This window comes from Azolla caroliniana, unplaced genomic scaffold (genome assembly GCF_043228905.1).
Source record: "Azolla caroliniana isolate FFs.n. ecotype wild unplaced genomic scaffold, voAzoCaro1.0.p SCAF_3, whole genome shotgun sequence".
In the NCBI taxonomy this organism is placed as follows: Eukaryota; Viridiplantae; Streptophyta; class Polypodiopsida; order Salviniales; family Salviniaceae; genus Azolla; species Azolla caroliniana.
Window position 1 is genome coordinate 444,801 of NW_028230438.1, and position 141,077 is coordinate 585,877.

The 141,077-nt window shown below is 40.4% G+C and overlaps 12 protein-coding genes, 1 long non-coding RNA gene and 1 other non-coding gene across 25 annotated transcripts; 7 read left to right on the plus strand and 7 right to left on the minus strand.

Annotated features, from left to right (window-relative positions):
• Positions 1 to 1,600: 1,600 nt before the first annotated feature.
• LOC147865702 (GRF-interacting factor 1-like) lies at positions 1,601 to 5,717 on the minus strand. 4 transcript variants are annotated; one of them, XM_087316037.1, is made up of 6 exons: positions 5,507 to 5,717; positions 3,082 to 3,158; positions 2,735 to 2,813; positions 2,208 to 2,490; positions 2,043 to 2,138; positions 1,601 to 1,963 (listed from the first exon to the last, which is right to left on the minus strand). In XM_087316037.1, the coding sequence occupies exons 1-5, from the start codon at positions 5,579 to 5,581 to the stop codon at positions 2,050 to 2,052; spliced, it is 603 nt and encodes a 200-aa protein (XP_087172163.1). In that variant the 5' UTR covers positions 5,582 to 5,717; the 3' UTR covers positions 1,601 to 1,963; positions 2,043 to 2,049. The 4 variants fall into 4 exon arrangements, with proteins under 4 accessions (XP_087172163.1, XP_087172162.1, XP_087172161.1 ...); XM_087316036.1 differs by having other exon boundaries at positions 1,601 to 2,138; positions 5,507 to 5,716; XM_087316035.1 differs by having other exon boundaries at positions 2,043 to 2,490; positions 5,507 to 5,715.
• Positions 5,718 to 13,854: 8,137 nt separating this feature from the next.
• Positions 13,855 to 16,260, minus strand: LOC147865703 (trans-cinnamate 4-monooxygenase-like). The gene is made up of 3 exons (XM_087316038.1): positions 15,238 to 16,260; positions 14,710 to 14,846; positions 13,855 to 14,563 (listed from the first exon to the last, which is right to left on the minus strand). Exons 1-3 carry the CDS (start codon positions 16,077 to 16,079, stop codon positions 13,956 to 13,958), a joined length of 1,587 nt encoding a protein of 528 aa, XP_087172164.1. The 5' UTR covers positions 16,080 to 16,260; the 3' UTR covers positions 13,855 to 13,955.
• Positions 16,261 to 19,687: 3,427 nt separating this feature from the next.
• LOC147865704 (PCNA domain-containing protein) lies at positions 19,688 to 24,605 on the plus strand. 5 transcript variants are annotated; one of them, XM_087316039.1, is made up of 7 exons: positions 19,689 to 19,840; positions 21,037 to 21,126; positions 21,559 to 21,713; positions 22,351 to 22,474; positions 22,769 to 22,888; positions 23,897 to 23,967; positions 24,261 to 24,605. In XM_087316039.1, exons 1-7 carry the CDS (start codon positions 19,727 to 19,729, stop codon positions 24,502 to 24,504), a joined length of 918 nt encoding a protein of 305 aa, XP_087172165.1. In that variant the 5' UTR covers positions 19,689 to 19,726; the 3' UTR covers positions 24,505 to 24,605. The 5 variants fall into 5 exon arrangements, with proteins under 5 accessions (XP_087172170.1, XP_087172165.1, XP_087172168.1 ...); XM_087316042.1 differs by having other exon boundaries at positions 19,714 to 19,840; positions 21,021 to 21,126; positions 21,515 to 21,713; XM_087316043.1 differs by having other exon boundaries at positions 19,714 to 19,840; positions 21,021 to 21,126.
• Positions 23,188 to 23,683, minus strand: LOC147865705 (uncharacterized). Its single transcript, XR_015529429.1, has 2 exons — positions 23,614 to 23,683; positions 23,188 to 23,336 (listed from the first exon to the last, which is right to left on the minus strand). It is a non-coding gene; the product is annotated as an uncharacterized LOC147865705 (long non-coding RNA).
• A 4,519-nt stretch (positions 24,606 to 29,124) lies between the features above and the next one.
• On the minus strand, positions 29,125 to 31,983 carry LOC147865706 (transcription factor MYC3-like). The gene has a single exon (XM_087316045.1). The coding sequence runs from the start codon at positions 31,754 to 31,756 to the stop codon at positions 29,507 to 29,509; it is 2,250 nt and encodes a 749-aa protein (XP_087172171.1). The 5' UTR covers positions 31,757 to 31,983; the 3' UTR covers positions 29,125 to 29,506.
• Positions 31,984 to 35,093: 3,110 nt separating this feature from the next.
• On the minus strand, positions 35,094 to 42,612 carry RFC1 (replication factor C1). The gene is made up of 21 exons (XM_087316046.1): positions 41,642 to 42,612; positions 40,811 to 40,878; positions 40,654 to 40,729; positions 40,514 to 40,575; positions 40,284 to 40,384; positions 40,025 to 40,194; positions 39,745 to 39,942; positions 39,511 to 39,644; positions 39,232 to 39,427; positions 39,075 to 39,128; positions 38,828 to 38,997; positions 37,929 to 38,019; positions 37,268 to 37,449; positions 37,062 to 37,101; positions 36,499 to 36,623; positions 36,344 to 36,416; positions 36,174 to 36,266; positions 35,829 to 36,045; positions 35,717 to 35,755; positions 35,564 to 35,623; positions 35,094 to 35,468 (listed from the first exon to the last, which is right to left on the minus strand). Exons 1-21 carry the CDS (start codon positions 42,362 to 42,364, stop codon positions 35,365 to 35,367), a joined length of 2,976 nt encoding a protein of 991 aa, XP_087172172.1. The 5' UTR covers positions 42,365 to 42,612; the 3' UTR covers positions 35,094 to 35,364.
• A 1,551-nt stretch (positions 42,613 to 44,163) lies between these two features.
• On the plus strand, positions 44,164 to 49,545 carry LOC147865708 (uncharacterized). Of its 2 annotated transcripts, XM_087316048.1 has the most exons (9): positions 44,164 to 44,293; positions 44,428 to 44,544; positions 44,729 to 44,872; positions 45,320 to 46,077; positions 47,160 to 48,320; positions 48,406 to 48,489; positions 48,628 to 48,707; positions 48,957 to 49,048; positions 49,142 to 49,545. In XM_087316048.1, exons 3-9 carry the CDS (start codon positions 44,734 to 44,736, stop codon positions 49,270 to 49,272), a joined length of 2,445 nt encoding a protein of 814 aa, XP_087172174.1. In that variant the 5' UTR covers positions 44,164 to 44,293; positions 44,428 to 44,544; positions 44,729 to 44,733; the 3' UTR covers positions 49,273 to 49,545. The 2 variants fall into 2 exon arrangements, with proteins under 2 accessions (XP_087172174.1, XP_087172173.1); XM_087316047.1 differs by lacking the exon at positions 44,428 to 44,544 and having other exon boundaries at positions 44,242 to 44,293.
• Positions 49,546 to 52,576: 3,031 nt separating this feature from the next.
• Positions 52,577 to 57,203, plus strand: LOC147865709 (Thioredoxin superfamily protein). 4 transcript variants are annotated; one of them, XM_087316050.1, is made up of 9 exons: positions 52,578 to 52,848; positions 53,150 to 53,324; positions 53,425 to 53,470; positions 53,602 to 53,661; positions 54,090 to 54,126; positions 54,247 to 54,326; positions 54,546 to 54,637; positions 56,820 to 56,880; positions 57,010 to 57,203. In XM_087316050.1, the coding sequence occupies exons 2-9, from the start codon at positions 53,176 to 53,178 to the stop codon at positions 57,067 to 57,069; spliced, it is 585 nt and encodes a 194-aa protein (XP_087172176.1). In that variant the 5' UTR covers positions 52,578 to 52,848; positions 53,150 to 53,175; the 3' UTR covers positions 57,070 to 57,203. The 4 variants fall into 4 exon arrangements, with proteins under 4 accessions (XP_087172177.1, XP_087172176.1, XP_087172175.1 ...); XM_087316049.1 differs by having other exon boundaries at positions 53,154 to 53,324; XM_087316051.1 differs by lacking the exon at positions 53,602 to 53,661 and having other exon boundaries at positions 52,577 to 52,848; positions 53,154 to 53,324.
• Positions 57,204 to 59,136: 1,933 nt separating this feature from the next.
• On the plus strand, positions 59,137 to 62,842 carry LOC147865710 (uncharacterized). Its single transcript, XM_087316053.1, has 4 exons — positions 59,137 to 59,913; positions 60,046 to 60,180; positions 60,681 to 61,015; positions 62,092 to 62,842. Exons 1-4 carry the CDS (start codon positions 59,315 to 59,317, stop codon positions 62,472 to 62,474), a joined length of 1,452 nt encoding a protein of 483 aa, XP_087172179.1. The 5' UTR covers positions 59,137 to 59,314; the 3' UTR covers positions 62,475 to 62,842.
• A 1,016-nt stretch (positions 62,843 to 63,858) lies between these two features.
• LOC147865711 (prohibitin-3, mitochondrial-like) lies at positions 63,859 to 67,440 on the plus strand. Its single transcript, XM_087316055.1, has 2 exons — positions 63,859 to 63,952; positions 66,369 to 67,440. Exon 2 carries the CDS (start codon positions 66,393 to 66,395, stop codon positions 67,221 to 67,223), a length of 831 nt encoding a protein of 276 aa, XP_087172181.1. The 5' UTR covers positions 63,859 to 63,952; positions 66,369 to 66,392; the 3' UTR covers positions 67,224 to 67,440.
• Positions 67,441 to 68,841: 1,401 nt separating this feature from the next.
• LHCA4 (light-harvesting chlorophyll-protein complex I subunit A4) lies at positions 68,842 to 71,150 on the minus strand. The gene is made up of 3 exons (XM_087316056.1): positions 70,790 to 71,150; positions 69,753 to 70,168; positions 68,842 to 69,148 (listed from the first exon to the last, which is right to left on the minus strand). Exons 1-3 carry the CDS (start codon positions 70,996 to 70,998, stop codon positions 69,012 to 69,014), a joined length of 762 nt encoding a protein of 253 aa, XP_087172182.1. The 5' UTR covers positions 70,999 to 71,150; the 3' UTR covers positions 68,842 to 69,011.
• A 21,876-nt stretch (positions 71,151 to 93,026) lies between these two features.
• On the minus strand, positions 93,027 to 93,161 carry LOC147865713 (small nucleolar RNA snoR83). Its single transcript, XR_015529593.1, has one exon. It is a non-coding gene; the product is annotated as a small nucleolar RNA snoR83 (small nucleolar RNA).
• Positions 93,162 to 105,985: 12,824 nt separating this feature from the next.
• On the plus strand, positions 105,986 to 109,585 carry LOC147865714 (glycerol-3-phosphate acyltransferase RAM2-like). The gene is made up of 2 exons (XM_087316057.1): positions 105,986 to 106,945; positions 108,641 to 109,585. The coding sequence occupies exons 1-2, from the start codon at positions 106,208 to 106,210 to the stop codon at positions 109,517 to 109,519; spliced, it is 1,617 nt and encodes a 538-aa protein (XP_087172183.1). The 5' UTR covers positions 105,986 to 106,207; the 3' UTR covers positions 109,520 to 109,585.
• Positions 109,586 to 138,525: 28,940 nt separating this feature from the next.
• On the plus strand, positions 138,526 to 140,164 carry LOC147865715 (pentatricopeptide repeat-containing protein CRR2, chloroplastic-like). The gene has a single exon (XM_087316058.1). It carries the CDS (start codon positions 138,667 to 138,669, stop codon positions 140,125 to 140,127), a length of 1,461 nt encoding a protein of 486 aa, XP_087172184.1. The 5' UTR covers positions 138,526 to 138,666; the 3' UTR covers positions 140,128 to 140,164.
• The last annotated feature ends 913 nt before the right edge of the window (positions 140,165 to 141,077 follow it).

The window sequence follows — 141,077 nt, forward strand, 5'->3', positions numbered from 1 at the left end:
TCGAGATTCATTCTCATTTTGGTCATGGTCTCACATTGGAACTTTTTTTTATGTCTACCTATCCTTTCGTGTCTATGATACATTTGATTCTACTATAAGTGCAATATCTACTTGATGTCAGCATATGTTTGCCTCTATCCATGTTGTCTCACCAAAAAAATAAAGTTTGGCAGATTGTTCTTTGTGCCATAGTCTTCCACTTGTTTTTTATAGCCTAAAAAGATCATACGTATTGTCTTCTTTCTAGATATTATTCCCTTTATTGATTAGAATATATGCTTAGTTTCTATGGAACTATCCTAGAATTGGGTATGGTATACTTTTGAAATTTTATATAATAAATGGCATCATAACCTTTTCCTATTGCATCCATTTTCTTCTTGAATATCCAAAAGACACAACAGCGTCAATAATTTATCGAATAACAAGATGGATGGCCTGCCCTACACATTTCGCAAAGTGCATGTCAGCCACACTAGATTACATCGCTAAACTAATATCAAATGGAGCTAATTCTTTACCTTTAAAAATGAAAACTTAATGCTCATTTTTAATCTCGTATGTAGTGACACGCATTTGCAAACACCAAGCATTAGCTAGGTTGAGAGTTGGAATAAAGTGAAAATAGATCTTAAAAACATTTGGCTAGTGAGGAAGATTGATGAATAAATTGCTTCATTAGATCTCATGAGAAATTTCTTCCCTGACCATTCCTTTGATCATGTTCTTTATTACATGATCTATCAGAAAATTATCACATGAAGGACAATACATACATACAATCATTGACTATTACATTAGTAGCACCTTTCCAACACAACTCAAAGACGCTATGTGAGAAAGTCACCGTGCAAAAAAGCACATGATGAGATGACACAAGCAAACCCAATAAAAACAAGACCTCGTAGAAGACAAATCAACTTCAAAAGAACATTGACATTCACATACATAGAGAGCATCCTGTAAGGATTAACTCTACAGAACATGCGAGATAAACAACATGATTATCATCACCTCCAAATAGAGACGACCAAATTCCTATAGTAAGAGCTTTGTAAGGAGAAGGTACTAAACAAGCATATCACATCCACCATTACGTTTGCATTACAGGATCAATGCTTCTGAGCTCTGAAACGCACAGCAGTTTTAACTACTACCAATTTTCACCCATTGCATGCATAGTTATGGGCGCAAACGGGGGACCACATAACAAGGCTCTCACAGGTTTCTCAACAAATCAGTCCTATTCCTGATACAATGCAACATTTAACACAAATCCTCTACAAATTAAAGGAAGATAGATTAGTCTTATTACATATCCAGAAACAAAATTTTCCTCGACAAATAGCTGCTTTGCTTAAAATGAGATCCTTACTTTGTCAATATAAGAAAAGGTTCAGCCAGAACATTCTAGAGAAATATCTACAAACATACATATAGACAAACAAGACCTTATGTGCATATCACTGGGAGATGCATTCACTACCTCTTATTTGTGAATGTACTGCTATGCAGGAATACTCAAATAAACAGGCATATTTCTTTTTAAAGTAAAAACATCTCCAGTTATGTTTTGATTAAAAATGAAAAGATGTGACCATTTTTATAAAAAAAACAAGTTATTTTTTATAAGAAAAAAGCAAAACTATTTTGTCATTGTGAGTTATAAATCTTTACAATAGCTTTTCATACTAGGCTCTCAAAACAATCTACTTGCCTCTTTAGAGACAGAAAAGAGGAAGTGCTAATATTAAACCCACATAAAGGAACACCGCCCAGAAACCATTCACCATTCACAATAGTGTTTTGGAGAAGTTAGCAACACTTGTTGTTTACTACCTAAAAGGAGAGCCACCATAAGGGAAGAGGGGATGTTTCCTTGGTGGTTCAAGCCATTGCTCAGCACATCATCAGCAAGAAGTTCAATTTCCATCCCCTCCCCTTGGCTAGCAATCAACCCCCACTTAAGAGAAACAAAACCAAAAAGAATTGACATCTGTCGCATAGTATAAAGAGAAATTCCCTAGAAAATTAGAAACTACCTATAGCTTAGTTCCCTTCCTCTTCAGAAGCTTTCAAATAAGATGTTTCAGCGTCATGTCCCGAACCATTACCACCTTGTGTGCCATGGGCAGCTTCTGCACTCAGCATATCTGACTTGAAACCCCCACTCAAACCCCTACTTACTGATGGTGTACCAGAATTACCTGTTGGGTGTCCGCGAACAAAGTCAGGAAAACCACCCATCCCTTGTTCAGATGCCATGCCCCCAAGAGAGCTACTACCTCCCATGTTCATTCCATGTTGCCCTTGCATTGCTTGCTGCTGCTGCTGCTGCTGCTGCTGGTGTAGCATTGGATATGACTGTTGAGGATATGGAGCCGGGTTCCTTGCCGCCATGAAGGACTGCTGTGCTGCCATCTGTTGCTGAGCTTGCTGATGTGCCATGTAATGCATCCCTGGCTGTTGCATCATTGCTGCTTGAGGAACCTAGTAAAATGAAAAAGATGTTTGGTATCTTTAAAAGCCCAAAATGACATCTGAACCAAATACATAAAGTTCCCCAGTGTGATCTGGTAAAATGTCCAATAACAAGAAAAATAGCAAAAAGTCAGTGTAGTGTGCCTAATGGAAATGGGATAATATTTTGGAAATGCATGGATTCATTCAAGGAAATCTCTTTCAATTGAAGTTACAACCTGTAAGGAAAAGAAAAAAAACAAATTCAACGTACTTGTGCGGATGGTTGTTGAGGCTGTGAATCTGCAATTGCAGCTAAATACATGAGATTTGCTTGTAACTTTGCTTGATAGCTGCATGTGACGAAATGACGCACTAGTCTCATTGAATAATAAGGTAAATTCTAATAATAAGATGAAGATATCGGAAATGCTTCACAGAATATCATACTGTCTACTACATTGCAAACCACAGGTGCTTGGTACACATACAACACATGGTTAATCCACCATATCCATAGAAAAGTGGCAATGAGTCCTTGACTGTATTCATCATCTACTCACAAAATAAAACAAGACCTAGTAATGACTCCCCTAAAGAAGGCTGCATGTGAACACTTACGCTGCGCATTCGTTTAATTTACCAAGGTTTTGATTGTCCAGTATAGCCAAAATCAGCTGTTTGTTCTCGTCCAGATACTACAATAAAGACAAGGCGAAAGCATACTGTCAATATGCACTTCCTGAAGACAAAATAATTATAATTTCTCAAAATGATTTATTCACAAATTACACCTCCATGTTACAGATGTTTCTGTGCTAGAATTACATTCTAACATCTAAGATTTCTATCTTGGTTACCTATGAAGACATCATTCATAAAACCCAAAGTCAAAGTTGATCAATTCCATCCACAGTATTCAAAATAATGTATGGACCTTTATTACATAAATTTGATCAATTGTTCAACTAATGGTAACTTCCAACCTGAGAACGGTTACTGGGTTGCCCTTCTCAAATACACAATTCTAAGCATTCTTCATTACCATATGCTAATATTACAATCATTCTAAAAATTGACGGGAAGGGAAGATTGCATAACCAAAACCTCAAATGCGGGTTTAAAAATGGCACAGATAGCAGGAAACCATACCCAGTTGAAAATTCAAAAGAGAATATAGAAAATGCGGTAGCCTAATAATGATGATCCAAACAATTTACATACAACAATTTGATAAACCCATCTACAAAGAGAAGCAAAATCAGCTAATGCACTCATAAACCATGATGCCTGTGTTCATTCATGAAGCTTTTTATGTTCATAGATTTTCCAGAAGGCATTCGCTATATTATATAATCTCAATAACAGGTTGGATGAAACAAAAAAATTGGGGTACTAAAGGAGTGATTATACTAAAAAATATCCGGTTTTATAAGGCATATGGAAGCAACAAGGTCCAATTAATGCATTATTTGTCACCTCATATAGAACATGATAGATAGTGGTCAATGAAGAGACCCTTGGTCTCTATGCTTGAGAAATCTTCACTTGCAAATCATTGATGCCTCTTGTTGTTATCCTCAAATGCATTGACATTTTTTTGAGGAAAGTGTGACTGTGTATGATCTTAAAATAAACGCATGAATGAATGTTTTAATACCTTAATTTCATAAAGCATAAGCTTTAGTACTACTACAACCATCATATTTAAACATTTAAACTCGAAGGGCAACTTTTTTGGGACATATAAAGGCAATGCTCGCACAATGTGCTTTATCAGGTACTGTCCTATTTCATCCTGAAATATAGCCTTTACAATCAGTTTTCAAACTAGGTTCCTTGAATAAAAGACTGACAATGCTAAAAAGTGGGATATGATCTTTTTCACCAGTTTATGTACTATGCCTCTTCATTAAGGACATTTTCCCCTTAACTCTCCTTATGAAGTCCTTGTGCCAGTAACATTGTATTCTGCCCCTGCCGACAATGTCACTACTGCTCTACATGAAAGAAAATAAGTCCTTGAAGATGTAGCATACATGTCACAAAACCATTACTGAATAGCACTCAATGTGGCACTTCTTAGAAATTAGGATTCTATTCAGTATTCACGAAAAGTGCTCTCATTCGCTAAACCATAGATTGAATCTTTCAAACTTGTTGGTTGGAATACCTATAAAATGTCCAATACAATTCTATAATTTGGTGTGCTAAAAACAAGTATAATTGTAGGATTTCTTCAAAGAAACCGATTACTTTGGGAGAACGGGAGCCTCATTCACTAAAACTTCAATAGATTTTGACACTTGCTCATAGCAAATGGAACAAAACTGATAAAAAAAATACTAAAACACCCATCAAGTTTTGGGATTGCAAAAGTAAAGAGAACCAAATTCAATAAAACCCCATGATTTCTGTGCTACATTCCTAACAAATTAGTAGTGACGTCTCATCAAGACCTTTTATTTCAGGAGAAAGATGCCCTGATTCACTAAAAATAATTGTTGAGTTTTTCAACTTTTTCACTGTAAGGGAAACAAATTTCTGATAGAAATACATCTTTTTTTTTGTCAAATTATTATATATTTAAAGTATGCTCTCGCAGTGAGCTATCATTATGTCAGGAAAAATGTGCCATCTTTCACTAAAACACCCATTGACTTTTTTAATTCTTGTTTGTAAATGGAAGAAAATCCAATAGAGATATAAGGTAATATTCATAGCTAAATATCTATAAATTTGGTACGTCCTTCCCTATAAAATGAACGATTTGGGCCAATTAGTAAAAGTAGTTTTGTGAGCACGGCTCCAACTTCTCTCTCAATAGAAACACATAAACGGATAGATTAAAACGATACTGCAACGAACAGATATCCCATATATAATAAACATGAAACTTGTATGTCCTCTTTAATAGTTAATCTAGGGTTTCAAAAAAAAACAAAAACAAAAAAGGCTTCATTTTATTCCAGCAAAGATCTCCACTTGGAACGACATATATGAGCATAAGAAAGGGGGGAAGCAAAATGGAAAGAACGTGAAATACCTTCTGAATCAGCTCTGTCGTAACGTTGTGGGCGGGATAAGCACCCCCCATGTGAGCTTGCATGGGGTGCTGCATCGCAGAAAGACAAAAGGCAAAAGGCAGAAAACAGAAAGCAAAAGGCAAAAGTTCCCTTAATTTCTGTCTGCGCGTGAGTGGGCTTCTGTTGAGTGAGTCTTCAGCTTAACCAAGAAAAAAGGGGGAAAGGAAGGGAGGGGGGGGGGGGGGGGGGGGGGGGAGGAGGGAGAGAGAAAAACAGAGGTCACGGGAACGATACTCTCTCTCTCTCTCTCTCTCCTAACTTCAATCAAATCAAAAGAGAGCAAAGCATGGTTTTTGAATAGCCATCAGATTTTGTCCCTAGCAAGCAAAGCTATGGTTCATGGGTCTCTCTCTCTCTCTCTCTCTCTCTCTCTCTCATTACACAACACGCCTATAGGAGAGTGTGGGGGTTCATTCTCGGACGAAACCTAGTGGACCTGCCTTCAATCATTCACTCACGCACACACATGAGTAATTCCATATTCATATGGCATAACAAAATCATCGGTCGCCTTGGATTGGGGCGGATTGCATGCAACGAAATCGTAACACTTTTCTTGGACTCGAAAGTTGTGCTCGAATCGCACCTTTAAAGCATTGGTCCAACATACTGTCTTTGGGAGCACGTTTAGGTCTGGCTCATATTGAATGCTCGGGCAAAGACCCATGAACAAAATGCATTGATCATAGAAAGAAAAAGTGTGTTGTAGCAAGAATTTAGAAAACACCTTCAAACTAATATATTCGAGCAAACACATACAACCGAATATAAACGAAACCAATCAATAGCTTTGAGATTTTCCATTTCAAATCGACCCACGTGGGCATACGGCCCTGAGGATAACATGCGAGTCAATGGCGTAAATGTTTGTCAATTGCATATTCCATGTACATCGTTGTTAACTAGCAAACCAAAAACAACAAGCTATCAAAGGTTAACATACAAAACATTATGCAATTGAGTTATAATTCAGTAGTATTTATTGTAGTCTCATAAAATCTATAACCTTTCCTTGCCCACAAGTTATTCCAAGTCAAGCTTACTTATTTATTGTACTTGTCATAAGCATGCCATTTTTTGTGATTTACATCAAGTCACTTATCACTTTTGTGATGATAGGATGTGTGTAAAATAGGATATTATCAGTAAACTAGCTACAATATCAAGTAGAAAAGTGGAGTACCCACTCTAGTACTGAACCACAAGTTGAATAGTCAACTAAGTTGTTTGGATAATAAAAGTGTGAGCAATCTTGGTGGGGAAGTATAATACGGTGACAATACAATATAAAGTAATTTGTTCGTAGAGTGAACTATTCCCCAGTCTTATATATTGTTCAATGTTGAGCTCAATAGTGAAGTGTACTTTGAGTAGTGCACTAAGGTGTTCCTCACAAGAAAGCATCATAAGTAACAATTAAATTGTGAAGCTTTTTTCGAACTAAGCGTGCCAAATGACCAAACCCTTATAAGCGGGGTATATATATATATTATACATATAATAAGGCATTTGTGAGTGTAAAAGCATTGCCTTTATACATTTATTATATAAGAGATGTGAAAGGTCCCGACTCCCTACCAATTCAGTCTAACACATATTATTAACATTGCCTTTATGAGGTGTTGCTATCACTTCTAAACATTGGGTTGTGGCAACTCATACACAAAGCTATTGTTTCAGGATAGTAATATCTTATGGGAAGTTTGAATGGTTTAAAACTTTGCCGTCTTTCAACATGATATATTTATGAATATTTATGTCTTTGGTAGTAAGTTCCTCGAACTTTGTAGTTGTCCTAGCAATAAAATCTTCAATATCGCAATCATGAATGTCAAAACAATTGAATGAAGCTCTCTTTATATTCTCCTTTAACTTGGTTTGTTACTTTTGTTACTTCTCTCACTCAATATCACGCTAATGAATGTCAAAACGTTTGAATGAAGCCCTCTTCATATTCCCCCCTTCACTTTTGTTCTCTACTTTGCTCCTTGGTTACTCCTCTCACTCTTAAAATAATGTACAAAAAGATATGCAAGTCAAGTACAATGGCCTAAATCTTGAATACAACTTATGGTTATTTCAGGCCAAAAAACATAGGGTCTAATCGTGTTCATGATCTCAATATGCTTAATCCTGGAATATAGTGATGCCAAGATTGTTTGCTTAACAAAGGTATCAACTACCTACCACACATACCATTTGGGGTCAAGCATTCATGTGGAAATCTCGACTTCTCACTAACATGAACATATATTGAACTACAAGGTAACTCCTTTTGTTGTGGGCCTAGTTCCAAGAGTACATTTTTCATTGCGAGCGAAAGCACCTTGAAATAAATTCAATATACCCTGTCTACGTTTAACTAACGTAATAGATGAACTCCTAATCAACAAAGCATCTTGAAATCAATATAATCTAGCATTATCCTACATTGGCCTAAATTTCAATTTCCTAGGTTTTCTCCTTGTTCAATACTTGTCATCATTTCATTGGCATGTGTATTGGCTTCAATATGAGGAAATAATGTAACGGAAGAGAGACAAAATGTAGAAGTTATCAAAGGGTGTTGTGTCCCCGTAATGTAAAAGGAGAGGAAGACAAAAAAACACGTAAAATGTCAAGATACGTAAAGGTTAAATGATAAGCTCCTCTAAAGTCTTATTGATTTTCCAACTTTTAAGGTAGAGGTATTGCTCTCTAATCTCTTTTTTCCTCGTCTATATAAAGCAAAGTGCAAGAGGCTTACAACAACAAAGGCAATGTGTTGTCGATTGAAACTTGTGACTCCTACTTCTAGAAAACTCCTCCATACTTTCCCCCCCCCTCTTTCCTTAATATTGATCTTGCCCACCCCATGCAACGAGGTTGACAATTGTAACCCTCAACTATATCTTGATATCAATCTTCAAAGATTTGCCGTAATATGTTGAGAATTAAATTCAATGTATTAGACGAAAGATTCGTAATTGAGTGTCTTGTTATTCTCGATTGAACGAGAACTGACACAAAATTTTCAATTCGAAAATCCAAGAAATATGGGGATTTCATCTACACACGATATCGTGTCGGTTACACAAGAGTCATAATTTGGTTCCATACATTTGAGTGCTCGGGTCTCGCCATTGTCTTGAGGATGCCGTGAGGTTCATGTCAAACTTACTGGATCACACTTCGGAATTCCGTTGACGAAGTTGTTACAGGAAAAGAAAAAAGAATGTATCAAAAAATGGCAGGAGGAGTCGAACCCACAGCCGGATTCCGAGATGTCCGGCGCCCGACCAACAGAGCAATGAACAGAATTTTCGTTGGAAAAGGCTTTGATGCAAAAAAAAGTTTGAGAAAACCTTGGGTCGGCTGATTGAATGAATCCATCCATCCATCCATCCATCCATCCCCCCAAAACCCAAAAATAAAGAGAAGGTTTTCAGGAGAGAGTCAGGTAAAGGAAGGGCGTCGTGGAGAGATAGATTCTGAGGAAGGAAGGCCTCAGACCGCCCTGCGAGCAGCTGGCGAAGAGGAGGAAAGGAAGAGACGGCTGTTCATGTTGCTGCTGCCTGCTCCTGTCACAGTTCACTGTGGCTCTGCAGACTACTGCGTCTACGCCGAGCCACAGCTTCGTGGGGGGGGGGGGCTCGAACCTACTAGGCTTCGTTTGTTACATACATTAACATACATACATCAAAGACATACAGTACATACTCAAATGGTACTCTATACATACACTGTACATACAAATACCTAATGTGGATAATACATTAGTTTTTGCCATTTCAAATTAACGTACTCTCAAGGGTTTCTCTGTCACTCTACATTCTCAAAAAAAGGGAAATCCCAAGTGGTCCCACACATTTTACATGGATTTACATGGAACATCCATCACTCATCTTCAACTCTTTGTCAAGGACCACCATCTTATCTGATTCAAGCTCCCGATGATCTTGTTCCGCTCTCACATGCATGACAACGATGGGTTATGTGATTGTATGCTCCATTGTTTCTAAAGTTCAACGATATATGTAGTTCTTTGAACACACTCCTCTACTCATCAACGAAAATCCACATTTCAACTTGTTTCATCACTACTCCCACTCACAATCTCCAACATCACAACATGTCAACAACCATCATTGGACACCAAACATCTTGTAACATCTTTTGATATTCTTACCAAACGCTTACTTCTTACTTGGATATTCTTCTTGAGAACCACTTCGAGGTTGGTGTGTAGGGATGTACATTGTCTGTCCTTTTGTGGGCAAGACAAGTGAGAGCAAGTATCAATACCTCTCGAAGTACTAACACATAACCTAACCTAATTGCTCGAATAAGCTCTAAACTCAACTTATACCTTAACCAAACATGCGGGGCGAAAACTTTTGCGCAAACATGCAGAGATTTTACCACATTTCCCATGAACTTGATAGAAGAAAGAAGGATCAAGATTTCACCAACTCGATTAAGTTTCCATTAGTCCACGCTTAGGTAATTACAAGCTAGTGAGGATGTAATGACTAGGCTATTAACTTACAATTAAGAGAATGATATAGAGAGAGATAGGCTTTGGCGTTTGCTCTAGGTAGTATATTTGAATGATGAAACCCATGTACAAGGTTTATAGTTTTACCATATACTTCCTTTTTATTTAACTAGATTAAAGTTACATCCCAACTTTAACAATGGGTAAAGTGTAGATGTTTACAAATATGACCTCTCTCTCTCTCTCTCTCTCTCTCTCTCTCTCTCTCTACTCCGTGGCAGCCTCACACTATGACATCAAATCATAAAATTCAGAGAACCAAAGTTTGATCCTCACAATGGGGTAACCTTGTGTCATAGAGCACCATTGGTCTTCATGGATTTAAAAAAGATACTTGTATACCTTGGGAGGGGCTCACTATAAAAAACTACATTTACTTCACGAGGTTGAAGATGAAGAGCATCTCATGCTATGATGTGCAGAATTCCCAGCCATCCATCAACAAATCCTACAATTAATTAATGCATGCACTAATCTAACAAAACTTGTTCAAGTTGGACATACCAAGTCCCACCTCTTAGGCACACATTTATGATTATTACGTAAACATAGAAACGACATTAAGGATATGCATGAGCCATGTGTGGTGACACCATTTGCACAAATAGAGGAGACTATTGTGTATCACTCATTTTGAGCCCCATGCACCATAGGTCATGTTCATAGACTTTTGTGATTTAATATCACCATCATCAACTCTTGTAGATTACATGCACTTGTAGTTGTACAAATGGCAGCTTCAAAACACTATAGAAGTGATGAAGGAAGCAAACGAATTCTATAGATAACTCTATAATATTTTGTCTCTTTATACATTTTCCAACTGGCAAATAAAATGTTATGGACAAACATTTCATAGGCATCTACTTGTATAGACTATCAAAATGAACTTGTGAATCTACTAGAATAATCATAGATATTTCTATAAGCTTTTGTTTTACTGTACATATTTCATAATGATAAGCCAAAATTTCGACAACACTACCAACACGAACTTATGGATCTTGTGGATCTGTTATATAGAATAACGCGTGATGGTAGCTTTATATAACCACAAAAGTTACATCAAAACACAAAATAATGGAGCTATATTGAATTTTCATGTGTTAGATGGTCCTTTATTGTGACCTGTCATAGTTCATGAAAATTTATGTTCTTTCTTATTCTCTAAATTTTATTGTTAGCACATTTAGTATTCTTACTATTTGTCTCTTCATGTACAAGGGAAGATGCATATATATGTAATGAATATTGTTTTATGCATACATATATAGGCATCTTCTAAGATCCCTATATATGTGATGAATATGATCCATTTTGTTTTATCTATTTTTTACCTATTGAGTCCTTATGTAATATGGAGTATATTGTGTTTACTAGCTAGGATCCCCCAAGTGTGTGGGTGTTCGATGCCAAAAAACGAAATATATGACTATGGATACATATCCATCTATTCTTGTTTCTTATTAGCAATTTCTACATGTAATAATCTCTTTGTTTCTTTTATCGTAATTACCTTACCCTAGTTGTAAGTTGTTATTAGCACTACATGTTGGGTTCAAGACCCAAATTTCTCACCTCTTTACTACTCCATAGATATCTCTTATTTCACTAGATGCATGCCTGTGGTATGTAGCTGTTGAAGCCATGACCACCTGGTCTCCATTTGACAATTCTTACTTGCACATTCGTGTGTTTGTTCTTGTAGCAAAAAAAATGGTGGGTGGAAGTGAAAATGCATGCAAAGGGTCAATAGAGAGATGGGTATGGAAGACAAAACAGCCTACAAGGGCAATTAGATGAGGTTTGCAACCACTCCAATGACGTGGCCACTACCCGGTTGCGCTTTTGGCAGAAATGGCGGAACACGCCTTTGGTGACGCTAGGAGAAAGTGGACCGAGGTGGAACTACCAGCCCCCACGATGGTTATTTCCTTCTTTCACGCCTCCCTCCCTTCGATGTAGGCCCCGGGAGTCGGCTCATTCTGGCCGACACTAAAGGTCACTGCTTTTAGGTATAGGTATCTACTTACTTTAGGTAGTTGGTTTGAAAAACTATGTAAGTAGTCTCATTTTCTTGATCTTGATCTGAGGGAGATTCCCTGTTTTGTGTATAAGCTTCCTTGTATAGTCTCCTTGTAATAATCCTTCCTAACTAATGGGAAAGTAGCTTTATTTTGGAAAAAAAAAAAAAACAAGGCATTCTAGAAGAGGGAAATAATTATTAATGAGTAGGGGAAAACTTTAGATGGGGAGTAAATATAATAGAGTATTGGTGAGAAGAGGGACGTATCCCATTAGATAGTACTAAGAAACACTTGTCATGCAAAAAAGACTTTCACAACAAATTTATGGGAATGAAAAACATACAAACACACCACCAATGTTCCAATGTTTTTTTTTGTTGTTGTTGTGTGGGGGGGGGGGGGGGGTGCATTGTTGAATGATATAAGACGATAATGGTTTGAGTTGTTTCAAGGTTATCATAATTTTTTGCTCATAAACCCAAGGATAACAAGGACAATTTAAAGTACATATTGGTTATTACATGCTTCAATTAGAGGGAACATGGTCATCCATTGAGGTTTAGGTTGAAAAATCACCATTTGCACAACCCTCTCTTCTCTAATTTGTCTATGATACTATGCTTGTTGAGTTTACATTAGAAATTTTAACAAGCTAAAACAAAACATTTGCAAGCTACTCATTCCTTTTGCTTTACTAGTGATGATTAATACATGCACCTTATTTGTAAAATCTAACGAGGCAGAGAAGAAAATGGAAGCATGATTGTCACGAGCTAACGTTCTCAAGTACCCCAAGAACTCTAAAATGGAGGAGAGGGAATAAATCGAGGGTATAATTGTCAAACAACACATATCATTTCATTCAACAAAAAGTATGATTGACCGGATATTTGCATAGAAGCACATGCATTTGACAGAATTAAAAGGCTCAAATAACACATACAACTAAATAAAGGGGGATGGATTCACCATCGTTTGCTCAAATAACATTTATGATCTCTCTATTGGATAGAGCCAATGGGCACCACCATTTGCTCATAACCTAACTTCTTTATTGGTTGATGTTGAAGGGCATTTTAGATTGAGCAAATTGAAATAAGTGCATCTTAAGACAATAAAGAAAAATTGTGTATTTCATCCCAACAAGCAATATCTAGCATCCAAAGGACATTGCACCACTAAATAGTTCTCTCACAATCAAATCATCACATAATGTCTTAAAACTCCCAACGTCATCAAGTTGTCACCGGTCATTAAAAACACTATATGCACAATATTTCATGATTGAATCAACATGTATTCGTCCTAACACTCCACTCCAATCAAGTTGTCCCAATTTGGTTAAAAACCGAATGTATTAAAAATAATAAAACATTGATAAAAGGAAGCAAATAGCAAGAACCAAGAACAATACACAAAATCTTGGATGTTGAAAAGGGAAAGTCGAGTGCGAGAAAACTATGAGCAAGTCACTTGAAAACGTTGACTTAACATCCAATGGAAAAACCATTTGCAAGATGTCCAAAAACTATGTGCAAGTTACTTGAAAATGTTGACTAACATCTAAAGGGAAAACCAATTGCAAGATACCCTCATGTCTGCGAGCAAAAGTAAGTTATTCGATCTTTTAGCGAGTTACAATTGACATAAAGGTAAAGCCAACAAAACAAAAGAGAACTACTTCCAAGCCCCACCCAAGTATTACATTAGTGTGTATACATACATACATACATATATATAGATATAGACAAAACGTGCCCCTAAGTGAAACACAATTACATGTCAACATTATTTGCCCATAAGACTTGAGGAAAAACCATGAAAGGAAAAGATGTTTTAGTTTTATTAATCTTCTCCTTCATGGATGGGTTTGAGGACGATGCGAGAGTGATGGAGGAGGTGGAGGCTGAACTGCCCCCCCTTCTCGGAGACATCCACCTTATTGACGCCAGGTGGCGGTGCCATGCGAAACGTCTGCACGAGCCGTCCAATGACCAAGGCCAGAATGGGCAGGGCCAATATGATGCCCGGGCAACTCCGTCGGCCCACACCGAATGGCAGGTATCGGAAGTCATTGCCATTGGCCTCCACGTTTTTGCACTCCTCGAAGAAGCGCTCGGGCCGGAACTCATCGGGCTTGTCCCAGAGCTTGGGGTTGTTGGCCAGCCACCAGGCATTCACAAGCACTTTGCTCTCAGCAGGGATGTCATAGCCACCCAGCTTCTCCTGTTTGAGGTTCATGTGAGGCACGAGGAGCGGGATGGCCATGTGGTAACGGAGCGTCTCTTTCACCACCGCCTGCAGGTACGGCAGCCGGCCCACATCCGGCTCCGACACTGCTTTGCCCTTCCCTAGAACTCTCTCCAGCTCCTCCCTCACCTTCTCTTGGATCTTTGGGTGGTTCACGAGCTCCGCTATGCCCCACTCTATCGACCATAATGTCGTCTCCACGGCTATGTATGTACATCAACCATCAGATTATCAGATCCAAGACACGGACACAAAATTCAATTTCACATTGAAAAAAAGGAGATCGCCTGACACTTAATATCATCTTTCTTCTCCTTGATTAGCACTCAAATCAACACTCTATAATTACCTGCAACATTGATGTTCTCTATAATGTACAAGACGTTGTCCTCATTAATCTCGCCCCTCTCTTGGGCCTCGAGGATATGATCCAATGCACATTTCTCTTCGTTGCTCAACGGGGTCTTCCTCTTCTTCAACATCTCCCTATAAATTAATAATCAAGATTTAATGTCCTTTTACAGCTACAATAATTATAATAAGTAATCAGGATTTTAAACACACCCAATTTGCACCTATATTTACGATCCATTAAACCGTCTATGCCAGATAAGGTTTTAGGAGGAATTTCCAATAGTACGTAATCATGAATGATATGATAACATTAGGCTTCTCCTATTAGTTGTAGTTCCTTTTACATCGATTGAAATCAAGGCAAAATATGAAATGAAATAATCGGCATGATAGTTTGTGATCATAAATAATCATTAAACAAGCGTCAAATTAACGCCGGCCACCGCTAAGTACGACCATGAATTGAATTGTATTTTTTATAAGTGTAATGCAAAAATAAATAAATCGATCAAGTACTACTCACTTGTGTGGTTCCACGAATGCTTCTTTGAATAGGCCGAGCCGTTTGTCTTTAACCTCTTGGCAGCGTTTGAGGTAGCCGTTGAGGAATGGGCGGAGAATGGGTATGAAGTCACCGTAATTATACTCGAAGCTCTGTGCAAGTTGGCTCCGCTCGTTATTGAGCTGCTGGAGCTGAAGAAAGAGGGGGTCATCCAGGCTTGGGAATCGATGATGGAAAAGCATCCAGAACATATTGTTGTACATAAAGAGCTGTAGCCGGTGGCGGAGAACGATCCCGGAGGTGGCCGAATCAGGGTTAGACTTGACGTCTTGGATGATGGAGTCGATCTCCGCCTCCCAGGTGAGGTGATTCTGCTGGACTACTTTGTTGGTGAAGAAAGGGAGAGTCATGATGCGGCGCATGCGGCGCCAGTGGTCACCATAGACGGTGAACACCATGTCCTGGCCTTTGCCAGTGAAGATATCGAAGACCACGTTCCGTGTCCTAGACCCGAACTCCACGCCTTGGGTGTGGAGCACCTCCCGGGCGAGCTCGGGGGACGACACCACCACGATGTTGCGTTGGCCCATGCGCAGCAGGAAGATGTCCCCGTAGCGCTGGGCCAGCTTGGCCAGGAGCCGTTGGTTGAGGTCGTCGCCCACCTGGAGCCAGTTACCGACCACCGGGAGGGGCCACGGGCCCGGAGGGAGCTTCAGGTGCCGGGAGGATCGGAGGAGCCACGAGGCGGCGGCCACGGCCAATAGGCCCATCACGATGGCCACGAGCCACGCATCGGTCCCACCGCCCATCCATTCTTTCGCCACATCGCCAAACCCGCCGAGTACGGCTACTACCACAGCCATGCGATTATCAATCACTAAGGATGGGAGAGACAGCGAGAGAGAGAGATATTAATCACGTGATGATTGGAGCCCTAATTCAAATCTTGGAGGTACCGACCAGAATTTTGATGTTCTGTTCTCTTCTGTTTAAATATGATAGAACTTGTTTATTATTCTTGGTTGGTTAGAACTTAGAACGAACAAATCTTTCACCCTAAGAAGACAGAACTTTAGTTACGGCGGACAAGAGAAAGAAAAAAGAAGATGCTAAACATGGAGGGGCATAAAAAAGGGGGGGGGGGGGGGGGCAGCTGCAGCAGGAGGAGAAAGGAGAAGCAGAAGGGGGAGAATCTGATGATCAAATCAAAATCAGAAGAAGATCGTTGTTCGATTCCATCTAATAATTCTAGCACCTCACTTTACAATGAGCCTATTACATTCATACTGATACTTCTATGGCTTATTGAATTATATACTTTTAAACTTGCTTCAGAACTATATATATATATATATATATACAGACAAAAAGAGAAAGGCAGAATCAGAAACGATGGGCGCCCATAAATCACACTCATCTCGTCTCGTGTGTGTGTGTGTTTCTGTGTGGAGACGCTGGAATTGGACCGGCCCCAACCCTCCCGGTGCGTTGACCCAGTCAAGGCCCCAAGCTTGACCCGGTCAACGCTCATTTCACGCAATCCTTCCATGTTGCACATGCATGCATGACTGACTTATGGCAATGGCACTCTCTCCCTCATGTCTGTCACGCCTTCTGTCTTCCTCCTCACTTTCCTCGCACCCTCACACATCCATATTCTCTCTTACCATATCCATATCCATATAAACCTATATACATACCTCTAGTGGTGGTGATGGTGATGGCTCAACAAATCCCACTCTTTCTCCCAAGTTAGAACCAAAATGAAACAATGATCCGTTTGTCCACGGTTTTCCCGATTTCCTTGTGTTGTATACCAGAGGCCCACGAGTACCCTCCGCACAACAAGCTATATATATTCTAATTTCCTATTTGGCAAGGTTGGAATTGTCACAAGTCTTCTTTAGCCTTCAATGAATGAGGGGGTTGAGTCAACCTCTTTTAAACCCTACGTATACAAAGCTAAGGATTAACCTTGTCCATGGAGATTAATAACATCACAGAATCAACAAGAAATAGTAGATGTTTTAAATCATAGTCTTGCATACCATTCCAATTAGGATAGACTTGTTGGAAAGTGGATCCAAATCCTTCTTAATAGATGAAAAATGGAACTTTGAAGGAAGCATTGCGTACACTATTTTGGCATGAGCTTCACTTTTCACCTAATAAAAGGGAGACTTTTGGTTGGGATTAATTTGAGCCTCAAACTCTTACACTCATGAGAAAACCATTTTATCCCAAAGGCCTTCTCACAATCTATGAGGAGGGTAACGGTCAATCTCATTGAAAAGTAGTGTGTGATAATGCTTTAAGCGAAGGCATTAGGTAAATTAGGCACGAGAAGGCATTAGATAGATTAGGTTGCAGTGCTCCGACAATATTCCATTCATAAAGTAATGTTAAGTATAAACTAAATAACTACACGAGTACTAATGTTTGTGTGATGCTTGGAAGCGGAAGTGCATGTTCAATTATGGGTTAATATTGGCTAATTCATAAAAAATCCAACATTTTCTAGATAGTTTGTTATTCCTGATAAGTTAAAGATATTTTTAACGATCATGGGACTTAAGTACACAAGTTTTGTTGATGTGCATCTCCTTCCTAAGAAGAATTATTCATACTTCGAAGAACAAAGTCTAAACATGTGAATACGACACACATATACGATCTCAACTTTCTATGTGTGCACTTTAGTGTGACACTCAACTCATCACCCCCTCTCAATATGGCATCGTCATAGCTTCTACAAATCGCACTATATGCTCAACATGTAAAAATGAGAAAATATATTGTTTTGTAGCCTTATCAATATTTAAACCTTTCACCTTTTTGTTCAAATGGATAACCATTACTATGTGAACTACATGCCAAATGCATGATTCCACAAAACTCAGCAATGTCCAAATCAACATTGTTAATTGCATCTCTAGATTGACATGTATTTTCAACCCCTTTAGGTGTTGAACGATCGTCAAACTCGTTGATATGGGTGGTGATCGAATCAGTCAAACTCAACAATAGAACTTATCCGATGTGGTGCTCTTTTCATACATGTCATGCAACTTCCACCACAAATCCTTGGCAAATTCACAATCCCAAGCAAAGAAGTATATGATATTGACAATATGCAATTAGATAATCATTCATCAATTATGTTGGAAGGTCTCCTCTCGCCAATTGGCCTCCTCTTTTGCCTTTGGATAAGAATGTTGTGCATTGGATCTTTCCAAAGAGTGAAGTTGGTTCGTTCAACTACTTGACCTATGAACCTTCTTTTCCACGAGGTGTTTAAGTCCCATTGGGAGCTCCTAATATACTATGAGTTGTTTGATGGGAGTGTGCGTTGACAGTGATGATGTGGGCTACCATAATGGTTAAACACCTTAGGCTACCCTCCGTTTTGAGCTCAAGGGGAATAAACAAAACTCAATCTCATCTTCCGCTTGACATTACAACAAAATAAATATTGAGCTTGAATGGGTATGTTTGAGATAACAAACTCAACTGTGCACATCTTGTGAGTGAATATACACTACGCAAGGCATGTTCATGCATAAGCCCACCATAATTTGGCTTAATGAATGGAAGATATCTTTGCATGAATGGGGTACGTTGAATATCCGATTCACTATTCCATCATTACTCGGTTGATCTTATCTTCCTCACTATCCCATCACTACTCAATTGATCTTATCTTCTCTATGTACATGCAAATAAGTTTTTTGTAAACAAAGCCCATGCTCTTGTCTAAAGTCTTGACAATATACCTTATTGGCATTTTTATTAAGATTACTTATCTCGCTATAATCTTCTCCCATTATGTTGATACAAGTTATAAACATTGATCTCTCTCTCTCTCTCACACACACACACACATCTCATTTACTCTATTACGGTGATGAGGTGCAAACACAATAGTGAGAAACTATCATCATACATATTCTTGTCGAGATTTAAGCCAACATCCAACGCTTAACATTTCATGATCCACACTTGGCAACATCCTAAGCTACTTATGAAAACAAAGTGACTTATGTAGCCTAATAAATAATAAACAAGTGCAATTGAAATGCAATTGAGGATTTTGGCATGTGTCAGGCACTCAACAAATCGAGAACCCAATTATTAACTTTTGGGTTGTGTGCCACCAGGTTAGTGTGATAGAATGAATTCTAGTTCTCCACAGTAAATGGCTTATGTGGCCTGACAAAGCGGGAGCTTGGGTTAGGCCCCGTTTCATAGATCACAATGGGTCTACGCCGACATTAAAATGATATATCTATCTATCTAACATTACATTTTGAAGCTTCCAAGTTCCATGTGAAACCCAACCTTTAAAAGTTAAAACCAAAACATTTGAAAAAATGAAGCTTCAAAATTTGTTCCCCTTTTATGCAGTGTGCGTGCTTTTTTTGCTTTTCAAAAAGCCTCGAAAGGAAAACAGACAGAGGAGAGAAGGCACTGAGTAGTTCCTCTCTTTCGCTGGCAAGGGTCTCTGCTGAAAATGAGCTCTTCTGCAGAAGACGAGGATGGTGACGCTCTGGAGCTCATCTGTCTCCTAGATAATGTTCAAGGTCTCGTCGATGCTCTCTCTTGCGTTCGGTGGAAAAGGCAACAGGTAAGCTTATTCTTTCATCATAATTTCTTCTTCTTCTTCTTCTTCATCCCTCCCTTCCTTTCTTCTGCCGTCTTCCTTTTTTATCCCTTCATCTTTACAGAAAGTTACGTGATCGTCCGTTTTTTTATAACATTCTTTTGTTTACTGATGAATTCCTTTATTTGATGATTTCTTTCTTTTTTCTGTTTCCTCTCATATCTTGTTCTTGGATGCTTTATTCAATGTGATTTTTTTAGTTTATTTCTCGACGGGTTGTCTTCCGATAGTTTCTTAATAAACTTTGATTCGGGTAGATTTCCTTTTTATTATGCTTTAATAAAACTTTGTTATGTATACTTCTTGGCGCAGTCTCTTTGTAATGGATACATTTCTACATTTCTGTTAATTTTTCAAAATAATCTTCCTCACAGAGAAACAAGTTTTTTATTCAAATCCCTTGTTAATCGAGATGAAAATTCCTGATTTGTTGCACGAATCGCCAATATTTATTTCTTGAAAGTTTTTTTTTTGTGTGTAAGTGGACGTTCGCAACTCTTCTTTGGTTTTCTGATGACTTCCTTTCTTTTATGCAATAACACCACCTTCTTTTCTCTTAATTTCTCGAAAGCATAATTTTCTAATTTGACTATTGTTAAACTTTATTCTCTGTTTAATTCTCAAAAGAATCGTTTTGTTCCACATAGAAAGGCATATTATTGTACTTTTATTTTTCTGTTTCCTGATGTATGATGCTCTAATCATGACTTGTTTTTGTTTTAATTACTGAACAAAACCACTTTTGTCATTCTACGGCTTCAATCAAACCTAAATCAAGAGATTATGTGGTGATATGGATGAAAACCATGCTAGTTAAGTACTCGATTAAATCCATTCCGTGTATTAATCATGTTATTGTTGTGAAGAAATCTTGCATATGTGTTAATAATGCTATAAAATCTTGTATATTTGTGAAATCTTTCATAATTGATATTCATGCTATGAAATTTGGGATGTTGCAGAATGTGCAACACTCCATTCTTGAGCTTTATGAACTGTACTAAGTCATGAATTCTAGTAGAATAGAAAAGAATAACCACTGTATGTTATATTAAGGATGCACAGATATCATTCTGTGTAATTATGGTGAAATTTTGTTTTTTATACAATTGTGACAGCTTCTAAGAATGATTTTTCTCAAAAGGTGAATGTATTGTTAGGATGCAATCTGTGAAGTTTCTGAGCATGGAGTTGTCATAATGGTTGAGGAATGGAGTTGCCTCCAAGCACGTGTTTACTTCCGCAAAGAGGTTACTCTAATTATTTGTTTATTGATTGATTTAAAAACTAGAATTAAAGAGAAAGAAAATGTTAGAGACTTATCATGGGGCACATCAGAATATTTCTAATATAAACAAGAAAGAATACTACTATTAACATAAACACAAACACAAACACTTCGAACCCCTTAAACAAGAAATATTGTTTGTTGTAAGATAAAAACTATTTCCCATAGCTAAAAGAAAATACTTCTAAGATAAACAAAGTGCATCTAATGGAAACAAGAATTTTCCTAGGCACATAAGAACACTTCTAACATAAACTAGAAGGAATACGTCTACCATCAACAAGAGAGAATACATCTAACAAAAATTCTAATTGGTTAAGAAAGTGACTGAAAATTTTCTCTTCATGAAGTATTATTCGGAGCTGAGGGAGAATCCAATGGTATGTACATACAGCTTTTCCGAGAGTACATGTATCAAGCTGAAGTGCGACCAAGGTTCGGGGTTAGTTTAGGTTTGCTTGTTGACAGTTTAAGCACCTTCACATCTTCTGCTGGTACCACAGCACTTGAGATTCGATATCCTGGCTCTGACATGCAACTACTTCTAAAGTAAGATTTTTTCCTTTGTGCCTATGATTGTGAAATTGTGTGCCAGGGTTTCTGTGCTTCTTTTCGCGTCACATATGCACAATATTCTTTGATTTTGATCATCTCAATTTTTGACAAATATTTTTTCTTCTCAGTTTAATCTCAAGTAAACTTTGCGTTTTGTGAATTTAAAGACCAAGGTTGAATTCAGAAATCCCAACAAGTTGCCTTTAAATCTCTGATAATGCAGTCTAATTCATAATCCTCACTAATGCTTCATCTGAGACACAACTTATCATGCCAAAAAAGTAACGCAAGTTTCATTTGAGTCTCAAGCTATCATGTTTAAAAGTAAGGTGAATGTTCTCAGTCGGTGTTACAGGGTTCACTAATGGCGAATAAATTCATCATAAAACAGGGACAAAAGAAAGAATTCTTCACAAGACTATGCTACTCATGTTTTTTTGATAGCATCGGTTTACTGGCTTCCTCGACAACTTCCTGCCAATATTTAGGGAACATGTTGAATGTGCTTCTGTAAAGAATATTTTCAACTAAAGTGTGGCAAGTGTCATGAATCACATTAGCATAGAAGTAAAGTTGTTGTAATAGACTTCTACTCTTAGAATCTTTCCCTCACTTTCTGGGTTTCGTGCAGGTTAATTGATGCAAATGAGACATCGATTTATGCAGAAATAAGAACAAGGATCCCAGACAGTACTCCTAGGGATTTCAACATTGAAGATGAACATGATGTAATGCCCCAAAGTTTTGCTGTCAAGGTGATAATATACAGTTTCAGCTAGTTGTATTTTCTACATCGTGCGGATGTGAAAAATATCAAACCGGACTATAAATTTGCAGACCACTGAATTGATCTATAATATGGAAGGCCTCCAAAGTACCCATGATTTTTTCTCTCTCCCCCCAAATGCCCTTAGTTAAACCTATTTCAAGCAATTATATGGTCAATTCATCCCCTTTTTCTCTCTTTTGATGATTGACCTCAAGGGTATTTCCAGAGTTTTGGCCTTTATAGTAATTAGAATGTATTTTTCTTTATCTTTCTTTTGCAGACAGCCGCTTTGAAGGAAGTTATTGATGACCTTGAATGGCCAGGATCAAGTGTCCAAATCACTATATGCCCAGATCCACCTAGTGTTATATTTAGAGCTGAGGGCCATGGTGATCTACAGGTTAGTGAACTATCCGTTTCATATGTGGATACATAAGTTAAATACTGTGGATCTTCACGCTTCCAAATTCTGAGCCTTATAAACTGCTCATGCTACTTATATGGAAGAGATTTAGCTTTTGTAAATGGTGTTTTGGTTTATTGATAGAGATGTTAACATTTTCTTCTTGCTGGTGAATTGTCAAGATTCTGGGCTAAGATCCCTAGATGGTTCTTTTTATCAAGTAATCTATAAATATTTACATGAAACATGACTGATTATTACCTTCCCAGAAATGGTGTTGATTTAACGAAGACTGCTTTTTATAAATATCTTGCATAGAGATCATTCTTAAAACAGCTAGATTCTTGCCAAATATAAACTTTTTTTTTCCATGTTTTCATCATATATACAAAAATCTTCTAGCTTTCAGGTTACACTCCTGTCTTGGAACAAGCTATAGACTATTCTTTGGGTCTGTGAAGTGTCTTTTCGTCAGTTTATGTCAAGCAAGAACTTTTGTTTCTGATCTTGGAATGTGTAATAATTGTAAAGGAGTTGACCATCTAATGTGCCATCTAGTTGCTATAATACAAGCCAATTTTAGACAGTTCGAAGTACATTTCAACTGGATATTAGATAGCTTCTGTTTGCATTGCAAGGTATGGACTCCAATATGCAGTTTGACGTTAATCTGATTATAGAATTCTGTCATATATAGTTAAAATCCTCGTAAGATTGTCCACAAGATGCACTCTAAAAATATTTGAGCTTGATATTCCCTTTATATATGAAAAACTACTGGTAATGTTTAAATATTACTTTTTGAAGGTAAAACAATATACTTCTGACTTGAAGGGGCATAAAGTATAGAAAGTTTTGTAATAGTTCCCAAGCTACTTTGAAATGGGTGGTTTACAAACCTACCATATAAGGATTCTGGAAGAGAATTGATCAAAATGAGTTGTAGCTCTGTAAATTGATTCCATTCTGACCATAACATTTCTTTTGTGTTTTGTAATGTAACAGATCGATTTATTATATAATGCACAAGCAGACCTTTTCATTGCCTTCCAATGCAACAACCACATCTCACATAAGTGAGCTTCCATGTCTAGTTTTCTGCATCTTAGCCTCAAGTGAACCTTTTTGTTTTAAAATGTATTTTGGGGAAAACTCTGTAATATTCTGGAGTTTGGTTTATCGCCTGAAATACCTCTAGGTTTCAGTTATTTCCCCAAACGCCATTGTCAACCCCTTCTGAGCAATTATCTGCTGTTTGATCAATGGTGTTTGGGAAAATAATGATAACTTAAGGGCATTTGCAGACAGTTTCCTTTAAAACATTATGCTTACAAACCCACTTTCCTCTTGCTTCCCGCATTCCCTACAGATACAAATACAAGTTCCTGAGAGCAACAACTGCCAACATTCCTGGGAATATACTGAAGGATAATCGGGGGAGCAAGCTAACTATGGGAGGTTCCGGATTGCTGAAGGTTCAGCATTTAATCCCTGTGAAACTAACACATGCACAACAACAGCAAATGGATCCTGGGAACAATATGCAGCAGGGTCGTGTCTCTTATATTGAATTCTATGTAATGCCAGAAGAAGAGGGAGACACAGATGCCTAGGGTCAGGTTGAATTAATTTGTCCATTTTCTTGGAAACCTGATGATGCTTCTATTATTTGGAATTTGTTCGCCTTAAACAATTAATTAATTTCTTCATTAGATGTGTCATCATGGATGTTGACTTGTAAGTATATATATGGTGCCAGAAAATGCGATGCTTTTGAGAATATCAAAGTAGTTATCTTACTCAAAATGTTTGAAAACTCGTCTCTTGTTTAACCTATTATATGTGATAATGTTGTATCATTTGATAATCTTGTATATTTTATACTAAAAAATATATGTTTGATCTACTGACTTGTTAGTAGTGGTAAAGGCTATATGTCTGATTGTCTTCTCATATTTTATCTAATTTGGGTGTATCCTTGTAAATAGGGTTTCTGGTGACATAATCTTCCCAAAATCATGGAAAACATATATCAATCTGACAATTTTGTCTAAGCTTGTGATCTGATTAACAAATTTGTATGTGGGAGCTTTTGTATGGCACAACTTAAAACATATCTCAAATTTGACAAGGAACCACTTAACCAAATTGAATATTTTCTCAAAGGAGACCTTCAAACATATGTGCATAGGAGGTGAGGTTTACACCATCATCCATATGTACACATTTACATACAAGTATGTAATGGTGCAAGGACAAGGAAAAATCGTGATTACTTTACCAAACTTGATGCCATGATTTTTTTCAAGTGAGCATGCAGGCATGTGAAGGCTGCAGTTCAGGTCACCAAAGAAAGGGAACATTATGGAACGTCATTATGGTGTTTCTTTGCAAATTGGATGCTATTTGAGCTTTACTTAAGCTACAATCCTATTCTATGAACAGTTTTTTGCCCATGAGGTATTAACCAACTTTTTTCTCTAGAGTGATTTCCTAGTTGATTTACTATTATAAATCTAGAACACTCCCCTTGCTCGATTTGTTGTGCATTGTTCATATGAGTTAGAAACAGACTAAAATTTGTTTGTCATTTTAAAATATACAAAAGACATCATTAAATAATCAGGTTGTAATGGAAGTGATTTCATTGCTTTAAAACTTTACTTATCTATGTAATGTGATATCATCATATCTGCATTGTTTTTAGCTTCAAAACAGTGCTGGTAATCCAGTTGTAGAGTAAGTGACTTCATTGATTAAAAAGTTTAACCTATGTATGTAATATAATGTCTTTGTATCTGCACTGTGCTACGCTACAAAGATGTGCATTAACTTTGGCCACATGCAGGTATTGCATCTATCTTTCGCAATCATATTATATATAATAAGTCCATACGGGGCTTAGAATTATGTATAGATTTTGATGAATGATTTTATGGAACTCTCAGGTTGTAGCTGCATGTGCATATAATATTTTAATAGTATATAATTATTCTTGATTCTATGAAAGTTAATTGCTACAAAATGTTGGGAGTCTGGACATCACTCTTTGCAGCGGTCTTCTGCAAAAGCTACTAACATAATTGCCCTTTCTCTTCTTGGGTTAAATATATCCATCAATCAGAGGCCGATTCCTCGTTTTGGATATGCATGCCGTTTACAGTCTTCAAGTAAATCTACAAAGATAATGAATTACTCCATATTATATATAATAAATCTATACGGGGCTTAGAATTATGTCTAGATTTTGATGAATGATTTTATGGAACTCTCAGGTTGTAGCTGCATTTGCATATAATATTTTAATAGTATATAATCATTCTTGATTCTATGAAAGTTAATTGCTACAAAATGTTTGGAGTCTGGACATCACTCTTTGCAGCGGTCTTCTGCAAAAGCTACAAACATAATTGCCCTTTCTCTTCTTGGGTTAAATATATCTATCAATCAGAGGCTGATTCCTCCTTTTGGATATGCATGCCGTTTACAGTCTTCGAGTAAATCTACAAAGATAATGAATTACTCCATATTATATATAATAAATCCATACGGGGCTTAGAATTATGTCTAGATTTTGATGAATTATTTTATGGAACTCTCAGGTTGTAGCTGCATTTGCATATAATATTTTAATAGTATATAATCATTCTTGATTCTATGAAAGTTAATTGCTACAAAATGTTTGGAGTCTGGACATCACTCTTTGCAGCGGTCTTCTGCAAAAGCTACAAACATAATTGCCCTTTCTCTTCTTGGGTTAAATATATCCATCAATCAGAGGCCGATTCCTCGTTTTGATATGCATGCCGTTTACAGTCTTCGAGTAAATCTACAAAGATAATGAATTACTCCATATTATATATAATAAATCCATACGGGGCTTAGAATTATGTCTAGATTTTGATGAATGATTTTATGGAACTTTCAGGTTGTAGCTGCATTTGCATATAATATTTTAATAGTATATAATCATTCTTGATTCTATGAAAGTTAATTGCTACAAAATGTTTGGAGTCTGGACATCATTCTTTGCAGCGGTCTTCTGCAAAAGCTACAAACATAATTGCCCTTTCTCTTCTTGGGTTAAATATATCCATCAATCAGAGGCCGATTCCTCGTTTTGATATGCATGCCGTTTACAGTCTTCAAGTAAATCTACAAAGATAATGAATTACTCCATATTATATATAATAAATCCATACGGGGCTTAGAATTATGTCTAGATTTTGATGAATGATTTTATGGAACTTTCAGGTTGTAGCTGCATTTGCATATAATATTTTAATAGTATATAATCATTCTTGATTCTATGAAAGTTAATTGCTACAAAATGTTTGGAGTCTGGACATCACTCTTTGCAGCGGTCTTCTGCAAAAGCTACAAACATAATTGCCCTTTCTCTTCTTGGGTTAAATATATCCATCAATCAGAGGCCGATTCCTCGTTTTGATATGCATGCCATTTACAGTCTTCAAGTAAATCTACAAAGATAATGAATTACTCCATATTATATATAATAAATCCATACGGGGCTTAGAATTATGTCTAGATTTTGATGAATGATTTTATGGAACTTTCAGGTTGTAGCTGCATTTGCATATAATATTTTAATAGTATATAATCATTCTTGATTCTATGAAAGTTAATTGCTACAAAATGTTTGGAGTCTGGACATCACTCTTTGCAGCGGTCTTCTGCAAAAGCTACAAACATAATTGCCCTTTCTCTTCTTGGGTTAAATATATCCATCAATCAGAGGCCGATTCCTCGTTTTGATATGCATGCCGTTTACAGTCTTCAAGTAAATCTACAAAGATAATGAATTACTCCATATTATATATAATAAATCCATACGGGGCTTAGAATTATGTCTAGATTTTGATGAATGATTTTATGGAACTCTCAGGTTGTAGCTGCATTTGCATATAATATTTTAATAGTATATAATCATTCTTGATTCTATGAAAGTTAATTGCTACAAAATGTTTGGAGTCTGGACATCACTCTTTGCAGCGGTCTTCTGCAAAAGCTACAAACATAATTGCCCTTTCTCTTCTTGGGTTAAATATATCCATCAATCAGAGGCCGATTCCTCGTTTTGATATGCATGCCGTTTACAGTCTTCGAGTAAATCTACAAAGATAATGAATTACTCCATATTATATATAATAAATCCATACGGGGCTTAGAATTATGTCTAGATTTTGATGAATGATTTTATGGAACTTTCAGGTTGTAGCTGCATTTGCATATAATATTTTAATAGTATATAATCATTCTTGATTCTATGAAAGTTAATTGATACAAAATGTTGGGAGTCTGGACATCACTCTTTGCAGCGGTCTTCTGCAAAAGCTACAAACATAATTGCCCTTTCTCTTCTTGGGTTAAATATATCCATCAATCAGAGGTCGATTCCTCGTTTTGGATATGCATGCCGTTTACAGTCTTCAAGTAAATCTACAAAGATAATGAATTACTCTATATTATATATAATAAATCCTTACAGGGCTTAGAATTATGTCTAGATTTTGATGAATGATTTTATGGAACTCTCAGGTTGTAGCTGCATTTGCATATAATATTTTAATAGTATATAATCATTCTTGATTCTATGAAAGTTAATTGCTACAAAATGTTTGGAGTCTGGACATCACTCTTTGCAGCGGTCTTCTGCAAAAGCTACAAACATAATTGCCCTTTCTCTTCTTGGGTTAAATATATCCATCAATCAGAGGCCGATTCCTCGTTTTGGATATGCATGCTGTTTACAGTCTTCGAGTAAATCTACAAAGATAATGAATTACTACATATTATAGATAATAAATCCTTACAGGGCTTAGAGTTATGTCTAGATTTTGATGAATGATTTTATGGAACTCTCAGGTTGTAGCTGCATTTGCATATAATATTTTAATAGTATATAATCATTCTTGATTCTATGAAAGTTAATTGCTACAAAATGTTTGGAGTCTGGACATCACTCTTTGCAGCAGTTTTCTGCAAAAGCTACAAACATAATTGCCCTTTCTCTTCTTGGGTTAAATATATCCATCAATCAGAGGCCGATTCCTCCTTTTGGATATGCATGCCGTTTACAGTCTTCAAGTAAATCCACAAAGATAATGAATTACTCCATATTATATATAATAAATCCATACGGGGCTTAGAATTATGTCTAGATTTTGATGAATGATTTTATGGAACTCTCAGGTTGTAGCTGCATTTGCATATAATATTTTAATAGTATATAATCATTCTTGATTCTATGAAAGTTAATTGCTACAAAATGTTTGGAGTCTGGACATCACTCTTTGCAGCGGTCTTCTGCAAAAGCTACAAACATAATTGCCCTTTCTCTTCTTGGGTTAAATATATCCATCAATCAGAGGCCGATTCCTCCTTTTGGATATGCATGCCGTTTACAGTCTTCAAGTAAATCTACAAAGATAGTGAATTACTCAATGTGAAACGGCTTTCTTGTCAAAGGTAGACTTATCATGATCAAATTTGCTGTTGTGGGAGGAACAGGTCTTACATGCAGAGAAAGTCGAGTTGATCTAGCTCTTCAGAGCTTGGCTATTAGGATGGAACGCTGATGAAAAGAAAAGCTATCTATGCACTCTTCAAAATGGCTGATGCAATCTGATCTTCAGTGATGAAGCTCTGACCTTTCGTTTTTACTAATAGCGACTGATGTACTACATCTTGTACTGTAGAGATAGATGCATGATGAACCTGAATCTGAAGATCTTGTAAAAGCACCATCACCCTTGCCACTGGATTCAAGTACCTTGGGTAGTTTATATGTATAATGGCCTCTTCATTACTCAAGTAATGGATCTTCACATTTTCCGAAACATGACTAGGAGGAACTGAGGTCCTATTACTGACTTTAAGGCCATCTGTAACGTCATTTGATAGATGATGATGAAAGGATGTCTTACCATCACCTAAATAAGGAAATGCTTCTTTCCTCTTTTTATAGTTTAGAAGCTCTGAAACTAGGGTTTTCTTCTCCGCCTCAAGGTCTTGTAACTTATTTTTTAGCTCTTGGATGTATACAGTTGCATCAGTAAGCAATGAAGCCTTGTCCATCTTGGATACATTTGGAACAACAGATCTCAACTCATAAAAGCGTTGGTTGAGCTTCTCTCTTCTCAACCTCTCTGCTTCTACATGATTCATTGGCTCTTCTCTTCCATCGGCAGGTTTTCTGCCCCTTTTCCGAGGCTTCTTCTCCTCTTGGATAGACTCACTACATTCTATCAAGTCAGAATCCTCCACGAATGAATCACTAGGTTTCATTGTTTTAGTCTTCTTCAATGGCGTTTGGCTCACCTCTTCTTGGTCCAGTACAGCTTTACCCTTCTCCCTGGCTACAAACGGATTACCTTCAGATGTTGAGTCAATCAAGATATTAGGTAGCTTAGAAAAGCTTTGAGTATGCAAATCCTTTGAGCCTTGACCATAGTTTGATCCATAAGTCTGGTCCATCTGTTGAGATTGCAAAGCTTTCACATGCCCCCGGTATTTGTTTTCTTTGGTTTCATGAGATCTTAAAACACCAGACTGAACCTCATTTGATTGATTTGTGGATCTATGATCTCGAACAGAGAGAGCACTCACATCCTTGTCTTTTGCATCATCATGATTATAAAACATGGTTTCTCTGGAAGCCTGATAACCAGAGATGCTTATAGATGCATTATAACTCTGGAAGTTTTGATGTCTGGCCATATGAATACTCTTGTTCCCCAAGTCAGAACCCACCAAAGGAGCTTTTTGGCCTTCATAGCATCTCATTGAGCCATCCACGTCGCTTCTTCGTGTCAATAAAGACCCTTCAGATGACCTCAGCTCATTACTCATTGTTGACAAAAGTATATCCTCTTCAAGCCCTTGGAATTTCTGCAAAGGTGGAAACAGTGTCATTGGCATCAACTTATCCCCATCTTCGATGAACATGGTATCAGTAAGGTCTTGAGAGGAGAGTTTCCTTTGTGAAGCTTCTATTTCTCCACCATTCACTGGCATTGTCCATTGAGAGTGCTTTTGCATCCCTGATTGGGCCAAGTTCTTTGAACCAAGGGCACCGATAGAGATCACATCAGACCAAGTACCAGACAATTCATCAGGGTTCATCTTTGGAATCGAAGATGGGTAAGGCTCTGTGAAGTCGCTTTGTATATGGCTGGATGTATCTTTACAAAGTGGGAATGAACCCTTTACAGCCATCACAAACTCGAAATTCTCATTGATGATTTGAGTCGATCCAAGCTCTACAACTCCATTTAAGGTAGGCACGTATAGCATGGTTTGGATACCAAGCTGAGCAGCAAGCTGAGCTCGAGAACAACTGCAATTATGGATTTCATCACCTCCTTGAAGCCACGAGTGTTTGGATGTGGAAAAAGTTTCTCCTCCCAGTCCCGACGCAAGAGGAAAAGAATGCCACATAGAAAGCACAAAGAAACACTCAGTATCTGTCATATCTGCATCGAGTGGCGCCCCAGTGAGAGCTTCAAGCTGAGCAATGATAGGTTTTAAGTGAGCCTTATTAGCTTTTCTAGAGGTTACTTCATTGCATTCTTTAGGGTTGAAGTATCCATCTCCCCATCCGAGCCCATCTTGACCATCCGCAGTGTTTGTGAGTTGCCAAAATATAGCATAGGTCCATTTCTCTTGGAAATTGTCCACTAGGGATTGAAGCTTATGCGACAGATTATCTTCCACACCATTGTTAATATCTATAGCAACACTGTCGTTGTTACTAATAAGGTGCTCTTCATTCGAGGCCAGCCAATCTTGCTCAGATCCCATGGCCTCATCTAAAAGAGCTTGGAATTCAACATCCAAATTCATGATGAAACTCAATAAAAGAAAGAGGTTGTAAAAAGAAAGGGAGAGAAACTATTCTATCTAACAAGACATGGGCTGCCTGATAACCCTCGGTTTGCGGTGTAGTTCTCGTTTATCATCTTGGGGCGAAAGCTCAGATGTGGGTTCCTTCAGAATTCCCTGCACAGATTCAAGCCGCCTTTAGTTTGTAGTAAGACATTCCGCAGACTAGTGGGCCGCTTTGCAATATGCTCTGTTTCTTCTTCTTCTTCTTCTTCGTCATCCTTCTCTACTTTACTGATTTTTATTGGTAGGGAAGAAAGTAGTAGGGTAGGGCAGGAAAGTGCAGAGGTGGCATGGTCGCAGGAGCCGTCGCCATCGCCACATCGGAGTTTGAAGTCGTAATGATGCCTTTTCAAAACGCAGGAAGAAAGAAAGAAGGAAAGAAATGCCAAGCTCTGTGTTCTGTCTGTTTTGGCGTGATGTGGATGGATAAGGCCATCGCATATGTATATTATATATATGTACATACATAATATGTATGTATGTATGTATGTATATCACGCACGTTTTAGGCATGCTCTGCAGCAGCCGCAATAGCAGCCTTTCTGTCATAACATACATTTAACTTATACATAAAATCATAATGCTCCTCTCTCCCCCCCCTTCTCCTCATGTTTTGTTAGTGTTTCCTAATTGAAATTGGTCACACTTCCCACATGCCTCCTTTTGCAATTGCCCATGTGCTCTCTCTCTCTCTCTCTCTCTCTCTCTCTCTCTCTCTCTCTCTCTCTCTCTCTCTCTCTCTCTCTCTCTCTCTCTCTCTCTCCTTCCTATATGTATATGGATCGATGTTATGTTGATCTTGATTGTATGTATGTGGAGCTCTTCTTTCGTTTTTGTCCATTTCCTTGTTCTATGCTTGCAATGATCATCTCTCTCTCTCTCTCTCTCTCTCTCTCTCTCTCTCTCTCTCTCTCTTATATGGATTGATGTTATGTTGATCTTGATTGTATGTATGTGGAGCTCTTCTTTCTCTTTTGTCCATTTCCTCATCCCATGCTTGCAATGACCAAATGCACAAACACTTCACACTGCATCTTTTTGTGTGATTACATCACATGTGAGGCCAACACCATAGATGCATGGCAGGTGCTACTTTTGTTTTTATTATGAGGTGTTTTGCATTCAAAGCCATGTTATATCCACCATTTTGGAATACATGGTTTGCTTTTCCTCCTTGTTTTAACAATGGTTTGCTCTACACAAAGAAATCCATTTATACGTGTTCACATTTGTATATTACTCTCTAGTATCCATTATTTTTAACGTTCTTCTCATAGTTCCTCCACTTCACTAGTTTTTGAAGTAGTGAATGCTACAAACACCTCGTTTTTCTATGTGCAACGATCTAGCATTAATACATCCGGATTAAATCAATGTTAAAGTTCATATACATGTTAAATACATTTGTAGTCTTTTTAAAGACTATGCATGTTGACCAATCATATATCCAATGATGCATGCAACATACGACCTTTATTTTGTCCATAATAACAAATTATTTTGATAAGTGTATTCAAGCAATAGTGATTTAATGCTAGGGAACTTTGTATGGGTAATGTTAAATGAACAAAGGCTTGTTCATGTTTGGGGTTTATAAATTCTCAAATATTTTGTAATAAGAACATATACATCCATTAGATTTAGTTGACAATGTTGATCAGTGATCACAACAAGATGCGTGGAGGACATCATGTCTAGAAATGCGAGATAATGAATATTCATGCTTATGTATCCAAATTAATGGATCATTATGCCAAGAATTATGAGATGGAGAGCATGTCTCAAAGATCAAGGGTCATACGTCATCATGGCTACCATGAAAACAAGAGCATGTGAGCAACACACACTTGATGGAGACAACCTCTTCAAACGAAGCATACTAAAAATGAATGTAAACCTCAACAGACTTGCTATTAACCATGCATTGTGTTGTGTTGTCTTAAGAAGCAATTCAGCAAGCCATACATAAAGAGTTCTAGTTGTAGTTAAAAATGAATCATGACAAAAATCCACATATCGATTCCTTAATAATTTGGTGTGTTCCACTTCTACTTCAACCCTATGCTACATACTATGTCAAATAGGGAGCAAGGAGACAATAATTTTAGTTGACACGTGCATGTGTAGCTCAACGTACATACAATATCATAAAGTAAAGTTTACATTGATGTGCTCATTGAACTTAATACAGCAAAAGTAAGTATAGGTTTTTGCCGTATGAAAGTGAGATCCATAGCTAGCAATGTAGAGGTAGAAACATGAATGATTCCAAGAAGAACTCTTCAAAAGTCAATAGCTACGTTCATTAATACACAAAAATCTTGACAGGGTACAAATAACTCAATGTCGTGTCACCTACCAAAAGCATACCCCAAACATTTTAGAAAAATGTAAAATGAACATAAATTTCCTACAACCATTACCTCTTTCTGGTTCCCCAATCAAGAATTGTTATGCAACAATCTCAAGTTTTAACTCCACAAAATAGCATAGTTAATGCTAGCACCACATGGCTAGCTTTGGCTCTTAAGACCAAGAAAAACAATTATGGGTTATCATCCACGCTTGACTTTCTGTGCACCTGGATGTTGGTAAAAAACTGAAAGAACTGTAGTGCCAAGGAAAGAGAAAGACGAATACAGAGACTAGCTCACCTTTTTGGTGCTATAGACGACACATGTTACATGAAGCTAAATCTATGTAATAGGTGAAGTAAACAATGCACTACAAAAACATTGTCAAAAAGCTCCATCACTGGCAAGACAAAAAGTCCAGCTATGGTTACCTTGAGATCAAACATTTACATGCTTGCATCATCTAAAACATAAATAATAATTCTATACTTTGAAATGGCTAATCAGTGAGGCAAATAGAAACCAGGAACACCATTGCATACGCATACAGGCATACGTGCATGCATACATGCATGTACATATATAATTTGTATTTGGATTTATGAATCTATTTCTCCAAATGTCAGTGTCACATCCCTCCAGATTAAAAGATTATATATTTCCTTTAACAGACATCTTAGACACCATATACATTTGTCTATTCTAACATGAATATGCATGTAATCTATGCAATAAGAAACTTGTCGAAAACCCAATCAGAAATTGTTTCCACCATCAATCTCTAGTGAATTTCAAATCCTTCTCATCAACGGATATGGTCATGTGGCAGCCTACAAGAATCTATAATAGTAGTAGTAAATTTTGGTCTGATAGTGTAGCATTCCAATGAAGCTGCAATAAGAAGAATACTAGACTGTTACTTAATGAAGCATATAATCAAATCAATCCAAAAAAATTCTACTTGATTTCAGTGTAACAGCTAAGTGATGCTTCCCACTTCAGTGAGCTTGCAGTTTATGGTACTCATGGATTGTCAAGATAAAGCAACCTGTACAAAAATGCTTTGATTCAAACGACTGTTGTCGCTGTATCACAACACCAGTAAGGGATACTGATTTGCAACTTCGAAAGGTAGAAAAGTTGTGGACAAACATAAAATTGGACAAAATGACTGTCATTTGTAAAAATATCCCTTCTCATATGAATGCTTCATTATTCTTTCCGACGCTTTGCAGGTTTGCTTTGCTGCCCGTCTTTTGGAGCACTCCTTTTTGTGGCTGTTTGGCGAGGCTGAGAGCCCTTTGCTTTTTGCTTGTCTGAATGAATTGCAAACCCATATTTAATTCAAAATATGTCTCAATTACAGGAAAAAACAAGTCCCTAACCAGCCAGGCTACAAGATGCCACTCACCTCCCTTAAAGCTGCTTTCAGCAACACTTAACTGCATGTTCATGTTTGTATCCAGTCCTACTGCATTCAGTAAACCTCAAAACTTTTATTCACATTGGACTAAGCTTAGCATCTCAAAAAGTAGTAACAAACTATTCTATCCAAGAGGTTCACCTATCTCATCTACGTCGCGTGCTTCATCATCCTCCGAATCTGTGCAAGACACAACATAAACATTACCTCTACATTGTTTATCATTCCTCCTTCAACAGCACATAATATATACCTTCCCCTTCATCTTCAGCTATTTCCGCGTCATCTAACTCTGGAGGTAGAATCTGAAGTTTTCCTCGCTTCTTTGGAAGCTTCTTTTGACCTGACGCATTGAATAAAGGCAGTAAATCAGATGACTTCACTCGCCTTTCACTTTCCATTTGCTTGTAACCTTTTGTGAGAGCTGCCTTAACAGCAGGTGGCACACCTGCCATTAAGTCAGGTTGGCCCTGTCAATACACAATAATAAGCCATATTCTGTAAGTAATTCCTCGAAAGCAATTTTAAAATCAAACATAACAGAATTCAAGTGTTTTCTTTAAAAAGCAATTTAAAAAAGAGACCATATAAAATTTACCTGGAACTTCACAAGATCTAGAATGGATTCAATATCTTCCTGAGTAAGAGAATAATTTTCCATCAACTCCACAATGGTTTGAACAGCCTTTTCCTAGTGAAATCAGAGAGCACAGAGTCACACAGTCTGAGATGGATACACATACAGCAAGAAACAGCTTTATTACGTACCTTTGGCATCACTTTCAGAGGAGATGTCAACTCTAAGGCAAGAACATAAAGATAATCTCTCCGAACCGCTTGCCTGTGGTTCAATGCCAAATAAAAATTAGAGAATTCAGAGAATATTATACTGCATTTCTAATCTTATGCTGGAGTATTAATACCGTGTAGGCTCACACATTCGTGACGCCAACAAATGTACATGAACGTCATCTAATTGACGCATCTTCTTTCCATAAGAAGAATTCTTCCCAAGCCAACTACCAAACCGATTAAAATTGCGTTCACCCTGCTTTGTCATTTAAAATCGGCTTATGTAATCTGTACGGAAATGCCACTATAAAAAGCACAACCTCATTTCTTAATAATAGAACATCTACATGATTTCATCTCTCGTCCAGTTTGATAGTATGGATAGATCAGGACTTCTGAATCCACAGAACATGATTAAAAAGACTCTACAACTCTGAGCTATAATCTCATCTATTTTATACTCAAGTATACACACGTATTGAATCACATGGAATTTGTTTGTACCTATCCCTCACCAAAACCGAAGGAGACAGAAAAAATTATAGATCAAATGTTTGGCACAAAAAAATCAACAAATAAGACTGACTGAAACATATTTTGTTTTTACCAACATTTTGATGTATGTATATGTTTTTTATTTTCATGATAGCACACATTCAACAAAAAACAAAATTAAAAAGAAAAATACAAATACCTGTAAGAGAATTTCTCTTCGTCCATGCATCAGTGCGGCTCTATAGAAAAAAGATTTTCTTTAGTGACAACATCCTTGATACATATTTTATCAGGTTGACTTATTAATGAACAAGACCAGTTTTAAAACAGAATCACAATCCTGCAGAAACTTGTCACACAGAGGGAGAAATCATAGAGAGATATTTCTCGTATATGAAGTCTTACGGGATTATAGATGACATGAATGCACCCATTTGCGAATGCTGCCATTGTCTATACTGGCGAATCTGTTTATTTACAATGTCTCCATCAGCAATGCAGGAAGCTGCCTTTGCAATCAAATCCATTCGAGCTGTTCCATTTTCATCCCGCCCTGCTTGTGTCGGGCAATAATTGAGATAATTCTCCTGCATTTCCAGCAAAAACTTAGTTATTAATTCAATTGGCCGAAAGGCAGGTGATATGCAATGTCAAAACCGAATCTGCCAATTCACAATTTCATGTCAATAAAGAGAATACCGACTCACCAAATGTTTCTTTTAACAATTGACAAAATATAAAGCATACGAAAAAGTGGATGAAACAATTATATACAAAGAGTCAGTCTTGCTTCATAGAGTAATATACCAGTCTAAAGATTAGGTGTTTCTACAGACACTTATGACCAATAAAAAAGAGACTGCATGCACGCATGCCTCTCTCCCTCTCTTGGAAGATTACATCTGAGACTTTTTATGACCATAAAATATAGTGCAGACCCACCTGTCTTTCTCTTATTAGAAGGAGACAGTTTGTGATAAATATTATATAGATACAAGCATGAACATCCCTCTACATCTCTCTGAAGTCCACATGTTCACTCCGAATAGTACTGGAATAGCTATACCTGAATCAATAATGGAACAAGATCAGGGTCTGACATACTTGCATCGAGCCTTTCATCCATCCGCAGTCTTCCTCCCTCAAATGACATTAATCTAGTTGAAAAAAATCCAGAGTTCTTACAAGTGAAAATCCAACGTTATTGCAAGTTATGATGCATGGCTTACAAGGAGATACTTTTAGAATAATAAGAATGATTCTTGGCCTTTATTACCTCCAGATCACTTTCATGTATTCTTTCATTCTTTTGTATTTTATTATTTAGCATTTGATTAGTTGAGGAAAATTAAACGGCATGAAATACATATGTTTCCTTTAATGTGATCCAATAGGTATACTTTTATAAGACCAAAATAGTCTGACAAGAAAAATGCATCTCAACAAGCATAAATTTTGTCAATCACTTCGTGCATAGGGTGAACTGAATGCTATTGCATCTCTACTCATATCATTAGTGCCATAATTGAAGGTTCATTTACCAACATTCATAAAAGAGTAACGTTAAGTATATGAGCAATGACATTCATTAATATCATTTCTCTGCATATATAATATGTAACTTGCTGCCTATCAAATAGTTCCTGCAGATTAAAGTTTGCTGAATGTTATGATCTATGTAGAGGTGACTTGTCCTAATCCTTCAGTGCTGCCCCAAATTCTATCTAGAAATGCTTAGCAGTCCGCTTTTAAAAGTTTACAGTAGTTAGCATGCATACAAGTATACATGGGTGGATATACATGCATGTATGTATATACACGTGTACTTGAGTATAGAAGAATATATGTGTATATAATATCCATCATACACCGATCAACTGCAATAGAAGCAGTATAGGGATTTATATATGTGTGTACATGTGTATATGTAAAAATATACTTGTATATTTAGGATTCATCACACACCTATCAACTGCAGTAAAAGGGCTCATGTCCTCATCTTTGCCACTTAATCGCAGACGAGCTTTCACATCATCAAATTTCACAACTTGAGTTCGCAGATTCATATATTGGAGCTCATTCAAAGCCATCCTCATGTCCCCATTGACTCGTTCTGCTAGCTCTTCAAGGGCCATCTGGAAAAGTATGACTGGCCATCAGCATTCTCAAAGTAGATCATGCACACTACGTGATTTGTTCCATCAAGAAGTACCTCATCAACCTGCATACCCTCGGCCTTTGCAATTTGTTGAAGCCTTTTTGCCATCTGATGATATGACAGATAATAACAGAATTAAGAAACATGTGTGTTTTCTTCCAGAAAGGATAGATATGATGTGCACAAATGATATGACATAATGAAGTCATGCCTGTTGTTTTGTTGGTTTTCTGAAGTTGAGAGGAAGGCAATAATTCACAAGAGACTTCAGCTTCTGGCTGTAGCGATCATTGCATATACAAATGATGGGTATCTTGCTGATCTTGATGCTTGCTATCAGGTCAGCAACTCCACCTCGATCACCTCCAGACATACCATCAACCTCATCCATTATCAGAACTGCCTTTCTGCATTTATATTCCTCATCGATCACTCAATATTTCTATGACAACTTGCATATCACATCCAAGAGAAGCTTTAGAAGCCTTACTTGTGCTTTTTACCATTTGTTGCAACAGCAAGGGACTCATTGCTTACCATCTCCTTGATAACATTTGCAGTGCTTCCACCAATACCTTTGCCTACTTTTGTATCTGCCTTGCCCCTGCTATCACTAGCATTAACCTAATATATTTTCAAAGAAAATAATCAAATCTTCAAATCATTTAACACTGAAAGTATAAAATATGCACCATCGACCCAAATATACACCACTGACACAGACCTCAAAGGATTCGAATCCAAGTAACTCGCATATCAGTCTTGCTGAGGTAGTTTTTCCAATTCCAGGGGGGCCACTAAGCAACACTGCTTTTTTTGTGTTACTGCTACTGTTATCTCCAACTCGTTTTTTGCCTTTCTGCTGCTTCCCTTGTAAATTCACCTCAAACCACTGTTGAAGCCAATCATGCAGCTGTTTCACCTGGAAACAATTAAAAAGAAAAATCAGTTAAGTTTATCCTCAACATCAAACGTCTCTACCAAGGCAAGAGATAAGCACTCACAATAGACTGATTTCCTACTATTTCGGTGGTACTCTTTGGACGGTGCTTTTGCGGCCATGCTTCTGTTTCTTCCACTCTTGAAGGTAAATTTCCCAGTGCTCTCTTCACTGGTGCTGCAGACTTATGAACTTGGTCTTGTTGGTTTCCTCTAGAAGGTTCACTCTTCACAACTAGCTCATACCCAAAGAAATGATACTTAACCAGTCATACGGGGAAGCATTTTTATCAACCTACAGTCTAATTAGAAAAGCTTATTTACTTTGTGAAATAGGTGCCACTGATGAAGGTTTTGGGGATGCCTTTATTGGTTTTGAGGAGCGGATAATTGTGAATAGTCCATCTTCTGTGAGGAAAGCCACTCTGTCACAAAAATTGTAGAAAACAAAATTCAGCCCTGGACACAGTCCCCTTGTCTCGATGAGCTCCTCTTACACCTGCCTCTGAAGCATTCAAAGCTAGTACAAAAGGAATGTTGAAGTGAAAACAAACCCAAGCTCTTTTGCCTTCTGTGATTTACGTCCCCCAACATCCTCATCCGCAAGAAGGTAAGTCTGGAAAAAATAGAGAAAAATAACTGTTATACACGAATAAGACTTCAAATAAACCATTTTTTGGCATGAAGTACTCACTGTCTTCTTACTAACAGACGTAGTCACTCGACCTCCATGTCGTTTTATTAAGTCCTCTGCCTCTTCTCTTTCCAAACTGTCATAAGTGCATGCATAATTAATAACACATTCAAGATGCAAAAAAGGTAATCTCAAATTACAATGGAAATCAAGGCACCTGTCAAGAGTTCCACTGATAACAAATGTTAGGCCAGCTAGACAATCTTCAGCACCATTCGGTACTTCCTGTTTCAAAAAATGTCTTGAGGTGATTCTAATGATAAGCTATATTTATTTGACTGGTATTGATTTACATATATATGTTTCACACGAACCCAATGATGTAACATGTTTATATGATTGATACAGCTTCTTGGCATATGCGTTTCATATGATTCAAATTTAATTAATACGACTGGCATGACGTCTGCAAACATTGAATTAACGGGAGTAGAATGATATGATATGTTTATATGACTGATACAGCTTCTTGGCATATGCGTTTCATATGATTTAAATTTAATTAATACAACTGGCATGACATCTGCAAACTTTGAATTAACGGGAGTAGAACGATATGATATGTTTATACAACTGCTATTGTTTCATGGTATATGCATTTCATAGATGCCCACTGACATGAATATACAGATTACATGAACTCATGGTATATGCTTCTCGAATGAGTTCAATGATACAATGTTTTCATTACAACTTATTGATTTCATGGTATATGCAAATTTTGGATGAACATTAGATCAATGACAGAATATATTAATATTTTTTCAGATATATGAATTACATATGAGCCCAGTGATATCATATAGTCATATGATAGCCACAGTATTGAGGTGCATACAAATTTAAATTAGCAGAAGTTCAACGGTGTGATATGTTCATGTGACTGATAACATTGCATGGCAGATGCAATGCATTTCATGTCATAGGTCTTTTGTCCGAGTCCAATGATATGATTGATATGGATTCATGGTTCATAAAGTTTCATTACCTTTTCTCCTTTGTGGGGTGGAGCTTGCCTAGGTTCGAAGAAGGAACCCCCGCCACCTCTTCCCCAGCCACCACGGCCTCGACCACCAGATGGAGGCTTCCCACACTCCATAGGAGAAGATGAAGTACCCCTCCCCTTTCCCCTTCCCCTTCCTTTAGCGGGGGACGAATCATGTAGTTTTTCCTGCATTTCAAGTCCATCGCTGAAATCTACATCCTTGAAATCATCAGCATCAGCATCATCACCACCACCGCCATCGAGTGTTTCTTTCTTTGCAATTATGACCTTTCCATCAGTGTGTCGTTTCTTTGGCGAAGGGGAAGTAGCTTTGTCTTTCTCTTTGTTCTTCACATCACCAACTTGAGTCTTCTTCGGTGGAGAAGTTTTTTTTTCTTTCTCGTTGTGCTTAACCTCACCAGCATGAGAATTTCCTTCTTTCTTCGCATCATCAACATGACATTTTTTCGACGCGGGGAACTCTTTCAATTTATCATCTTGTTTTCTTTTCACGGGTGACTTTTCGGTGCTAGTTTTATTTGTTCCTTCTTCATTTCCAGGTTTATCTTTATTTCCAGAAAAGAACCTACTAGTTTTCTTCAAATCAGGTCGAGATTCAGGGCTTATTCCAATGGATTCCTTCTGTTTCTCTGCATCCTCTGACACTGCATTACTACTGTTCCTGTGGGGCTGTTTCAGGAACCATTTTCGGATATCAGAGTCCATAGCTCGGGTTTCGATTGAAAGGGAGGCTCAACAAATATTTCTCTTGATAATATGTATTCGTCCAGACACGCGTTCAAAGTTAGGGTTTAACAGAGAGGGAACCTTGAAGGGTTGGGATTGAAAAAGGAGAAACTCCAAGGGATAGGGTTTTGAACAGAGGAAGCCGTCGAGGATAGGATTAGGGTGGTTTAATGGAGAAACCCTGGCAGAGCAGGGGCTCTGTTCCACGACAGAGCAGCCAGCGGGAATGGGGGGGAGTCTGGACTCTGTTTTAATTTTTTGTATGTGTTATTTCGTTAAATTCCTGCAGGATCTTCTTGTATAAGTTAAATTAGGCATTTTACTTTAGATTAGTGCAAATAATAAACATTGAAGTTGAGGGATCCCTTGAAAGAGAGAGAGAGAGAAGAGGGTTTTCATGATGATGATTGATGATTATGTGATTATGTTATTTATGCAGCATTACTTGGCTTTCCGTCCACGACTTACCTGTCTGTGGTGACATGCCTCCGATTAACATTACCATGTCCTGAAGTGATTAGCAATATCACCTATTTTTAAGCATCTCAAAATGATCCCATTCCCAATGATGTGCATTAAGTGTTCTTTTCTAAACAAAGTAGCCAACATTGAATGTGCATAAGGTAAGTTGAATCTTGACGTTAGCCTTCTAATGGTACATGTCCTCTTGTGCACATAAACAATCCTCATTTCTGTCTATGGTCTAGTTCATAAGTGGCAATTTTCTCTACCATATATCCACTCTAATGAATTGGTCTCCATACACAACCAATGCACCATGTGTTGTCAAACCCAAGCAAAAAGGTCCTCTGGTAACCATTCTCTCGTACAAATCATGGCATTATCTCAAGGTTTCAATAATGTGCACATGCCTAGATTTTAGCAAACATGTATTTAGGAACTCTAAAGTGAAATGTCCAAACCTTTTCCCTATAAATTAGTTGTCTAATGGGAAGGGGCAATAATGTTCATTATCCAATCATCGTCATTGTTGTATATAACATGTATTTCTCCAATAATTGGATGTATATGCAACTCTCACTACATTTGTTATAGTGGGGTGTAGTAGACAATTGGCCTACAATGAACAAATCCATTCATTAAAAGAAAATGACCTTCAACTATTTCTTTGATGTATGCCATAGTAAACTATTAACTTCCATATATAAGCATTAATATGAATTATATGGCGTACAATAGAACGATCCTTGCGGCTTCAAACACGTGTGCTTTCTTCCATGCTTGAGATAGAGATGCCCATTTTGTCTAATCATTTGTTCTGTCATAGACCATATACATATTTCTTACTTCCTACGTGGAGTCAATCACCTTAGCAACTCTCAGAAATGACAATTATGTTTATTGTTTATGGACATTAAGCTCGTTTCTAGAAACTTTGTTTGTTTACTTGCACCAATTCTCAATATGTACAAATCGAACTCCCATATGTGATTGACCTTTCTTGTATGTGGCTTAAACTTCGCACCACCCTGTATGCGAGTGACTGTCACCGGGAGAAGCAACATGCCAGTCTCGGAAATGAGACCCTAGGAGATAAAGAGGTCAGGCCCATTATATGTATGTATGAATGGTGAACACTTGGACCCCTTCATGATATTCTCAAAATTCTCAAATCATTCACGTTGGTTGTTTGGAAAAGAAGAGATTCTTCTTCTTAATTATTATTATTATATAAGTGGCCTCTTCAATCCGCTATAACTACATTTTTTTTACAAACAGAAAATCGGGTAATAGGTATTATGAACGCTCAGCACAGAGTGACCACGTCCCAGAGAAATCCCTACCCTAACCCTAATTCGATGCGAACGTAGTGCATGATTCGGTTAATCTCCTTTTACGGGATGAATCATCTATCATTGAAGAGAAATCTTCTCAATACGATGATTGGTACGTGCATGCTCTGTTTTTCCAGACCCTAAACTCTGTATAAGAATCTCTAAAAGCAAAAAGCCCAGATGGCAACGATAAATTTGCATAGATTGTTACGTTTTTTACTCATCAACTCTATGAACGCGGTGCAGGCATACTACTTCTTTTTCACATGCAGTTGCGCTGTAGATGAGATGTCTAATATTAGAGCAAGGGGTGGTTCATAAATTGTTAATTGTTCAGCAAGTTCTCTACGAATGTAGCTTTTGGTATGATGTCTAGTTTTTTGAGAATATCATACAGTGTTCCAAAATTCTGTATTTCCAAAGCTAGTGCTTCTAAATTGATATTCAAACGTTCCAACAATCTGTATTATAATATTAACTATGCCTCACCTTCAATGGCTGCAAAGTGAAGGAAGATATTTGATACCTTACTCGGTTATTCACACAGGTACGATGTCCATGATACTCTCCAACCAATACTTCAAGGTTCATATGCTTGGTTCAGATGAATATGCTTCCAGTGAACTCGATGTAGAAATTCAAAGGGAGATTGATGCCACAGGTCATTGGCTTAACCATAATGAGCCACAGGGTATGAGAATGATTGCAACCTACTCACACTCTTGTGCATATTTATCATAAAATATGTTCCGATGTTATACGCAGTGTCTAGATAGTGTATTGTATAAAAGCCCATGATCGGGTGAGTTCCATGCACAGTGTAGAACACAGCTGGGAAATGGTGAAATGGAGTTTCAGAGTTTTCTCCAAAGACTGAATGAAGGATATGCGAGGTCAAATGTAGAATGCTGAACATGTAGACAAATATTATTGTTGGTCTATACCATGTACATAGCCAATTGATATCCTCTGGCCATGGGTGGTGGAAGTAAAAAATATATTCTTGCTGGAAGAAAAAGAAGTCAAGTTGCTCAATGCTATGCCAAGGATAAATTTCCTACATTGCATGTTGGTTTTGTATTCAAATTTGCATGCATGCATTTAATTGGAATCAAATTTCTGTTTATTTCTTGGATAGGAGGTGCACAATTTGAAATTACTGAAGACAAGAAGAAGAAGCACACTATTGATGCGATTGCCAAAGATTTTGAGAACCTTTTGGAGAGATTGGAGATTCGAGACCAGGAACTTTCTCATTTTGAACAATCTGTTTTTCCATCATGCATAGGTTCTCACAGAACTTCAAACCATTATGGAGTGGGGGAAGAAGAGCCTCTGACTGTGAGACAATCGGCTAAAGATGTTGGATTTCAGAACAGTCTTTTAGCTACTCAAGATCTTATTCGCCCTCTTTATTGCTTCGAGGAAGAAGAAATTTGTCATTTTAAAGATGATTACCTTCTCAAAGAACTGACCTTAACCCACAAAAAGAAGAAAATTATGTTGGAAAAATTAAAAAGGGCACCTAAACCAAAGGCAGATACAGCCCAAACTGAGGGGAAAATCCCAAGGTTTGGATATTTAGAAGACTTAAACAGAACTCTTCATGGTAGACTGCGAGTGCATTTGAGTGAACCTTTTCTCTCCATACACAAAAAGACACCTAAAACTCCTGACGGAGAGTGGGATGATCTACATAAACTGAACCAGAAATCAGATTTTGCAGATAAAGTGAGTACTGGAATATGTGAAATAGGAGCTTCAAAGCGGATACACCACCATACAGGATACCAAACTATCTCTAAGATGCAGAACAGTGGAATTGATTGTAGAAGAAGCATACGCATCAAAAGTTGTTTTAGTGGCATTCATTTTACGAAACAGTCAAAAACTGAGGTAATTTTAAAGTTAGGTGTACAAGTTTTATTCCATTATTTTTCCTCTCCCCACAAATGGGAAAAAGAAAACAAAAAAACAAATATGACCTCAAAGCATAGGGTTCCCATTTTTTTTTCGTTTGCTTTAATTATTATATTTTCTTCCCTCCCCCCCCCACAAAAGGATAAAAAAGAGGTGTAAATTTCAGCTAAGACACAGGGATTTGACTATAAACCTGATGGTCTGAAAACTTAAAATTATCCATAGGAAGTGCTAATGTAAAACTGCTCTAGTGAATAGCCGAGACTGGTGAGAGCTATCGATACAGGTGGATGTTCTGAGTGTGGAGATCTATTGGACCCCAGGGATTGAGTATGCCACAAGAAGAACATTCTGTGAATATATATGGCTCACATGATATATGACTAGTTGATGTGGAATTATTATAGATGAGCAAAGTTATATGACTAATTTTGAAGCTAATCAAAGAAACGATGAGAGAGCAAGGACACAATATTACTTCCACAAAGAGGAGGTGCGTTTAAATGAGCAGAAGGTACAACAAGATTAGCTCTTTCTTTTAACATCACCGTTCCTATATTATCTCCTTTTTAGGGAGTATTCACATATGATTTGTCCATACACGTGAATATTCCTCCCTTTGTCGTATGGTAAGCTACACATGTGGATTCCCCCCCCGCCCTTTGCCGACAATAAAGACAAAAGGAATAATATTGTAAAGCTACACCAATAGCAACATAGGAGTAGCAGATAGTGCAATATTGTGGTCATCTACTAACTAGCCTCTACCTTGTGAACTCTTGGTTCATAACCTCATCAGTAACTCATCCAAATGCACTCTCATCAAGTAGTAGATTGATGAGATCAAGGCTGTGACCTCCTCTACCCCGCTCTTGATGAAGGTTTATAATAAAGAGCAAGTTACAAATTGAACCTCCTTTCTATTCAAGCTTTTTGATTGCCTTGGCCTTGAATCACAATGCTTATCATTGGATAAGGTCATTCAGCTTAAATATTTTCTTGCAGAAAAGTTCTGTGATTGAACTCTTATGATTTAGCTGTTTATTCTGGTATGGCAGGTAACATTGACCATGTGTCGCACACCACTGACAGTAAAGCTGAAATTCCCACTTTCAGTAGATCCTGTATCTCAACAGTTGATGACGATTACAGATAAAGCATCATCAGTGAGCTTTTATGCATTTCTTGAAGGTAGAGTTCCTAGCAAAACCATGCAAAGAGATTCTAGTAGTGTGCAAAGCTTCCTGTCGCAGATTCCCAGTGTTGGTGGCTTTGATATTATTCTGTGTGTTGGTTTACAAATTTACAGGTTGGGAGTAACTCTTCTAGACGGAGCATGCTGTGCAACATCATTCCTATGCAAATCAGAATACCCTCAGTTCTTATGCATGAACCACAGACACAGCCCTCCATGGTGGAGGAATGAACATGGTTACCTACCTCCTACAGAGGAGAGATGCTTACCATTTGCTTCTGATATGCATAGTAAAAATCCAAATCGAAAAGGAAAGTGTCATCTTATAGACTATTGCGAGGAAAATAATGAATTTCAAGTCCTCATGCCAGAACTTTTGAAGGCTGATCTTGATGATACATTGGATTTGCATGAAAGTGCTACAAGTTTACAAAGAAAAGAATGTTATAACCTTCACAATATAGTAATTGTCCAAGCAGCTGTACGAGGCTACTTAGGTAGGCAACATTACAAGGCCAAGGTAGAGGATAAACTGAAGAAAGTATGCTGTTTGATAACTAAAGTACAAGCATGCTGGAGATGTTGGAAATTAAGGACATTATATATTCAAAACTATCGGAAGATAATAACTGTCCAGTCACATATTAGGGGTTTTTTGGCTAGAAAAAGATATAAAGCTTCCCTGATGGATGCCAAAGAAAGGAAATTATATTATTTAATATCTAGAGTTCAAGCCCATTGGAGGGGGAGGAAAATAAGAGAATTTGATGTGTTGCAAACCCTATGTTTGGAAAGAATGGCTCAGGAAAAATCAGCGATAAAGGTTCAAGCTATGTGGCGAGGCATCCGAACCAGAAAGAGGTTTCTAGATGCAGTGAAAAACAGCAAATATGATGATTTTGATGAATTTGACTATTCCCCAGTTAATGATGCTGATTATTTGCCTTTGAAGCTTAATTTTGAAGAGATTGATGTAAATAGGGAAGTGTTTTGCAGTGAAGGTCAATTGACATCCTCTCAGCAGGTGCAATAAACATGGCAAAAGAAATTAAAAAGATTTTGCATTCGAAAATAAACTCCTAATGCTGACAAGGTGATTTTCTCCACAGCATCACTTGCTGGATCATGGTGATGTTCCAAAGTTAGTACTCTCTCCGAAGGCTGTCCATCCTGCAAGTGAAGATTCTTCTAAGGTGCTTATTTAACAAAACACAGCCGGATAAGCTAAAATGGATTGTAGTGCCTGTACCAGATGATGTATTCATACAAGTTTCACTAGTAAAATATTACAATGTGATAAGTGACATGTTTTCCTTATTTATCTTATACAGAGAACGTTTACAGGGGTAGATAAACATCAGGTGACCATAGAGGAGAGGAAATCTGCTGTCGCTGAAATCGTAAAAGACTGGTATGATTTTTTCTGCTTGATGAGATAAATATCTTCACATGAAGGTACTGAGGATCATCTGCATCCACTATCATAACATATGGCTCAATTGTGTTGACAATGAAGTCATACAATGCGGAAATCTAATTTGTACTGGTGACATCAGGGGTCACATTGCTCGAAACTGCCTAATGATATTATGTTGAGCTCTACAATGTCTAATGATGCTTGAGTTATGCATGTGTATATATAACCCACTTGTTAATATAGGGGTTTCAAAGAAGAAAAGACTGCTTTGCAATTTTTAAGAGCTTTGGAGAACACCCAAAGGCGAGGAGAACCCCCGAAGGCCATAAAAGCAGGCAAGCATTCATTTACTTCCTTGTTTGTATTAAGTATGTTTCATTGTCCTCTTCATATATCTATCTACATGGGCTTTGTTGCCATTCACTCAGATTCTATGACACAATTGAAGGCGAGAAATGAGAGAGACAAACGCATTTTATTGAGAACTAGTCAACATGCAAATACAAGTATTTCTAAGCAAACGCTGAAGTCATCTGCAACACAACTTGGGATCTTCTAAATGATATCATGCGATCCCTGAGGTTTTGATCTTCAGAAGACAGTGGCCAATTGTACAAAATGCCATTATGTTGTTGCGAGTGATTATCAGATGTAATATGGCTTATGATTTAGTCATGTTGATTATAATTGAGATTTTGAATCCACAATGCCAAAGTTGCCCTATTATAATCAATCGATTTGTTTTCATCGTAAACAACCATATAAATCAATTTAGTATTGGAATGTTGGATCAATAATAAACAATACTGCCAGAAATAGTTGCTACTTACTATATCATTGTTTATGATAATAAGTATACATATTGTAGTGGTCTATTAAGATTTTAAAAACTTAAATGCATTCATGTTCAAAACACAAAAATATAGGACAAACATTCTAAGATCTTCTAAAAGGTGAGATGACCAACTAAAAGCATCTTGAAACAGATTGGAGTACAATCAAACATTGTCAAGCCAGTATTCGTAGCAAGTGCACACTTCAACATTTATAAGATAAATTAATATAAACGAAAAAGAGAGATATGATCCCAACATTTAGCAGATTATGATGCTAATTGGCATTAATCTAATGCAAAAGTGGGTGCTATTTTTAATGAAGCTGAAATGTGCCATTGTTCAAAGTTTTGAAAGTAGGAAGAAATCACTGTTTGTGAAAATTATGGCATATGCAAAAGCCATTTCTTAAGATAAAAAGGAAGCACTTTCCAATAATGGACGTTATATGTCCAAATAATTCAATTGGGTTTAAATGTTTGTATGCAACAAATTTGAAATATAGAAGTAATAGTTTGTGTGAAGCGTTGACATCTTAGAACATTCTCAAGTCAACTTGAGTGCTGTTATTGATTATTAAAAGAGTTGAAGGACTACACATTGCCATGTCATGGAAAACATAGAATTCTTTGAAATTCCATATCATTTAAAGATACATGTGTTGCACTACCACTATATGTAGTCACAATTTCATAAAACTCATGATGTTGATTAAGAAGTTGATCTTTGTCTACGATCATTGAGTATGTTGCCATTTCTTTTTCCTCGCAATTCCACTATCTTGGGTTAAATATCATCCTCACATGATAATTTGTTTCCTTTCTGTCATTTATATTTTAAAGCCAATGCCTTCATTGTCACTCTTAACAATTATTTTCTTTGCAAATGTCTCTATGACTAACATCATGGATTACCAAATTGATTAGCAAGCCTAAATCTTATTTCAAAGATACAAAAGGTTCTTTATCCATGGGGAATTTACCCAAAACGTTGTAAGGATTTGGAAAATGACAAAGTCAATATTCTCATTGAAATTCATTGACATGAATTCAACATATTTTGATGGATACCCAAATCATAATTAGTTATTCTCAATTTTAATCACATAATTGGGAACAAAATTAATTGAAAAGGCGATTATTTACACTAATCTAGTTATTGGGAATAGCTTCTATGAAAGTAACAATACACATTTTTCTCTTTGTCATCTTGCAAACACCCTGTAATTTGATGGGGTATTCATATAAAAGTTCTCTCCATCCCTTGTTAAAATGATGTTTTGGGTTGAGTCACCATCACTAAAGCTCTTATGGAGTTCAACTACATCATGCATTCATTCCATTGCAAACATGTATTTGCCAACTCTCAACCTAATCAGTGGCTTTATACGTTTGCATTTTTACAGACATACAACCCCCAACCACATATTCCACGTAATTGTCACTAGTCCAAAGACCAAACCTCCATACCAATCATAAATCTTGACCCTCATTAGTTCCCTTGACCTAACCCTCGCAAAGTAAATGCTCAGAACGCAATTGTTGAGATTCCTCAGTCACATATTGTCAATTTGTGCATGGATTAGGCACGATGCACGAGTCGAGCTCAATGCTAGTGCGTAGTATTGAGCCCATGGTCAAAAGCGATGTCAAGCATGCGAGGGTTTGAAGTTACGAGGTGTAGAGCCTGATCACGACCATCTTGAATTCGGAGACCGGCTTGTGGCCAATGTTCTACGCATGTGGAAGTTCATGACTACACCAAATGGTGCTAACCGAATGGCCGATTGACCAATGTGCGTGAGAGAGTATACATATTCATTGTTGTTAAAAGGGAAAAGTACCAAGATACCCCTGGAAGTTCATCTATTTACCAGAATACTCCTGGAAGTTCCAAATTTACCAAACTACCCCTATGTCCAAAAAAAATACACTTTATAAAGTAATTATACACTCAAATCTACAAGCTCTATTTACCAGAATACCCTTCAAACACAAATTTCTTTACTTAAGCGATTCTTTGGGTCCTTTGTACCTAACAGTGTAGTCTTTCTTTTCTTTCTTGTTCATTGGGTTGATCAATCGTCTTCATCATCAGGATATGGGGTTACCCTGTGCATTATTAGATATTTTGTTGAGTCGATAGATATATTTGATTTTGTGGATATTTTTGGAATTACACTTTTTGTAGACGGATCAAAATTAACATGTAATTATTACATTTCGATAATTAAATTTGGTTTGCAAGTATTTTTTTAATTGCGGAGATTTAGTTGTGATTGCATTTTACTAACAAAATTTAGTGTAAAATCATGAAATTTGGTTTAAGATGGCATTTTAATAGCAATGTGTTATGTGAGATTTTGTTTAAAATGACATTTTGGTAACAAAGTTATTCGTGAGATTTGGTTCAACATTTTGGCGGCAAATTGTTTGTGAATCCACAAATTCATGGAATTTGGCTTCAAAATGGCATCTCAATGGTAAAATTTGGTGTGCGATCAAATGTTTTGGTTTTAAGATCAAGTTTTGGTCACTGCAATCACAAAATTTGGTTTTATGGGATTAAGCCAGTATAACTTGGTGTAAATTAATAGAATTGGATTTTAAGGTGACCTTTCAATTGAAATTTTTGATATATAATATAATTTTGATAATTTAGTTTGATTTATGATGTATTTTGAAAAATAAAAGTGGTATAAATTGGTCAAAATAGGTATATAGTGGCATTATGGTAAATAAGTTTAGTTTTAAGGGTACTCTGGTAAATAAGGCTTGTAGATTTCAGTGTATAATTACGTTATAAAGTGTATTGTTTTGGACATAGGGGTAGTTTGGTAAATTTGGAAAATCCAGGGGCATTCTGATAAATAGACGAACTTCCAGGGGTATCCTGGAACTTTTCCCTTGTTAAAAATAAGCCATTGGAATTCTCTTGAATCACTATGTTATGTATGAGTGCCAGTGGCCACCACCACACCATATCTCTCTTGCATGATCGAAATTCGAACACATAACATAACACACATAACACACACACACACACAGAGGAACAGGAACAGGAACAGGAACAGGAACAGGAACAGGGCAGCAGCAGAGCAGGATCAATGGGCACGTCGCGACCTCTCTCTCTTTCTCACCCCATTCCATCGCCGTCTCTACTTCATCATCTTGCTCGTCCTTTGGCCTCCATGCCTTCTCCATCCATCTCTCTCAGATCCAATCCAAAGACAATAGCTAGATGTCGCTCACAGATGAAATGTCGAGCTTCTGATTCTCAGTCGCAGCTTTCAGTGACAGAAGGTGACCCATCTTTTTTGTTTTTACATAGTTCGTTTCTGTTTTTGAAGAATCATATGGGAAGGACATGGAGTCATTGGTAGTCGGTTCCTTCCTTGAGGTAGAGGAGTTTCTCGATTGATTCAAGGTAGTTCAGGTAGTTAATGAATAAAAAATAACAGTTTTTTTTTCTTCATTATTAAGTAGACAAAAGTTTTTGATGTCAAACTGTTAGTCAGTGAAGCGAAATATCTGTCAAGTAGATCGATTTCTTTAATTTCAAACTGTTAGTTAGTTAAGCGTAAGAACTTCTTCTTTTTTATAGCTAGGTCAAAAGATAACTAATGCTGTATGTCAGAATCACTGTCCCAGAGTTTCTCTCCAAGGGTGTCGAGATCCCTAGACTCTGTAAAGGTCTTTGATTTGGAGGGAAATTGTATACCTGTGGCTGATTTATGGAAGGACCGCAGAGTTGTGATAGGATTTACTCGCCATTTCGGGTAACAAAAAGAAAAGACGCAATTTATTTTTTGAAAAAATAGTTTTGCTTGTTTACATGAGTTTCCTATTGGAAACAATTGAGTTTCTTCGAATTTGCAGATGTGTTCTTTGTATGAAGCGGGCCAATTTGCTCGCTTCTCGCAAGGTAGACACACTATTTCTGGCATATTTGATACTGCATATACATGTAGTGTATGAATATGTGTATACATATGTAGAGAGAGTGAGAGAGAATTCAGTAATATTGCGTTAATCTTGTTTTTTTGGACCTTATAGGATGAGATTAATGAAGCTAACGCGTCCTTGATTGTAATAGGCCCTGGAAATGTGGAACAGGTAATGGAGTGTTAGATCTATCATTGATTCTGAAATTCTAGTTTAAAGTTATGATCATCTTTTATATCAGACAAAACACATGCTGCTTTTATTGATTGCATTTAGGATGAAGAGTAGCCCTAGGTATCGGTGTATCATGGCCGGAGCTATGGCTTGGGAGGTTTATCTCATTTTGACACCACAATTTATGTGTTACTTGTTATGTGACATAGCTCAGGAACATAGTCAGGATTGGTGTTGAGTGTTCAGGTGTGAAAATACACATTTTCATGTGTGGAAGATTGATCATTTCTGCGGGGAATGCACATGGACTACCATTATATGTTCATGTTGGTGGATAGATCAGAGGAAGAGCTAGGCAATGCACAGACATCTGAATTTGCCATGATTTTGCCTGTGTAATGAATTATTTGTTTTCTGTTTGGCAGGCACGAGAGTTTGCCAAGAATATGAAATTTCCAGGAGGTAAATTCCTTGTATTGACAATTATTATTCTGAATCATTTTTTGATAGCATAAAATTTCAGAAGACGAATATGGGCAAACAGAGCTCAACAGATAGATTAAACTCGCCTGTCAATTACAGAGGTCTATGCAGATCCAAATTTTGCAACACATGTGGCTTTAGAGTTTGTTTCAGGCATGGGATCAACTATTTCTTTAACGGTATCTCTTCTTACCTATTAGTGTCAAAGATATCAGTATCAGTTGGTATTCTACTATCATGAAACCTCCCACTGCTAATACAGTAGGATTACTTAAAATGCATTTGTGTGCATTATGTTACTGTACGAATTATCTCATTTGTGTAGCAAAGTAAGCATCTCCTCTATGTACGTGGTTTGTTTACTTAGTGAATGCATTTTAATAGTATTATATCTACAGACAGGGCTGAGAATTATAGATGCCTATCGAGAAGGGTATCGACAAGATTGGAATCTGTCATTTGATAAGGACACGGTGTCACGAGGTGGATGGTAAGGCCCCTTTCCGCGGTGAAGTCTGAATCCAACTGATTGTTTTGTAGGAAATGTCATTCTAAACTTTCCAATGTAAACTAAAAGTTTCACTTTATACAAATGATAATTTCTACAAACTGATACGTCTTTACATGGAAGACATGTCTTTCAAGTATGTGCATGTATTGTATCTTATAAAATGTTATGGTCTCTGTGGGTTAAAATGTTTTGTATAAGAAACGTGTGGCAAAATTTTGCGACTCTCAATTATGCATATATATGGCATTGTGTGAGGATTGCATCTGGATAAGAGAGAGAGAGAGAGAGAGAGAGAGATTAATGTCTTCTAAGACCAGAACTGGCCCATGAGACAAATGATATGATAACCGGATGTGTACCCAATCATTGGAAAAAAAGTGGCTTAAAGGCCCAATAATGGGATTTAAAGGGGAAAGAGAACATAAATAAAAGAGTTATATCGTGGTACAAAAGTGTGATGGGGTGTAGTATGTTCTATAAAGGAATGGCTGTGTTGAGACTAGTTTCATTTCCATCCAAGAATCTCGGAGAGGAGCAAGGGGTTGAAGGGTTTCAATGTGGGTGTGGTATCCCGACCCTAGCTTCTAAGCGGGCAACTCATGTTCCCTTATCTTCTTAATGTCTACTACACAAGGAGTGACTTTGAAGAGAGAGAGAGATGTTTTATAGATCGCATCTGAATCCGAGAGAGATAGAAAGAGAGAATAGATGTTTTATCGTCCATGAGGAGACCAGTTTTGATCTATGGGACCAAATCAACACATCATCTTGTATGTGACTCCTTCCGAAGAAGGGGGCTTACTACTCTACATTACACGCATGTGCTCAAGCTTCTTGGTGGACATTTGAGTTAGACATCAACATTATCATGCCATACCACACATGCATACCTTGCATATCTTCATATTTGGGTGATGATGCCATGATGATATCCCTACATCTAACTTGTCTCATTGCATTTGAAGAAATGTTAAGGCTCTCTGAGAGCCAAGGCTTATGGGGGTAGTGGGATGCAATTGGATTTTTACCTTGTATTGGGCCCTACATTGGGGGTTAATATTTGCAATGTAATATTCCAATTTTTGCATTTTAGCATATTGCCCTTCATCCTTATCGCCTCTAATAATCTATCCTCGATGATCACATACTTCATAGCATCACCTGGGATTTCCAATAAATCTTTTACTCCCCATCTCTCAAACCATTTCGCACATTGCATCCTATGTTCCAGGCTTGTTTTGACAATCTATGTTAGGCACATTCTTGACTTTTGTGATATACTTGTCTTTGCATGGATAGTAGGTCTATGGGCCAAGGACTTTGGTTCTATGAACATGCCATGATAGTTGTTGAGGATTTTACCCCCAATTGTCTTGTGTAAGAACCATTTTTGGATCTTCTCTATTTCATTGTATGCACCAAGTAAGACAGTCCCATGCCACACTTCCAATCCATAAAGGGAGATAGCATTGAAAAGCATTAATCTTACTTCCCATCGTTAACTATTGGTTGGTTGCATTGATTCTCAAACATATAGTAACTATTCTAACGTGCTTGAAGTCTAGATTCGTAGCATACATTCCACCTATTTGTGGATGGAACTTTAAATGTATCTGAGAATAAAACATCATCGGCATATAGGAGTATAAAATTGAGCTTATGCATGAGTTTTGGCTCATCCAATTCTTCTTCTTTTGCAGTCTTGTTTAATATTTCTTCAAATTTATTGATACATAAATCAAAGAGTGTGGGAAACAATGGACCCCCTTGCTTGACCTCTATGTTGCTCAAAAAGTACTTCCGAGAAACCACTATCCATTTTTTATTGGGATCTAGCATACTCATACTATCATGCTAGTGCTGCTCTATACGCTAATGGCATTCCAATCTCTATCATTCTTTCCCAAAGCTTACTCTTTGGTACACACACACACACAGCTGTCACATCACCCATGAAGTATTCTTGTAGTAGTAAAATGCTAGACTACTGCCATGTGGTAGTATTTTTTGTACTACACAGTGATATTGTGGTTAACTTCAAAATGTAGGGGTATTCAAGTTGTTACTCATTAAGTTGGGGGGTATTTTGGTGTTCTGGCTGTGATATTAAGTCATAGGCTTCAAGTGAAGTGACAAAACTATTTCTGCTTTTCTGATATAGGCAACAGGGAGGTGTACTTATTGCTGGTCCAGGCAAAGAAAATATTATTTATCTCTTCAAGGTAATACATTTATGTATAGGTAGATAAAATATTTGAACTAAATCATTCAATTTTCATCTCAATTCGAAGTTCTTAAATGAGGAGATTCTTTCTGGTCCTTCTTCAATAACCAACGGAATGTGATTTAAGGACATACAAGCTGGGGATGAACCTGACATGGATGAGTTAGTGGCAGCTTGCCGGAAATAGAAGGATATATCTGCATAGATTTATAATCAATCTTAAAATTTGCCCCATATAAAATTTTCATTGTCTGCCATGAGGAGAATATATGGGATGTTTATAACCTCAGCAAGATATCAATCATCCAAGTAACTTTTTCATGAACTTTGTTTTCATGTTTTCTCTTGTTCCTGTTAGTATTTGTCCCACATATTTGTCCCATATTGGTGAGGTGGCTGCTCGGTGAGGATGCAGGGTTTTAACTTCTCTTGGTATTAGAAGTTTTGCTTTCACATAAGGGAATCTGCATGGCAAGGTCAGCCATGTAGATTTTATATGATTTACCATGGGTTATTCTGTTCAGCTATCACTTCCAATGTGGGCCAAGGGGTACATCATTGAGTCTAGCATGATATCATTGACCGGATAGATAGAAAATGCGAAATGTGGTGAGGAGCTTTTGCTTGAACCTTGATTTGATTTAAGGAATCCTTTCTAGTGACTTTGGGCGCAATAGATTAGCAGTACATGTGAAGAGTTCCTTTGCATGGTCATGAGGCTTTTTGGGCTAGGAAAGGTGATGTTATGTGTAGCTAGTTCTTTTGGATGAGCAAATAGAATAGGGATGGTTGGCATCTTCCAGACATGTGTCAAGTGTTGACTACAAACAACAAAAGCAAGTGCACACATTTAAGTTAAGATGTTTATTTCTATTCCAAATAAAGCTTAGTTTTATGATGGGAGCTATAGCTTTACGTGGGGTTGACCATCTCTCGTACAAATTACATAAACAAAGTGTCTCCACTACAATGGGGGTGAGGTAATCTCAACTAGGATGATAATTAATGGGTACGAGGATTCAATGCAGATCATGTTGTATAGTGTCAAGATGGATAAATTGGGGAGACCTATATGTCAAATAACTAGCCCTTTAGTGTGGGGCGATTGGAATCGAGAAACTCAATCATAATAGATGTTGTGAGTTACTTGATACAAAATACATGTAACTTTGTTAGCGGAATCAATTTGATTGACTAGATGTCAATCGGACACATCAATCCTCAAGGTAACCAAACACAATGTGCAACATAAATTGCATGGATTAAATTATCAGTATGGGTAATATGGATGCCATAATTGAACCTATTTTTATAGAAAATACCTTGAAGAGGGCTAGAGGGCTTGTGAAATATGAATAATATATGGAATTGCAAATTTAGAAATGTGAGGAGAAAAAGTAGTTAATTTTATGGGACATTCAAAATGTGCAAGCAATGCAAATATGTATAAATCTAAAAGTGGTTAGTACAACTGTGACAACAAAAATTAGCTCATTTATGGGACAGTAAAAAAGTATGAGAAATATTCATTTATGTGTATGTAATGAACAATCCTTACTCAAATAATCCTTACATTAAAAAATTAATGTTGATAGTAATTAGAGATGGACAACTTCTTTGAAAGAGATCAATTTAAAAGTTTAGAACAAAAGAAGAAAATAGCAATTTTGTTGAGCTCTTTATGTCATGAACGAGGCAATACACTTCTATGAGTTTGGGCAAAAAGAGAACTACTACTTACCTAGTAGACTATAATTTATGAAAAAAGTATTTAGGTACAACATTCGTTTTGTTTCAAATTGGACATTGTCTTGAGGTTTATGATATAACCATCCGTCAACGAAAGAGAAGAGGTGGTGCATCATCGATGAATCTGATTATCCATTTGCACATAGAACAAAAATGCATCCAAAAACTCAATGTTGGTGTGATGTTGCATGAAAATAAGTTTGTTGAATTTGAAAGATAAAAGCATCAAGAAGAATGTGTTTGTGTAGAGAGTTGAAAAATATGTGGCCCACAATAATAAAGCAAATCTAAACTTTACCTTTGCGTTTTGGGTCATTAGAACTTGAAACTATAACACCTATGTTTGACTAAAATATTGGCTTGACCATAAAATCAAAGGGAGACCAAGAAAAATCTTGGTTCTCACTATTGGCTTGGTCAAACAATCAATGCTCCAAACAAACATTTTAGTATAGAATCACGCACGCACACACACACATATATATATGTATTCTAAACAAAAAAATTAGTATAGAATGACAGGCATGCATGTGTGGTTCTATACGCAGAGTATTCTAAAGTGAGAGGATAACTTACTTAGCTACTTTATATCCTTGCACCTATTTGCGCATGGTGAAAAATAAGGCACTTACCAAGGCATCTTGATAATAATAATCATCTTGATAACATTGTAATCACAAATAATGCATTATGCATTGGTCGATCAAAAGACGAGGCAAGATTTGCTTCATGGATGCCGTTTGGCAGCCGAGCTCGAGGCACGGCTTTGGTCGATTCATCCGGGTGGACAAATGACATGTGACAACAACTTGACCGGACAAACCAAGTATGAAAGCGATTCGACGGAACAACCTGAGTACAGCCATCTACTCCGGTGCAGCCTGGCTCTCGCATCCACAGACATTATCTCTGCGTTCAATGAAGCCATCAAATCACTACTACAGCCATCACACTCGGTAACAAGCATGACCGAGGAAATGGCAAACAAGACAAATAAGCCGGCCATATCACAACTAGTCCATGTGCAAAAGGTAACTAACCTGGATCAATTGAATGTTCACAAGATGATCAATGATGATGATGATATATTACCCGGAGTGGTTATGAACAAGCAATTGGGCACACCGCCCATCTCCCCCACTAGTGAGTCAAATTACATGTCGGATGGATCACCGGTTATGTACGAAACCACCACGGAAATGTCCGGTCAATTACCAGGCAGTGGTAGCACGACACCCCGACCATCTGCAGCCATGGCAGTGGCTGCCGCCACCAGGAAAAGGTACAATGTTCTTTCACTTAAGTTTGTTCTACAACTAAATAAATGCTGAAAATCTATGAATGTGTGGGTGTAGTTCAAATCATATTGGAATGATGACTTAAGTGTGAACCCTCTTATGTACAATGATGTTAGGAAGTTAGTGCCCAAGGTAACTTTGACAATGGTGGGAGGGAGCTTGGGCAATACGAATGAAGTGGCGGAGCCAAACGATGGGTACTCGTGGCGGAAATACGGGCAGAAGGCCATTCTGGGAGCTCGTTTCCACCGGTAATTTTTACGTGTACCCAGAATTTAACATGTAATAATACCTCCCCCCATGAACTTCTCAAAAAATTCCCCCAACTGAAATATTGTCAAGATTAACACAGGCTTGCGTTATTATTTCCACAAAAATCCTCGGGGTCTAATGTTGGAAATTTCTTTCGATATTATTGGCTACATCCTAATGGTAACTCGAGTTTTAATTAAGCTAAACGTCAGGCTCCAAATCACTATATGCACTACAATACAAAGGGTGTCACTATGGTGGAATGTAGCTAGGCTTGGACCCATGACCTTCTAGCCTCAATTGGATAGCCTTTGACTAATAGCGTACCTAGGAATTTGATGGCAAATGATAAACAATGATTTTGGTCATTGTTATTACACAACTCAATCCTTGATGATTCAAGATATTTATATATCTAAAGTTTAAACATAGGATGTTCATTTAAATTTTAATGGGAATTTTTAAACTAATAAAATACTTGTACTCTTCGTTGGACCAGGAGTTATTACAGGTGTGCACATAAGACAACCATGGGGTGTGTGGCCACTAAACATGTTCAACGATGTGATGATAACCCCTCCTTTTTCGAGGTCACCTATAAGTGTTACCATTCTTGTCGTTCCATGCATGGTGATTGGCCACTTGCTTTCCATAACTCCTCCATTGTTGTGGACACCCCAACTTCCAACTCTCAAACTTCGGAGTATTTTCACCCGTCCTCCATTATTTCATATCTCAATAATAATCGTGATGTTTATGCTAGTCGAGATGCGACCCAACAATCACAAGCTTCTTTTTTCAAGTTGCAAGATCTCACCGCTCCAAAAGTCATCGGTACACTCTTTTTGTTTGTCTCTATCTACTACAATGATTTTTAGTCAAGCTTTAACTTTTAGTAGTTGCTCCTTTGAGATCTTGAATGTGCCCTAATGGCCAAAGCGGCATTATCAAGTAGTGATATAGTTGTCAAGTTAAATTCACACCAAGGGGCCAAGTAAAGAAAACACGGTTTCATCGAGATGATAAACTTTGCCACCATACCCTTCACATTAGGAAACAAAAGTGTAATTTTGTTGTAAATGTTAAACATTTTGCATGTTAGCATAGAACTAATCTTGTTGGCACTAGCATGTAATGGTAAGTTCAATCACATAATCATTCATAAGAGGTTTCCTTCAAAACTTTGGCGTGTAAGGGCCCGTTGAAATGTCTGTGCTTGAACTCCTTAGTTAATCTACTATGATGTAAAATACATTAGGATATAGAAGAGGAAAATTGAGATTGAAATACATTGCTTCATTTTTTCATTATAAAAAGAGAGTTTTTGTTTGCATACTTACTCATGAAAATCGGAATGCTTGGATTTTATGTAGCTTTAGATCAATTAAATTAATAAAAAATGTTAATCTAACCAAAGTTTTGACTTACTGAGCTATTGGATGGAGAGATGATTTATGATGTAGCCTTTGTATGAATTCTTTCTAGAAAATCAAGGTATTTTTTGGCAACTCTTAGTTGGCCAAAGTTCACATGAGACACTAACTACGAGACAATGTCTATAAACATTATAGGGCCATCCATTCACCATTTTAATTCATTGCCCATTGGGATTTGTTGTAGGGGAACACATTATTAGATAAGCATGCATATATTCCAAGCAAATATTGGGATATCATTCCCTTATTCTCATCTACCATTATCGAGACATGAAGTGAAAATGTGATTGCCTTTCAAAACTCCTTAAACATTAGTTTGGAGAATATAGCGCCAATGAAATTGTGAAATCAAATACTCATGCTAAAAGGAATGAATATTAGAATTTCATTCAACATAATGGTGTACTTTATGCTTTATTGATCTTTTTCTCTGTTTGTCTTTCTCACGAAAGCTTGTGTATACATTTGATGTAGGTGGAAACTTTGACCTTGATGCTCGTGCTACTAGACAAATAACTCCATTAAGTGCCAATCAAGAACTTTTACCGACTAATCTTGCAAATGATTCATCCAACGGCCACACAAATTGTTTTATTTCCTCAAACGACCCCATAAATACTTCTATTGGCGAGCCTATAGCCAAACCCGAGCTGCCATCACTAATAAATTATTGTGAAACACCTATAATCAATTTTGGATATCCTTCATCAAAATATCCTGGCATAGACAAAGAGCCCAACCACCCTCATCAAGAAGTAACACCAAGCTCATTCAATAACATAGATCTCCTCAACTTTGAAGATCTCCTTGATTGTGATCCCATATGCGTACAAACCCAACGAGTTCATATGCATTAATCGTGTATAACTGTGTACACATATATTGAAATGGAAGCCCAGATCCATTTCAACAACGTTCTTTTGCCCTGAGCCACTAAACATGTTAAAATGCACCAAGGATGTTGTATTATGTGTGCACAATTATATAACATCTCATGGGACAAGACTAATACAAGTAAAATTCTTGCAAAACTCCAATCACGCTGCCATTGCAGATTCCATGCCTCCCACCCAATCACTACCAATCCAATTAGTTTTTCCAAGAAGGTACAAAATGTGCATGTTGGTGAACGGGAAGGCATGAACTAATTCCACCCACATATAGTAACACGTGTATAAGTGGTTGTGTACCTCAACAACTAATTAATAACAAGAAGCATTCACAACTCTAGTTCCCAAATTAGTAAATTCGTCAAATATTTTATTGACTTGCTCCCCACTAATTGTAACAATTGATTGGTATCAACGATGACACAAACAATATAGACATAGCTTGCTTTTTGAGAGAAGCCAAGGCCTTTGAAAATTTCACTGATGATATGGTCCATCAATTTGCATTTACTTGTGTTTATATAAATAACTAAGATTAATGACACGAAGAAGAGAGGGAATTATGCCAAGTCAAGGTGAAAACTCACAAGATGAATGTCAATGCACAAAAACACGTTGCGGATGTTGTAAGCCTCGACTAATCATATGTAGACAATCTTAAGGCTGGATTCACCATATCTTGCAATGAAGGGGGGGCCACATGTCAACATACATAAGGGCACATAGATGCTCTTAGTGCAAAATGATATCGGAGGCTAGGAAACCAACGTAAGCCAATAAGCAAAGAGACATAACGACTATAGGATGTTCAAACTTCGACATGGTATGGGAATCCACTTCCATATGCAAACTCGCCCTTCTCCAATGCAATTATGGTTGGATGCGAGTTAAGCCCGTTCAAATGCTAGATTTGCAGACTCCCTCTTCTCCCACGTGTTTTATCATTGGATGTGAGTCTAGCCCGTTCAAATACTACATCTGCAAACTCCCTCCTCCCATGTGTTTATTGAATGGGTGTGAGTCCAGCTTGGGGTGTACGAGCTCGTTATGGCTGGATTGATTGGAAAGGGTGGTCGAGGGAGAGGGCGAGGGGGGGAGTACACGCGTGTATCACATCGGTGAGCTAATTAATCGAGAGTGTAACCCAGGCCCAACCCAACCTCTTCGTGTGTGTGCGCGTGCGTGCGTGTGATATGTCTCGATTTCATGTTGTAGCTCTCAATCTTTGGGCGGACGGGCAGCCACTCCCAGTGTGAAACTGGCGTGGTTGGCGTGCCATACAAGCAAGGGTTTAGGTTTTGGCAAAAGCCAGACGCAGACGCAGACGGAAGACGACTGTGGAAGGAAAGGAAAAAGGAAAGGAAAGGAAAACAAAGCAGAAGAAAGGATCGGGGGAGGAGGAGTAGATCTGTATTTCGCGCCGGAGATCAGAGACAAAACGCCAGGTTCCTTCCTGTCCTCTCTCTCTCTCTCTCTCTCTCTCTCGACCACCATTTGTCTCATGGGCCAATTTTGGCCTTAGAAGACGTTAATATATCTTTCTTTCTTTCTGTCCGTCTGACATTTGATTTTCCGTCTCAATGCATTGCCTCGTTTCCCATTTCTTCGTCGATGATATCTGCTGCCGTGTTGTGTCTTTTTGATTCTTCGCTAAGACACGGTCGAAAACTAAAGCATCACTATTATGTTCCCTATATGTTCTATTCGTGATGTATCCAGCAGTGAACGCATGAACTCCGTGCTAGAATATCGTTTCAATAGCTACATATCTATCTATCTATCTATCTATCTATGTGTGTGCATGTGCCAGGTCTGCTTACTAAATAGCTATTTCTTCTAAGTTTCCATATTTTCCTAGGCTTCTTCTGCGATCTCTAGTTGCTCTCTTTCTTCCGTGGAATTAAATATTCAAGTAGCGGCTTTCTCTTTCATTCATCCATTTATTCAAAATGTTTGGAAATTCTGTGTTAGAAATGGTATATTCTCATTTGAACAGTTGCATACATGTATTTGCTCGGTGTCCTTGGTATATAGTGAAATCATCATCGTTTACCATTGTCCGGGCTATGGTTTCTTTGTTGAAATGCATGTGTTCTGCTTCCCAAGTCTTTGTTGATATCTTCATTAATGCAAACGTTAAAGTGTGAGTGGAAATTCTGATGGACTATTTCCAAGACATGGTAGTCAACTCTCGTTTCTATTTTGCTCAATTATCTCATCGCAATTCCACAGACATGATATCATCTGGTTCTACAAATATCTGTCTAAATTTTGGACAAGCGAAGTTGTTTGTAATAATGTCTATTAACCACTTGTTACTTCTGGCCTCCAAATTTTTTTTCTATTCCCGATCACTATTTCTGTTATCTATAGAAATTCGAATTCGCACTGTTTAGCCCGTTTCTGTGGTGTCCGATTTTCCATGTATCTCTTCATAACCGCATCAGTGTCTAAAGCCCACTGCCTGATAAAATAATATTGTGTGTGTGTGTGTCTCTGTAACCTGTTATGTGTCTATTCTGTTAACTCCTCGCATTTATCTTTTATCTATTGAAGCTAAAATAATTGATTTATATTTATCTGTGATAAAGTAGCGAAATTTATTTCGCAAGTGATGAAGCTTATTTCTGGATCTCGAGGGTGATAAACATAATGCTTTATATATATATATAATGCATTGCTGTTATTTCCATGCTCATGTGAAATCTTCTCTTAAAAGCATAACCATTATCTGCGTTAGGATGATTGCAACATTACATATTGGCAATGTGTGTTGGAAATGAAGATTTTTTGCTTCAAGCAGTTTCGTTCTTCATTGTTCCTTGCTGATATATTCAGCAGTTTATTTGTAAGTTAATTTGTTGGAAATTATGGAAAGTTTTTCATTATCCTTGATTGTGTCAAACCTCTTATGTTCCATGTCTCCAATTCGGGCTGTTGTGAGAGATCTCTATCAAAATCATTACGCTGCAAATGATATTTTATTTTCTATTTTTCTATCTGTGATAGAATTAAGTCTCTCTGACTCAATGCTTCTATTGTCTATTTTGTTTGGTATAAATATCTATTCTTGCATATTGGTCTATATGCTCTATTAAATTCATACCTTTTCTTAAAACTAATTTGTTTTTCATGTCTTTTTTGATCTTTTCACTTGTTTATAGTTTCAAGGATGCAGTTTATTGTTATCCATGTGTTTGTTTATGTATATTTCAGTTCTGGATTTACAGTTTGGTTTATGGTCTGCAATTATGCCTACTAAATAATGGTTTGGTTCAGGGTGCTCATTGTCATTTTTAATGTCCAATTATGCCCACTAAATAATGGACGCTTGTTTCTGAAACTAAGAATAAGTCTCACTTTTTCAAATATTTGGTACAGATCTTGTAATCTCCGTTGACCACTATGAATACTGCAAGAATTCTACAAACTGTTGCTAGGGCAACTGTTGCCTTTTTAATGTCCAATTATGCCTACTAAATGATGGACTCTTGTTTCTGAAACTAAGAATAAGTCTCACTTTTTCAAATATTTGGTACAGATCTTGTAATCTCCGTTGACCACTATGAATACTGCAAGAATTCTACAAACTGTTGCTAGGGCAGCTGTTGCCTTTTTAATGTCCAATTATGCCTACTAAATGATGGACTCTTGTTTCTGAAACTAAGAATAAGTCTCGCTTTTTCAAATATTTGGTACAGATCTTATAATCTCTGTCGACCACTATGAATACTGCAAGAATTCTACAAACTGTTGCTAGGGCAGCTGTTGCCTTTTTAATGTCCAATTATGCCTACTAAATGATGGACTCTTGTTTCTGATACTAAGAATAAGTCTCACTTTTTCAAATATTTGGTACAGATCTTGTAATCTCCGTTGACCACTATGAATACTGCAAGAATTCTACAAACTGTTGCTAGGGCAGCTGTTGCCTTGGGTCTAGGTGGATCATTTCTCAATGCCTCTCTATATACGGTAGACGGAGGTGAAAAAGCAGTGATTTTCGATCGATTCCGTGGTGTGTTAAACACAACTGTTGGAGAAGGAACACATATCTTGGTTCCATGGCTTCAGAGACCCATTATCTTTGACATAAGAACTCATGCTCATTCTGTATCCTCTGTCACTGGAACAAAGGATTTGCAAATGGTTAACCTTACTCTACGCGTTCTCTATCGTCCCGATTCTGAACAACTCCCGGACATCTTCAAGAAGCTTGGTGTTGAGTACTATGAGAAAATTCTTCCATCCATTGGCAATGAGGTCCTCAAATCAGTTGTCGCTCAGTTCAATGCTGATCAACTCCTTACAGAAAGACCATATGTATCAGCATTAGTTCGTGAAAGTCTTCTTCGTCGCGCGAAGGAATTCGATATTCTTTTAGATGATGTTGCAATCACTCATTTATCATATGGTTCAGAGTTCTCTCGAGCTGTGGAGCAAAAGCAAGTGGCGCAACAAGAAGCTGAGAGGTCAAAGTTTGTGGTGGCGAAAGCGGAGCAAGAGATGAGGGCGGCTGTGATTAGGGCAGAAGGAGAGAGTGAATCGGCAAAGCTTATCTCTGACGCCACTGCAAAGGCAGGGCCTGGATTGATTGAGTTGAGAAGAATTGAGGCTGCCAGAGAAATTGCAGGGACTCTCGCTAGAACCCCAAATGTCATGTATGTTCCCAGCGGTAATAACATGATGCTTGGCATGAATACCTTGTTCAAGTAGTTTTGAAGAATGACACTCGCCGCATTGTTTTATCTGGTTAGAATAGAAGACTGAAAAGCTTGTATAAGACAGGTAATTAGGCATTTGACGCCCGTTACTTGTCACTCTGCCTTAACACAAGGTTTTTGTATGTGATCGAATTTTCTCTCATTTAAGGGATGCTCTCTGTTTTAGTTTTTGGATCCATGTAAATCAAAGGGATTATAAAGTTCGGTGATATTATAGAAACATAAAATATTAAGTTTTCCCAATTTATAATGAGATTGATTATGCTTTCAATAAGAACTAGGTAATGCTTTCAATAAGAACTAGATGGTGAGTTAACTCTGCTAAATTCATTCAAGTTTTGTTCCAGAACTTGTATAGAGCCAAACAGATCAGAGAATTGGAAGGAAGGTAATCATAGATAAATGGAAATGTATAGAACGGAAAGTAAAATATCGTCTCTTTTATTGAGCATCTCCCATTGCATGAATGATTTCGTTGGTATCTGTTTTAGTTACTTCAGTAAAGCGTAAATTCTGAGGTAAGTACTTAAAAGGTCTCTATGCATGGTAAGTGGTTACTAAAGTTGATTGAATCTTATCAAAAGGTAAGGGTATAAGGTTTAGGTTAGTACAAAAAAGAAGCTTAAAAAGATATAAGATATTAAATTTTTGTCTAGTAACAAAAAGAAGTTTTTTTTTGTTTTCATACAGTCTGTGAGCAACGATGGAATCTGCAAAACGGGCAGTCTGTAGAAGGTCCAAATTTGTGAGGATGTTGTAACCATACAGTTGATGGAAGGATTCAACTAACTCTAATGTCGAAATAGTGGTTTAAAATAATTTATATTCACAGATTTTTTTACCAACAGTCGAAATATGAAATAATATTTGCTAAGTAAAACCATCAAATTGGATTAAACTAACTCAATGTCGGAATAGTGGTTTAAAATAATTTATATGCACAGAGTTTTTTACCAACAGTCAAAAAATGAAATAGTATTTGCTGAGTAAATCCATCAAATTTAGGAAGAATTTTAATTGTGGACTAAACTAAATCCATTGGCTTTAAAATAGGAAATCTTGCTTCAGCAAGCGGTTCTAATTTTAAGTATTTGGTTGAAGTGAATAAAAGAGAATTTCTAAAGAAACAACTAAATGTTTTCTCTAGGTACTGAACGCAGGTCTACGGTAAGGGCCCAATCACATCGAATGGACTTATCTGAAATATATGAGGTTTGTACACAGCAAGCACAATAGAGAGGTGAGCGGTTAAATTGAGTGGCATGGTGTGACTCTCAATATGTGCCCGAGTTCAAACTTGATACTGAGCAAACCCCACTGTCCATGACTTTCATTCATAGCCAGAGTTGAAGTGATCTTTTGCAATGAAAAGTGCCATCAGGTAATAATTTAAACATCAAAAGTGCAATTTTGGTCGTTGTGCATAATTGCGTATGCCAATCCATCAGATAGAATCGCAGTAAACAATCTGTATTAGTGGAGTCATTTGAGTTGCGACAACAGCTTTGTGAATTTCATTCCACAATAACAGTAATTTCTCCCACCTTGCGACAAAGAAAACAATCTCTCTCATGTCATTTGAGAAGTAAGGGTAAACCATATGTTAGAAGGAAGGGTGCCTGATTTGACATTAAAACAGAAATGATATAATGAACAATATCCTGAAGAAAAGACCCAAAAACTTCCAACTGAAATGATACAATCTACAATCATATCCTGATCAGGATTAGGCATCAGGAGAGTACACCAAACAACGTACATACAATGTGGTCAAGGTCATCTACAATCCTTGCAAGGTCTGGATGATAGTGTTATGCCATGGGTCAGCCAAATGCTGGAAGAGGTTGTCAAGGGGACCCTTCCCAGTAACATTGTGCTGAACAATAAATCCCAAAAATGCAAGCATTGCAAGTCGGCCTGCATATAAACATGAGAACACATTCAAGTTAATAAATTATCAAGACAAAACAATCTATGTAACCATCATTTATAGAAGAACATGTGAAAAAAGAATATACAATTCTTGCGAAAGAAAGCAATGTATACTAAAGACAACATAAAAAGACTAGAGAAACAAAACCAAGTTTATACATATCATACAAGTTCTTACAAGTTCTACCAATGTGGAAGTCATACATATCTCTTAACAAAATTTGCACCTTAGATGAAGTTTGAACTTTAATAAACACAAACATCTGTATTACCAGTTCACGATTCAGGTTGAAATGTGGAAACCCAGAAAGAAACATACATGAGTTATTTGATAGAAAGACAGAAAAGGTATACATGGTGGCTATGCTCATTTTATATTCAGACATAAACATAAGATATTGCATCATATAGTGTCAGAACAGAAGAACACACATGAGTACTTAGTCACAAAACACAGGCATCAAAGGTATGCTGATTAAAATTACCCTATATAAATACCACACAATTTAAGATTCTCACATCCTTGAAAACATGTGCATACTTACTATTACAGATACCATACAAAGTGAGAACATAGTTACAAACTTACCATTAGCAAGCTCTTTCTCTTTGTTCTCGAGTGATGTGGGGTAGTTCAAAGGGTTAAAGATGCCACCAGGGTATCCAACCTCACCAGGGGGCAACTTTAAGCTGGGGTTGAAAGGATCCGCGTTCACACTCCCTGGGTACTTGATGTCTTGCCATCTTCTCACCTCAACATAGTGGAAAAGGATGAACTCGATCACGAAAAGGGTAGATGCAGGAGCGAAGTATTCAACCTTTCCAGCATCGTACCATTCCGGGACGTTAATAATACCAATTTTGGTAAGGAATTCTGGGATGAGCATACCCGCAACACCGAGCATTGCCCACCTTCCATTCTGGAGCTCGGCTTGAACATACCACTTGAGGTTCTCAGGATCCTCCCCCAACCCAAGGGGGTCAAAGCCGTTGTCACCGGCGAGGCTACAATAGGGGATATGCAAAATTACATTCAGAAAAATGCCAAGGATTTTGAATAAAAAGGAATGTACAATTAAAAATGGCGTTTCAAGTCTCAAACAGATCAATGGATGTGTACTCACTATTTGTGTATTGCGACTATATCCTAGTGGTAAGACATAACTTTCCGTAAGATGTACACATGGGTTCGAATAAAACCCAATCCCATAGATGAACATGAAAATTGTATATGTTGAACGCATGGCCTCCTGGTCTTTGCTTAACACTAGGTTATGCTGGTTTGGTCTCTCTGTACCAGATAGCTTAGGTTATACTTTGGACATGATTTTGGATATCCCTATCTAAGGTAGCCAATGCTCTATCTTAGGCATGGATGTATTATTTGTGGAGGTTGGACATCTCTGACTATCTAGCATATCTAAGATTGTATGATGGACATGTGGCTATCTTTTCCATAGTTAGGGTTCCTTCTTATAATTGAGTCGGTACATATCTCTCTCTCTCTCTACCAGAGAAAGCCATATGTACCTACATCGCTTACTCTCACATTCATGGATGCTATCCACACCGTGAAACAAAAGAAATGCGCATCTGTAAACAGCATTGAACGAGAGATATACCAACCTTCCATTGAGGTAAGCAGGTGAAGCGAGGCCAGGAAGCCATTCTCCTTTCTTTGCCTCAATCCTAAGAGATCGCGAAGAGGAAGAAGAAACCAAGGCGCCAGCGCCTCTATAGCTGCGAGACAATCGCGAAGATCCACCTAAGAATGAGGATTTGCTGAGGGAGGAAGAAGGGCAGGAGACACCAAGGCTAGCCTGCATAGCTGCCATATCTCACTCTTGTCTCTGTATCTGATCACTAAAACTAGGTTTCCACACTCCACACACACTCTCCCACTATGTATATCTATCTGTATGTGTGGAATGTATGTGTGTGTGTGTGTGTGTGTGTGTGACTGAGTGAGTGAGAGAGAGAGAGAGAGAGAGAGAGAGAGAGATCAGAGGTATGAGCGAGACAGAGAGCGACTGTGTCTACTGCCAGGCAAGGTGAGAAAGTATTTTTCTTCGAAAGGCCATGATCATGATCATGATCATGATTATCACCATCATCCCCTCCCCACCAATCCCTGCCTTTCAAGCCCTATCCACACACACACACATGCCTCAATCCAAGCCCAGGCCCAGAAGGATAATGCTATCTATCTATTGCTTTCACTTTTGCAAATACATAACAAGTAAAGAATAGAAAAACCCCTCATATATCTTATGAACTAAACACTCTAGTCTCTCACCTTACCTCCCGGAAAAAACAAACAAATTACACGCTATGCTTGCCTCTCTCTATTGTTCCCGCCTTCCTTCCTTCTCAATATTATCGGATTCCATCCTCCTCGCTTGTGCCATTTACATATTCTGGGCCTTCTTAATAATCCTCGTTGTGTTTCGTCTTCGATCTCCATTGTTGGGCAAACCCACGTTTTCTTTAACGTGCTCATATCGCAAGTTCAGGAATGCCGCATAGATCATATGTTGTGGACGTCCTCCTCTCCATCTCTCTCAATGAATTACATTGTCGTCCTCTCTCTCTCTCTCTCTCTCTCTCTCTCTCTCTCTCTCTCTCTCTCGGTGAAAACACACAATTATATTCATAAATGTGTTTGAAAAATGCATATCACAATGGAGTATGGTCACCATTGCACGGGTAGTGGAACATGTTTGAAAACGTGAGTGTTTGCGGAAGCGTAAAACAGAGAACAACACAGAGAGAGAGAGAGAGAGAGAGCAGAACGTAATTTCAAAATTATTTTCGGACTCTGTATACACACTGTGCTAAGTAGCACTATTTATACAAGTCCTCTTGGGACTAACAGAAGTACCATGTACTTCAATGCTCACACGAGCATCTGACACTTACTACGAGACTATAGCTACCTAGTAGTCTATCCTATACTAGGCTTCCGATTGGACTTTCGGTTACGGATTGCACCCGGCCTCCACTGCTTGCCGGTTCGGTTGCTCACTGTCATACTGATCCGTTTCGCCCGATCCGTCTCGCTTACTGGCTCCGGCTTATTCAGCCGATCCGGCTCCGGTTGAGCTTGCCGCTCAACACTCCCCCTCAAGCTCAACCTGAGGTGGGGTCGTAGTGTCGACCTCTGTGGCAGTCAGTTCTTCCAACCGACTTCTCCTGGCGTCACTCCGCCTTGCTCACGCTCCTCGTCCGGTCCGGTCTCGTTTGCCGCGACCCCTTTGGTTCTGCGCGCCTCGACCCTCTCGGTCGGCATGTCTGCTCAATAGGCCCATCTCAGCACTCACGTTGCTGTGACTCCGGCGCTTGCCGATCCGTCGGTTCTCCCACGATGGCATCGACTTCCGCTGTGTCTGTGTCCCCTTGGCCTTCAGTCGATTCGACTCATCCGGATCCATCTGTTGGTCCGAGTCAGCTGTCTCCGACTCGTTCCAGCTCTTGTCCGAATCGGTACACTCCGATTCGACTTCCGGCTTCAGGCCTCTCACCACATCGGACCACTTCCGAGTCTTGGCCTTCTCCATGCTTCCCTCGGCTTCTTCAGCCGGTGAATCGAAATCGAATTCTTCATTCGACTCCGCATCATGGTCAATACCGTCGTGATGACCTCCGCACAACATGCACTTCTCTTCCTGAGTGCACAACTCTTCTTCACAGCTGCTTGCTCCGACCTGTTTAGATGTGTCGACTTCCTTCGTCGACTCGGCTTCCTTCATCTTCTTGTCTCCTCTTCTTCTGGCTCTCCTCTTACCGACGGGTTCAACAATTTTTTGGCCTTTGCCCGTTTCGGTAGAGACTTTGCCCTTGCTTCTCCCCCTCAAGTGCGGCACGTCGAGATGCTGAATACCAAGCATGTCGGTAAAGTGCTGCAACTTGTCCGATCCGAGCGGCTTGGTGAAGATGTCGACAACTTGCCGATCCGTATGAACATACCGTAGGTAAAATTCACCGCTCAGGACCCGCTCACGCACGAAGTGGTAGTGCACCTCGATGTGCTTTGTGTGAGCATGGAACACAGGGTTCCTGACGAGCTGCAGGTTGCTCATGTTATCGCAGTAAATCGAGATCGGGGTCGGTACCTCGATCCGCAAGTCTCGCAGCAGTCGCCGAAGCCAGATGGCTTCACAAGTGGCAACGGTAGCGGCCCGGTACTCAGCCTCAGTGCTTGACAAAGCCATTGTGGGCTGCTTCTTGCTGCTCCACGCAACGGCCGCGCTACCTATGGAGAACATGTATCCAGAAGTGGAGCGGCGATCAGACGCATCACCGGCCCAGTCAGCATCTGTGTAACCGACAAGCTCTTCGGGTATACCTCGCCGGTATAGGAGACCCCGGTCCTTAGTGCCGCTGACATACCGTAATATTCGTTGTGCGCACTGAAGGTGCTCCACGGTCGGCTTCTGCATGAACTGACTTACCATGCCGACCGGATAACTGATGTCGGGTCGGGTGATGGTTAAGTAGATCAAGCTTCCGACAACCTGTCGGAACCGTTTCTCATTGCAGGCCGGTCCGGAGTTGGGACGGAGCTTCTGGTTCCGGTACAAGGGTGTGGAGACAGGTCGGTAATCCGTCATGCCGAACTTATACAACATATTCAACACGTAATGTTGTTGCGAGAGCAATATGCCGTCGGGGGTCCGGATCACTTCGATCCCAAGAAAAAAATGAATGTCCCCCAGGTCCTTCATTTCGAATGCGTTCAACAACTGGGACTTGACGCGGTTGATTTCGGGAAGACCCGTTCTGGTGATGACTAAATCATCCACATACAAGAGTATACATACCGGACCGTCAGAGCCTTGCCGGATGAACAACGAAGAGTCCGACTTAGAGACAACAAACCCCAGCTTACGCAACCGGTGCGTGATCTTCGCGTTCCAAGCTCGGGGGGCTTGCTTCAAGCCGTAAAGCGACTTCTTCAGTCGGCATACCGCCGACTTGTTCATCTCTGATTGAAATCCGGGGGGCTGAGTCATAAAGACTTCTTCTTCAAGCTCGCCTTGAAGGAAGGCGTTCTTCACATCCATCTGGTGAAGATGCCACCCCCTTGCTGCAGCAATCGCCAGTACCACACGAACCGTCGTCATCTTTGCTACAGGAGCGAAGGTCTTGTCGTAGTCGATTCCGTGGGTCTGCGTGTATCCCTTCGCCACTAACCGGGCTTTGTATTGGTTAACAGAACCGTCGGCGTTGTACTTGACCTTGTACACCCACTTGCATCCGATCGGTTTATAGTGACGGGGAGGATCAACTAGGTCCCAAGTTTCGTTGGCATCGAGTGCCCGCATATCTTCATCCATAGCGGCACGCCAATTTGCGTCCTTTGCCGCTTCTGCGTAGCTCTCCGGCTCACGCACTTCTGTCACTTTAGTCATGTACGCATAATGATGCGCCATGTATTCATTGTACCCGTACCGCATGACGGGATCCTTCTGGCGGGTTGATCGGCGCAACGCACCGTCACCTGATTTGAGGCCCTTCTTGGCCAATTCGGTCTTCGTTGCCAAAGATCCGCCTTTCTCCTTTCCGGAGTCGGATACACACCGATCCGACTCATCGTTGCCGGTTTCGAATTCCGGCATCTTCCTCTTCCCCTTCTCTTTGCGCGTGAACCGTTTCCTCGGTTCCTTGCGCGGGGAGAGCACGACAGAGTCTCCACCACTTGCCGTCTCTTCATCCGATTGGTCCAACCGACTCAATCGCTCGTTCGGTCCACTCAACCGTAACGATTCCGGACTCTCATCTTGAGTCCCGGCTTCATCATCCTCTGCCAGGGCTGATTCAGGCTCACTGGCCTGATCTTCCGAGATTGGGTCGGGATTGGAAGTCGGAGTCGGTACGGAGTACCAGGATGCCGATTCATCAAACTCGACATCCCGGCTAACTTGGACTTCCTTCGTCCGAGGGTTATAGCACTTATACCCCTTTTGCTCTTGAGCATAGCCGACTAGGATGCATTTTTCCGATTTTGCATCCAGCTTTCTCCGCTTCTAATCCGGCACATGCACATACACTATGCTGCCGAATATCCGAAGGTGTCTTAAGTTCGGCTTGCGCCCGAAATACAGCTCATGAGCTGACACCTTGTCACCAATGCGGTTTTGTATGTAGACGGCCGTCTGGACCGCCTCTGCCTAGTAGAACCGGGGCATGCTCTTCTCCTCCAGCATTGCCCTTGCCGCTTCGACGAGTGTCCGGTTCTTCCTTTCGGTCACACCATTTTGCTCCGGTGTGTATCTCCAGCTGAACTCTCGCCAAATTCCCTTCTGCTGCAGATAACTAGTGAATTGGCCGGAAAAAAAAATTCCTTTCCGCCATCCGACCGAAGGCATTTGATCTTCCTCTCCGATTCCCGTTCCACCATCTTTTGGAGGCTCCGGAAACAGTCGAAGACTTCGCTCTTCCGCTCAATGAGGTAGATCCAAGCATGTCAAGTATAGTCGTCGATGAAGGAGACGAAGTACCGGTGTCGTGCCTTTCGGCTCCGGATCGTTGCGTGAGTCGGGTGGGAACCACAGAGGTCTTGGACTAGGAGAAAGAAGTTCGTGAGATAGAGATTAATTATGAGTAAATAGCAAAGAGAAAGATAAGAAACTCGTGAATCACACGAGTATACTATATTAATTGGTACTTAGGGTGTTAAGAGAGAAGTAGATGTATAAATCGTGAATCCCACGAATAATTTTTGTATTGATTAATACTTAATCCAAAAATCAACAACAACTACAATGTGCTCCCCATCCTTATATAGTGATGGGAGAGACTAAGCATAGCTACATGCTTTTTCTCATATGTTCATGCACACTAAATGTGCATGTGATGCTTTTTTTTTTATTTCCTAAGTATAGGGCTCATGCACGCTAGATGTGCATGAGTTATTTTTAGTGTCTCGTGTTTTTTTTTTTTCTTTTTCATATATTAAAGAAATACACGATTTACCTTTTAATAAAGGTATGCATAAATAAAGGTCTTATACATATTAAATCTATATTTAAAACACTTAAGATAATTTAATGGAATGGTAAGGTTGGGGTTTGTCAATGTGGAGGTGCAAAGTTCGAATCACGCCCTGCGCAGTAGTGAGTATTTCTTTTTTTTACATTTATGTCTCTTTATCCGGCTCTTCCTTGCCGGTATGCCGTTTTCTTCCTTGCCGGTATGCCGTTTTCCTCCTTGCCGGTATGCCGTTTTCTTCCGGTTCTCACCGAGCACTCCATTCTCTATCCGGAGGGACAAAAATATAATTTCCACATAGTGTGCAACCTACACTACGACACTCGCCCCCTCCAAACCCGCACATCCTCCGGTATGTGCCGAAGTTCTTGATTCTTCGTATCCGTCTTCATCCGAAGCTTCCTCCGATTCTCCCCTTATGTCGACTATGAGTTGTAATCCACTTTCTTCGCTTCCCGCATCATTGTGGTCTTCGTCCGATTGCTCCTCGTTGTCGGCCTCGACTTGGATCACATAAGGTTTGTCGTCGGTCCGCTTCTTAAAAATCTTCACCCGCTTCCCGGCTATAGGCACTCGTAGTATTGTTCCATCCAACTCGGACAGTCGGTACGTCCCGTTGTCGAAGACCTTCCGAACCTCGTACGGCCCGAACCACCTTTTCGCGAATTTCCGCATCGTTGTATGTTGATGGTCCAAGCTACTATCATAGACGATCACCCAATCTCCTTCTTCAATCCTCCTCGGTCGTAGTCGGTGCTTTGTGTCGAACCGGCTTTTGTTCCGGAATCGTGCTTCTTGTTGTCGGCGTGACGCTTCCGCTACATCTTTCGGTCTTCCCTCCAGTTGTCGTATCCGGACCGCTAGTAGTTCTTCCCGGCTCATCTCTTCCTTCCACGGTAGTATTGTCCATGTCGCGATTGCGGTTTCCGTTGGCATTACCGGTGCTTGTCCGGTCATGAGTTCTGCCGGCATGTAACCGGTCACGGAGCTATGCGTCGTCCGATCCGCCCATAGTGCATACGGAAGCATTTGTGGCCAATCCTTCACCCTTCCGTCGCATGCCTTCGCAAGTGCTTTCACGATCGAACTATGTCCTCGTTCGATCTTCCCGTTGGCCTCCGGATTGTAGGCCGTTGTCAACGTTAACCGAACTCCATGTTTGGCGAAGAATCCCCTAGCTTTGTCCGAGTCGAGTTCTCCCCGGTCCGCAATCACTTGTCCTACGCAGCCGTACCTACAAAACACTTCTTCCAAAAGAAATTGGCACACCGCGGCACACGTTTTCCTCCGAAGCGCTCGACCTTCAACTTGGTTTGTGAGATCTTCTCGAGCTAACACCAAGTATTTCTTTTGTCCAATCCCGGTCGGCATAGCTACAATGTCGACCATCCACTTGAAGTTGATTGTCGGTGAGAATGTCGGATGCAGCTCATCTCGGTGTCGGGCCCCGGAGTAGACTTGACATTTCTCGCAGCTTTCTGTGAACTCCGCGACATCTTTATACATGTTCTTCCACCAATATCTTTGCTTGATTTTCACAAAAGTTGCCCATGTTCCTCGATGTCCAGCCCAATCGGATTCGTGGAACTCGGACATTATCCGGTTTCGTTGCTCTTTCTTCCCGACTACTCGAAGTGGTATCCCATCCGGTCTTTTCGGCGTCCTCCATATTAAACCGTTTTCCAAGAAGAACTTTTGGACTTGCCTCTTCTTCCTTCGGATCTCGGCTCTCCTTTCTTTATCATTGGTTGAATCCTCGACCTCTTGTAGCATCTTCCCGATCATCAAGGTTTCCCCCTCGTATTCTTCTTCCCGGAATTCTCGGATCACGTTCACTCGGCATATGTGTTCTGACGTGAAGTAGTCTTCGGAAACTTCTTCATTATCTGATTCGGTTATGTCGTCTTCAAACCGCGCCCTCGATAACATGTCCGCTACCGCGTTGTCCTTCCCCGAGATGTGTCGAACCTCCGGATTAAGTGACTTGACATATGCAATCCACCTTAGCATAGCCACATCCGGTATCGTACAACACCGCATCATCCCGAGTATCGGAAGACAATCCGTCTCGATCACCACTTCAGCTCCGATCAAATAATCCCGATCCGATTTTATCGCCGACACGACTCCCCACAATTCTCTTTTGACTTGTGCATATCCGCGTTGCCTTTCGTTGAGGACCTTTGCTCCAAATCGGATTGGATACCGCGAACCATCCGAGTCGGCTTGATTGATGACCCACCCGATACCGGTTGGACTTGTATCAACCGTTACTATGATTGGCCGCTCGTAGCTTGGCTTCTTAAGTGATTCCGCCCTCCATAGTGTCTTCTTGAGCTTCCTCATGGCTTTAGTGTGCTCCGGTTTCCACTCGAATTTCTTACCTTTCCGCAACAAGTGATAGAGCGGGTCCGCTATATGTGCATAGTGCGGAATCCATATGTGATAGAATGCACACGCACCCAGAAACCTTCGGACTTCCGATGTTGACTCACATACTTCCTTCATAGCTTGAATCGCATCGATCTTTGTTGGTGACGGTCTTCGGCCGTAGGGTCCACATAGATGTCCGACCACCAATATTTCTTCTTGCCCGAATGCCGATTTCTCCCCGGAAAGTGTTAGGTGCACATCTTCTAGCTTTCGCAACACTTTCTCGCAATCATGAATATGGTCGACCACGAACTTTCGGCATCCCCGATCATCCATAGTCTCATCTTTTTCTTCCACCGCGCATCCTTTCATCGGAATGTCATCTAGAAACGGCATCGTTATCTCCGGAATGCAATCTCGAAGCACCTTGTTCATCGCGTTCATCATATGTGCAACCGAGTTTGTCGCTCCTTGTGGTAGTGTGCACATTCGAACTAATCCTATCGGTGTCCGCATGGTAGTGATGTCTCGGCTCTCCACGGCTAGTTGGAATTGGTCATACCCCGAGTATAGGTCCCCGATGGAGTATATCGCACGTCCGGCAAAAGCTTCCGCGAATTCGTCCACTATCGGACCGACTCCCGAGTTCCGGATCGTGACCTTGTTCACCGGTTGCAAGTCTTGGATGAATCGGAGTGACCCATTCTTCTTCGGAACCGTAAACCATCGATTTGAGTACGGAGCACTTGATGGCTCTAGAATCCCCATCGCCACCTTCTCCTTGAGCAAGTCGATGACTTTCGGAATATGCGCCCGTGGCACCGGAATCGGCTTCAGGTTCCACGGTACATGATCAATCGTGAAAATCACCATCGGCTCCACTATCTTTGGATCAATGCATCCGATCTCCCTCGATGTGAACGCGAATGCTTTGCCGTGTTGCTCCAATATCTCTCGAAACCGTTTTTCTTCTTCTTGTAAGAGGAACCCACCTCCACCGATCCGAAGTTTCTTCCGGGTCTCATCTGTGAAGGCATGTCCGATATCCACGGACTTCCGAAGTGTCGGATCTCCCGAGACTTCTTTCTTCTTTTGTTCGCTATCGGCGGGTAGTGGTCCCGCGGCCGGTTTCACCTTTTTCTCCACGGTCTTGTATTTCGTACTTACCATTGCTTCTTCTTTGCGGAGCGCATCCGGCCCCATTTTCGCAACGATCTCGTACATCTCGACCGATTCCACCGGGACTACCCGGTTCCCTTGGCTTTTATCTTCCGCAAGCTCTTCAAGCCGTTGTAGTGTATTCCCATAGAACACTTCCTCGATCACTCCCACGATTTCTTCATCTTCTTTTATTATTGATGCCGACCGTAACTTATCCTCCACTTTTCGGTATTGTTTCTTCATTCCTTCGGTTACGGCCGTGTACGTAGATGCCCCATCCGGGCCGATTCGTACTTGTTTTGCTCCGAGAGTTTTCTTCCTGTGTGGGGTATCAGGGCTTCTCGGACTATCACTTCCCCACTCCGCAACAGTCCGCTTTAAAAATCCATTCTCACTTGGGACAAGAGTTCCCTCTTGTTCCTTTCGTGATTTGCCGGCACCGTTAGGAATTGGACGGATTTCCCTCCGTTTTGGCTCCGAATTCGCGCAAAAGCCGCACCACTATCGAGCACCTTCGTCTCCATCCGTGAAGCCGTGATAAAGGGTTGGCCGAGGATGACAGAATGTGAAACCTCATCCTGCACAAAGAAATTTTGGTCAATTTCGACATCCCCGATCTTTACCGTCACATCCGGACAAGCCGCAAATAGGTCTTCTGTCGTTTTCGTGGCTGCCCGAATCTTCCATCCATGGTTGGTGTTTATAGGCCACTTCCCCTTTCGGTAGAACTCCTTGGACATCAAGTTGATCTCCGATCCGTGATCAATCAATGCTAGCACGGGTTCTTTGATGTTGCCGATTCGGACCGGAGTCTCCGTAGTCGCACGTGCCCAGTGTGGCCTTGTATAGTGGGAGTTCGGAATTTCGCCTTCCACTTCGGTGTCGTTCATTGAAACGGTATTTGCATTCACCCTTGGAGCATTTTCCTCCGTACTTTGTCTCTTCCTTTTCACAAGATCCACGAGAAGATCGTGAAACTCCTTCTTCGCTATTCCGAGTAGTTCCCGCAGCGAAAAATCGACCCGGCTATCCAAGATTCTTTCCTCGAACACTCTTTTCAAGTCGGTTTGTTGTTCTATGTCCGAGGCGAGCTTGAATGCCGGAGTCGCCTTTTCTTTTCCCTTACCTCCGGAGTTCCAGCTTTCCGGTATCTTCGATGGTCCGGCCGCATCCTCCGTGCGCCGTCGTTTCTCGTCCACATACACCTCATGTAATTGACACAGGGCGTATATGCTATTCTTGTCGACAGGGCACTCCCATCCCGTAGCTTCCCGGACGCCTTCCGCGGTGTTTCGGATATCGTTGGAGTCGGTTTTCTCGGTGTTTCCTAGCACCTCCGGCCAGAAAGACGCCTTCGCTCCCGTTGACTCCCCGACACATATTCCCGCGGTTGTCGCATAGTTGCTTCTTGCCGCTAACTCCTCCTTGAGCACCTTCTTCATGCCGCCTTTCCGGAAGTTCGGTCGGAGTGGCTTCCGAGAGTCCATCGAATGAATCCGGTTTCCCTCGTAGTAGATGAGATCCCGTCGTAGCGCCTCCTTATGGTCGTCGCAATCCCTCCGATCGTGTTCGGCGCTATCGCACCATATGCACCGTCGATCCGTATATTTGGAGCTTGTGGGGCGGTCATCCGACTTCTTCACCATCGCGATCTTTAGATTCTCCATCTCCTTCAGCAGCTGCTCCACCGTAGACGCGTCGACTCCCTTCTCGGCCGTAATCTCCCGAGCCCTCGGTTGATGGTCTTCCAGTCCCGTTCTCGGTTTCAGAATCGGTTCCGAAACCCTCTTTTCTTCGTTGGCAAGCCATTGCCCCCTCTTCGTGTACCGCGCGACGATATCCCGCACGCTTTCCCATGTTTCGGTGAGGCCGCTTTCGGTGGTCGTGTCCTCAAGAAGCACTCCGAGATCTTTCCGGTCCCGGACGTCCACAGCTCGCAAAAACATGATGACTTTGTCCGGCGCAAGAATAGTTTGATCTCTCGCGGACAACCTCCCGAACCGACTTTCGAATGTCGAAAACACTTCGAGGACCTTCAGCCCCTTACCTGACGTTTCCACCCAATCCTCGAATCCCCTCCGCGTTGCCTTGGAGGAGTCCTCGATGGCAAACGTGGTCTTTAACGCCTCTTCGAATGCTTCCCACGTCGAATTTTGTTGTTGCAACCCGTGGATACTCCCTTGAAGCCCGTCGGTCGCCACCCGGTTAAAGGATGTCACTTGCAGTCCTTCCGAAGCCCGGCACCGGAGCATCTCCGCCTTGTAGTCCTGCAAATATCGCGACACATCCTTACCATTAAATTGCCTGTTGCGTTGCACCAGCCGCTCTACTGATGCCGAAATCTCCGACATCGTGCGTTGTTCTTGAAGCATCCGTTCGAACATCGCCATCATATTGTTAGCTTGTTGAGCCTCCATCTCCTTGCCACCCGTCTTCACGTCGGGTTCACCAACTGTGTCGTGCCTTTCGGCTCCGGATCGTTGCGTGAGTCGGGTGGGAACCACAGAGGTCTTGGACTAGGAGAAAGAAGTTCGTGAGATAGAGATTAATTATGAGTAAATAGCAAAGAGAAAGATAAGAAACTCGTGAATCACACGAGTATACTATATTAATTGGTACTTAGGGTGTTAAGAGAGAAGTAGATGTATAAATCGTGAATCCCACGAATAATTTTTGTATTGATTAATACTTAATCCAAAAATCAACAACAACTACAATGTGCTCCCCATCCTTATATAGTGATGGGAGAGACTAAGCATAGCTACATGCTTTTTCTCATATGTTCATGCACACTAAATGTGCATGTGATGCTTTTTTTTTTATTTCCTAAGTATAGGGCTCATGCACGCTAGATGTGCATGAGTTATTTTTAGTGTCTCGTGTTTTTTTTTTTCTTTTTCATATATTAAAGAAATACACGATTTACCTTTTAATAAAGGTATGCATAAATAAAGGTCTTATACATATTAAATCTATATTTAAAACACTTAAGATAATTTAATGGAATGGTAAGGTTGGGGTTTGTCAATGTGGAGGTGCAGAGTTCGAATCACGCCCTGCGCAGTAGTGAGTATTTCTTTTTTTTACATTTATGTCTCTTTATCCGGCTCTTCCTTGCCGGTATGCCGTTTTCTTCCTTGCCGGTATGCCGTTTTCCTCCTTGCCGGTATGCCGTTTTCTTCCGGTTCTCACCGAGCACTCCATTCTCTATCCGGAGGGACAAAAATATAATTTCCACATAGTGTGCAACCTACACTACGACAACGCGCCGGAATCAACATACCACACTTCCTCCATTTTGGAAGTGGTCTTCTTCATTGAGTTTGCCTTGTGATTCATCACCAAGGCTGGCCCCTTACCGGCCTTTCCGGTTCCGGATCCTCCTGATCCGTTTGCGTAGTGCGAGTTTTGCCGGCCATCCTTACCGGTCTTGCTGGATCCGGATTTGTCCGAATCGGCACGCTTTCTCCAGCACTCGTTTTCCCTGTGGCCTTTTTTGCCACAGTACCAGCATTCCGTAGCGGATTTGTCTTGCCGGCCTCCGGCACCGCCTCGACTCCCCCTGCTTGTGGAAGTCCCGGAACTGCTGTCGGCACGCTCATAGTGCCTCCGTTCCTGCTCTTGCCGGCCGCCTCCACTGCGTGCCGACCCACCTCTTCCACCACGCCCATGGAGCCGATCCGTTCCCGTGTACAACATTCAGCTGTCCGGGGATGCACTGGTAGATGCACCGGCGTGGTTCTCCTCTACAAGGAGCATCGACTGTAAGTCGAAGAATGAGGGGGTATTCTCCCTTGTACACACCGTAGTCCGGAACGCTCCGAACTTGGACGCCAGGCCTCCGAGACATACCTGCACCATCTCGTCTTCCTCTACGGTAACATTGATAGAGGCGAGCGAGTCGCAGATCTCCTTTATCCGGCCCGTGTAGTCTGCCATGGACATGTTCTTCTGTCGAACATTGCTCAACTCCTGTCTGAGTTGCAGCTTCCGGGCAGTGGTGCTTGCGGCGAAAACCTTTTTCAGGTTCCCCCAAGCATCCTTCGGTGTCTTGGCGTCACGGATGTGGCTGAGCAGCTGATCGCCGACACTGGACGCGAAGCAGTACATCACCCTGGTTGCCGCCTGTTCCCATACCGGGAAGTCCTTGTGTGCCGAGTCGGGCGCCGCATCATTCGCTCCTTCGACATAACTCTAGTACCCGTGTCCAAGCAGGTACTGGTGCATCTTGTAAGACCAGGATGCGTAGTTGCTCCTGTTGAGCTTCTCCACCGGGAGCGACGTAGCCATGCCTCTATCCATGTCTTCTACTGTGTCTGTTTTCGACCTGTTAGGGTTTTCTTCTCAAGAGTAAATGTCTGCAGAGGTTCTCAACCCTCGCGCTCTGATACCATGAAAACGAGAGTGTTTGCGGAAGCGTAAAACAGAGATCAACACAGGGAGAGAGAGAGAGAGAGAGAGAGAGAGAGCAGAACGTAATTTCAAAATTATTTTCGGACTCTGTATACACACTGTGCTAAGTAGCACTATTTATACAAGTCCTCTTGGGACTGACAGAAGTACCATGTACTTCAATGCTCACACGAGCATCTGACACTTACTACGAGACTATAGCTACCTAGTAGTCTATCCTATACTAGGCTTCCGATTGGACTTCCGGTTACGGATTGCACCCGGCCTCCACTGCTTGCCGGTTCGGTTGCTCACCGTCATACCGATCCGTTTCGCCCGATCCGTCTCGCTTACCGGCTCCGGCTTATTCAGCCGATCCGGCTCCGGTTGAGCTTGCCGCTCAACAATGTTGAATTGCCAATAGGCAAGATGAACACTCCACCGAGGAAAGAACTTCTACTTACATTAATAATACTCTCTTCAACTTACATTGATATGCTTCGACTCCATGCCTACCATCAAATACAAATGCATTATGCATATCCCAAATTTGATGCAACCCCTAATGTCTCAATAATAGCAAAACAATCTTCGTCTTTGATTTTGGGTTGATTCGTTGAATTGGCAAACATCCACAATCTATTAAATAACACTGACAAAACTCGTAAATTTTGAGAAATGTAACTCCAAAGTTGACAAGCAATCAAACAATCTATGAAACAATGACTACGATTTTGCACCTAAACAATGGAGAAGAAGCAATTGCATTTTGCTAGTCCCAAATCAAAACTCTTCAAATGAAGACCTTTGCTACAAGTGGCAATTTAGATCTCTCTCTTTCTCTTATAAATAATTGGTTTCATTATGAAAGAAAAAAACATCATCATGACTAGTAACTTACACCAAAGTATAGAACCCTTCTAGGGGTCTAAATACTACCACTACGACTACAAACTCAATCCCACCCTATACACCAATGCAAATGTTGAATATGATGATATGTGACCTTCAAAGTTCTCTCTCTTCATGGTTGAGATTTCGTGAATTCTCTAGCATTGCCAATTGCCACAAAAGCAGTCCTTTTAACTTTACAACATATTTTCTCACCTCGACTTGCGAATCCGAAGTGGAGGCATTTTGCATATTCCAATTGAACCATAGCACCCAATACCAAAATATCTCAAAAATAATTTGGAAATGAGACATCAATTCACTGTTCTCCATATGTGCAAAAACCCAATGGAATGAATATAATCTTACTCCACTTAAAGATATCCACACTAAATTGATACACCTCCAAACCATTCTAGCCATCGGGCATGAAAGAAATTGAGGCCTACTATGTTTCAATTTCACTGAACAAAAGAAACACATTCCTCTAGCAATGTTTCTTTTGTTTAATGCATCCCCCAATGGTAAAGCTTTAACATCAATTGAGAACATCAACCTGCCTTGAACACATCAAACCACCAGGTAATGGCCTTGCAAAAACTCCATATCTTTATAATCGTTTCTTCCATCCACTTATGTTTGTGAATCAACTTTTGATAAGCATCATTTGTTGAGATCATAGTCAAACTCCTATTTCCAACAAATGTCTAATAAATCTCTTGAGATCCCCCATCTAAATAAGGAATCAGCTCATATGATGATAATAATACTTTCCACTTATCCCAAATAAAGGTATAACCTCTTGGAATAAGAAATGTTGATCTTGCGGTTCGAAAGTTTATTAATCTTCTATGTGACACCAACATAGCATCCTTGTTCATTACCAAACCCAATCTAGCTATCCAATTAAACTTAAGGTTAAGAAATTGTTTACCTTCCCACCTAAACAACCTTGATGTCGCCAAAACCTCTAGTTGTAATGAATTGGCACAATGTTCCCTTTCTTGTGGAGGATGCAATCACACAAAATCCAACATACATTGCCAAGATGTCAATAAATGATTAACTATGTGAGACCCTACACATTTGACATCCCTTTCTGAATTAATGACATTCCACCAATTAACATTAATCGTCATGTTTCCAAGCTTAATTCCCGTCTTCTCTATGAAGTATGCCACCATTTTTGTCCAAAGTTGTACACCCTCAAACATAAATCAAATGAAATTAAATCAATGAGCCACCATATGCTCAAATAAATTCAATATTGATGTTCCACCAACACACTTCGAAGTACAAACCACGACACGACACATTTCCCTTTTCTCTTCTATAACAACATCCACATTGAGTGTGACACCATTTTAAGAGCTTTCTTCAACTATGGTAACAAAGGAAGATAGGAAGACACCATAATCGATTGGACCACCTTTGATGAGACTGACATTCCAAGTTTATGACATACAACCGAAATCCCAACAAACCTCGAGCGTCAAACTTAGGGTCCCAAAATCATACCCACCTGATCGTATATGAGATCCACATCCAATACTCATGATTGTATATGAGATCCACATCCAATACTCGTATAGGAGTTGTCTACGATACATTCAACCATATTCTAAAACTAAAAAATCATTCCCTTGATTCACATGTACCATATTTGGATTGACAATCGATGAGTTGTTGCATCTTAGCAAGATGATAACTATACTATTGGAATCCGGAAATAATGACTCGACATAAGCTACAAGTCCTCATCTAGTGATGCATACATTAATAATGAATTAAACTTAGGCAAAGATCACGAAATTTGTTGAAGAAAATCGATTTGTTGTTGGGCATTAGTTATTGTTTACTTTCGATGCATCATCCTAATGTCTTGTAGTGTTACATCACCCCTTGCTATCTACTTGTTACAAAAAGGTTACCAAAATTACATTAAAAGAGAATCAAAGTAAGATTGGCGCAAGAACTAAGAGTAAAAATGTAATGGGGCCTTCCCAAACAAGGATTTATACAAATAGAAACCTTGGGTAGCCTACAAATAGAGGTAGAAGAAAAGAGCCCCATGGCTCAATCTCGATACATTGAGGATCATGGTTCGGAGCAAAAAACCCCACCACCAGTCCCACATTTAAAACCACATCCAAGTAATCAACAAAGAATATATCCTTAAGTCTACTCAACAACCCCAAGCTCATTTTCCCGTTATTCTTCCTTCATTCTGTCACTTAATTCCAGTGGTCATAGAAGGATAGTATACTATTAAATTATTTTACCAACTGCCTGATTTGGGTAATGCAGAATGGAACGACATAAATTAAGTTACTCGGGCTAAGGACTAATCAATTTCTCGACATTAGAGAGGCGTTCCGTTCTGAAGCTAGATGAACGCTACTCAAATGATCAGAATCTGCTGGGAGGAATCGTCTTTTGATATCCAGATCTGCTGAATCTTATCCAAATCGAGATGAAGTTTGCTGTAAAACTATTGTAACTTGAATAGCGCAATTTGTAAAGGCTCATGACTAGCCAAACGTAATAATATTAGGAGGATATTGAGGTCGTTCTGCTCATCAGCTGTAGGATATAAAGACATTTAACTTGGCGTGTGCGAGAGCATCTTGCGCTCGAATTCAGGGAAGTGAAAACGTTGATTGATTGCATTTATGGAGGATATCTATCCTTAAATGTACTTTCCTGGTAAATCCATTTTGTTTCTCTTTCAGCATATGTATGTCTGGTTCAAACAATTCAGTAAAAGTTGCGAGCAAACAGTGCTTGCACTGGAATTCAGGGAAGAGGAAACGATGATTGATTGCGTTTATGGAGGATATCTATATTTTAATGTACTTTCCTGGTAAATCCATTTTGTTTCTCTTCAGCATATGTATGTCCGGTTCAAACAATTTATTAAAAGCTGCTAGCAAGCAGATCTTGTGTTGGAATGCAGAGAAATGAAAACGTTGATTGCGTTTACGGAGGATATCTATCTTTAAATGTAATTTCTCGATAAATCCGTTTTGCTTCTCTTCAGCATATGTCTGGTTCAAACAAATTATGAAAAGTTGCGAGCAAGCAGATCTTCTGTTGGAATGCAGAGAAGTGATTGATCACTTTTATGGAGGATATCTATCCTTAAATATACTTTCCCGGTGAATCCATTTGGCTTCACTTCAGCATACATTCGAAAACGTTGATTGAATATATATCTTTCTATCTTTAAATATACTTTCCTGGTAAATCAGTTTTGCTTCTCTTCAGGATATGTATGTCTGGTTTAAACAATTTATTAAAGAGTTGCAACCAAGCAGAACATGTGTTCGAATGCAGGGAAGTGAAAACGTTGATTGATTGCATTTATGGAGGATATATCTTTAAATGCTTGGTTCAAACAATTTATTAAAGATTGCTAGCAAGCAAATCTAATTATGGAATGCGGACAAGTGAAAACTTTGATTGATTGCGTTTATGGAGGACATCAATCTTTAAATATACTTTGCTGGTGAATCCATTTTGCTTCACTTCAGCATACATATAAAACCGTTGATGGATTGCGTTTATGGAGGATACCTATCTTTAAGTATCCTTTACTGGTGATTCCATTTTGCTTCACTTCAGCATACATATAAAACCGTTGATTGATTGCGTTTATGGAGGATACCTATCTTTAAGTATCCTTTACTGGTGATTCCATTTTGCTTCACTTCAGAATACATATCTGGTTAAAACAATTTATTAAAAGTTGCGAGCAAGTACTTTCCTAGTAAACCCGATTTGCTTCTCTTCAGCATATATATGTCACCAATTTACTGAAATGTTTCGAGCAAGCAGAGCAGATCTTATGTTGGAATGCGTACAAGTGATACCTATATTCCAATATGCATTGTTGGTAAATCCGTTTTTCTTCTCTTCAGCATATATATATATTTCTGGTTCATTCAATTTGGAAAAAAGTTTTGAGCAGACCATCAGTTGTTATCAGCTAAATCCTTCTCAGAGGAAGATCTTAATAAGAGACAACTTGTACTAGAAACAGTACAACAGAAGGTCACTCATGTAATGGCTTCCCCGTTGCTTCAACCATTTATAGACACTGAAGTCTGGACAGCGGCTAAATCCCTGGGTAAATATGTGTGTCTTGGAAATGATGCCATAGGAGTGGTATTCTATTTGCACTATTGGGACTTGTTGGGGCCTATTCTTACTAGACCAGTTAATTTAATTTTCTCAACAGGAAAGGAATCATATACATGATTCCAAAATCAGATGCTCAATGTAATGAAATATCAAAATGGGGTCCAAAAACTTTGCTTAACGACATCTATAAAATAGTAGCAAAAACTATAGCTAATAGAATGCGACCACTGCTTCCCTCAATTATACATAATACACAATCAGGATTCCTTCAAGATAGAAGCATCTTTGACAATATCTTCCTTTTTTGGGAGATGATTGCATTGCCTCAACATCACAAACAATCCCTTGCTATACTATTATTAGACTTTGAGAAAGCATATGATAAAGTAGATTGGGACTTTCTGGAGGTAGTTCTATTAAGATTAGGGTTTCCAAGTGCATGGATAAAAGTGTGTCTGCATTATATAGACATGTGCCTAGCTCAGTTCTATTTATTGGAGGCAATGATACATTATTTCCAATTTCTAGATCTGTTCGACAAGGTTGTTCGTTAGCACCGTTTTATTTTATTTTATTTGGGGAAAGCTTTATCATCTTTTCTTAGATCCTCAATGACGGCTATCCAAGCAATAGCCTTACCTATTGCAAACTCGACAGTTCTTGATGCTGAGTTTGCGGATGACATTGCTCTTTATATTCACTGAGATGTTGTTAATCTTGATCGGGTACAGAATGATTTATAAATATTTTCAGATGCTACTGGAGCCTCTCTCAATTGGAATAAATTTGTAGGCCTTTGGGTCAGTGATGAACCGCGTCCAGAATGGTATCCAGGCCCTGCATTCCGTTGGCTAAATCATGGGGAGCCGATTCGTTATTTAGTCTGTCTTGTTGGTATAGATTTATCATCTGAAGTGATGCTATCACCATTGCTATTATCAATTAAGCATAAGTTGGTATATTGGGACTCGTAGCAGTTATCCCTTGCAAGTCGGGTTGTCATTGCAAATTCGGTGTTGTTGGCCTCAATGTGGTTTATTGCATCTGCTTGGTTGTTCTTTAGGTCGGCAATCATGAAAGTTCAAAGCCTCATACGTAACTTCCTTTGGGGTGGGAAAAATGGATCGTGTGCAGTGGCCAAGGTGGCATGAGATGTTTTGATTAGGCCAAAAAGTCAGGGACGGTTGGCTCTAATAGATCCCTTGATACAATCTCGAGCTCTCTTGACAAAGTTTGTAGTCAGAGGACTGTTGCCAAGGACAGAGGCATGGAAGGGCATGTTGCTTAATTAGTTGATGCAATTATCTCCCAAGACGGGAGGAAACTGGTTGCCTTCTTTGACATGAATGTTCTTGATAGATATTCAGACACCGAGACGGAATCTAACATCCAATAGATTTCTACCGGGGATCATCAAAGCATGGGATGCAATCAAGATTTTTTTACGTAAGGAGATGCCTAACACATGGGATGGTTGGATGAATCAATCGCTTTTGGCTAATTCTCTCGTTCGTAATTTTATTGGAAATGTATTGGACCTTAGACCTCGTCTTGCATGGGGAAAACTTAACAATGGGCCAACAATATCAATAGGATCCTGGATTCATTTTCAGCTGATGCCAGAAATGGATCGCCTCAAGCAGTTACACTCGATATATGGGGCGGAGACAATGACAATGGATATTTTAGTAGCCTTCTCTCAAGCTTCATCACGATTTCAGCCAATGCAAGAGCATATGTGGTTTGGTTGCCTTACAAATGGCATGATGCTCTTTGTTAAAGGAATGTCTGTAGATGAGTGTATTTTTTATTTCCATATTCAACAGGATAATAAATTGTAGCCTTATACAGCCTTATACACCCTCTAATAATTTGCTACAAAATTTGCTTGTTGTTCCAGTTAGGGTGATTGCAAAACTTCTAAGAAATAGCTCTTAGATCCACAACCGTCAATAGCCCATTTGTTAGATATGCTTTGGTTATATGCATGACAACCAATCAATAGGCTAATGTGGGACCCAGGGGGATGGTCTTGGACTAGTCCCATGATAAATCCAATGCAAAAAGTTCCGTTCTTTAAGTATAATGTGAAATTTGGTAGAACCTTACTCATGTCTAAGAATATTCCAACTCCTGCGGCTCAAAAGCACTGGAATAAGTGGGGTGTATGAAGCAATCATTTGAAGGCTTATTGGAAATGGATTTGGTCTTTTAGGGGACCAACAAAATACACTCTTCATATGACTTTTACTACATGCAGCACTACCAATAGGTTAGTCTTTAAAAGGAAACGGGGCACCCGTTTTTAGACAATGTAGTTATTGTGGTGACTTGCAAGAAACTACCAAGCATGCTCTCTAGTCTTGTTCACTAGCCCAAAAGGTATGGAATAAAGTTCTTTCTTCATTCTTAACAATTAATGGAGGTTGCCTATTCTCCTAGGGATCAAAGATATGAGAGGTTCTCCATTCCAATCTCTTATTGTATGAGGCAGATGATGCTCTCACCTTATTGTATGGGACAACTTATTGGCAGTAGTGTGTGGGCAATATGACAATATGTCAAGCCCTTCAGAGGTTGTTCTAAAGAAAAAGAAAAAATTGCTACAATTATGGAAGAAGTTGCCCCTATTCACGATCTCCATGGGACAACTTATTGGCAGTAGTGCATGGGAAATATGACAATATGTCAAGCCCTTCAAAGGTTGTTGTAAAGAAAAAGAAAAAATTGCTACAATTATGGAAGAAGTTGCCCCTATTCACGATCTCCATGGGACAACTTATTGGCAGTAGTGCGTGGGAAATATGACAATATGTCAAGCCCTTCAGAGGTTGTTCTAAAGAAAAAGAAAAGATTGCTGTAGTTATGGAAGAAGTTGCCTCTATTCACAATCTCCTCTAAAGGACCTTCCCTTGATTATCCTTTTTGTATATAACACTCTCTAATTGTACAGTTTGCAACCATAGGGCGTTTTTTCTTATTAATGAAAGAAATCTTTTTGGGTAGAAAAAGAGGTTTTGAGCAAAGAAGAGAAATTTTTGACTGTTTTCGTTTATATCTTTAAGCATACTTTCCTGATGAATCCATTTTGATTCACTTCAGCATACTTATCTGGTACATACAATTTACTAAAAAGTTTTCATCAGAGAAGTGAAAATTTCCATTAATATGTCCATTAATCCAATTTACAAGTTTGGAGCAATCAGGCCAGAGATTGTGTTGGAATGCAAAGAAGTGAAAACTTTAATTGACTGCTTCTAGGGAGGATATCTATCTTCAAATAAAATTCCCTGGTTCCCAGCTTCATCTAATAGCTGCGATATCCTTCGACTTTATACTTGAAAAACGTCCACATTTTAAGGAGTCTGGAGAAGTAAACAATTACGAGGAACACAGACAAGATTCGAACAATTTACTCAAAATTGCGAGCTTCATCTAATTGATGCGATATCGTTCAACCTTATCCTCGAAAATGTTCTCAGGTTTTTAGGAGTCTAAAGAAGTAAACAATGAAAGGTAACACAAACATTGTATAGACCATCTTGGTCAGTTTTATAGGTTATTGTCTCCTCCGATATGTGCATTGTTTTTCATGTTTAAGTGTTGTGATATGCATTCCAGAGCTACGCAGAAGGAGACAGATAAAATGTATGGAGAGCTAATATCAGAAAACAATAAAAAGGAAACAGGAAGGTCGTCCGGATTTTAGGAGTCTGAAGAAGTAAACAATTAAAGGTAACACAAACATGGTATAGACCTTCTTCTTCAGTCTGATAGGTTTTTGTGTCCAGGAATATGCATTGTTTTTCATGTTTAAGTGTTGTCATATGCATTGATTCCAAACAACTAATGCAGTAGAAGCGACAATTCCAATTCCCCTCTTCTGGAGTAGCGCAGCAGCAGGAGACAGATAAAATTTATGGAGAGCTACTATCAGAGAACACTCAAAAGGAAACAGGAGTGTCGTCAGCGAAACTTCCATTGCATGTAAATGTATGCCTCACATGAAACAGATCGAGCGTATAGAACGCAATATTCCATCTGGGATTAACAGAGGCAATAATGGACACAGAGAGACAGGTAACAACCGAGGTGTTCAGACAGGAAAATTTAAAGACAGTAAAAAATATGTGAGTCGAACGCAACATTTGAAAGACTCCCAAAAACTCAAAAGACCAAATTCAGAAAAGAAACACAAAAAAATTGCTCCGAATTACAAAACTCACCCGACCTTAGCAAGCACTGGACAACAAGACCTAAGAAACGATGGCAAAACAGAAACAGAACAGAAGCCCTCGTACAACCAGTTTGATAGCCAGAAAATTAGTCCCGATCACACAACTCTCCCAAAACTTAAGAAGAACGAGAGATGACCTGGAAAACGCAACTTACTGAAAACCCTAAGACGCGATGACAAAACATAAACAGAACAGAAGCTCTCAGACAACGAGTTTGATAACCTTCATTGCGAGACTGCGTATAAGCAGAATCTGCATAAGGGGAAAATGTACAAGTTTGTCATCTTCGAAGCTCCCATGGAATCTTGCTTCTCTGTTTCAGGGTAATTAGGGTTTGTAGAAAAACTATGGAGCGTAAAGATTATAATGATGTTCCCCAATCGTATTCACACCTGCTGGGAATGTCCGGCCGCATGCATCTTAAGGGGTGCTGTATTTCTCATCCGTTCTCCCAAAGTCCTATCCTCTCTCTAAGAGCAAGTCCCATACTTAAAGACGCCGCCTAGAAGGTTGAGCTCATATGTGCATACCTTATTCACGCATAGAGATGTTGTGCTTCAGCCGTAGCTGCATGTGAAGTCGTATGGCTCAAGAGGATTTTGAAGGATTTGGGCGTCCCCATCAAGGATCTGACTCCCATTTACTATGACAACATGAGCAGTATATATCTGGCTTGGAACCCGGTGTTCCACGCGCGCACAAAGCACATCGAAGTGCACTATCACTTCATTCGAGAGCGCATACATGCCGGAGATGTCGATCTTCTACACATCAACACGAATCTTCAGACAACCGACATCTTCACCAAGGCCATAGGAGCCGACAAGCACAATTCATGTCAGACCTCGTATTGACGATCCTTGACTTGCCAAGCTTGAGGGGGAGTACAAGCGAGAACCGGATACTGTCCGAACTGGGTACGAGCCGAAGCAAACACCGAAGATCGTCCGAACCGGATACCAACCGAAGCGGACATCAATAAAAAGGAACCGACCCGAGTTGAGCTTGAGGTGGCGTGTTGAGAATCAAGCTCAACATAATGCAACATGTGAACACACCTTTGAGAATCTATGTGCACTCAAAGGTCAAGAGTCATACCATTCTCTACACATTAAACTATGTGTCATAAAATCATATTCTATGACACATAACTAATGAGTTACATATTCCCCATGATTATGAGTCTTCACATTCCCTAAGAGAGAGAGTGGTTGTTGTAAGTTAATGAAGAGAGAGGGTGACTCTATATAAAGCACTCTCCTCATACTTTATACCAAGTCGGTTGTGACTCCTTGTAATGCTACAATTTTGTATTTCTATTCTACTTGTGAAATATACACCTTCTTCTTGAGTATTTTATTTCTCTTGCTTATCTATCTTGTGTTCTCTTCTCTCCTCTATTTTTCTCACACACAAACACACATATCTATTCCGCTGCACAAGAGTCACCATCGATTCTTTACACCTCTTCTGTTGCCAAATTTGGATAGTTCTTTATAACATGTTCATTTCTTTTACAGTATTCGCAAAATAGTTTTTGTGAAGTATTAGCAAATTTTTGCTTACTAGCATATGAGTTCCATTTACCATTGCCCTTCTAACTTGCTAGGAAAGCTTTATCTACAACACACATAATAAACCTGTTTTGCCTAGATTGATCTTCATGTAACGAAATAGAAACTAACTGCTCGAAAGATAAGGCGTTGGGATTAACTTTCAATGTCATTAAACAAAGAGTAGAAGCAAAACTCTGATATGAATCAGGAAAACCATTTAGAACGGTCTAAAGTGATGAACTATCTGGTGTCATTTCATTAGCAAAAATTAATTGTTTCTTCAAATCTTTGATTTTTGTAAGAAAACTGTATAGAGAATCACCTTCATTCATGTGCTCACTCTCCAACTATTTTCGAAGATAGGCACGAGCCTAATTTCTTGCCTAGTACAAAGTGGTAATTGTATCCCAAGCATCCTTTGCCATCTTGCAAGAGCGAATATGAGGAATAATGGCACATTTGAAAGACAAAGCTATCAATGCATGGGCTTAAGCAAATGTGCCATCTGTCATGATATGACAAAACTCGAACCCATAACCTTATGTTATATGTGTCGAGCTTTTGACCATTACATTATCTATTGTAATATGTATGATATTATTTTCATTTAAGTTTTACTATAGAAAATTATTGTATATTCCAAATTTCTCTAGAACATTCTAGAAGCTTCAAGACTATTCCTGAAAACACTATAAAAAGAGGCACAAGGCATTATTTCAAACCAAGTTGGTTCAACGCTAGTCTTAAGCCTCAAAGCTATTTTGTACTTACTCTTCACATAATATATCATTTGTTATCATCATCCTCTCTCTCTCTCTCTCTCTCTCTCTCTCTCTCTCTCTCTTCTTAATACTAATAGTACTTCCCTTCTCTAGTAGTAATTCTCTCTCTGTTTTAGTACTATTCCTGACAGTTTGAACCAAAATTTCCCTCTAGTCTTCTTTTCGGTTTCCCTCATCCTATTACCCCTTTTTCCAATATTATGGCTACTATTAGCGCCCAGGAATATCAATCTGTTTTTCTGAGCTATAGTGTCGAAAAGAAAAATTCGTTGCATTGGAACAAGAAAACCAACGATTGTTAGGGGATCTTCAACAAATTGCTTTACAAAAATAGCAAACGTAGCAACAACATGGCGAGTTAGCGTTACACGTACAACAACTCGAAGCAACAATCGTAGCATTACAACAACAAGGATCAAGTCCCCAAGGACTTCATAAAGAGCCCAAGGTTGGTCTTCCTGTGAAATTCGATGGAACACGCTCACAATTCAGAGGATTCCTTAATCAGGTACGCTTAGTCATGCAAATGCATCCTTCCCGATACCCCACTGATGCATCTTGAGTAGGCCTAATAGGCACGTTGCTTAGCGGCTCAGCCTTGGCATGGTTCGCTCCACTTTTGGAAAAACAATCTCCCTTGCTTAATAACTTTGAAGACTTTATTAGCGAGTTTAAAGCCTACTTTGGAGATATCGACAGCATTAGGACGACGATCAACAAAATCCGACGATTGCGTCAAGGTGATCGTCCAGCCTCTACCTACGCAGCGGATTTCCGTCTACTCGCCTCAAATATCCCTTGGGATGATCAAGCACTAATGAAGTAGTTCTGCTACGGCTTGCGAAACGACGTCAAAGATTTACTTTTAACCTTTCCCGAAGAACCAAAATCTCTTACAGAGGCAATCAGTCGTGCGGTTCGATGTGACAACCGCCTTTTCGAACGACGTTCGGAACGTCAATTTCAAATGCCACGGACTAGGCTAGAGCCTACATACGCCTCAATCGCAGCTACACCAATTGCACAAGATGTATCTCAGGCAAATACTCTGACGCTGATGGAGATCGACACCATGCGTCGACGTGGCCCATTATCGGAAGAAGAAAAACAATGACAACATGCAAATCGATTATGTCTTTATTGCGGTGGACTAGGGCATATCACCATCAACTGTCCCCATAGGCCAAGAAGACAGGTAAATCAAATCGTAGCCTGTACTAAACCCAAGTCAATTTCCGTAGGAGTGTCTGATAGTATTAATAATACTGATAGCCCAAGTATCTCAAACAAATTTGAAATCCTTAGTCAATTAGAGGAAGAATTAAACGACTAAGTCTAGCCAAAATAAGAGTCGTTTGGTTGGTTAGCCCTACATCTGTGCAGCCCATTAATGGTTCCATTCCCTCTAAGCAAGTTAGCAATGTGTTCTTAGCCCAAGTCATGATTCGTACTAAAAGTACCCCTCCAGTACATGTCTTAGCACTTTTAGATTCTTGAGCCAATTCCTATTTCATGGATCGGAATTTTGCCCAAGCTTCTCAGATATCCTTAAGAAAACTTCCTTGCCCCGCATTTGTAGTAGTCATTGATGGTCATCCCATTGCTTCTGGGAATATCGTAGAAGAGTTAGAACCCATTCAAGTTGTCCTAGATAGCTTTGTGTGTGTGGTATCATTTAATATAATTAGTAGTCCAGAGCATCCCATTGTCTTGGGATTACCGTGGTTTGAAGTACATAATCCAGACATAGATTGGAGAACAAGACAAGTCCGATATCGACAACCCCGAGAGTCTACTCATCGAGTTTCGACCATTTCGCTCCATCAATTACGCGAAGAAGGACGCAAGGAGTCAATGTTTCTATTTGCAATATCAGTACATCCTTCCAGCACTATTAAAAATGAATCCTTAGTTCAACTTCCCGTGAAATATCATCCTTGTGCCAATGTATTTGACAAGGTCAGAGCTGGTACTCTTCCTCATCATCGTCCCTATGATTGTCCCATCGATTTACAACCAGGAACGGAGCCACCGTGGGGACCGATTTACAACTTGTCACCAACCGAGTTGGAAGTCCTTCGAGCCTACACAGAAGAGAATTTGGCAGGCGGGTTTATTCGTCATTCGAAATCTTCGACCGGTGCACCCATTTTCTTTGTCAAAAAGAAAGATGGATCCCTTCGTCTCGTCATTGATTACCGCGGCTTAAATAAGGTCACCACTCGGAATAGGTATGCACTTCCCCTTATATCAAGTCTATTAGAACGTGTCAATGGTGCCAAGTTTTTTACAAAAATCGACTTACGAGGAGCATATAACCTCGTGTGGATCTGATCGGGAGACGAATGGAAGACCGCTTTTCACACCCGATATGGGCACTTCGAGTATACCGTTATGTCGTTCGGTCTAACCAATGCGCCTGCACCGCAGTCTTCCAGCACATGGCAAATCATATATTTAGAGATCTCTTGGATATATGTTTGATCATCTATCTAGATGATCTATTGATTTATTCGAAGACCCAGGAAGAGCATGATTGTCATGTACTATTAGTACTAAAACGACTCCGAGAGCATGGTCTTTATGCCAAACTAGAAAATGTAGCTTTGACTGCAAGCAAGTGGAATTTCTAGGCTACGTCATATCCTCAAATGACATCTCCATGGATCCTGCTAAAGTCCAAAACGTGCTAGAGTGGCAAACTCCACGTTCTTGATGAGATGTGCAATGTTTCCTAGGATTTGTTAACTTCTACCACAAGTTTATACAAGATTACTCGAAGATTATTTTACCTCTCACACAGCTTACCAAGAAGGGACGGTCATTTCTTTGGTCCAATGAAGCAGACATGGCTTTTATGCATCTTAAGAAATCCTTTACATCAGCTCCTATTCTAGCTCATGTAGATAAAAACAAACCATTCATCATTGAGACCGATGCATCAGATTTCCCCCTCGGGAGCATCATTTCATAACAAGGAGATAAAGAAAAGTTACATTCTGTGGATTTCCACTCATGCAAATTTGATGTCGCGGAAATTAACTACGAGATACATGACAAGAAGTTATTAGCCATCGTGGATTCTTTTGTGCAATGGCGGCACTTCTTAGAGGGCTCTCCTCATCAGGTCATCGGCTTCAGTGATCACAAAAATCTTGCTTACTTCCAGAACGCTCGTGTACTAAATTGACGACAAGGTCGGTGGACCCAATTTCTCACACGTTTTGACTTCAAAATCACATGTCGGCCGGGGAAACAACAAGGAAAAGCAGATGCACAATCACGACGTTCATATCTTGCACCTCGTTCGGGTGATCCAACATTTGATAATCAAAATCAGGTAATCTTGGAACCAACACATTTGCACACAACGCGGATTTTTCACACTCCAATGGATTCCCGGATTATCGATGCCATACGTGCCAACTTGAAGACGAATAGTTTTGCTCAAGCCATTCTAGTGCAAATTGATACCTCTTGGGCATCCTGTTCCCAGTCTCAACAACCAGGTATGGACTACCAACAATTCAAATGTCATGATGGTTTATTATTCTTTAAAAAGTTCGTGTATGTTCCCGATTTCTCCTGTCGCCTTCAAATTGTCCAAATTTGTCACGACACCCATACAACTGGACATTTCGATAGTACTAAAACGTTGGATCTAGTTCGACGATCCTTTTGGTGGCCCCATATGCGACGTTTTGCCGACGACTATGTTCGGACTTGTGATGCTTGTTGCCAAGCAAAGATGTCACGACATCATCCACATGGCTTGTTGGAATCCTTACCAATTCCAAGTAAGTAGTGGCAGTCCATTTGTCTTGATTTTATCACAAATCTTCCAGTCTCAAAGGGTTTCGATGCTATCTTAATCATCGTCGATCGATATACTAAGATGGCACATTTTGTGCCTTGTACTAAGGCCATCACTAGTGAGGAAACCACAACCCTTGTCATGCGTGAGGTATTTCGGCATCATGGCCTCCTAGACAATATCATCAGTGACCGAGGACCTCAATTCGTCTCTAAATTTTCGAAGCATCTCTTCAAGATGCTCAAGGTCTCTTGCAACCTCTCCTCCGGCTACCATCCCCAAACCGATGGGCAAGCGGAACGAACGAATCAAACGCTGGAACAATATTTTCGGTGTTTTCTGAGTTATCAACAGGACGATTGGGCTGATATTCTCCACTTTGCGGAGTTTGCGTATAACAATGCTATTCACGCCTCGACTCGCATCTCGCCATTTTACGCTTATACCGGTTCTCATCCTCGTTGGTCTATGATCGACACTCCGGAGCTACCTACCAATCCTCGTGTTGAGGATTATCTGGAGAGGCTACGCAAGATTCAAACGAATCTATCTACTCATCTTCGTCATGCTCAACACAGTCAGAAGACTTATGCAGATCGTCATTGGCTTCCGTCCTCGTTTGCCATCGGAGATCGAGTATGGCTCTTACGTCGTCACATCAAGACAACACGACCATGCGACAAATTGGATTATCGACGACTCAGTCCTTTCCGTATTATGGGCAAGATTAATGATGTCACGTTTCGCCTTGATCTTCCTCCGCACCTTCAGATACATCCGGTCTTCCATAGTTCTCTTCTCGAATGCTCAAGATCTTCTTGTTGATTTCCACCAAAAGTATCCGGACAAACCCAGTCCACAATCAGTGTTGACTCATGACACTCGTCATCTTAAGGGGGGCATAGAGTCATGATATGGCAAAACTTGAACCCATAATCTTATGTTATATGGGTCGAGCTCTTGGCCATTACATTATCTATTGTAATACGTAGGATATTATTTTCATTTAAGTTTTACTATAGAAAATTATTGTATATTCCAGATTTCTCTGGAACATTCTAGAAGCTTTAGGACTATTCCTGAGAACACTATAAAAAGAGGCACACGGCATTATTTCGAACCAAATTGGTTCAACACCAGTCTTAAGCCTCATATCTATTTTTTACTTACTCTTCACATAATATATCATCTATTACCATCATCCTCTCTCTCTCTCTCTCTCTCTCGCCTTCGTTATCTCTCTCTCGTGAGTCTTACACAATCTGTCCTCTTAATACTAATAGTACTTCCCTTCTCTAGTACTAATTCTCTCTCTGTTTTAGTACTATTCCTGACACCATCTCAACGAAGTTGCTCTACATTTGGTACAATAGAAACCACGACATGAACATGAGTAAGAGAATCAACATCCGCGACAAAATCAGTACGGACAACGTTTGTGTCCACATCTATAACAACGTGACATTTTTCAATGCCATGAACCACATTCCACAACCCTTCTGCTACTAATACATGGCGCATCATACAAGCCCAAAGAGGGTAATTTGTTCCATCAAATACACATAATTGCTCTTAGCCATGGCTATTGACTGAACACATTTTGATGCAAAAAATGGATCATCATTGCTAAATGAATAAAAAGAAATAACGTACCTCCTTGATTTAGAAGATGAACCAATGAAGAGAAAAGTAAGCAAATCTAGTCTCTCTGCAGCAACATAGAAGAGGGTTGTAGGAAGATCGTGGAAGACTCAAGGAGGTTTGTAATAGGATCGGATCGAATTGAAGTAGAAAAACACAACTGAAACTACGCACAGAGGAAGAAAACGCACTCGCCACCACAGACGACGCACATGAACTACGGATGGGAGCCATTGACTTGTGAACACTTTACTACAAGACAACGAAAAATTATTGAGCACTTTCAAGAACCATTTCCTTACACCAACCTTCAACCCTATGTTTCACTTTGAAATTATGTTTGCATCCAACAATGAAAACACTAGTATCAAGGATAACCCCAACAACAAAGAAATTGCTACATTTCCCTTTTCAACTAGTCAACCCCCTTCATGCACATGAACCATCTATTTAAGAATTAAAATCACTCATCCTTTTGTCTCTATGATCGACTCGTCTCAGTTGTTGCATGTCATCAATTGCTTGCACACGCATTCTTTGAGTCCTCCTTGACCAACAAGGTTAAGCTTTCTTACTGTTGGTGATCATTGTTTCTCCTAGGGGTAAAATGCGAATTGTTTGTTGATCATTCAACCTTCAAATCCTTGAAAGGCCAACTGCTAGAAAAAGATAATCAATTTAATATTCGAGGGTTACACTAGAATGCAAGATATCGAGTAGAGGTTGAATGGCTCCTTGAGGATTTTTCTCCATGAAGCCCTATGCTTAAACCTATTATCGTGCTTCTCACAACGATACTTGAGATTCACTAGATCATAACCACACTCTTGAGTCAAATTGAGTGCTCAAACCCCAATACACTAATTACATATATAGAATGGATATGTTCAAACTCAAGTCGACGTTGCTTATCAACAACAATAAAAAGAAAACATTGCCATGACATGAAAAAACATACAAAGGATGGTTGAGAGTACTAGACTTGAGCCAAAGCAAAGGTATTTGGAAACTTGGATAAACAAACACTTCAAACACTCTTAACCCCCAATTACAATAATGTAAATATAGATCTTAGCATGTTAGGCAATGATAGCGGTTCTATCCATGGAAAGAGAGATGGACCTTTGGTCAAACCAACTATTTAGTGTGCTAGATTGGAAGTTATGCTAGTTGAATTAAGAATCTTAATCAAGGAAAGGGCCTAAGTAAGACAATTATACCTCGTGTGGATTCTATAAAATGTGAGATGACTAATCAAACTTCTATGAATTCTCTTAATAGTGAAGATTTGTTACGAAGTATGAGTGCACTAGGAACGATTGACTGTCACCCTTAGAAGAGGGAGAAATAGATTTTGAACAATGAAGTACATTTCGTTTAATGTTTCCTTATTTAATACCTCCTTGTAAGTGTGGAGTGTGGGATGACTAATCAAACTTCTATGAATTCTCTTAGTAGTGAAGATTCGCTACCGAGTATGAGTAGGCTAGGAACAATTAACCGCCACTCTTAGAAAAGGGAGAAATACTTTGAACAATGAAGTACATTTCATTTAAGGTTTAATGGTTAACACCCTTGCTTATCTATCTTGCGAACAATAGGGTGTTTGCCCACGCTAACTCCATCATAAGGGACCAATGAGGAGTATTTCTGTTGTACATTAAGTAGCTAGGACCAACCTTTTTATGTAGCACGAATATAAACAATGCACACTTAAAATTGCTTTAAATGGAGATTGCATAAGAAGAAAGGGACTTGTGCACAATCAAAGAACCCACTTCCAAGTGTGAAAAAGTGTCCAACAAACCATGTGGTCTAGCACTAAGTTCAACGATTACCTTGAAAGAACAAGATTCCATCTTCATGAAGAAAGTGCTCGAGTGGACTAAATAAGAAGATGAGAGTGATGATTATACTAGTTGGGATACAATTTAAGTTAGTGACCAAGGTGAGGTTGGCTCATGCGGTAATAGATACACTATAATTTTGTTGTCCTCAATAAGAAACAAGTTATAAACTTTTTGACTTAAATTTATACGAATGATGTGCTCATGTTTGTAGGCCATTTTGTGTTATGGTCTTTAGGACGGAATATTGATATTATGATTGATTGTATATGCTTTTGCTAAATAATGTCCATTTAATAATAGTTTTCTTCAGTGTTTTCTAGAAAACTAAATATGGATGCACAATGTTTGGTTTGCAAGCCAAAAAGCATATGTTATATTTTATGGATTTTAGGAGTATTTTCAATGTTTAATTGCCAACAAAATGTAATCCGTTCAAGATTCAAATGTGTTACATTGGAAAGATAGATGTATACATACATAAGACATATAGATTAGCCATAATAAAAGGAAATTATAAATGTGGGTATAGTCTTGGATCTACATATTGGTTAAAAAAGGTTAACAAGCTTATAGAGAAACTCTTACCAAAAGCTTATTTACATAGTCTTATGACGACATCAACTTGGACCTACCCTTTCATGTTACACATAGGTAGTTTAAATGCAGATACGATGTTAATGAAACCACAAAAGATATGAGTTTGCACGATGTGTTGATAAAGATCGGAATACGGGAGATTGAAAAGCTTCATGAAGTAGAATTCATTAAAGCAACGAAGGCATAACCTAGTTGTCACCCATTGTGGTAGTTTCAAGGACATATAGGTTGTTTGATCAAACTAACATCGAGATTTCTTTTTGCTCCAATAATCCAACAACATAGTCAATAGAATAGTACAAAATATACTTTTGATTTGACGATATACTGGATCGACCAATGTGAAAGACTCATGTAAGGGAAAAGGTAATCCAATTGTATGAGTGTGACATGGGATGGCCCTAGGCTAGCATTCTTTTTAGTTCATAAGGGTCAATGTATGGTTCAAGCCCCCCCCCCATATATGCGTAGATTACCCCTACGCTAGCGAATGGCCATCTACATCTACGTTTGGGGGTCAGGGGGGTTGCTATATATTGGATTGTTGGTGAAAACTTGACATATTCGTCTCGTGTATAAATTGGCTATGTAGATTCAATGTGCACGCATGGACGGCTGCATAATAGATCCCAAGGGACAACATAGAGGCAATATCAACAACACATGAATTGACGATAATATTAATCTAGTTTTTAAGATATAATTGCGGAAAATTGGGTGCCCTTCATTATGCATGATTTTTGCTTCATGTTCGTCATCGATATTTCAATCTTAAATATGTTTAAATCCTGTTTTGGCAAATGTGGCGAAGTAGGAGTCTATGTCGATATAATCCATGTCAAAGGTCTCATATGAAGTGTCTAATGGTATGCATATTTGTCACATTGTCAATAATGGTAGGATTGCCAAATTATTTGCACTCTCATTTATTCCAGTAAGGTAAAGATACGCGTCTACATTTTATAGTTGGATGTTGATGTGAGATGGATCTTTGGTGCAACTACATGCAGTAAAATTTATTGTTGTACGTGTTTTTTGGTGCTACAATGTTGAGTAAACTTTACTGTAGGCTTCAAGGATAACAATAGTTGTGTGGAGGGTCCAAGCCTCAAGGCCACCTAATTCATTTTATAAATACTACCCATGATCCACATCACTATCTTTAGATGTCAAGCTCCTCGTCGTCATTCAAGGTAGATTATTGCAATGCGGGGCTACAAGTAATAAGTGCTAACGAAACATATATTGGCGACACATCTAATGAGCGTGAAATGCGGCGTTTACAAAAATACGTGGAATTTCCGTCATCGTCATCTTGGCGCTCTATTAATCTATTAAGGTGCAGCATCATTCTCGAAGGCTCCAACGCAATCATTGCTTGAGGGTAAATTATTCAGACGAAGCACGATGTTGTGGTTATTAATTATTTTGAAACACTAACTAATTGAAGCATAATTTTGGCAAAACCGAAACCGTAAACGTCAAATGTGAAAAGAAAAAAAGGACAACGACAAAGGTGCTCTTGCATATACTCATAAATTAAGGGGTTAGGGGAGGGAGTGAGTGAGTGTGTTCACATCGGTGCGTAGTATCACAACTACATTAGCGCAATAAAAAATAAGAGAAAGGAAGAGTATTATGTAGGCAGCACACATTCTTTTTTAAACGGTAGGGCATACGCACATCGGGTTAGGAGGAAGTGCATGAGTGGTGTGCGTTTTTTCCGGAAAGTGTCGTGTGGGATAGGACGAGGAAGGGGGGGGGGAGGTGGGGGCCCGGGGAGACGAAGAGAGAGAGAGAGAGAGAGAGAGAGAGAGAGAGAGAGAGTAATAAAGAATGGGAAGGATTTAGAAGGAGGGAGGTGTGTGAGTGAGTGAGTATGAGTATGTGTGGTTGGCCAACAACCAGTGGGTAGGGTAGGCCGGAGGACATTTAGCTTATATAAAGACGGAGGGGAGGGAAGAAGGCCCCCCCCATTGTCGATAGGAACCAAATTCCAAGGTGTGGGGAGGGGACCACACTTTACGTGGGTCATGGTCCACTCTACAAGCACACACACACACACACACACACACACAGATGGTAGACAGACAGATATACACAGTCAGACACACACAAGAACAGAGAGAGAGATAGAGAGAGAACTCAGAAGGTGTGGATTGAGAAGGAATATACGTGAGAGAGCCTAGCTAGAGAGAGAAAGTGTATGTGTGTGTGTGTGTGTTGTGTATGTGTATTATATATACCGAGAAAGATCATCATTTTTTTCTCCACACATGTACATACATATACATATATTATATATATGCGTATGCATCTCAAGTGAGGAGCCATAGGTTGAAAGCCCCTGCTAAGAGTGACTGACTGACTGGCTGTCAGACAGACAGACAGACAGAGAACAACAGGGTAGGGAAGAGGGAGAAAAGAGGTGAGATCAATTATAGTGGACAGACCCTTGCCATATTCATTGCTGCCATCTCTAGCAAGCAAGCAGCACACAAACTCCTCTAAGATTGCTTCCTCCTCCTCACATATACTCATCATCTCATTCATTCATTTGCCAATTTTGACCTACCCAACTTGAACAAACGCGAACTCGAAACTCGGGGGGTTAATATGGCCTTCTTCGCATCATTGCGAGCCTCGCGCTCCTCGGCCACCCATCAATTCCGGACAGTCTTCGAATGCCGCACGAGTGATGATGGGAACTTCTTGTCCAATCGCAATAACAACAACAATGATGATGATGATGATGATGATTCAGGAGCAATTCCACGGGAGAAGCAAACCATCGTGTCGGACCTCGATGGCACATTGCTCCGAAGCCCCACCTCCTTCCCTTACTTCATGCTAATGGCATTCGAATCCCCATTCGGCCTCCTCCGCTTCACCCTCCTCCTCCTCTTGTCCCCACTAGCATGGCTCATCTACCAATTCGCATCCGAGGCAGCCGCCATTAATCTCCTCATCTTCGTGACATTCGTGGGTGTGCGGGAGTCAGACATCGTGTCAGCTGCGCGCGCCGTCCTGCCCAAGTTCTATGTCCAAGACGTCCACCCCGATGCGTGGCGCGTGTTCTCATCCACATTCGGCCGGCGCCTTGTGTTGACCGCGAACCCCCGTGTGATGGTCGAGCCGTTCGCTTTGCAATACCTAGGGGCGGACGCGGTTGTGGGGACCGAGCTTCACTTTTTCCCTGGGAAGGCGAGGAGAGCATCGGGCCTCGTGTTGCATCCCGGGGTTACGGTTGGACCGGTCAAGGCATACGCATTGAAGCAATATCTCGGGGACATTTCACCCGATGTCGGACTTGGAGATAACACAAGCGACCACCCGTTCCTCCGCCAATGCAAGGTATCAATCTATGTATCTATCTATGTAGTTCTCAATGCATTTGGCAATCCTCCTACACTCTTCTTGTTCACATAGTATGGCCTTACTCTTCTGTTTTTTTTCTTTCCACACTCTTATACTTCACATACATTGTTGTTTTTAACGCACATTTTGTTCACATAGTATATGTGTGTTCATTGATTAAATTTGAGTTTGCCCCTCACTTTTCTATTGTTTCTCTTCTTCGTTTGGCCTTTTACTTACTCTTCACAAATTATGGTGATCACTATGGCCTCTAAGATTAGAAGTGGGGGGGGGGGGGGGGGGGGAACACGTAGGTCTGCCTTTCTGGCTTATGCAACTAGGGTTTAAGAATGACCTAGTCATGATCGATTACTTGATGGTGTCTATTGTTGTTGGTGGTACTTGATATCAACAATTCTCTCTAAAGTTGTGTAGTCTTGACTTGTCCTTGGATCAATTTTTATCTCCCAAATATAATTAATCCTAAACTCATGGGAACAATATTTATCAACAAACAATATTATTTTTATGTCTTCAAAAAAAGTCACACAACATTCCTCCCTTTCACTGGGTTTATTATAGTGGACATGTTTTCCAAGGCAATGCTACAACACCATTGATGTTGATTGTAACACTACAAGGTAGCCAATACGAATCAAGAAATGTAACGAGGCAATGTTGATGCCATACTTGATTTGGTGGTGGTTGCTAATGACACGAATCGAGAATTCTAAGGAAGCAATGTTATCCCTGTACCAAACCCAGCTTGATTCATTAATTGTTGATGGCATTAAGAACATCAATATGTTTCTAATAGTAGATAAACTACAAAAATATCTTGTGGACACATATTAAAGGAAATCATCTAAAGGGTATGCTTTTAACACCTAGTTTCCTTGTTTAATTATGTATGTCAATGCTCTCCATAAATCATCCATATTATTCATCGTTTGATGTGTCATCTTGCATATTATTCATTCTACCGCCTCTTCAATGTTAGTCCAATACTGATCCATTTATTGGTAATCCATCACTCGAACTACTACTTTGTGGTCAATCATCCAGCCATTTCTCATTGGGTTCAACAATATATCCACACATGTTAATTTTGTAGAGATAGCAATCATTTGTCCCAAGATTTCAATGTGAACCGTTAGCATTATGAGTTATCTCTTTTCATCTTCTTCATTTTTCTCTTCATTCACAAAAATGTATGTCCTGATCAAAGTCCCTTTTCGCACCTTTGAGTCCCCACCATCCCACCCTTAATTGCTACACCCACCCTTGCCATACATAACCTTACTCAATTTATTGTACCAACAAATATGTTGATCTTTTTGGCATTAATTGGCTTTTATTAAAAAAACTTTCCAAAGTTAGCTCCACCCAATTATATAGATGGATGGTTATACCAAATATTTTTCTTTTGATTTTAATTGGTAGATGGATCCAAATATTCCTTCATTTATGGAGCTACTTTTGGAATCATCATTCGTACTCACTACCTAGTCAAAATGATATATTATGGGAAATAGTATACAACTATGTCATGACTCATGAAACAATCCAAATTAAACAAATGAATTTGACACCCGGGTCCCCCCCCCCCCCCCCCCCCATCCTCATGAAGTATCAAAATATCTCATTCCACATGATTCGTTGTCTTATTAGTGTGTTGTTTACATGTTGCAGGAGGGATACATCGTTCCTCGACTTCCTAAAGTTGATGCCCTACCCCCATCGAAGCTTCCTAAAACTCTTATATTTCATGATGGTCGATTAGTTAAGAAGCCGACGGCTTTGTGGGCATTGTTGACACTTATATGGCTTCCCATGGGCTTCCTTTTGGCAATAATAAGAATGGCAACTGGCATTCTCCTTCCAATGAGCATAGTGTACTATGGCTTTTGGATCTTGGGAGTGAGGGTAGTTGTGAAAGGCATACCACCTATTTCCATAAAGGACGGAAGTAAACATGGCGTATTATTCGTTTGCACGCATAGGACATTGCTTGACCCTATATTTGTCTCATGTGCAGTAAAGAGACCTGTTAGTGCTTTAACTTACTCATTGTCTCGACTTTCTGAGATTCTATCACCAATACCGACAGTGAGATTATCACGAAATAGGGAGAAGGATTCATCTAATATTTGTAAGTTGTTAAAGCAAGGAGATTTGGTGATATGTCCAGAAGGGACAACATGTAGGGAACCTTTTCTACTAAGGTTTAGTGCATTATTTGCCGAGCTAACGGATTACATAATCCCGGTGGCTACCAATTGCCACATGGGAATGTTTAATGCTACATCAGCACGAGGATGGAAAGCATTAGATAGCTTTTGCTTCTTTATGAACCCAAGCCCTGTTTATGAGATCACATTCCTCAATGAGTTACCCCCAGAGCTCACATGTGGTGGAGGAAAATCATCTTATGAGGTTGCCAACTATATCCAACGAACGCTTGCAGCCACCCTCAACTTTGAATGCACGAACTTTACACGTAAGGATAAGTATTTAGCTCTTGCGGGCCATGATGGAAATGTTTCAAGTGGCAAAAGAGTCCATAAATAAGTATACACCATGTATGAATTCCAATGTAATATCATTACAAGCTAATTATTTTTCAATTCTTCATAATTTTGTTTATCTTCGAGTAAAACTCTAGGTCCCAACGTAATTTGATGCTTTATTGAATTGCATTGCTCAACCATTCTGCATGATGGCATTACTAGGATTCTTGAAAAACAATGTCTATACATTGGAACCATAATGATATGGTTCAAGTATGTTGAAAATTTTGTACATCCACATAAGAAATGTTGGCCTCTATTGTTGACAAGAGGTGAATGTCAATATTCGAAATCTATTTTGTAGGATCGATTCTCGAATTGGCAGTGTGTGCTCTCAAACTAGTATTAAGAAGAATTTTTTAAAATAAGTTTAGAATTGACACATTAATGTCTTGTTTACCCCTATAGTGATGTGCTTTTGAAATGCGAGAATTCCACAATAAATTAATGGAATGACTCAATGAGTCTATAAGCAATCGTTTGTAGGGGCACATACAACTTCTAATGTTGTTTGTGTTTAATCACATGTAATGTCTTGTTTAATGTTCACTTTTGATTGGTTAGATATCACAATAATGATTGGTCAAATATCATAATAATTATCTTAATATAGCGGTATTGCTTGTGTATTGTGCTTTAGTGCATGATGCTTTGTTTAATATAGTAGTTCAATGAACTTTGCACTTCTTATCTTAATGTTTACGAAGCATGCCTATTTGAAATTAATGTTTTTTTATCATGGGCAAATTTGCATAATCTATAAGGCTTAAAATCTCTACCATTACTTACATCCCCAATCAATATATGACATTGAGATTTCTTGCATCATTTTTTTGTAAATCCTTTTATAGTTGTTCATACATGAAACCACTATATGAAGCTTGCAAAACACTAGTGTTACCATTTATACGATGTTTAAAGGCAATGATTTCATGTTTCCCTTTCCTCATTTTGTCGTATTGCAAATCATAATGGCTTGTAAGTTGCTCTAAAAGTTTTGTTTAAAACATTAATTAGTAGTAAAACATTGGTGTGAAGTAAAAATATGGGAATCAAGAAAATGGGAGAACGATTTAAGTGTAAGTGTACGCATTATAAATAGACATTTCTAAAGATTCATAAAGAGGACAAAAATTACAATTGGATTATTTCATGAAAGATGCCTACTTCAATATGGCATTAAAATTGTTATCTGCTGCCATTATCTGCTTGTATTTTGCATTTTCTTTTCAACTTCCATAGGTCGCACATGCCTTTGATACTTACTGACCTTTGATACTTTAAATTTGGTTGATGAGTGGTTTGGTTATGGAATGTAATGTTCTTTTACAAAGGCATTCAAATAGTTCCCCACATTGCATTTCTCTTAGCGTTGATGACAGATATGGAGTTTATTTATATTGGTCTTGATACCAATCATTACCCACTCCACTTGAGCAATACATGTGCCATTATAAAACATAGGAAAAAATATAGCAAGCATTATACCCATCTCTCTCTAAGAATGCAACTTTATCTTTACGATATGATTAGGTGTGAATTTGTAAATCCTAGAGAGAGAATTTCATTAATCATGGTGAGGTTTTCATTAAGTGGCCACGGTGTTTTCATAATAAACATTAGGTCTTGTAACATACATTAAAGATTACAATTTATTTCACCATCAATAATACTAGATCGTCTCGTATTGCTAGAAATACATATATGAAATTACGACTAGCATGTCAATCACACTTAACATATACATTGTGTGTGTGTGTGTGTGTGTGTGTGTGTGTGTGTGTGTGTGTGTGTGTGTGTGTTTTCCAAAATCATCATATGATATGTTTACATGGGTTGTTCTCTAAAATGTGTCTTTTGTTGTAGTCATAATTCACAACCTACAATTTTGCACCTTTTTATTATCAATAGCATGGGTAAACCTTGTACTTTCACAACTTTACCTTTAAGTTTTTTTCCATTTATTTAGGTAGTTTGCATGAATGTAGAGATGTGGTGAGGTTGTTCGAGTTTCTTTATCTTTTATAGGTAGCTTAACAACCTTCTTTGGGTTTTAGGTAGCAGTTATCATGCTATAATGTTGAGGTAGAAATAAAACTAAAAGACTTCTAATGCTATAGATATCATTCTTTCGATAAACTTTCAAGAAACAAATCATACCACTCTTGATGGAGGTTATATTCTTTCCTAATCTTGTTAAATATATCATTTTAAATGAGGTCGCTTAAAATTATTTTCAATTGCATGATGTGGGAGGAAGAAAATGTGTACAAAAGTTTTTTGTTTATAATTTAGTTTAACATGGCGGAAATGATTATATAAGTAAACCCCAACAAACTTACACATATAATTATATATACCTTTTACGCATCAAATGAACATTTACAAACATGTGAAGTTATTCATCGTAATACATCCATTCCAAACGTAGTAACATCCATAATAGGGACCAAACATTATTATGTCAACCACCTTTAAGGCAACAACCTATCTTTTAACTTGTGATAAGGCTTCAAGAATGGTAGATAGAAGCAAACAGACAAATATGCTAACATGATTTCATAAATTTTCTTGAGTTTTTTGAATTGTAAAGATAAAATAGAGACAGATACTCAATATTGTTGGTAGAAATTGTGAGTGTAGAAAGATGTAGATGTGAATATACATGTTAATGTTTGTATACATAATGTATGCATACAATGTGCATGCATGTCCTCTATTTAAGGATTATATTGAAGAGATTAATGCATACATGCATGTGTGTGCGTGCGTGTGTGCATTGTCTCATTCTAAGAAAGCTCAAACTCCCTCATGGAATACCATGAAACACCATACTATTCAAAACTACCTATCCCCCTTATTCTAGTAAGGACAACTTTATTTTCATTTCTCAAACAAGTGAATAAGTTGATGCACCATCATATCGCTCTTCATGTACTCAAATATTGACTGCATCATAACAACAACCCCTCTCCTTATTTCTGTGGGTGCCACCATCTAGTAGAGAGTAATATAACACCTTTAAAGGAAGTTACATGTCTCGTCTTAGTGTTAGCAGGGAACATAGAGATTGCACTTTCAATTTAATGACTTGATTTTGCTAGGGGACATAGAGATCGTGTATGTGGTTGATATACAGTCTCAACTACTTTTGGACTTTGTTGATGCCTACGACTTATTATGCATTCCACTTAATTATGTGTTTATCTTATAGAAAATGTAAACAATCTCATTGTTGCAAGTTCCCTTACCCCTATAAGGACAAAGGGTAATCATGGTTAGATTGATGTTTTTGGGATCAAACCCACGAATTTGATGGTTTTCGTCTAAGGGTAAACATAAATGAAACATAACTATAATTAAAGATGGTGACAAATCTAACTTAGGTTGGCATTCTAAATTGTCACTCATAACCAAGATCTATATTTGGAGAGTGGTGATTACAGATCTACCTTTTTGTACAGTTCAATTGGGGGATAATCTACATTGTTTCATACAATGTCCAATTGCTCATCTAATTTTGGTACTACATACCTTATGTTTGGCAGGTATTGTCACTTTGTTATGTAATGCCAAGTCAGTGGAGTTTCACAATACACGAACAAACCCAAAAGCATAAATAGAGATCATTTTTCTCTTTCTGGGATATTGGGCATTGGTCATTATTGAGATAGTGCCAACATTGATTGTTTTATGGTAGGGTATGGATATTGCAATTCTCCCATTGATGGATTGTTCTTCTTGATTATATCCACTTCAATGTGTCTCAATACCAATTCAACAAATTATGATATAACTACATTAATTGTGATAACATTTTTTTGTATGTTTTCCCTTGTGAGAGGTAGTCTAAGAGATGTGTTAAGAATTAGGTAAGTAATCAAGCAAGGATTAATTAGTACCTAATTATGTGATTAATTGATAAGCGGAAGATTAAGTGATATGTGTGTGTATGTGTGTATGTGTGTGTGTGTGTGTGAGAGAGAGAGAGAGAGAGAGAGAGAGAGAGAGAGAGAACACAAGATGGGGGATGAGTAAGTATATTAAATTAGCATTATCATCATCATCAAATACAAAAATACCCACAATGAGGTATATATACATCTCATGTGCAAAGGTGCACATGTGTGAGTAGAATATAGGTACTAATGTGTAAGTCCTATATTAAATGTACTTAGGAGTGGAGGATCTAGAATATCCCACTTAAGTGCACGGTCCTATTTAAGGCGTTATAGTCAACACTTCTAACTAGATTCTATCTAGGTAACTACGAAGTTACATTGTTGACTAACTAACTAGACTAAGTTGAGCTTGATCTCTCAACACGCCCCCTCAAGCTCAAGTGTGAGGCGTCCGACGTTGTTTTCAGCGTTGTCCGGCTTCCGATGTCGGCTCTTGTGCGGCTTCAGTCCGGCCTTCGGCTTTCCTCGCCGTGGCAATCTTGGTTCCTCCCCCTCAAGCCAGTGACGAAGGCTTGTAGTGTGTGGGCGAAGGTCGACTACTTCCACCCATCGTGGGTTACGAGCCGCTTCAGTGGAGCTCTTGGGCTCTTGTTCGACTGCTACCTTCATCGCGAAGGCGTAAAGATGGGCCATGTACTCGTTGTAGCCGTGCCGAGTGACGGGGTTCTTAGCTCTAGATGAGCGTCGAAGTTTTTCGCTCGCCAATGTGAGCGTCTTCTTTACTTCGGGTGTACGCATGATGGGTACACCAAACTCACTATCTAGTGAGGGAGTCGATCCATCTGAATCATTGTCGTCGGGGTGGTTGACTTTGTATTCGGGCATCTTACCTTTGCCTTTCTTCAAGTTCGTACTTAGTCGCGGCGTGCTTGGGTCGCATGGGGGCTCTTGTGGCCCACTCGGCCTTGTTGTAATCGGACATTCTTCGAACATGTGCTCGAAGCGATCTCCATCTTCTACCTCTTGTTTGGCGGATTCCGGGTTGACCGTAGTCGGAGTCGAAGTTGTCTCTCGTGCGTACCAGGATGCGAACTCGTCGAAGACTACGTCTCGACTTACCCGAACCACTCGTGTAGAAGGGTTGTAGCACTTGTACGCCTTCTTCTCGGACGAGTATCCTATGAGGATACATTCCTCCGACTTCGCGTCGGGCTCCTATCGTTGTTCGTTCGGGATGCGTACATTCGCAATGCTTCCGAACACTTTGAGGTGCGACAAGATCGGCTTCCTTCCAACGAGGAGCTCGTAGGGAGTTAGCTCATGCACTCCATTAGTGGTGCATTGATTCATGAGATAGACGGCTGTGGATGCTGCTTCAGCCCAATAGAAATTCGGCATGTGCTTCTCATGCATCATGGCGTGTGCCATCTCAAGTATTTGCCGATTCTTCCTTTCGGCTACTCCATTTTGTTGGGGTGTGTGTCGGCACAAGAATTCTCTCCGAATGCCTTCACTTTGGAGGTAGGAGGTGAATTCATCGGAGAAGTACTCCGTTCCTCCATCCGATCGTAGGCATCGAATGTGCCAACCAGTTTCTTTTTTGACTTGCCCCTTGAGCTTTTGGAAGTGGGAGAACACTTCACTCTTCTTCTTCATTGGGTAGATCCACGCATAACGCAAGTTGTCGTCAATGAAGGTTACGTAGTATCGGCATCCGCCGATCGTCGGTGTTTGAGCCGGTTCCCATACATCCAAGTTTACAACGTCAAGGAGGCCTTTGCTTGCGGAGCTCTCCTTCGGGAATGGGAGTCGATGTTGTTTGCCAAGTTGACACGCTTCACATACTTGGTCGACTCGAATGTCGGAAGTCCGATGATGACTCCCTTGGTTTGCATCGTTTGTAGCTGTTGGAGGTTTATGTCGCCGATTCTCTTGTGCCACAACTTGATGCTAGTCTCGGTTTTGAGACCTTTGGCGTACATTGCCGATTTCACCTTGTTCAAATCAAGGATGAACATTCGGCCGTCTCTCTACCCCTTAGCTATGAGTCGGCCATCTTTCTCAATGAAACAACCTTCGTTGTGGAAGCGGACTTGCATGCCTTGCTCCACGATTTGGCCGACCAAGACCAAATTCTTCGTTATTGTGGGCACGTGCAAGACATTCTTGATGCAAGTTTGCTCGCCTTCTTTCCCGAATGGGACATTCCGATGTGCCGAATGGGGTGCGTGGTGTCGTCTCCCATTTCTATGAAGCCGGGTCAATCCGGCGTTTGTAAATCATGAAACCACTTTTCTGAGATGTTATGTGATGTGAGGCACATGTCTTCGTGGAGTCGATGAACCACACATCTTCTGAGTTGGAGGTCCTTGCGGAGTTGGAGGCCGACATAGAGTTCGCTCTATGCCTCATTACGAATAGTCCGCTGTAATCACCGTATTCGGTGTTGACGACGTAATTCGTGTGTTGTCGACTTGTGGAAGCCAACTCACTTCTTCTTTTTCGCCATTCCTCCTCGCGGTGGCCGATTTTGCCGCAATAGTTGCAAGTTGCGGGCCTCGTTTGCCGACCATGTTCGGAGTGGAAGCTCCCCCTTCTTCCCAAGGTTCCTCGATGGCTTTCGTGAAAGTTTGAGTTCCTTCGCGTGATGGGTTGAATTGATAGCTTCTACCGCCGTGACCTCCTCCTCGGCCACCGTCTGAATTCGAGAAGAACATTTGTCCTTCCGACGTCTTGCTTTTGGTTCGGACGTGGTTCTCTTCGACCAATAGCATTGATTGGAGGTTGAAGAATGAAGGAGGGTTTTCTCTCACCAAGATTGTCGTCCGTAATGGATCGAATCGTTGTGCGAGGCCGCCCAAGCATACTTGAACCATCTCGTCTTCGTCAACGTTTATTTTGATGGGGCCAAGCGAGTCGCAAATGCTCTTGATCTTGGCGGTGTAGTCCGACACGGACATGTCTTTTTGCCGAATGTTGTTCAACTCTTGTCGGATTTGAAGCTTTCGTGCGGTTGTGTTGGCGGCGAACATTTTCTTTAAGTTCACCCACGCTTCTTTAGGCGACTTGGCGTCTCGAATGTGGCTAAGCATGTGGTCATGGATAGGATTTTCTTGAGCGTCGTTGATGTAGCTCCAATACCCTTGGCCGACGAGGTATTGGGTCATCTTGTACTCCTAAGATGAATAATTGCTCCAGTCTAGCTTTTCACTAGGGAGCGAGCTACCCATTTGTGTGTTCATGTTGATTGTGTCTTCTCTTCTTTTGCTTTTCTTCCTTCGATCACGTACACGTGCTACGTAACGGCACTACGGTAGTCGATAGCTGGATTTTGTCGTTTGCCTCTCGAACACACAATCACAAAGTCGGGTGGGCTTAGTGGATTTTCTAAACCACACTCTCTGATACCATGTTAAGAATTAGGTAAGTAATTAAGCAAGGATTAATTAGTACCTAATTATGTGATTAGTTGATAAGCGGAAGATTAAGTGATATGTGTGTGTATGTGTGTATGTGTGTGAGAGAGAGAGAGAGAGGGAGGGAGAGAGAGAGAGAGAGAGAGAGACAACACAAGATGGGGGATGAGTAAGTATATTAAATTAGCATTATCATCATCATCAAATACAAAAATACCCACAATGAGGTATATATACATCTCATGTGCAAAGGTGCACATGTGTGAGTAGAATATAGGTACTAATGTGTAAGTCCTATATTAAATGTACTTAGGAGTGGAGGATCTAGAATATCCCACTTAAGGACAAGGTCCTATTTAAGGCGTTATAGTCAACACTTCTAACTAGATTCTATCTAGGTAACTACGAAGTTACATTGTTGACTAACTAACTAGACTAAGTTGAGCTTGATCTCTCAACAAGATGAATGTAGCTTAGTCATTAAAGTTCTCTAACTGAGACGAGAAGGTCATGCATTCAACCCCTAGATTGAATTGTGGCATCTAGTTAATTAAGAAAATATGTATGGTAGGCCTATGTTCTTCATGTTAAACTTTAGCAAGTTCAAGATGTAGTGGCATTAGGAGGACAAGATTTTTTGACGTGTGAAGGTCTCGATGCCAATATTGTGAGAGTGGGTTCCGAAGTAGAGAGTTGTTCAACTTGGCCATTTGAAAACTAATGTTGTGAAGGTACAATAAGATCCTTGAGTGCCATGCCCTCAATGCTTGGTTGAGGAGTACAACGAGTTCTTGAGCCGGCTTATTGCATGTGAGTGGGATTTTGATGTAAATCCAAGTGGTTGTTGTATTTAGACCTATTGCTCGAGTTTACCATGGAGGACAACTTTCTTCATGTCCATTCTTCACCACCGTGAGCACTAGTATAGTCAATAGGTGTTTCATCTTTACCACCCAAAGAAAGGTCTCATCGTACTCTATGTTTTGGGTTTGTGCAAAACTGTTAGCGACAATTTGGGCATTGTAACGATTGATGGATCCATTATCCTAGACCCATCAACAACTGATTGCTTTCTTGCGTGGAGTAGACGAAACAAGGTCCTACATTTTGTTATAGAAAGATTGAATCTTTTCATCTATTTCTTCTATGTCAAGAGGATCATGGGCTACCTTAACAAAGCTTTACACCTCAAGGGCAAACCCATATTCATTATAAAGGCGTAGTGTTGTGCAAAGTGTTCATCATCACCAAACAACACTTCAATTTTTCTCATGCATGGAGTGCAATGGTTTCCATTGTGTCTTTCACATGTCTTTCTTCATGTTGAGTGTCTTTATGATAGGCATACCATTTTACCTCTAGAAATTGAATGGAATGAATCTTGTCAAGTAATTGAAGCACTTCTCCTCACCATTTGACCTCTAGAAATTGTCTTTGTACTTGGGTAAGTTAGCCTTGACTTTGTCAAGTTGGTTTTTGGTCACACCACATCAAGGAGTACAATTATCAAGGTTCAAGGGCTCACTCTAGTTGTTCATCAAGCTCAAAGTCAAGTTCTCGACATGATCATGGGGTCTTTGTCTTGGCCAAATATCAGTGTAGCATCAATGTCATACTCATTGGCCATGGGTGTGGCCAAAATTTAAGTGTTTCAAGCATGATATCATGTGTCACAAGAACTCTTTTGGAAGAAGGGTTATAGGCTATAGCATTTGCACCATTTTTGTCCAAACATATAGAATACACATTTAACATGTAGGAATATAATAAATCCCATGAAAGAGTTTCCTATCTTACAACATAGGAACATAATCACTAAGGATCTTATAGGAATCAACCGGTTACACGTTCATATTCGTGTGCAGAAATGAAGAACTAGTACGCAGATAGAAAAAAAATGTGAAGACACAGAGACACCGATATTTTACTTGGAAAATCCGAAATGGAAAAAAGCACAGGGGTCCACAAACCTCGAGACAAACATATCACTATGGTAGGGAGGAAGTACAAATACAGAACTCGGAGGCAACGACCTCGAGTTCTCCTTCGTCTGACAGACGGCTACCGAGTTACACTCACTCACGGTTACAGGGGCAACTACCTTGTTCTCACTTTTACAATAATGATCAACTACACATTTTCTAAAGTTTGCCCTAGGTGCATATAAACAAAAGCAACTTTCTGGCTATTTACAAGTATAGCCCTAAAGAGGCATTTTAGACTATTTACAATTATAGTCTTCCGAAATGATTTCAGTTTCGGCCTCGACTGAATTACCCTTGTGTCCTCGATTTCGGTTTCAGCCAAGGCCGAGTTACTCACCAAATCGATTCTTCTCTTGCCATCCAGAGGGACCCGTTTCCCAACAAGATCAACTCATAATAAAGTTGTCCAAAGCATGATCCACGAAAGTGGAACCTTCAATAGAGAATTCACAATATAAGCTTATCTCATGATAGAGAGACATGTCTCACAATAGGATAATGTAACAAAATCATTTCCACAATAGTCTTCCAATATAGGAAAGGGAGACAACCCGACAAAAGCACCATGTGAACCCTTGTTGTTTGTTGTTAGTTAGGGTTGGCATCTCAAGTATCAATTTCATCTTATCTTCGTTAGTTGAAATATAGACATTGGAAACATATCTATGCTAGTATCAACCTCAACTTACCCCAAATTTGGTATTTGAGAGGGTTAAATGATAATTGGTTCCTTACACTTTTCAAAAATGGTGCATAAGAGGACACAATGTCCTACCCAATTAGAATTACAACATAGATCATATTCATATGACTCCACCGCCTTCCTAAAATTAGAATCGGATATATGGGTTGACCCTTTTCTATAATTTCTGGAATCGTCGATGAGCCCAAAGGAGATTAATTGTAAGTGAATGAACCAATTTCAATTGTTAAAGTTGTCTTGCATTGATTCTCTAGGGCAACTATTTGATTATATCTAAAGAAACCACAACGTCATTACCTTTGTAATAGATAAATCAAGGTCATTATCATCTATCATCAAAGTACTTCCCTCAGGTCAGAGATTGCTCTATTTTGGAGCAGCCTATGATGACAATTTTTTGAAGACGGAAAGTTTTAGTTTAAGGTTGAAATGTTAATTTCTTAGATCTTTGGATTCTTTATTCCTCTATGTTTAGTTATATTTAGTTCGGTTTATTGTTCTTGTAAAGAATCGATGGTGATTTTGTGCAGTAGAATAGGATAGAGATGTGTGTTGTGTGTGTTTGAGAAGAGGAGAGGAGAGAGCCACAAGATAGATAGAGAAAATGTATATTACAAAGGAGATTAACCGACTATTACAAAGTAGGAGGAGGGTGCCTTATGTAGTCACCCTCTCCCTTCATTAACTACCGAAGCTCATCAGTCATTGGGAATGTGGAAATTCATTAGTTATGTGTCATAGAATATGATTCTATGACACATAGTTAATGCTACAAAAGTAGTGGTGACTTTTGACCTTTGAGTGTTCATACACTCTCAAAGGTGTGTTCACACACTAGACTAGGTTGAGCTTGATTGTCAACACGCCCCCTCAAGCTCAACTTGGATCGGCTCCTCTCAGTTGGTGTCCCCTTCGATTAATATCTTGTTCGGACAATGTCTGGTTTGTACTCCCCCTCAAGCTAGGCAAGTTAGGGATTGTTAGTCCAAGGTCTGACATGAATTGTCGAAGCTTGTCGGCTCCTAGGGCTTTGGTGAAGATGTCGGTTGTTTGAAGATTTGTGTTGATGTGTTGAAGGTCGACATCTCCAACTTGAACACGCTCTCGGGTGAAGTGGTAGTGCACTTCGATATGCTTTGTGTGCACGTGGAACACCGGGTTCTGAGACACATAAGTAATGCTCATGTTGTCGTAGTAAAGGGGAGTCGGATCCTTGATGGGAATGCCCTGATCTTTTAAAATCCTCTTGAACCATACGGTGTCGCGTTGCTACGCGCGTGCGTGGAGGAGGGCTGGACCACGGGGGCCTTGGACTAAGGAGTAGAGGAGAAGGAATCGGACATGGAATGGAAGCTTTGCTCAAGAAGAAGAAGAATGAACAAGAGATTAGATCGAACAAGAGGAAGATGGAGACAAGATGATCAACAAGATATATTAAAACGAAATGAACGATTACAAAATGGTGGCCGCATAGGCCGCACCACACGACTACTCGAAACCCTAACCGACGAAGATGAAGATAAAGATAAAGAAACCCTAACCCTAACCCTAACGCTCAACCTATGTGGTATACCTCGCACACTCAAAATAGGCAACCCCCACAATGGTGCTTTCCCTCTCCTTCTATAGCACAAGGAGGGAAGACCGTTTACAAAAGTGAGACTAAAATATTCCCTTTCCTTCAAAGGGGATATTTGCCTTGATTTGGGGAGGGTGAGATTGATGGCCCCTTAACTCCCACTTCCACACAAACAACTAGGTACCTATGTACTGCATAGTACCTCTCCCTCTCTCTCGCGTGGATGTGCGCACAAGACCACATCACCTTTATACCTTATTACTATTACAAATACATTATGTACGTGTGCAACATTGCACCTCGCTCTTTGGCTCTCGTTGCTTGAGTTTTCGCTTGTGGACGAAAATCTTCACGACAACGGCTTCACATGCAGCCACCACCGCGCCCACCACCGCGCCCCTGTATTCGGCCTCTATGCTCGAAAGAGCAACAATTGGTTGCATCTTGCTACTCTAGGAGATGGCTCCGTTGCCAAGCGAGAAAACAAATCCAGAGGTCGATCGTCAATTGGCTCTGTAGCCGGCCTAGTCGGCATCTATGTACCCTTCGAGTCGAATTGGCATTGTCGTCTTGTAGAGGATGCCACAATCCATTGTGCCGCTTACGTATCATAATACTCGCTTAACGCAATCCAAGTGGACGTCACATGGTTTTTGCATGAATTGGCTAAGGAGACTGACCCGAGTAGTTGTGGTCGGCTCGAGTGATAGTGAGATAGATGAGGCTCCCGATCAGTTGTCGATACTGAGTCGGCTCACATTCTTCTGTGCCGGAGTCGGTAATTAGCTTCAGGTTTTGATTGACAGGGGTTGCCATAGACTTGCACTCAGTTATCCCAAACTTGTATAACAAGTTAAGGATGTAGTGTCGTCGAGAGATCATAATGCCAGCTGGAGTTTGACTTACCTCGATGCCAAGAAAGTAATGGATCTCCTTCATGTCCGTCATCTTGAATTTGCTGGAGAGGAGGGACTTGACCTTGTTGATGTTGACTAGAGGCTCACCTCCAATGACCAGGTCATCCACATATAGGATGATAGCAATCGGACTTTCCGAATCGCTTCTTACATCGAGAGAGTTGTCAGATTTTGACATTCGGAAGCTAATTCGAGTAAGATCAATTTGTGTTATCTTCGAATGCCAAGCACATGGTGCTTGCTTAAGGCCGTAGAGGGGCTTCTTGAGTCGGTAGACGTCTTTCGGATGAATGTTGGATTCGAATCCGGGTGGTTGTACCATGTACACCTCTTCTAATTTGCCTTGAACAAAGGTGTTCTTGACGCGATTAGATGGAGGTGCTACCCTTTCGCCGCTGCAAGTGCAATCACGGTTCGCACAGTCCTCATCTTTGCCACCGGGGCAAAGGTCTCTTCATAGTTGACTCCATGCATTTGTGTGTATCCTTCGCTACAAATCGAGCTTTGTAGTGGTTTACAGAGCCATCGACATTATACTTCACTTTATAAATCCATTTGCAACCGATTGCCTTCTTGTGCGGTGAGTGAGGGACGAGATCCCATGTCTCGTTCTTGCATAGTGGTTGCATCTCTTCGTTCATTGCTTCGACCCATCGTGGATCCTTCGTTGCTTTGGAAAAACTTTCCAGTTCTCGAACTGTTGCCAACTTCATCATAAAGGCATAGTGGTATGACATATAATCATTGTAGCTGAATTGACTGACAGGTGAACCGTCGGAGTTTCTCATTTGGCGATCTGAGTGGTTTCTTAACTCCTGATGAACTCATAAGAGGCACATCAAAGCCACTGAACTCATTGTCGAATGAGTGAGTGTTAAGCGCTTGGATCGCACCACGACCGGTAATGAAGAAGAGTGCATCAACAAGGACATAGTATGGCTAAAGGACCTACGAAGAGGGCTAAGGGACACCCAAGTGTGAAAGGTCCATACCCTAAATATAAATGCTATATAAACCACATAGTGGTGGTTTTGTAAGGGTTCTTCCATTTGTAAAGATCTCCCTATTGATTAAGAGCTAGAGCTTCCTCTCCTCCTTCTTGTAACCTTTAAGCTTAAGAGAGATTAGTGAAGTGTTTAGTTAGAGAACACTAATCTCTTTTCCTTGTTGGTGCTAGACCTCTCAGCAAAGAGGGTTAATAACATATTCATTACTCCTATTGTCTATATTCATTACCGTATTGTCTATGAGAGCGAGCTTGAGAGAGTGAGAGAGATATCGTGCTTAATCGTCTATTAATCATTAAGTGAGTGTGAGGCTCGGAGGTGTCCGACAACCACCTTCGCCCGATTCACCATCAAAAGGGTATACGCCGATCTGAACTCCACAAACGACATCAAGGAGTTAACTCCATCGATACATAGATCTTACATAGTCGTTGTCGTGGAAATTATCATCTTCATATTCCGGCATTTTGGCCTTGCCTTTGTCTATCTTCGGACTTGGCCGAGATGTGCTTTGATCGCTCAGGGGCCCTTATGGCCTAGTGAGCCTGGTCATGATTGGACTTTCTTCGAACATATGTCTTAGTCGATCTTTGTCTTCTATCTCTTGGTTGACCAAATTCGGGTCGATTGGACATGATTCGGCAGGAGTCGGGAACTGGATCGAGTGACGCCCGTCCTGGGTCTTGACTCTTGCATAGGCCGAACCGTTGTCCAACACCTTGGTCTCCATCCGTGCCGCCGTGATGTATGGCTCTCCTAGTATAACCGGATGTGAGGACGTCTCCTGCACGAAGAAGTGTTGGTCGATCTCGACATCGCCGATTTTCACCGGTACGTTCGGACAGGCCCCATGTAGTTCTTTTGTGGCGCGCGTCGCTGCCCGTATATTCCAGCCGTGCTTGGTGTTGATCGGCCATTTACCCTTCTTGTAGAAATCCATGGACATCAGGTTGATTTCGGATCCATGGTCTATCAGCGCCACCACCGGTTCCAGAACGTTGTCGATCCGTACATGGGTTTCCGTAGTTGCCCTGGCCCAATGCGGCTTTGTGTAGTGGCTTCCCGCCAACTCGTCTTCTAGGGCTTCGTCTTCCAAGTGCGTGGTCCACACCTCCACTGGATTCTCCGGTTCTGGCTCCGTCGAGAGCCTCTTCCGCTTCACCAAGTCTACGATAGAGTCGTGGAACTCCCTCTTGGCGATTCGCAGCACCTCCCACAACGACAACTCCACTTTACTGTCGAGGATCCGCTCTTCAAGGACCTTCCGTAGGTCCGTTGCTCTCTCGATTTCGGTGCACAACCGAAACCCCGCCTGCTTCTTCCCATCTGACACGCCTGGGTTGCCGGCACCGGCCGGTTTCGGTCCGAACCGGGTCGCGTACCTCTGCGGGGAACCGACCCCTCCGGCCTTTCCTGCCCGTTTGTCTTCCACCAGGACCTCGTAGTTCTGGCAAGCGGCTTCTACGAAGCCCGTCTTCTCTTCAACCGGATCGTCCCAACCGGTGACCTCCTAGACCCGTTGTTCCGCGCGGTCCACCTCTTCCTTCTTCAGCCGAACTCCGGAGAGGCCTTCTAGCACTAGCGGCCAGAATCCGGAGTCCTTCGCCTTCCGGGTCTCATCACCCCCGAACCGAATTCCCACCGACACTGAATAGTTAACGGCTTCGACGTGTCGTGCCGCGGCCTCTTCCATCAACCTCTCATTCCGCCGCACCCGGTATTCAGTTCTAGGGCTCTCCGGGTCTCGCTTGCGTGCACCCGCCCGTTCCAAAGGTACACCACGTTGGTCCTGAGTGTGTCGGCAAAATCCGCGCAATCCATCCGAATGTGACCGATCACGTCACACCACATGCACCGTTGCCCAGCCGGCGGCCTCCGGTCGCGAGGTTGTTCGCCACTGTCTCTCTGGGCCTGTGCAATCTGCAAGTCGCGCACCATCTGTGTCACCATCCTCCGGATGGGCCTCTGACCACGTCCTTCGTTGCCGGCCCCGACTCTGGCCAGATTCGGGTCTCTTCCTTCCCACCGGCCGGCACTGATACCGGCTCCTCGAGCCTCCTCCCCGGGACCGGCCCCGACCCTAACGAGCTTCCGTCGCTCCAATCGTGCCGTTTGTCGAAACGGCTGTAGACCCGTTTTACCACGGCCCAGTCTGCCGTGAGCCCTTCGTCTGTTTCCAATAGGGGACCCACCTTTTCTCTGTCGAGCGCGTCCACCAACTTGACAAACAGTAGTACTCGACTTGTTTCACGCACCGTCCAGTCCAGCGTCGACAGCCGCGCGAACCGTTTTTTGAACTCTTGGAGGAGCACCGACGTGTTGCTCCCCTTTCCGGGGCTTTCCACCCACGCCATGAAGTCCCGCCTCGACAACCGAAGCGAGTCATCAAACCCGTACTTCTCGAGGAGCTGTAGCTCGAACTCCTCCCAAGTTTGACATCCGGCCAGCACCTCGAGCACTTCCGCGTGGATGCTCGGGGTCACCACCCGAGGGAATCCGGACAGCCGCATGTCCACCGGGATATCCCTCATGATCATTTCGGCCCGGTAAGCCTCCAAATAACTTGTGGCGTCTTTCCCTCCGAACGGGCCTATAGAGCCGACGATCGATTCAATGGCTCTGTCGAGGGTACCCGTCCCCTCACGAGCGCTTACCAGTCGGTCGACGGCCACTGTCATTGCCTCTGCTAGCTCCGATCCCCTCATCTTTCGACTCCTTTGCCACCCTGTTCACGTCGGGTTCACCAAATATGTCGCATTGTTACGCGCGTGCGTGTAGACGGGGCGGGACCACGGGGGTCTTGAACCGAGCAACGAGAGAGAGAGAGAGAGAGAGAGAGAGAGAGAGAGAGAGAGAGAGATTTGTAGATGCACGGAGCGAGAAGGAGAGATAATGAACATAACACTTGATTTCAATAACAAGAGATTACAATAACAAGAGAATACAAGAGGTTAGAAGAGAATACGACTCTGACGGTTACAACTGGCAAGGCGGCGATGGACCCGACACGGGGATCCTACTCACACACACAGACAACACTCGTTCGACTCCCAGAAACAAAACAAAAGGGGGAGAGCCTCTGTTGGAAGCGCACGGGCTATCCACGAAGCAGAGGCAGCGAACTCCCAACCCACAGAGACCGACGACCCGAGGAGAAGAGAGAGCTCGGCACTCAAATCTCCAGCAGCACTTCATCCTCCCTAGCGCGCAATCCCCTTCTCTCCCCTCTCTCTTCTCCTTTTATAGTTCCCATCCCCTTGTCAAATCACTTTATTCCTTGTCCCTCCTATCAAAGATATGCACAATCCCCTAATAAATGTGTACTACTTAGTATTTACATCCACCGGTCCATTTATGAATCGTGTACAAAATATCAATTCACGCGTCCATCCGTGTAAGAGCTTGTTCATGCGCTTTTCTCTCCGATTCCGCCTATGCCCGGATTTCTTCACGACACCGGTTACTGCTTGATTCAACTAACCAATTCACCAATCCGGCTCATCCTTCTAAATGCCGATCTGGCTCAGGCTTATTCAGTCGATCCGAATCCAGTTGAGCTTGCCGCTCAACACTCCCCCTCAAGCTCAAATTGAGGTCGGATTGTACTATCAGTCTCTATGGCAACCGATCCTTCCACTTGGCTCCTTATGGCGTCACTCCGTCTCGCTCGCGCTCCTCGTCTGGTCCAGTCCCGTTTGTCGCGACCCTTCTGTTTCTGCGCATCTCGACCTCCTCGGTCGGCTTGTCTGTTCAACAAGCCCAAATCAGCTCCCTCGCTGCTATGACTTCGGCGCTTGTCGACCCACCGATTACTTCGTGTTGGTGTCGACTTTTGCTGCCGTCTCGTCCACTTGGCCTTGAATTGATCCGATTCTTCCGAATCCGTCTATTGAACCGAATCAGTTGTCTTCGATTCGTTCAACCCTTGTCTGAATCGGCTGCTCCCGATTCGTCTTCCGGTTCCAGGCCCTTCACCACATTGGACCATGTCCGGGTCTTGGCCTTCTTCTTCCGGTCGGCTCTATCCTTCTTGACTCTGTCGTCGCTGCTACTTGTTCCGACTTGTTCGGATGTGTTAGCTTCCTTTGTCGACTCGGCTCTTTCTTCTTCTTGTCTCCCCCTTTGTCGGTTCTTCCCTCACCGGCACAATTGACAATCTCTTTGCCTTTACCCTTTCCGGTGTCTTTGCCCGTTCTCCCCCTCAAGTGCGGCACGTCGAGATGTTGAACACCGAGCATTTCGGTAAAGTGCTGCAACTTGTCCGATCCGAGCGGTTTGGTGAAGATGTCGGCAACTTGCCGATCCATATGAACATACCGAAGTTCTACTTCACCGCTCAGGACGCAGTCACGCACGAAGTGATAGTGCACTTCTATGTGCTTTATGCGAGCATGGAATACGGGGTTCTTGGCGACCTGCATGCTGCTCATATTGTCGCAGTAAATCAGGATCGGGGTCGGTACCTCGATCCGTAGGTCTTCAAGTAGTTGTCAAAGCCAAATGGCTTCACAGGTGGCGTGGCGATGGTAGCGCCCCGATACTCAACCTCAGTGCTCGACAGAGCCACTGTTGGCTGCTTTTGCTGCCCCACGCAACAGCCACGCTACCAAGGGAAAACATATAGCCGGAAGTGGAACGGCGATCTGATGCATCGCCGGTCCAGTCGGCATCCGTGTAGCCGACTAGCTCTTCGGTCATACCTCGCCAGTATAACAGTCCCCGGTCCTTCGTGCTGCTCATATACCGTAGTATTCGGTGTGCGCACTGAAGATGCTTGACGGTCGGCTTCTGCATGAATTGACTAATCACACCGACTGGATAGCCAATGTCAGGTCGGGTGATGGTCAAATATATAAGGCTTCCGACAATTTGTCGGAACCGTTTCTCATCGCAGGCTGGTCCAGAGTCAGGACGAAGCTTCTAGTTCCGGTCTAGGGGTGGGGAGATTGGTCGGCATTCCGTCATGCCGAACTTGTACAACATATTCAACACATAGTGTCTTTGTGAGAGCAATATGTCGTCGGGGTTACGAATCACCTCGATCCCAAGGAAATAGTGAAGGTCCCCCAGATCCTTCATCTCAAATGTGTTTGACAGCTGGGACTTGACTCGGTTGATTTCATCGAGTTCGGGTCCGGTGATGACTAGATCATCAACATACAGCAAGATGCAAACCGGACCGTCCGAACCTTGCCAGATGAACAATGAAGAGTCGGACTTGGAGGCCACAAACCCCATCTTACGCAACCGGTGCGTAATCTTCACATTCCAAGCTCGAGGGGCTTGCTTCAGGCCATAAAGTGACTTCTTTAGCCGGCATACAACCGACTTGTTCATCTCCGACTGAAAACCGGGGGCCTGAGTCATAAAGACTTCCTCATCAAGATCACCTTGAAGAAACGCATTCTTCACATCCATCTGGTGAAGATGCCACCCCCTTGCCGCTGCAACCGCCAGTACCACACGAACCGTCGTCATCTTCGCAACTGGAGCGAAGGTTTCGTCATAGTCGACTCCGTGGGTCTGTGCGTATCCCTTTGCCACTAATCAGGCCTTGTACCGGTTAACTGAACCGTTAGTGTTGTACTTCACCTTGTACACCCACTTGCATCCGATCGGTTTATAATGACAGGGAGGGTCAACCAGGTCCCATGTCTCGTTGGCATGAAGTGCCCGCATCTCTTCTTCCATAGCGGCACGCCAATGTGTGTCCTTTGCCACTTCCGCGTAGCTCTCCGGCTCACGCACTTCCGCCACCTTGGACATGTACGCATAGTGATGCGCCATGTACTCATTGTACCCATACCGCTTAACAGGTTCCTTCTGGCGGGTTGACCGGCGTAACCCACCGTTACCCGGTTTGAGGCCCTTCTTGGCCGGTTCGGTCTTCGGTGTCGAAGAACCGTCATTTTCTTTTCCAAAGTCGGATCCGCTTTGATCCGACTTATCATTACCAGTTTCATAATCCAGCATCTTCTTCTTCCCCATCTCTTTGCGCGTGAACCGTCTCCTCGGTTCCTTGCGCAGCGAGAGCACGAAGCACGACAGAGTCTTCACTACTCGTCGGTTCCTCTTCTGACTGATCGGATTGACCCAGTCTCTCGTTCGGCCCACTCAACCGAAACGATTCCGGACTCTCTTCTTGAGTCCTGGATTCATCATCTTCTATCTGGACCGGTTCAGGCTCACTAGCCTCATCCTCTGGTGTCGGGTCGGGGTCGGAAGTCGGAGCAGGTAAGGCATACCATGATGCCGTCTCATCAAACTCCACATCGCGGCTAACTCGGACCTGTTTCGTCCGGGGGTTATAACACTTATACCCCTTTTGCTCATGTGAGTAGCCGACGAGGATGCACTTCTCTGATTTTGCATCCAGCTTCCTCCGCTTCTCATCGGGTACATGCACATATGCAATGCTACCGAATATCCAAAGGTGTCTCAAATTCGGCTTGCGCCCGAAATACAGCTCATGCACGGACACCTTGTCACCGATCCGGTTTTGGATGTAGACGGTCGTCCGGACCGCCTCCGCCCAGTAGAAATGGGGCATGCTCTTCTCTTCTAGCATTTCCCTTGCCGCGTCGACAAGCGATCGGTTCTTCCTTTCGGCCACACCGTTTTGCTCCGGTGTGTATTTGCAATTGAACTCTATCCAAATTCCTGTTTGCTGCAGATAACTGTTGAATTGGCCGGAAAAATATTATTTTCCACCATCTGACCGTAGGCAATTGATCTTCCTCTCTAATTCCCGTTCCACCATGCTTTGGAGGTTCCGGAAATAGTCGAAGACTTCGCTCTTTTGCTCAATGAGGTAGATCCATGTGTGCCGGCTATAGTCGTTGATGAAGGAGACGAAGTATCGACTCCCGCCAAGACTGACGTTCTATGCCGGTCCCCATACATCCGAATGAATAAGGTTGAGCTTGTTACGGCTACGGTTTGTTGAGAAGCAAGCTCAACATGGTATGTGATGCTTATGAGAAATAAGCTATAGTAGCTATTTAGCTACTAGTGAACAAAAAGGTAAAACAGCTATTTAGCTAGTGACAGCTAATTAGCTAGTGAACAACTATTTAGCGACTGACAGCTAATTAGCTACGGGCAGCTAATTAGCTGCATGTGTAATAACTTATGACTTAGGTAAAAGTAAGAGAGAGTGAATAGGAAGTAGTAAGAAAGAACAGAGAATAGTGAGCAGAGAACTCTGAGAGAGAGTGAGAGACCAGAAGACTGACGAGAGCAAGTTGAGCTCTACATGTAATAGAAGAAAACCATTTTGCTACTACAGAGGTAAGTCCCCTTTCCTTTCTCTGTCTGTTTAGAGCACGCTAACGATCCAGCACACTACGATCCGCCGCGCATACAAAAGAAGAGCCCGAGTGCCTTCTTCACGTTTTCTTAACACGGTTTTGTTCGGTGGGGAATGGAAGCCGGTGTTGCTTCCCGAGTTGGCAGGCTTCACATACTTGGGCCTTCCGGCCACTGAACTTCGGCAAACTAAAAACAACTTATTTCGTTTGCAGGTCTTGAAGCCTCCGGTAATTGACGTGGCCAATCCGCTTGTGCCAAAGATCGATGTCCGATTCAATCTTCTGTCCTTTGGCGAAAAAAGTGGTGCCGATGTCATTGGTGTCGAGGATGAACATCATCCCGTCTCTACGCCCTTGCGCAATAATCTGGCCCTCCTCCTCGATGAAGCACCCGAGGTGCGTAAACCGCACCTGCATTCCCTGGTCGATGATCTGTCCGACTGACACCAGGTTCTTCGTGATAATCAGAACGTGTAATACGTTCATCAGCTTCCCCTTCTGTCCGACGTGGCTCAAAGGGACTTCACCAATATGCATGATTGGGTCAGGAGTGTCGTCTCCGGTTTCGACAACTCCTGGTTGTTCCGGTTTCTCCACGAAGGAGAACCACTCTTTGTGGTTCGTCATCTGATTTGATCCACCGGAATCAGCGTACCACACTTCCTCCGATTTGGAAGTGGTCTTCTTCATCGAATTTGCCTCGTGCTTCATCACCAAGGTTGGCCCCTTACCGGTCTTCCCGGTTCTGGATCCTTTCGATCCTTGCGCGTAGTGCGAGCTTTGCCGGTTCTCCCGACCAGTTTTGCCGGATCTAGATCTGTCCGAATCAGGGCAGCACTCGTTTTCTCTGTGGCCCTTTTTGCCATAGTACTAGCATTCTATGGCAGATTTGTCTTGCCGGCCTCCAGCACCACCTTGACTCCCCCTGCTTGTGGAAGTCCTGGAACTGTTGTCGGCACGTTCTCTGTGCCTTCTTTCTTGCTCTTGCCGGCCGCCTCCAGTGTGTGCCGACCTGCCTCGTCCACCACGCCCACAGGGCCGATTCGCCTCCGTGTACAGCGTCCGGTTGTAGGTGGGTGCACTTGTTGACGCACCGGCGTGGTTCTCCTCTACAAGGAGCATCGACTCTAAGTCGGAAAATGACAGTGCATTCTCCCTCGTACATATTGCTGTCCGGAAAGCTCGAAACTTAGACGCCAGGCCCCCAAGACAGACCTGTACCATCTCGTCTTCCTCTATTGTGACGTTGATAGAGGCAAGCGAGTCACATATCTCTTTGATTCGGGCCGTGTAATCAGCCACGTCGGACATTGCTCAACTCCTGTCGGAGTTGCAGCTTTTGGGCTGTACTGCTTGCGGCGAACACCTTCTTCAGGTTTCCCCAAGCCTTTTTCGGCTTCTAGACTTCGACACTGGACGCAAAGCAGCACATCACTCTGCTTGTCGATTGTTCCCACACCGAGAAGTCCTTGTGTGCCGCATCAGGTGTTGTGTCATTAGCTCCGTCGACATAGCTCCAGTAACCATGCCCAAGCAGGTACTGGTGCATCTTGTATGACCGAGATACGTAGTTGGATCTGTCGAGCTTCTCCACCGGGAGCGAGCTAGCCATTCCTCTATCCATTTGTTTTTCTTTTTTGTTCTTTACAAAGGTTAGGTTTTCTTCTTGCGAAAGCGAATGTCGGCTGCAGAGGTTCTCAACCCTTGCGCTCTGATACCATGTAGAACCAAATAGCGTGTGGAAGCAATAGAAAACAGAAAAACAGAAAACAGGTTTAATGGAGAGCTTAACAATACGCGGGAGAGACAGAGAGAGAGCACACAGAAACTCAATTCAAAAATATTAATCAGTCTATACATCGTATGTGTTCAGTGAACACTTTTATACAAGTCCATCCGAACTAACAGAAGTATGGTGTACTTCAATGCTCACACGAGCGTCTGTCACTAACTACAAGATATTAACTCCCTAGTAGACTAGCTGCTACTTGGCTTCCGGTTACTGCTAGATTCAGCTAACCGGCTCACCGATACGGCTCATCCTTCCGAATGCCGATCCGGCTCAGGCTTATTCAGCCGATCCGGATCCGGTTGAGCTTGCCGCTCAACACCAATGCTACTTCGAGGATGTGCCGATTCTTGTGTTCGGCTACACCGTTCTGTTGTGGTGTGTGTCGACAAGTGAATTCTCGTTGAATTCCTTCTGGTCGAAGGTATGTCGTGAACGCATCGTAGAAGTATTCCTTTCCTCCGTCTGACCGAAGACATCGTACATGGCAGTCGATTGTCTTTTTGACTTTGCTTTTGAATTTTTTGAAGTGTGAAAACACTTCGCTCTTCATCCTCATGTAAAGATCCATGTGTATCTAGAGAAGTCGTCGATGAAGGTAACATAGTTACACCGACATCCTGCGAATGTGGCCGTTTGTGCCGGTCCCCACACATCCAAGTGGACTACGTCCAATAGGCCTTTGCTCATGTTCCTCTTTTTTAAGATGGCTTAAAGTGTGCGGCACTTCATCGGGGGTTGTTTGGGGTGGACTCAAGTTTAGATATTATTTGTATGTCTAAACATAAGTAGTGATATAGTTTTAGAAGAATAGAAAAGTGAGGGCGTGGGTGGGGGTTAGGGGAGTGTAGCTTGTTGAAGTTATCAAAAGTATTTAAACCTAATCAAAGTTTTTAGAACATATTAAAGATCATTGGGATAACTTAAGTTATTAGACACCAATAAAGTACTATTAAAACACCAATATCGAGTATTATTAAAACGGGACCACACGCTTAGATGAACGGGAGTTGTTTAAACACGCGCTTAAGCAAACACTTAAAAGAAAGATTATTATAAAAAAAATAAAAATAAAAATAGAAAAGAGAGATTGAGATTAAAAAATGATTATGGTTAAGAAGGGATTATGATTAAGGGGGAAGGGGTTGCTAAACAAAGTACTTAAACGAATGTTTAAACAAATATTTAGATAAGAAAACACTTGGGCAAACACTTAACGCAAGGTTATAATTAAAAGAGAAGGGAGGGATTATGGTTAAAGAAAAGGGGTCATGGTTGAGAAGAGAATGATTATGATTAAGAGAGGAGAATACTTAAACAAATGTTTAAACAAAAAGTTAAACCTAAAAATGATTGAACAAGTACTTAAAAAAAAGGGGTTAAACAAGTACGTAATAAAAATGATTATTAAACAAGTACTTAATAGAAAATGATTAAATAAATACTTAAAAACTTAAGACAAAAAAATTTGATAAAAAAGTGATTAAACAAGTACTTAATAAAAATTTATTAAATAAGTACTTAAGAACTTGAGACAAAAAATTAGATAAGAGCAACACATAGAAGGAAAGAAAGTTTTACTATCATAAGGCAACGATCGGCAAATGCATTTCACCTCGATGGAGGCTCTTCAGTGCCCGATATACAAATGATGAAAAACTAAGCCTACTAGGTTGCTCTTTTTATAGGGAGAGGGAGGAGAGTCCTTTGTATGTGGGACATACAAAAGTGTGTACAAAGAGAAGGTAAAAGAGTGTACAAAGGACTTTAGGTGGGGTTAAGAGGGGTGAGAGTACATAAAACATTAGGTGGGGGGAAAGGATGCGTGTACTAGGTGGTTTCTTAGTTTTTTACCATTTAACCAACACGTGAGAGGGGGTGTAAGGGAACTGTATTGTGGTTTTCCTAGAAGGGGTTTAAGTTTGTTTCTCACGAGCGCTCCGATTTGGAGTTTTTTGATACATGGGGAGTAACGAAGCTTAAAAACAATGGGTGGAGGTTTTTTGTTGTTGGGTTGGTTAGAGAGTAGTTGGTTTCGTATGGAGTAGGGGACGGTCGAAAAACACTTGAGTAGGAACTTCGATGGGTAGCCCCTAGCTCTTGGGCGGTCTTAGCCATTTTTCGAGCTCTCCCGGATAGCATACCGTTTTAGTTCTCCCGTGATGAAGCCCTTTTTGTGTGTTATGGGGTGCGAGGATTTCCACGGGAGGTACATGTAGGCATTGAGAGGTACATGTAGGTACACTTCGCTCTTCATCCTCGTGTAAAGATCCATGTGTATCTAGAGAAGTCGTCGATGAAGGTAACATAGTTACACCGACATCCTGCGAATGTGGCCGTTTGTGCCGGTCCCTACACATCCAAGTGGACTACGTCCAATAGGCCTTTGCTCATGTTCCTCTCCTTCGGGAACGGGTGCCGATGTTGCTTGTCGAATTGCCATGCTCCGCATACTCCTTCAATCTCTTTCTCTTTGAACGTCGGAAGTCCAATGATGACTCCTTTCGATTGTATCGCGTTGAGTTTGTTGAGATTGATATGGCCGATTCTTTTATGCCATAGCTCTATGTTAGTGTCAGCTTTGAGGCCCTTTGCAAACATGGCCGATCTTACCTCGTTCGATTCGAGGATAAACAATCGGCCTTCCTTCTCGATGAAGCAACCACCTTGGTTGAATCGAACTTGGATCCCTTACTCCACAATTTGGTTGACCGAGACCAAATTCTTCATTATGGTGGGTACATGCAAGACATTTTTTATACAAGTTTGTTCACCTTCTTTCCTGAATGGGACATTGCCGACATGCCGAATCGGATGAGTGGTGTCATCTCCGGTTTCAACATAGTCGGGTCAATCCGGCTCTCGTAAGTCTTGGAACCATTCTTGATGAGACATCATATGGTTCGAAGCACCATAGTCTATGAACCATACATCTTCTAGACCAAAGGCACTAGTCGACGTAGAGGCCGACATAGAATTTGCTCTATGGCTCATCACGAACATTCCGCCATGGTCGTCATAGTCATAATTTGTGGCGTAGTTAGTTAGTTGTCGGCTTGTGGAAGCCGGCTTGCACTTCTTCTTTCGGCACTCTTCTTCATGGTGGCCGATTTTGTCGCAATATCTAAATTCAGTCGAAGTTTGTCAGCTTACACCAGAATGGAAACTCCCCCTTCTTCTGAAGGTTCCTCTCAGGTTTCCAACGTCTTGTCGATAATGGGAGTTGTTTTCATAGGTCGGAGCTCGTTCGCCTCGTCCTTGGCCGAATCGGCCTCTTGCTCGGTTGCGTCCTCTTCTTCCAGTCGAATGTGTGTAGAGCATGTGGCCTTCCGAGGCATTGCTCTTAGTTCGAACATGATTTTCTTCAACCAATAGCATTGATTGAAGATCGAAGAAACAGGGAGGATTCTCCCTTGCTAGAACATCAGTTCTCATCGTGCCGAACCGTGGTGCGAGGCTGTCGAGACATATTTGCACCATCTCGTCATCATCCACATTAACGCTTATTGAACCGAGCGAGTCACAAAGCTCCTTGATCTTCAACGTGTAGCTCGTGATGGATATGTCCCGTTGTTGGATGTTGTTCAACTATTGGCGGAGTTGAAGCTTTCGTGTCGTCGTATTGGCGGCGAATATCTTCTTAAGATTCTCCCATGCTTCCTTCGGTGTCTCGACTTCTCGAATGTAGCCGAGTATGTGGTCATGAAAACATGTCCAAGCAATACATTACTCAACTCGCCGCTTGCTCCCATGTTGAGTAGTCGGTGTCCTTTGGGTCGTGTCGATTTTCTTGTGCTCCTTTGATGTAGCTCCAATAGCCTTGGCCGACAAGGTATTGGTGCATCTTGTACTCCCAAGCATAGTTGTTAAAAAACGCGTATTCTACGTTTAGAGTACGTTTTAGAATACTCTGAAGTATTCTACATGTATTCTACGTTCTAAAACTGTCGTTTTTTAAAATTTGACATATTCTACGTATTCTAAAAATTTGACGTATTCTACGTATTTAACAAGTATTTATCATTTCAAAAAATATTTTCTTTTTTCTGAAAAAAAAACTTACAATTTAAGAAGTATTTTACGTATGTTACAAGTATTCTACACGTATTCTAAGTATTTAACGTATTTAACGTACTTTATCTATAAAATACGTATTTTAAGTATTTTTAAAAAAAAGTTAGAATACTTAGAATACGTATTGTACATGTATTTTATGCTAAGTATTTTACAACAATGCTCCCAAGATGCAAAGTTGCTTCTATCCAACTTCTCGCTAGGGAGAGCACTTCCCATTGAGTATTCATTCTTTTCCTTCTCTCTCGAGCACGAGCTATGTAGTCGCACTACGATAACGACGAGTCGGTTCTTATTGAACGTCGGCGTAGAGCACAACACACACGAATGGGCTAGATCGAACTACCAAACCGCTCTGATACCATGTAAAGAATCGATGGTGATTATGTGCAACAGAATAGGTTAGAGATGTATGTTGTGTGTTTGAGGAGAGGAGAGGAGAGAGACACAAGATAGATCGAGAAAATGTATATTACAAAGGAGATTAACCGGTTATTATAAAGTAGGAGGAGGGTGCTTTATGTAGTCACCCTCTCTCTTCATTAATTACCGAAGCTCATCGGTCATTGGGAATGTGGAAACTCATTGGTTATGTGTCATAGAATATGATTCTATGACACATAGTTAATGCTACAAAAGTAGTGGTGACTTTTGACCTTTGAGTGTTCATATACTCTCAAAGGTGTGTTCACACACTAGACTAGGTTGAGGTTGATTCTCAACAGTTCTCATAAAAGCATTGTAAGATGGGAGACAAAATGGCACACCCACATATCGTGTTTGATTGGATAGATCATGCCAAATTTGAGCATTTTCTCAATTTTGTCTTTAACCCGGGTCATGCATGGCGCATAGCGGTGACTTAGAGGTCTCAATCTCTACATGATTAGTCTATCATTGACACGCATAGGGATTGTATGTTTGACCGCTTTCAGTGATACATTTCTAATGTTAACAAAGTATCAAACAAAGACATTTGGAACTCTTTGAGTAGCTCCTTCGGCTAGGTCAAATCAATTACAATGACCATTGGTTTAGGGGTTGGATCATATCCATGTTGATTTTCTTTTGTTTGTGCAACATCATTGAAGGCTATTTTAGGCCCTTTGACATCTTGACTAGGTTATAGGTAGACCTTGGAGTGTAGTCCTTGTTCATAATGCCCTTAGGAAAATATTCATTTTAGTGCTTTTATCATTTAGTACCTCATTCCTTTCTTTACTTTCCCATGGCTTTAATTTGTGTACCTTCAATGATGATATTGATATGTTTTAAGGGGAGGATCACCTTCGCACCGACTTGGCTTTGACATACCGAAGCTACAATTTCTTTATCATTGATTTTTGTAGTGTAGGTTTTTAGCATGTAAGGTTGGGTTCATCGGTGTTTCTTGAAAAGTTATTAACATGACATAAACCCCTCTTGTTTTCATGTTTGGTGTGGACTTTCCTTAGCCTACCAACATAGACCTTCTAAAAATATACATTTCCATGAAACATCGTTTCCTTGGTAGGAAATGGTGGGTGAGTTGCCTTTGGCAATGACTTTAAAATTTGGACAGATGTAAGATAGGATGTGTTTTTTCTAACATAAAGGCAAGCATGTCGTCATCTTGGGTATCCTACTAGTTTTATTGCTTTACCAATTGCGAACTTTAATTGCAAGGAAACAATGTCATGTTATCACCATCTTTGCAATAGATTGATTGAACGCTACCATCAAAACTCTTATAAGATGTTCTCTGATTTCCTTAGGTATGGGGTAATTGGTGGGTCTTGTTTGATGTGTAACACTCTCTTAAATGGGTCTTTATCCCATTTAGAGTTGTTGTTGGATCAGTCGATATTATAACATCTTCAGAATCTATATCCTTACCTTCGTAGTGCAACACACTCTATACATTATGTTAGCCTTGGTGCTATAATACAGTGTTACTTCTACAAAGAAGCTTCATAAAAAATAGTCAAATGGAGACTGTAAGGTTAGGTTTTGAGCTACATACAACCCACATTGTCGTCGGGTAAATTTGTGGCGTGAGTGAGACGGGACCATGAAAGCAAAGGATAAGACAACTTCCGAGAGCAGCAAATGGACAAGCATTGAGAAAGCCCCATGCTTCACGTGGTATCCATCTACTAAAGTTAGCAGGTATAACTGAGATCCGAGCAATGGGCGGGCGTGTGGACAGAACAACTTGTCTTCGCCCACGATAAGGAGCCTTCCTCTTCTCTGGGACAACAGTACTTGAAAAACAGGGGGGGCTCTCGGAAACTTAGAAGCATTCCTTCATTCTATGTCTTATGTCATTTTCACTATGTAGTAATTTTCAGTATTCATTGATGCCTCAAAGTTCTGTAGCAGAATTAGGGTTTTTTGGGCCTGCCCCACAGCAGAAAGACTTGGGGGTTCCTTTCTTCAGATAACAGCTTTTCGTGTCTCTAGCACAGAGAAATCGAAGCATGCCGGATGCTGTGCATTCCCCCTGTCAGAAACGTTTCGCAGAGATGCCGGCTGATCCATGGGTTCTCACAGACGGAAGAAAATATGAAACAAATCCATGGTTTCACACACAAGGAAGAAAAACTTCAGCATATGCATGGTTTCATACACAAAGAAGAAGAACTTCAACGTGTGCATGGCTTTGGAGAGAACGAAGAGAAGCTTCAACAAATCCAGAACTTTTCATCTTTGCTGAAGCGCAATGCAAACGATTTCACGTGGGGAAACATTATTTTCCATACAATCATTCATTCTTCAGTAGCAGGTAACCGATTCTTGTGTAATCTTCTCCTCGAGTTCTATGGGAAAAGACATGGGTCTCTTGCGGATGCTGTTTCAATCTTCCGTTTGATCCGTCACAAGAATGTGTACACATGGAACATCTTTCTTGCTTTGCTTGTTCAACACAATGAATACATGTATGCTCTTCAACAATTTCAACAAATGATCCTAGAAGGTATTTATTCAGACAAATTCACGTATAGCACAGTCATAGATGCATGTGAAACACTATCTGAGGGGGTGTTCATGCACACTCGTATAATCAACGCACTGTCCGATTCACATGTTGTTGTCGCAACTGGTCTTATCAATATGTATAGTAAACATGGGCTCCTTTCGGAAGCTAAGGTCGCTTTTGAGCGTGTGAACACACCTGATACTATCTTGTGGAGTGTGATTATAGATGCTTTCGCTAAGCATGGATTTGAGAAGATCTCGGTACAGCTTTTCATGAGAATGCAAAGAGAACAGCAACACTTAAGTTCCGATTCTGTAACTCTTATTTCCGTTCTTGGAGCTTGCGCCACGTTCTCAGCCTTAACATTGGGCCGCATTTTGCACTCATTTATCGTGGATGGGAGTTGTGAAACTGACTTGTCAGTCGGAAATGCATTGCTCAATATGTATGCAAAATGCGGTGATTTGGATAATGGCTTGTGTGTGTTCAAGAATATGCCTATACGTGATGTGATATCATGGACTGCAATGATATCTGTATATGCTCAAGTTGGGCTTATCGAGGAATCAATACACATTTTTTCAGCAATGCGAGACAATGACATCAGTCCTAATGAGATTACATATGTCAATATACTTTCGGCTTGCAGTCATGAAGGCAAGGTCGAAGAAGGATTACATTATTTTGTATCTGTATTTGAAGACTATTCTACGAAACCTACATCACAACATTATGGGTGTTTGATTGACCTCTATGCTAGAGCTGGGCGATTAGAGGAGGCTGAGGCTATATTGAGGAACAGTGAAGTTCGAAACAATGCAGTGATATGGCAAACTTTGTTAGGTGCTTGTAGATTTCATGATGATGCTGAGAGAGGTAAAAGAGCAGCCAATTTTATTATTAAATTGGATCCCTTGATATCAGCTTCATATGTAGCCCTATCTGATTTTTATGTTTATGAAACTTAAGCTGGGTTCATAAGGAGTAGAATTACACCTTTTGAAAGGAGCATGCTGCTGGCATTGTGGTAAACTTGCCACTATATTAGTTTCGAGACTCAAGGGTAACATATGCTCAACCAAAAAAGTTTCCAAGTCTACAGAAACATTTCTGTAGAACAATGTGCCAAAACTTTGTCGCAGTATTTTGTTTGGTAAGATACCATAGTGTGGATTATATATCATATAGTACTCACCTAGTTTCAGTTCATTTACAGGTCTTTCTATTTATTTATATCTATGTCAGGATTTGATGCAAACTAAAACCTGAGATGAACAAGGGACAATGCTAGGTGAAAATGCAGGGAAAAAAGTTTCTATTTTCTGCATATTATTGGAGGAAGGTCGTAAGTCTTTGCTTGTTTAAAGCAAAAGAAAATTATGACTTTGATTTTTAGAATATATGATCATACAGAGTATGGGGACTTTGCAATGAACACCAAAATATTGGAAAGTCACTGGAAAAATATTGATTCATGAGCTAGATTCATCAGAGTCTATCTTAACATGTGCATAACAAGAAAACTAAATTAAATGCCTTCAAACTTGATGATTCCTCATTGTTAGCAATTGCTCGTTCAGGCATACCATTCTTAAGGTTAGAAGAGACCTACTTTTTGCCATTCTTATCGCCTTATTAAATTAACATGCTCTCCTAAGAAAGTATCATCTGTATGTGATCCTCTGAAGGCGAGATTGATGTAAACCGTTGGTGTCCCAGGCCACCAAATATTACTTTATGGTATATCTTTGAAGTTGAGAGGATGGATCTGAAAGAAGAGAGGGGTTTGCCTCACCAATAGACTCAGCATCTCAATGGTAACCAATCCCTTTTACGTAGCCCAATGCTTCACTAAGAGAGGGGATTGCCACATGGTCATACAGTCACAGATCTTTATAGGTTTGTTCTAAATTCTATA

Coding starts and splice junctions, on each gene's coding strand:
- LOC147865711 (XM_087316055.1), top strand. CDS start 66,393: ATGAATACTGCAAGAATTCTACAAACTGTTGCTAGGGCAGCTGTTGCC.
- RFC1 (XM_087316046.1), bottom strand. CDS start 42,364: ATGGACTCTGATATCCGAAAATGGTTCCTGAAACAGCCCCACAGGAAC. Junction 40,385..40,513: donor CAGAAGGCAAAAGAGCTTGG/GTTTGTTTTCAC, acceptor TTTTTGTGACAG/AGTGGCTTTCCTCACAGAAG. Junction 35,756..35,828: donor AGCTGAAGATGAAGGGGAAG/GTATATATTATG, acceptor TGTCTTGCACAG/ATTCGGAGGATGATGAAGCA.
- LOC147865715 (XM_087316058.1), top strand. CDS start 138,667: ATGCTGTGCATTCCCCCTGTCAGAAACGTTTCGCAGAGATGCCGGCTG.
- LOC147865702 (XM_087316035.1), bottom strand. CDS start 5,581: ATGCAGCACCCCATGCAAGCTCACATGGGGGGTGCTTATCCCGCCCAC. Junction 3,159..5,506: donor CGACAGAGCTGATTCAGAAG/GTATTTCACGTT, acceptor TCTTTATTGTAG/TATCTGGACGAGAACAAACA. Junction 2,814..3,081: donor AAATTAAACGAATGCGCAGC/GTAAGTGTTCAC, acceptor CGTCACATGCAG/CTATCAAGCAAAGTTACAAG.
- LOC147865710 (XM_087316053.1), top strand. CDS start 59,315: ATGCATTATGCATTGGTCGATCAAAAGACGAGGCAAGATTTGCTTCAT. Junction 59,914..60,045: donor GCTGCCGCCACCAGGAAAAG/GTACAATGTTCT, acceptor CAATGATGTTAG/GAAGTTAGTGCCCAAGGTAA. Junction 60,181..60,680: donor CTGGGAGCTCGTTTCCACCG/GTAATTTTTACG, acceptor TCGTTGGACCAG/GAGTTATTACAGGTGTGCAC.
- LOC147865706 (XM_087316045.1), bottom strand. CDS start 31,756: ATGAATTTGGATGTTGAATTCCAAGCTCTTTTAGATGAGGCCATGGGA.
- LOC147865704 (XM_087316039.1), top strand. CDS start 19,727: ATGAGCTCTTCTGCAGAAGACGAGGATGGTGACGCTCTGGAGCTCATC. Junction 21,127..21,558: donor GTGTTTACTTCCGCAAAGAG/GTTACTCTAATT, acceptor ATGTACATACAG/CTTTTCCGAGAGTACATGTA. Junction 22,475..22,768: donor CCCAAAGTTTTGCTGTCAAG/GTGATAATATAC, acceptor TTTCTTTTGCAG/ACAGCCGCTTTGAAGGAAGT.
- LHCA4 (XM_087316056.1), bottom strand. CDS start 70,998: ATGGCAGCTATGCAGGCTAGCCTTGGTGTCTCCTGCCCTTCTTCCTCC. Junction 70,169..70,789: donor CCTGCTTACCTCAATGGAAG/GTTGGTATATCT, acceptor CCCCTATTGTAG/CCTCGCCGGTGACAACGGCT. Junction 69,149..69,752: donor AGAGAAAGAGCTTGCTAATG/GTAAGTTTGTAA, acceptor GTTTATATGCAG/GCCGACTTGCAATGCTTGCA.
- LOC147865709 (XM_087316050.1), top strand. CDS start 53,176: ATGTCAGAATCACTGTCCCAGAGTTTCTCTCCAAGGGTGTCGAGATCC. Junction 54,327..54,545: donor GATCAACTATTTCTTTAACG/GTATCTCTTCTT, acceptor TTATATCTACAG/ACAGGGCTGAGAATTATAGA. Junction 56,881..57,009: donor ATATTATTTATCTCTTCAAG/GTAATACATTTA, acceptor ATGTGATTTAAG/GACATACAAGCTGGGGATGA.
- LOC147865708 (XM_087316047.1), top strand. CDS start 44,248: ATGAATCATCTATCATTGAAGAGAAATCTTCTCAATACGATGATTG. Junction 48,321..48,405: donor AATTGACATCCTCTCAGCAG/GTGCAATAAACA, acceptor TTTTCTCCACAG/CATCACTTGCTGGATCATGG. Junction 48,490..48,627: donor CAAGTGAAGATTCTTCTAAG/GTGCTTATTTAA, acceptor TATCTTATACAG/AGAACGTTTACAGGGGTAGA.
- LOC147865714 (XM_087316057.1), top strand. CDS start 106,208: ATGGCCTTCTTCGCATCATTGCGAGCCTCGCGCTCCTCGGCCACCCAT. Junction 106,946..108,640: donor CGTTCCTCCGCCAATGCAAG/GTATCAATCTAT, acceptor TACATGTTGCAG/GAGGGATACATCGTTCCTCG.
- LOC147865703 (XM_087316038.1), bottom strand. CDS start 16,079: ATGGCTGTGGTAGTAGCCGTACTCGGCGGGTTTGGCGATGTGGCGAAA. Junction 14,847..15,237: donor GCATTCGTGGAACCACACAA/GTGAGTAGTACT, acceptor ATTAATTTATAG/GGAGATGTTGAAGAAGAGGA. Junction 14,564..14,709: donor AGAGAACATCAATGTTGCAG/GTAATTATAGAG, acceptor GTACATACATAG/CCGTGGAGACGACATTATGG.